Here is a 105,849-nt window from a genome sequence, read left to right as displayed (position 1 = left end):
TGACTTCGCGAAAGCATCGAAAATGGGATGTGTGTGAATGGAGAGAGAGAGAGCTTCCCGAAAGGCATGGGAATTGTCTGCTCGTGGCCCCATGGTGGGATTTAAATTGCTACTGTTGGGGCAGAGTGAACACGGCAATTCTGTGGCCACTCGAGGATCCTCTCGAGAGCATCCTTCAGCGCGGCACCGCCATTGTGCGCCCTTCCGTGAAGTACAACATTAGCGGGATTGTGTGAATGAGCAGGAAGTATTCAGCACCTTTTTTTTGCGGGTTCCGAAAATTGTGTGTGCACTGTGGGTAAAAATGTAATCTCTTCTCGAGTGTTGCCCGTGAGCGAGAGCGAGATCGCGCCGTGGCTGCGGATGCAGCGAGAGGAGGAGGAATAGAGGGGTGCATCAGGAGGAAGATATGGAGTAACAATTGTCCAATTGAAGGATAAATTGATTCGCAACGATAGATAAAAATTACATGATGAAAATCCTGGCGGGGATCCTTTGAAAGGCACCGTGTTTGTTGCATTTTCCACCCATTGTGCTATGGCTATTGATATCGGGCCCCTAACCATTTAAGGCGATTCGGATGATTTAACCCAAATAGGGGGTGAGAGAGTATCAATGAAGAGTCCCAGAGGACCTTTGATGTAGGATTTCGCGAGGCACTTGTAGAGGTTCCGGCACTGCATCTGCGTTCGTCGAAACCATATATATATATTGAAAGGTGGCTAACGTCGAAAAACGGTCTTGTCGAACTCGATTTGGTCTCCATTTGATGTCTTAACCCCTGTTTTTCTGTGTGACAATGAGGTATAGGTAAAATAAAACTGACCGGACGACCTTTACGCAGCAACATGTGCTTCTTCATCCCCCTTTATGTCTTTCTCGAGATGCGATCTAATAAATTTCTTTGGCTTTGGGGTTGATGAGTTTCTGGAACTTGAAACGGGTTCTTCATGGTCAATTTGGGTATTCCTCCGGGACGATATGTGTGTCTCATGATCCCAGGAGAGCGATGGGGTTGGTGTGAGAGACAAGAATGGATGGAAAATTAACCCTTATTGAAGAGACAATGACGAGATTTGACGATGAAGGTTAGACGCGTATCCTTAATGTCCGGGGAGGGTGCCCTCAAATCCGGTCCGGAGAAGTAGAGCAGAAATCTCACTGGCAAAAAGAGATAGTGCCACTCTTGCACTGTTTTTAGGGGATGATTGTGTGTGAAAAATTGAGAAAATATATAGAGGAGTCCCGAACATGAGGAATCATCGGCAGATGCGCACTACTTTTTTGTCCTCTCTCTCTCTCTCTCGCTCTGTCTGTGAGTGAAATACAGACACCATTCCAGGACAATGCTTCTCTAATCTTTACACAATGTGCTACAATACTTTTGTTCAATGAATCCTTCACATTCTATTTATATCAAACCGGGGTAAAAATGTAGGACAGTGAGAGATTCTCGTGGCTGATGATAGAGATGGCCTAATGTAATCCTATGGATGGTTACACAAGTCTTCAGCTTCCAGCTCGCCAGTGTGGAGTTGGTCTAGCTTCTTGCTGCCTCTAAACACTCTGCTTGAGAGATTGATTAAACTGACATTCTGTCTATCTTGTTTATTATTGACACTCTTATACATTGTCAGATGAATGTGAGGGCATTCTTCTTACCCTACATTTATTCTTATTCTCTAAATCTCAGTTAGTTGTAATGATTCTTAAATTGACTACAAAGCTGAAACTTCCTCTGAATCTGTGCAAACCTCTGCTAAGCGTAAGGGTAGGGCATCGAGACCTCTCGGACGGGCTCTCAAAATGTGCACGACAAACAGAACCGGCGCGCAAACATATGCCAGGTCGAATTAGGCGCAACATGAAGAGGGATTGTCTCGCTAAATTCGACACAGTGAATGTGATGACGATGAACCCACAGAGAGACGGTTTGATTTAAGTGATTTTGATTGAGCCTGTAATCTGCAATGAATATAAATGAGGATGAGCAACCCTCTTCATCTCCCTGCTTTTTTTGTTCAATTGTCTTTACAGGGTTGCGCGGACACATCCTGGGAATCGCTGGGCATCCACTTTGGGAGACTTTTCTTCCAGACAATGGCAGCCAAGATCGTGTGAGGCGCAAACTTCCTAGGGGTCAATATTAATTAACAGTCTCATTGTTTGGCACTTTTTTCTCTTGGGCCATTGAGCACTTCTTAACTGATTTGTGTGAATTCGATTGTCTATCGTGAGCTGTGTGTGTGTGTCTTTGAAAGAAGCCGTTGTGGGCAATGATTATGCGGAAAAATAATATTCAATTAATTCAACTGAATGTGCGAAGATCTGAGTGTATATATCAGAGATGGGAAATGGTAATAAATCATTGATTGACACAATGATGATCGCGCATCGGTGATCTCACTCATCTGCCATTCATTTTGGCCTATGCGAAGGGGAGAGGGAAAGGCCATCCGTTTAGTACAATAGCGCGCAAATGATTATTTTCTGTTTTTATTACTTTATATTGATCTTCTCTCACTCGCGCACCTCAGAGAGCTCACTTGTGAATGACTTGATGTGTCCCAAGCCCGTCAACAATCTCGCCCCAACTCTCACCTCATCCATGCGCGCGGGCACAAATAAATGCGTCTGTTGTAATCATTGTCTGGCGATCATTGTTCAGTCGCACTCTGGTACAAAAGAGGTGGTGTTTGATAAAGATCGTGATTATTAAAAAAATGCTTGGAAACGTCACACTTCAAAAGTCTGATCGCATTATGGGCTGAAGTGGATTATATGATTGTGTCGGAATGAAGGAGCGGACGCCAAAAGGAGATGCTCAAATTGCACCTCTCACGCGTGATTTCAGCTGGAGATTAATCGCAGGATGGGGGACAGTTTAATGAGAGGGACTCTTAAGTCTAAACGGTCCGGAGGAGAGGCTGAAAAACCATGCAACTCACCTTTTAATTTGGTAGCCGAGGAAGCCCCAAATGTTTCTCACCTCTTTTGCCCCCGCCAGCGGAATATCTTTCACCCATTCGGGTTGGCGGTTCATTAAAATGAATGAACCATCATTTATTCGTGTGTATGTGGCTGGTCGCTATTTGTGGTTGATTTTCAATGGAACCCGTGAATGTTGATTGTGAGTCAATTGGTTTCAGGTGCGACTTGTGCAATTGAGAGTGAGAGAGAGAGAGAGTGCGCTGAAGAATTCTTTACAAAGACTCCATCCACGAAATTGATTGATTGTTGCGCTGATTTGAAATTGAGGCTCATTTTCCACTTGATTCCATTTGAAAAACCCATTGATTTTGATATGCACAAGACTTTTTAGCTGAAATTTTCTCTTCCTTATTGTGTTAATAGAGCTGTAGACTGGCCTCAAAAACTCGCATTGGATGCTAAAGAGTGAAAAGTGAGATGACAAGTCAACAAAACTTGCTACTGTTGCAAGTCTTCCTCATGGCATTCCTCCTCAGAAGGAGTCATCGTTCATGAAGTTGATGATTCTTGGAGAGAAGCAAGAGAGCCCCGGGAGGATTGACAATAAGTGAGGATGACAGCGTATTTGAGAAGCGAATTAGCAAGTTGTGCTCTGTGAGCTGAATTTTCGGTGAATGCGGATGGACAGAGACAGTGAAGAATGCCACACGATGATTAGTTGAGCAAATACAATGGGCTTCATTGGACTTCCAGTAAACTGTGAAATTTTAAAGCCTTATTCTCAAGTTATGCTCAAAATACATCACTTTGGGGCACTTAAAACAATTGTTTGACTAAAAAGAACTTTATCATTTACACTGAAAATTACATTGCAAATCCACTATTTTTCTATGCATAAAAAAAAAGTCATAGAAAAATTATCCTCATAGTATTTTTCATCCAGAATTAATTGGGAATATGAGGTGAGAAAATTTGTTGTTAAATGATTAAAAGCGTTCTAGCACATGAAAACTCTTCATCGTGTGTGTGTCAAAGAAATGTGTGGCGCCAGAGCTTGAAAAGCATGTTTTGAAGTGGTAAAATTCTACAGAGCGTGTAAAACAGTGGAAAATATGTCACTAAACGTGTGTTTTTGCAAGGAGGTGACAAAACCTCTCCATATTCACATGTGGAGAGCTTAAAGCTTCACTTTTAGCGTGTTAATCCAAAGAGTTGTGCATAAAATTGCTCCGGGAATATGCCATATAATTTGCACGTGGGTGATTTGAGAATCCATTAATGAGCCCAACAAGCATTGTTGGACTGCTTTTGTTGTGCTGCCGAGTGTAAATTGAATCATACTCTCGCTCTGTAAGGGAGGATTTGCCGCCATGGAAACATGTGGATTATTTGCATTCTGGCAACAGTATATCATCTGATCACGATGAGATATTAATCCTTCAATATTTCATGCATGATTTTCCCGGAGAGGGAGAAATTCGCCTAATTAGGGCCTTGCATTGGAGGAACTTTGAAAAACATGCATTTTCAACATGGATAAACTTCTCATGTTTGATTGGGAGGATAAAGTTATGCATTGAAAAATGCATTTTAGGGGATTTTCTCAATTGTTCCCATGCGGTTTTCTGCACTTCAATCGTGTTTTTTTTTCCTGCATTTCTCCCTCAATAAATATAATAGAGACCAAAAATATTTTACGAATATACTCAAAAATGGAAAATTTCCATATGTTCAATATTATAGTGAGTGGTTTTTGGCTAGACGACAGGTACAGATTTTTCTCCTCTGTTGTGCTCAACAAGAGAAAAATGTAATATAATTCAATTTCGACAAAAGCCATTCTTGACATTTTCGCTGGTTGGGTGGAAAAAAAAATCAAGAGAAGTGCGGAGAAGAGATGAATGGAATTGCGCACACGGAGGGTAGAAGAAATCAGTTTAGTTACTCTTTTATAAATTGTTGTGAATCCATTCTCGAGATTTAATCGAACGGTGAAAAGGTAGGGAAAGAAACAGGGTGATTTCTTGCATATTTCTTCGTGGCCAGAGTGGAGAAAACTCTTTGGCAACTCCTCTGCATTCTTGAGCCACCTTCTGTGCTGGTTTTGGTACTTTTTCTGGGGTTTTCCTTCAATTTTACCATCGTCTCGTGCACGACGTTTTTCACAGTTTCAATTGTTGGTGCAGAAGTTGAAGTTGAGAATAAACACAATATCCAGGAGTTTCCCTGTGCCAAGGGGAATACATTTTTGCCAGAGCTCTTCTACACTCATTGCGTGGTTTATCGGCACTGGTGGGAAATTGTGCAATTTTGTGAGCGCATTTCAACTTTCAATATCCACACTTTACCACATTTTCCTGCCACACACTGCCTCTTATCCGACATTCACCCTCAAATTCGCTTCGAGAGAGAGAATGATTTTATTTACTTTGCATATCACACAATTTTTCCAGCAGCCCAACACTTTCTTTTCTTTCGCATGGCGTGCAGAAGAGGTGGTAAAAGCAATGTGAAAAGAGGGTGAAAATCCATTGTGTAATTTCAATACAAATTAAACTCATATTGATTGTTATGTGAGTTTCTTGTTAACACACGGTGTGATTTTTCGTTGGCCACCAACTTCTCTCTTGTGGATTTGGAGCTGATGTGGAGGAGACACATTAGTTTGTGGCGTTGTCTTCATTTGCTCTTCCTGTTAAGAGTCAATTTTCTAAATGGTAGCCCAACCGAAGATCCATGTTAAGTGACTGTGTCAACTTTTCATGTGTTTCACCATGGATTTAAGACAGAAATATTTCAAAATTACCCACTTCTGCGCTTTATATTTGTGGGGTTTTCTCCTGCCACGAATTGCACATATTTTCAAATTTCACACCAAATTACCCAGCTCCCACACCGCCCTATAAGAAAAGCTGCCAGAATGAGAGCTTTTGAAGAAACTCATACCGTTTGTGGGCGTTTAATTAGGAAATTGAATATTTACCCAAGCAATTTCCTGCATTCTTCTCCAATGGCTCGAGTGTGAGTCGCCAAGTTCCTCGCAGGCAGCCAAATACAGACGATGAAGACGTCTTGAGTCCGTCGCGTCTGGCGACAAGTTTCTAGGAATGAATGGCAATAGCTCGATGTGTACGGTAGAGAGAAAAAAAATAACACAAATTGTGTACTCCTTAAGTGGCGTCATTGTTCAGGTGGGTTACGCTCTTTCTTCCCCCTTTGCGTCGCCTTCGCGGGACGACAATAAGGCGCTCAGCGAGTCACAATATTGGGGCCTAATTAGACTTGTAATGTGATATATTGTTGTGAGTGTAGGTTCAAGTTTTTTTCACTCCTCTCTCTCGCTTCTTCCGCACGAGAAAGCCACTCTCTTCTGGCGTCACTTGAATTTACTGCGAAAGGTGTGCGCTTTTTTTTCCACTGGCGTCGCCCTCATCTTTGTCTTCGGGGGGAGGGAAGAAAGCCGTGTTTGCTGTCTGGAAGTGTCGAAGAAGTCTACTGTTGACAAATGTCATTTGCATGGCCACTGAATCACGAAGTCGCATAGTGCGCGCAAGAGGAGAAGAGAGAAAAAAAAAACCTCCTCATTATCTTGGTTCTCGCATCTTTTGTCTCTCATCAATTGAAATTGCTGATTGATCTTACCGAATTTTCACAGTTTGTGCTATGCAGATTGCGCTCCGTCTCTTTGACGGTGAGAATTTCTGGTGAATAAATAAATACAATTCTGACTTCACGTGCGATGAGTTTAAAGTCGACCGAAAGAAATGTAATCATATTGTGATCTGTCCACTGATGCGTGATTAATTTCCTTTCTGACAGTGATCAAATTCTGCAGCATCACGACAAGTGAATAAAGACAATAAAATGTGCAATGAATGCAATTGGAAATTTCTCCCCATATAGTACGGAAAATTTTGACCAAAATGCGTTGCAGTTTGGTTCATTTTGCACCTATTGGGAAGGCAATAGTATAAATTTTCGCATTTCATGATAGAATAATAACAATGCATGCATTGTCACCAGCTCGCCTGAGTTCTCTCCACTCTTCGTGCTGAATTGGGTTTCATTCCCATTTGATTCAGGAAATTAAATCTTCAATTTCTATACAATATCTCACTTGTTATTTTCTCTCATTCAACCCGCAAAAGACTCGTTTTCCAAAGTGTGTATTTTATATAATAAATTTTGATTTCTATCGGAAAACACACCTTCACATCCCAATGAAGATAACTATGTGTGATTCTGTGTGTGTGTTTGTTTGTGTGTGTGTGTGGCATCAGGAAAAGGGTTTGTCGCACATTTTACATCACGATAAATTTTCCATGTGTTATGCGCGATGATGAAGGGAATTTTGAAATTTCACTTTGTATCAAATCTGGGTGCTTTTTTTTTCAAGCCCAAAATTTAATTTCCCTCCTTTTTTTTTGTGGTGTCAAGCAGAAGGACGCGCATTGTCAGTGCGGCGCAATGAGGGTTCGCTGAAGCACTTTCTCTCTAAGAATGAATCATTGGCAGTGACAAAAGATGATAACCACAATTTCCACTCAGATGATGACCCCATCGTTTTTGGATGACGACAAAGAAGTCCCGTCCAATTGTTTTGTGAGATGGTGTGCGACTGCCAGAAAAAAGAGAGGAGTCTCTTGTCGTGATTGTTTGTTCAATTATAAATTTTATTCCATCACACCAAGGCGCGCCTCAATGCTAAAATATTCATATCATTGTTGAATTTATTCAATTTATCGCAAACAGGGCTTCGCCACCCTCTCGTGTTTATTGTTAAACGAGGATTATGTTATTATTTTGCCACCCTTGCACTGTCACAATATGCTTTGCATCATTCTCCAAATCTCAACCCCTCGAGCAAGAGTGATGCCTTGAAATCACAGCGAGAGGGGAAGGAGGAGATTTATCAGATAAATTTGATTATCACTCAAGGGTTGAGTGAGAGGGAGAATTCCTATCCAATTTCACTTCCTCAACCCTTCTTCAACCCCACGATCCACCACCAATTAGTGTTTTTCATGAATTAAACCACCCACAGTTCGTCAGATTTGTACGAAAAAAAACTCCTTCACACTCGAAGAGAAAAGTGGTTACTTTTTAATAACAGTGAAATTCCATTTGCCCAAGTCACTGCACAACCCCTCTGGTCATTGGCTTCGTCCAGAGGAAAGTGTTGGAAAAATGCCCCTGAGACGAGAGGGAGTTGAATTCACCACGAGCAATGCATGCATATAAAATGTTTCAGAGTGAATAAACACTCGAGGACAATTATTTAGAGACCGAATGAGTGTGTCGGACAAAAAATCCTCTCCATTTGAGAATGGCGTATGAATTCAATTAAAAGATTTATGTGCCGAGGTTATATCCAGGAATTGGGGTGGATTTTTGACGCATTTTCCGCAACTCTTTTTTTTCCACTTACACCCATTTTCACATTCCACTAATGACCAAATCTGCCACGCGGAATGAATTACAGTTTCCGCGCTGTGTGCAGTCGGATGAGAAAATATATTTGCAGATCGATTTATTGGCAGAAGAGGGAAAAATTGTTGTGATAGGGATGCATTTCTTGGAAATATACTCTAATTCAGCTTCTCTATGGTAACAAGTAATCAACATAAAACGCCTGATAGACTCTTCTTAGCCTTCCATGAAGGGTTAGAAGAAGTTAAAAAAAAAACACGTGAAGTGAGAACTTGCTAATGTCACGAACCTCTTGTTGATTTCTTTCGCAATTTGTCGAAAGGCGCGCAAATAGACATCATGTCATTTTGCAACTGTGATCAGTTTTTTTTTCTGCTTTGTGTCTCTCGTCACCAAAATTGATTAATTATTCGTTACGATCTTTTTTTACCTCTGGTATTTTTCTCTTTATGATTTGGCGGCAAAAAGTCTCTCTCTCTCTCTATCATTTTTAATTTATGCGCCAAAGCGAGACAATTGGCTTTCGGGCATAGATGTTCACCCTCCATTGAGAAAAGTGTGACAGAGAGGCATTTTCCACTTGAAATTGTGTGTGATTCGAAATGGCAACACACTCAAGTGAGACTATAAGTCATTAATCTTGCGAGGACTTTCATCCCTTCGGCAAATTGTCGTCTCTCTCTCCTCGGAATTATGTTGGTTTCATCATCAAATTATTTGCACATGCATATGAGAACATCCCTCGATTTGGATGGTGAGTTTTTGTCCCTCTCACCAGAGAACACTGGCAAATGAGAGGATGCAACAATGGGTGACTGATTATTGCACAGAGATTTGGTCTTTTTATCTCCTCTTACCCATTGTCACGGGGTAATATTTATTAATTTTATGATTAATGACCTCGTGGGATTTCCCCGTTTCGACATTTGGAGGGTGACAGTGGAGACGCCTGGTACCCGTGCGTCTCCACTGTGTCTTCTTCTGCGAAATCGCCAAATCCTATTGTCCTCCTCAAGGTTCCTCCTTGCCATTGTCCTCGGACGTCATTCTCTCTCCCTGTGTCCTCTCATTCATGCATCATAAAAATGTGTCAAAATTCCTCGCCACGAGAGAGAAAAGGATGTTTTAAATGCATCTCTTTGTTCCACCATTTTTCCCGTGAACGTCCCACAGTTTCTTCCGTCACTGTGCACACACACAGTAATTTCTCAAGGCACCGGACAATAGGAAGTTATATGAGTTCCTTAGAAAAATATTCAGGGGTGGTGTTTTACAGCACACTGCCGAAGAAGAAGAAAAAAAAACTGTAACTTTGGGACTTTTAGCAATATAACAATCCTTTTTTGTCCATTGTCTCTTCGCCAAAGGCAAACACAAAAGTCAGCTCATTCTCAATTTATTTTCAAATTTCTCTCTCCTCAACATTGGTTGTCTTTTTTTCTGTCCTTAAACTTATACATTTGTTGGCCAAATAGCACAAGAATTGGTGGAAGGAATGGAGAATCCAACAAATAAAGCTAACTGAATTGATGTGGAGCGCGCTTCTTAACATTGTACACATTACTTGCAAATAGAAAACAGTCAAGATTATGATGTCTAGATGTACGCTAAACAATCGGTGCGTCGCCTCAGGTCGTATTTACAGCGGGATCTGGTGATCCTGAGGGACTTCTTGGACAAATAACACAAGGGTATAATTAGAAATTACTAGCTAGGCGTGCTGCATAATTTAAATATACTCTACAGATGATCTAAGGATGATGAAGTGATCGATGGGCTCAATAGATGACGGACACGGGCCTCCTGAGTGAGTCTGCAATGTCCATGGGCGATGTGGCGGTGCCCGGACTCGAGCTGGGCGACGTGGAGCTCACCGAGGACGTGTAGGCATTGGTGGCGGCGTAGAGGGCGGGCGCGGCCGAGATTCCGCCGTAGATGCCGGAATAGAAGCTGCCCAGGGTGGTGGAGGGCATCTGTGGCGCCTTCTGCGCCTCCAAGACGGTGGGCTGATTGGCTTGGCTCTGATGGAGTTTGCTGAGCGCGAGCGGATCGAAGCCGCTGAAGTATGGCACGGGGTAAGTGGGGTGGTCCAGAGGGTGGCTGGGCGCGAAGTAGGACGGCAGCTGATGGAAGGGATTGTAGGCAGCGCTGAGGGGTGTCTTTCCGGGTGCCTGCATGGAGAGAGGCAGGCTGGCCTGGCTCGTGGCCAGCGGATTCTTGGGCTTGCGACGGGGTCGATACTTGTAGTCAGGGTGCTCCTTCATGTGCTGCGTCCGCAAGCGCTTCGCCTCGTCGATGTAGGGGCGCTTCTCAGCCTCATTCAGCAGCTTCCATTCTGCGCCCAAGCGCTTTGAGATTTCCGAATTGTGCATCTTGGGATTGTCCTTGGCGATCTGGCGCCGCTTGATGCGTGACCATACCATGAAGGCGTTCATGGGGCGCTTGATATGTCCCTCCTGGCCGGGGGATGTGGACATGCCGCTGGATGGGGTGTTCTGACCGCTCTGTGCCGCGGGCGACTGTCCGACGGTGAGACTGGCCGATGTGGGTGGAAAGCTGAGTCGCGGCTTCATGTCCGTCGGACTGTGATTCGATGAGGGCGCGTAGTCTCCCGGTGTGGGCATCTCTAGGCCCATGGATAGCGGAAATCCGTAGGGTGGGTGCGTGAGGGTGGTCATAACTGTATCACTTTGCGGTCTCTCAATTCACAAGTTCTTCTTTTTTTTTCACTGAAAATCAGCAATTCTGCAACATTCACTGATGCTTTTGTCACAATTGTCAGGCAGAGAAAAGAGTCAGTCTTGAAATCTAGGTGTGAGAAATAGGCTCTAGGCTCTGTATAGTGTGTTCTGAATTCTATGCACAATAGCGACACAATAGCGAAACAACTTGGATGAATGAGTCTTGCCTCTGCAACAGTTTCAGCCAAACTGAACGATCTCACGCACAACAGTTGATGGTATTGTTCTTCGTCAACTTTTCTCTCCTTCTCTTTCGTCGTTCCGGGAACTTTTTTGTGGGCCGGGCCTGCCATGAGTGACGCCCCTCGTTGTGACTCTGGCAAAGGGAGAGAAATCGACGTTTCTCTTGGCAACTGTCGACTCTCGCGAAGCTCTCGCCCTCAGTTGGCCATTTGGCTGCAGCCTCAATCGATTTTTTTCTCTGTCATATCAACCCCCCAAAGCTCAATTGAAATTGGAGCGTCACAAGCCCCCATTGCCACAGATCCATCTCACTTTGCACGCCTGCACAACTCTGCAGACGCAAGTATTTTCCGTATATTGATTATATTGAAGTTCACCCCTTGCAGATGACCTGCAATTGCACTGTAAAATCCCTCCAATATATCTTGTATATACCTTACATGGTTTGAAGGTGAAACTGAAATTGCTTAGAACGTAGTAAAAGTGTCCCTGAAGTTTTACCACCCAAGCCTCACAAACAGTGTCTCATTTTCTGGCAAAATAGCGCTCACATTGTCGCTTAATTAAAATACTAGGTGTTCTCGAATTGCTTTTTACACTCATTTGTTTCTCCCAATTCAACAGCAATTAACACATCTTGCAAAAATAAATGTATGGCTTCGGCAGCATTTCTTTCTGTCAATATTTAATGAGAAACTCTGAACATGGAATATTACATTTACTTTAATTGGATTCTTGCCGCATGGCATCGAGGGTGGTTTTTGGTGTTTTGCCGACAAGGATTTTTAGTCAATTTATGCACCTTTTCTCCAAGTAAAAGGCTCATTACATTCTTTGTTGCTTTATAACCTTGTAAATATAATTCTCTTCTATACCCCCTAATGACAGGCTTTTCTTCCATTTCTTTTGCATAATTCTTACCTAGACTATTTGACGTTGTGATTTTTGTAAACAGAAATTTCTGTTATAGCTATAACGAATGAAGAAACGTCGATAGCAGAAAGTCTAGTGGGTGGTTTTTAATGGGGGGAAAAGGGGTTTTATAGTAAAAAGACACTCTTATTCAATTACCATTTGTAATCATACTTCCAGTGCAGTCACAATGAGTTATTGTAGTCACATGAAAAGCTGAAACAAAGCCACGTTTCGTTGCGACATTCCAAAGCTTTTTCCATCCCCTAGATTTTCTAGGCTATTCACAGCGCTAAAAGAGAGTTCGTTCGAACAAAGGTTAAGAGTTGACGGAGGAAAAGAAGCCCAATGCTGAGAGACAAATGAGTTCTTTTGATTGTTTTCCAGTCACACAAGGTGTGAAAAGTGCCGCGAATGTACATTTTGATTAGCAAATTGGCTCATTTTTTTTTATTTGTTTCTAAAATTCTCTCTTTGCCTTAAAATGGACCAGAAGTAGATTGATTTTCACAGCCACAGCAGAAATTGGGAGAATTTGTGTACACTGCATGAATATAATTTTTCCCCTTTGACATTCTGGCAGAGCTTTTTGGGTGAAGAAAGGTCGAGAGTTTGGTTGAGCAATTATTTTGAGAAATTGTTACACATCTTCAGAGTTTTCTGTGAACGTCTTTTTGTGATGTAAAAGTTTTGAGCTTATATTTTCACCTTTTTGTCCAAATTTTCCACACTCAATGTATATTTGGGTATGAAGTGTGGGCGGGGAGGTTTTATGAAAATTTTCACCCTCTCTTTGGCATTGTCAAATAAACCCATTTAAAGCCATGTCCTGCCACTGCGGAGACATGAACAAAATGCTCTTTGTGCGACAATATTGTTCACGTGCAAAATATATTATATTTTGTAACCATTTTTCAATGAAGGAGAGGAGTTGAATGAATATTTTTTGGGGGGTGGCGGGCTCTTTTCGACGCGGAAGGGTTGCGGATTATCGGGTTGGAGTTTGGCAACACACCCACTCTCTTGATGCCATTGTGAATTTTGTGAGGGTGGCAAGCATTCATATATTCTCTCCACATTATTTAAAATCACAATAAAATCTTTTCAACCACTGTGTTGTTATTTTCTATTCCACGCAAAATGCATCACTTTTCCATTTACCAAAGTCGTCCCACACGTGGTTGGAATTCACATGTAAAGTTCCACTGGGGATTTTTCACCATCGATATTTCCGTGCAGTGGCAAGAGGAGAAACACATGGAAAATGTTCTGTTTAATTGTTTTGAGAATGGCATCCTCTAGGCAACCGAACTCACACCCAAAAGCAGTCTGTTGACACTACAATTGTCGCCAATGGTGACGAAACAAGACCACCCAGTCGATTTTCTGTGGGGATGGGGTGCTGAGGAGTCACGAGGGTGCGCTTAGATTTTAATTACCGAAATGGTGTGATGAAAGAATTTGAGTGCCATTCAGTGTTTTACGGTGAAAGAGCCCACAAAAGAGGTGCTTTTGAGGCGAATTAATCACTTTGCTCACCCCATGCGACAGTTGTGATTCTAAATTGCAAGAGAAGCATTAAAATTGGATGTAAATTTCTCTGCAATGTCTTATTTAGTAGCTCTGTTTCACTGTCCGAGATGCAAAAAGACGATGAAAGCTTTGTCTCTGTCTATTTACTGTTCTGAAGGAGTTAAACAATTTGACAATCAGGATAAAGTGCACGGCCGTGAAGTCAATGGGACTTGCCAAGGAACACTTTCAGTGATGAAAATGGTATTACATTTCACCAGCATTGAGCACAAAGAGACCGCCAGCAGTGAAAATAATTCCCGGAAATTGATCCAAATCGTGTCTGAGTGTGGGAGGTTTCGGGAAAATGGCAAATGTTATTTGATGGATTGGTGAACAAAAAAAAATCGGCTGGTCATCGAAGATAGAAGCTTCCTCTTCTGACCATTAATTTCACACGCACTGCTCAATGTGCCATTTAAATATCAACACATTTGCATCCTCATTTTTCTCTGCACCCGCACCAATTCTCATGGGGGTTTACGAAGCCCACCACCCCCCCCATCCATGAGAAGAGGTATGGAAAAAGGGAAATTTCTTTTACCTTTCCCATTGTGCTGAGAGAGGCACAGAAGAAAAAAAAATGTGGAGGGAAAAATCACGATTTCCTATTCAATCACCATCTCAATCCCAAATGCTTTTCTTCGGCGCACATCAGCACAATCGTAATCAGAAAAGTACACACAATCGAGTGGATATTTTATCATTCGACGCGGGCTTTCCGAACCCTCAGCAGGAGTGTGTCATTAAGTGAAGGAGTGAAAGGGATTTCCATGCGTGGCATGAGGAAGGAAAAATGCCGGAAGGAGGAAAATAAAGCATATAAATAATGGGGAATATAACGTCAGAATGGGCACCACCTCCTTGTCATCGAAGTCGTGCCGATAAATGGCCGAGAAATGACAAATTAGCCCAAAAAGGATACTAATTTACTCAATACTCGTGCACTTACTGTCATATTTTCATCTCGAGCGATATTTATGTCGAGTTTCCCCCAGTGAGAAATGCACTATGGTATGAATGACAATAAAATTGCCCCGTGGCACTTTATTGTGCCAAAAGTTGAATGGCAAACTTACTTTCCTCTGGTCAAACTTGTGTGGCAATTGAATGCGAAGATGTCATAATAGTAATTGTCATAACTGCTGACTCCTCTTCTTCTTCTTCTCCTCAATTTCTGGGACGCAAAACGGAGGGTCGCACAGGACATTCACCGCTGCCAAGAGAACGATGATTTTCCACCGCCGATTGACAAAACGATAATGTCTCTATCACAGAGAATTGTTGAGACCACAGAAGCTTCATTTATTGCGATATTTTGTCATTTTTATTCACCATCTTCGAGGCCCCTTCGCGTTTGCATTGTTGAGGATGAAAATGGCCAAGAAAACGAGAAGAAAAGTATCACAGTGCGATATGTGACAAAAGAGGCAAACAAAACAGTCGAATAGCAACAATGAGATGAATGGTAATAGGAAATGTCGTGCAATGGAGAAAATGCGCATAAAAGATGTTTTATAGTGAGAAAAAGACATAACAATAGCGAAATAGTTGGGTTTTCATGACAATTGCCTAAAATGAGTCTGTCCAGTGAGCTGAAGTGCGACGAGAAAGTGCGGAATGGATGGATAAAGTTACTCTTAGACCTCCACAAAAATGTGACAATTGTCCATGAAACGATAAATATAGGATCAAAGACGACTAAAATGCCCTTTAATTTTTCATACTATCTAAACTTTAAGGCTTTTTCTCCAGTAATTATTGTCGGAAAAAAAATCCACCCCAAGCAATTCTTTTGACAAGAATCACAAATGATGCTGTATTTTTATGTAAATAGAATTAATTCTCCCACCCAACTTCCTTCTCAACTGGACGAGGATTTTTTTTGTGTGTGACAAGAAAAAAATGCCCTCAATATTTTTTTTCTCTTCTTTTTTTGTCATGATAATTTAATGGTTCTTTCTTGTGAGTGTTGAGAAATCTCCGAAATGAGATGAAAAATTTCCAACTCGTCCATGGCTTAAGTGTGAAATTAATTTCATTGCGATGTCATGACTCAATTTTCTTTCTTACATACATATGTGAAAATGTGTCGATTCATCGTTGATTCTGTGTGGGCATCGCTAGGCAATTAGTGGGATTTTAATGGGGAAAAATAATGGGAATTTTATGGATTATTTGCTCACTTAATAAATCTCGGCGGGAATTTCATCCATCGAGGGGCAATCTCGTTAATTGCACTGCGACGCACAATTCAAACAAATAAAAATGTTAAGAAAATTAATTCACCAACACACAATTGGGGTGTGAGTGGCATTTAGGAGGGTGAAAATGTGATTGAGACCCACTCAAGTGGCGTGCCTTTGGGCGACTGTGAGGGATTGCGTTCCCATATCCAGCTGAAATCTAACTCTTTCTTGGGCGACAAGTGGCCCTCCTTGCAATTGCCGCAATTGGCGGGCCCTTGCGATTCCCCTGCTGCTTCTGTGGGCCCTACACAAACCGTGAGACCTTCTCGAGTCCGCATGGCGCACTTGAGGAAATCGGGCCTCTTTGACTGCCAATTTCTCAAGTGGTCGCGCATAATCTTTGGGCATTTCACGAAGTCAGCAGAAGAAGAGAGAGAGTCTTTGATATGGAATTGAGACTGAAACTCCTTGACTGAAACCCCTTGAAATCAGTGCAGTTTTTTTTTTTACAGTATGCTGAGAAACTTCCTCCGTGGATTTCTTTCACTCCTCTCGCGTCGTCCCGGGAAACAAGGCTCGGGCGAGCACTTGAGAAAACATTTTGTGAAATTCTCTGTCATCGCCAGAATACTCGGCGCCTCCATCCATTGGTTTCTTGTGGAGCCAACAAAAACGTCTTGTGCACAACAATCGGGCGGAGCTCTTTCATACCATCTCTCTCCCCATTCGCGCCATTGTTGGATATTGTATATATTTCTCTATGTATGGTGGCACAAAGGCTCCACTATACATTCCTCCCCGCACGTCACTCCACAGTTGCCATAAATACACCCTGAGTCGTGCACAAAGAACATTTTGCGATAGTTTCTCTCGCAACAACTTACAAATGATATTTCACTGGGTAAGAAAAAGCTCTTGCGAAAGTGGGTGGAGAGATGGGAAATTCCAGGCGGAAGAGAGGAGCTTTCATGCACTAATCTTAAGACGAGCGACAGTGCTTTTCATCAAGAGAAACATATGTGAATATGGCATTCAACTTTTTGAGAGGGCTTTTGAGATCACAACAGCGAGATTGCAATGGAAAGACGCTTAAGATCGGGATTTTTCCACCCGGAGATGAATCACATTAATTTCCGACGCAATCGACAACATGATTAATACCCCTAAACATTGTCAGCACTTTCATTGTAGGCGCGCAAACAAGCAAATCAACCCTTCGGTGATGACAATCGTCGAAAGCCTCAATGGTCTCTTCTCACACAGTGTAACCAGCCGCATCGACATTATATTTATTCATCATTTTATTCAACAAACAGAGTGACACAAATGACTTGCAATAATCATGCCTCTTTTTCCACTCGCAACATCTCATTTTTTCCTCTCACATCCTTTCTCAATGCGCAGACAAAAAAGCAACCCCTCACTTTGGCGCAGTGCCTTGAAGGAAAACTCCGTGGAAACATGCATTGAAATGGCAAGATAATGGGATTATGAGAAAATCCACAAGCTCTCATCCTCTGTCGCCAAACAGTGCGAGAGTTTTGTTGGAAAAAATCTCCACTCATCAGCCCAATTTAATTCATCTTCCTGCTCTGCAAAGCATCCCAGGATTCACACTGAATAACAAGGAATTGTTGAGGCGAATTCACACTATGCCGTGGAAGCATGAAAATTAATGAATAACAAATTTAATTAACACTCCTTCCGCGCTTACAAAATTTCACTCACACCTGAAATCATTTCACACGCGGGGAATTTATTCAAATGATAATTTAGCAAAACATATTATGTACAGTGAGAAAATTTCAGGGATGCTAACCACAGTCATGGAAGAGTTGATATTGAATCATGAGGGATTTCCCATAGGTTAAAGACTTCTTTGTGCTTCAGCAGTGAATTCTTGAGAAGCGAGAGGGGGAGAGTTAATCAGAATCAAGCTTGATGCAGCGAATATTTCAGTACTATTATATATGTTATTAAGGACTTCTTTGAGTATATATTCTATTCTTGTAATTCATGTCACTTTGTCATGCTCTGCAATGCGTCAAATCTACTAATTCTTCAACTGATCATCTCTGTTTGTTGGTGATCCTTCAGGCTGAGGTGTGAATCGCAGGTTGAAAACCAATTTGCTACCATCATGCGCATTTCCTCGAGCAGTACAAAATATTAAATAACACTCACACTGTGACAATAGATAGTGAAATGATGATCTGTGAGGAGGAATGAATTTCAATTACCATCACCTCGCCAGGATGAATAAGGAAGGAATCCCTGCGCTGTCATTGTGGCTCTGGTGTGTCAATATTGGAGGGAGCGCGATGACGCCTTGAATGAGAGTGTCAGGTAAATTGCGGTGATGAGACAGATTAGAAGAGTGTGTGTTAGGAAAAAAAAAGCGCCGTGAGAGGACAGCAATTTAATTTGATTTCCAATCCTTCGCGCTGATTATTGGGAAGATTTTTAGAGTGTTTGGCAATGACTTGGAGTGCAGATTATCCTCACACTTGGCGCGGGTGCGAGAAAAAAAATTCGGTGAGGATTTTTGCGCGCTGTCTCACCAACAAAGGTGGGATTAATTTGATTTCGAGGAGAGTTGCAGGGAGTTTTTACCACCCCCTCAATTCGATGGGGTTTTTTTTTCCCCCAAAGTCATTGAGAGTTGATTATTATTCTGGGGAGCTAAAAGAGGAGATCTTGAGAGATTACATCCCATTTGGCATTCAAATAAATCCTCTTTCTCTCGATCTGTGTCACTCCGCCTGACCTTTTGCATATTGCGAGGGTGGCTTGCGTAATAGCCCAAAGAGGGGTCAAACGGAGCTCATGACAATGGTAAGAATTTATTCCCCCTTTCTTTCCATACTCTCAGTGAGAAAGATTACATTGATATTCCCTTTCAATGACTGGTCTTTTTTTTTTGGGGGGCGAACGCTTCGAGATGGAGTTGTGAACAGTGTTGCTTTTGAATCAACACGAATTTTGCAAGCGAAGCCCAAGAAATTTCCAATTACAATCAATTGCAAGGCCTCAAGTGCATTCGAGGGTGAGACACATTTGTCCCAGTGAGGACAAATAAACATGATTCTCCTTTAATTTGCGTTGGTGAACCACAAGGGATGATAAACGAGTGCTCGAGTACAAATAAAAAGCATTCAACCTTATTGGATTTCCATTTTAAAACTAATGGGACTTTTTTCTCTCGATCCCATGGGGATGCTTCGCCATCCGAATGTTATTCTTGCGCCTCATTTCGCTACGCAAATACCCAGGCCACAAGGAGTCCCTCGAATACAGCGCTCAAATATATATCTATGTATTTCCTTCTTTGACACTCAATTCCACTATTGCGACAATTCAGGAGGACTCAAATAGACTTAATGGCGTCTCGATTGTCCTCGCTGGAGGAGTGGAAAGGAGAAAATGTGAGAAGAAATGAAGAGAAAGAGAAAAAAAAAACGGGTGAAGGACTCTCCTTTTCTCTCATTCAATTAAATTAAATTTCCACTCAAATAGACGACATTTGCAAACGAGGACTTTCCATACAAATTTCCTCTATTCAATGTTTGAAAATGAGTGGTGAAATAAATCCCAATTGAGATGTCGTTGATGCCATGAGATGACACGGAAAATTCCTTTTTTATCCCCGCCACATGGATAATGAAGCACTTAGTGAATCATCCTTGCGTGGATTATTTCTCCAGAGAAATCGTCATGTGGCAAATCAGTCATATTTTAGAGCCCTCCACAAGACATCTGTCGCCCGCCCTTCGCATCATTCATCTCGTTTTCAAGTGCAAATTTCGCCGATGAGACTCAAAATGCACACTGCATGAGATACTTTCACGTGAAATTGATGGGAATTGCAGATGAAGAGTCTTTGGGATTCCTTTATCGTGTTTAATAAAATACATGAATTCTGCAGCTTTTCTCTATAGTTCAATGCTAAATCGCAAAGACAGTGAACTTCTCAAAGGTTTTCTATACAAAATATTGCCCAACTTCTTCACCCTCTGACTGGTAAAGTTTGTGAATGAAGAAGAAAATGTAGCTGATAGGAAACAGACTAAAATCTCCCTTCTTCGATAAATCTTCCCATTGATTGCATATGAGGAGAGATAAAGGGAAAAAAAGAAGTGTATCAGTGGACATTGTGAGCCCACCTTGTCCATTGGTTGCATTTGGAAAAGGTGGATAAAAAGGCCCAAGAGACACACCACAAAAGACAACTAATAAAGCGCTGAGAAATCGATAAATAAAGATTAGTGAATACCTGAGGATGATTCTCCAGATTCTTTCTCATGGTGCGATGCATTTGGCTATAGCGACACCATTCACCAAACAGAGGTGCACTTTTGTCCATCAATGGTATTTTGGATATGTTTATTCTCTGGATGAATGGCCAGAGTCAGTGGTGGAGGAGAAAAGGTTGATTCTGATGCCATGAATGGATTGAGGGTTGTTGATTAAAAAGACACACTCTGGACTTCAGAGAGGGTGAGAGAAGAGGCTTTTCTTTCACATCGCCCGGCCAGAGCGCGCGTATTGAGGAATTTAATTGGAAATGCAGAGAAAACTGAACACATCAATTTGTCCCTCATTATTGGGGCATTTGAAAAGGCTCTTTGGCGCGAAGGTATGAGCACACTGTTATCCAATTATCAAGCATGTAGAAATTGCCTCTTTGGCCAAGATCCAATCGATTAGCTTTCATGGCATCTATTTAAGCTCGTTGGATATTTTCACTTGATTACTCTGCCTCAATGTTTGATTGCCGAAATTCGACGATTCGCCTGGAGAAGGGAGAGTTATTACATTTTAATGTGTGCGGCCCTCGTGAGGCTGCGTGTATCCAACAAAGGCCAGGATGATGAGCAACATCTGTTAATTAAGAAGTTTTGGAGGAAAGGCAGCCCATTTCTGACACTGCGTACGCTGGACGCTAAAGCAAATACTCTGGAAAAAAAATGAGAAGAAGAACTGATGGCAAGTTGAGAAGAGAGGGGGCAATAATGAAAATATTTTGTTATTCCTCGTCTTTTTTGCTGCCCTGCGCGCGATCCCCAATGGTAATTCACCGTCTCTGTGCTATCTTCAATATATATGACTTGCATTTCTCTCATTCACAGCATTGCGCCATTATTGGGTGAAACGGAAGTTTAATTTTCTCCATTTTATTCACCGACTCTTTCTTTCCACCCATTTTTCTCAACGCGCTCAGACCTTTTGTTGTTCCACCGAGTATTTTCCTTTCATTAAAACTAACTCACACAGCTTTTTTTCCATCATTTCTTCTCCTCTTTCATATTCGACTTTTTTTTCTCCCCCCAACCGCGTCTGCCGCAATGAAAAACCACCCCTCTGTCGACTTTGGGGGTGGCTTTTTTCTCCCAAACAATTCCCTCTGTCTTCCATTCGCTGACTCGAGTTGGTGATGACGATGTGTTTGAAACATTGTAGGGAAATTTACACCGCACACGCATTATCATTATGAGAACGTTCCAATTATGTGTTTCACTTTGCACTGGAGGTTATGAGGAAATTGGATCGCTTCCTAATACATTTCCGGTTGTAATTCATCGACGGGGGAGGTTAGAAGTGCGGCGAGGTGTTATCTTGATGATGTATAATCTTGGTTAACCCCAAGAAGTGTAAACATCTCAGTGCGTAGAGCGAAGAGGAAATACAGAGATTTGCTTGCGGCTTGTGACGTCACCGCTCTCCTCTCCACAGACTGTGAGGTTTACACTCCTTGGGTTAATCTTATTCCATCTCGTGCATCGTTAAGCAATATAATTAATTAATTTCTGGCCTGGCTTGGGATAAAACTTTTAATTCTAATTTCAATCAACGGATGAGCGCAAAATGAACCCATTCAGAATTGAAATGAGGGTTAACGGAGTAAACTCGGTTGAACTTATTCACTTCTGCATACTTTGTTCTCCATTCTTACATATTTCAGCAGCCACAGCAATTTGAACTTAAACCGTCTCATCTCCTCTTCACACGGGGAAAGTCTAGCAGGATGCTAAAATTGGTGACCCATCGACTCTTGTGGGATTCAACTGACACACAATCACGCCCAGAAGAATGGCCCACCCGTGAGTTTTGCGGCGTGAGAGGGTGGATTTTTGAGGATGAAATAAAGCGTCGATTGGAGGGTTGAAAGTTTCGCCTCAATAATAAGGTGAGTTCTTTTTAATATCTGTCAAATGCAGGAGAAATCCAGAGATTTCCCTAAACAAGTGCCACACAATAGGCGTCAGGACCATTATTTCATGGTAGGAATTTTCCTTGTTCGAAAACATTGATTTCCATGGTTTGTGCTTCTGTGTGTGAAATTCTCAGGGAGGAACTTTAAACGTGTGATGGCTTTAAATTTCGATTTTTAGTGAGAAGTTTAGGAAATGAGAAAAAGGTGGAAATCAAATTTTCTTTTGAGCTTTCTCGCGGCATATTCTTTCGATTGACAATTCCCGGTGGAGCAACAATGGGAGTTCTTCTGCAGAAAGCTTCATTCTTCCCATTTTTTACCCCCTCGAGCCTCTTCCATTTGCCTTTCATCATTCTTATTATTTAGCTTATTGTACACTTCTTTTCCACCCGCATTTTTCTTTTCATCGCACTTTTCCTTTGACGACTGCACGGAAGGAAAGTGACACTGAGGAAAATAATTTTCAAGCATCCTTGAGGTACTTTAGTTGAATTTTTCGTGTTTTCCGCAGTGCACGACTCTTCTTATTGGCAATTTTTCTCAAACTTTTTCTGGTGGAAGGCAGATTGAAATTCTGACGGGAAAAGTTGCCTCACCATTGATGCATTTTCTGCTGCCAGAGCAACTTCGGCACACAAAGAGATTGTGACAAGGAGGAAGATTTTTAATATTACCTATTTGAATGTGGGGGTATTTCACGTGAAACAAGAGAATGGCCTGAGTTGAAGAAAAGTTCACACCTCGTGCGGAGAAAAGGAGTCTCTATGGATATCCTGTCTTTTGTCCTCGCAACTCATGGTGCAAGAATGGCGAGAAGAAAGGCTCAATATAGTTGTGTATTGATGTTATTGATGAGGAGCAATTGTTTGCGAAAAAAGAGCCTGTGCGTATTTTCGGGACTCTCTTTCTCGCTTCGCCATTGTCTGGGGTGTGTATAATCGCAAACCTATAATCTATGACACGTTCAAAGGAATGCATGTGAAGGTCCTGGCAGGAAGTCCAAGACAACGAAGCACCTCTTCGAGTATCCACCAGAGTTAATGCTACCCTTTGAGGTGCTAAAAGTCGCACTCAATCCTGCGCTATGCGCGATAATTACAGTGTGTGACGCGCTGAATCATGGGGCGAAATGAAGGGGTTTCCATTCAATGGTCACTTATTTTAATTGTCGCCTTGTGTGAAATTGAAAATCAATTCGTTTTTCACACAAATCCGTCACATTTTTTTCGGGTGTTGTTGTGCTCCAGAAAACGGGGCGGATTTGCCAGCCCATTGGAGTGTCTAAAAGACTGTGACAACCTGTAATTTCGTATTATGTTTCATGCACGAATGTTCACACTCTCACGATTTTTTTTTTAATATAGGTATGTGCAGTTCAATTCGTCTAGACAAATTCAGTGTTTTCCCCAGAGATTTTGAGTACTGTTTTGAAAAGAAAACCCTTGAGAAAACCAATGGTTTCTTCAATGCACACACACAGAATGTTTTCAAGCGACTTTATTAGACACAACAATCAATACAATGATCTCTTAGACAATGTTAGATCTGCTGGGGATTCCCTCTCTAGCTGTGACTGAGTACTCATCATAGAAATCTTGACCCACGCGAGACTCCTTGTCGATGTGGAGATAAGGTCCTGAAACGTTAGTCATTGGTGGCCAGAAGGGAACGTCTGGGGCGGAGGGAACTCCATCAATGGCAAAGGATGTCCACAGATCTACCATCTTCTTGGCAAACTCCGTGTCTTCCTCATTCAGTTGCGCCACTTCCGGAGGCCAGGGAAATAAGTAGATGTTGTCATTGGAATGCGTGACGCCACCTTCGAAAGGATACGCGGAAGTGTCTTCTCCGTAGCCAAATCTTGTGTGTTCTCCTTCGTAGTCGAAACTGTAGAGCCAAGTCTCACCGGAATTGAAAAAAGAATTGCCTTGGGCAGCTCTCATGACTGGTCCTTTGATTATCGCCACGCCACAGTGATCCACAAGGCCATTCACAAAGTCCTGGAACACACCGCCGGAGATCTGTTCTTGGTTCCACAAGCTCTTGGACAGGAATCCTGTCAAAGTTCCCGTGTAGTCTGTAATGCCGAGGATTCTGTTCGTCAAGTCAATCAATTGGAAACTGTTGAAGCGATGATTTCCAGTGCCTATAGTCTGATTTATGATATCGTATACGCCGATAAGAGCGAATGTGCCCTCATTCTTTGTGGCGCCTGTCATCATCCTTAGATTCTGTCTTCCTCCGCCACTCATCATGATGTCAAATGGACTGGCGGGAAGGAAGTTCGAGGGGCCCCCAATTGTCATCTTATCTCCTCCGTACGCATTCAGGCCATTCGGAGCGTTGGCCATCTAGAGAATTCAGCAATTTAGACTTACTTAGAATCGCAGTTTTACGCTCTTCGGTATATACTTACCATGTGGTTCGCGTAAGCAGCCCACAAATTGAAGAGACTCATCCCTTTGAGGCACTCTTCGAACTCCTCGTCTGTCGAGTTGTAGTTGCAACCACCCTTCATGGCTATTATCCTGGCATTCTCCTGCGGTGTGTCATCCCAGGTCCATGTCGCTTGCACTCCTCCTGATTGAACTATCACTTGATGGTAGAGTCTCTCGTCAACGACAGGACTGTAGGCCAGGGCATTGATAAGTCCCGCTCCTGCCGACTGTCCCATCAGAGTGACTCTGTTGGGATCTCCTCCGAAGGAACTGATGTGCGCTTGCACCCACTCGAGGGCGAGGATCACGTCGAATATGGCTGCATTTCCTGGCAAATTCTCACTCTTCATGGAGAGGAATCCCAGCGGTCCCAAGCGATACTGTACCACGACCAGGACGATGTCCTTCTCGAGTAAATACCCCGGCGGATAGCTGTGGGCTGATCCCATGACAAACGCTCCTCCGTGAATGTAGACGATAACAGGCAGTCTGCCAGATAGCTGTAATCAAGAGAATTGGTGTACAGATTAGTGGAAGCCTTAGGAAGATATGCAATTTAACTCACGTTCTTCGTATAAACGTTGAGTGTTAGACAGTCTTCGGCATCTGGTTCGATACTCTCTGGTGGGCTGCTCAGGATGCCAATGCCTGGACAGGCTCTTCCCGGTCGAGTAGTGTCTCTTAACTCGGTCCATGTGGCTTTCGGTACAGGTAGCTAAAAGCGTGGGTTTGTTAAAATTGCACTTCTTGCCAGCAAATCGCCTCTTTACCTTATATCTCAACTCTCCGGATGGTGATTCGCCATATGGAATGCCCAGAAACTGGAATACAGTGGATTGTGTCCATGCTGTTTCCGAAACAGAGCCAACAATCGGTCCCATGCCTGGGACACGCACAGACAGAGTCTCAACTGTTGGTTTAGCCACGGCAAAGGCCGGGAGGAGATAAAGCAGAGTCACAAACTGTTTCCAATCCATCCCCTATTCGTGAGAGCACAAAAAGTCGCACTTTGTGTGATTTTGGAGGGAATTCTCTTGAGCTACTGAATGAAATTTCATCGACAGAGTGGATTTTATAGCGTATCTTATCACTTGATGGATTTATTAGAACAATATAATTGACCACACCTTATCAATATGCATTGAATTGATGATATTGTATTACACATTCGTGTAGGAATTCGCCTTATCACGCTTTTCCGGGCGAGATGAATTGTTCTCCGTTCGAGACATCGCGGTTAATTCATCGTGGAAATTCTGGCCGACAGAGGAAGTGCTATTAATGCGCAAGTATGGCCCAATAGGTGCTGCGAAAGAGAGTTTGATAAGACAAGACACAATAAATTTGTCACTGCTTGTGGTACTTACTGGTCATTGGCGGCCAGTTGAGGTCTTCAGTTGATGGAATGCCGTTAATTGCAAAGGAAGTCCATAAGTTTACCATTTTCTTGGCTATTTTTGTGTCTTCTTCATTTAAATTTGCCGCACTCTCAGGCCATGGATACAAATAGATGTTATCGTCAGAATGCGCAACTCCACCTTTGAAAGGGTACTTTGAAGTGTCTTTTCCATAGCCGAATCTTGTATATTCTCCTTCGTAGTCGAAGGAATAGAGCCAAGTTTGCTGAGGATTTGCACAAGCATTCATTTGTGCCACTTTCAATACTGGACCTTTCAGCATTATTGTATTAACAAGGTCATACAGTCCATTGAGCATTTCGTGAAAATCTCCTTTAATCAGAGTTTCTGAACGCCACAAATTTGATCCCAGAATCGCAGCTAAAATTCCAGGATTGTCTGAATATCCGAATCTACTCAAAATCATGTGCACGAGTTTGAATGAATTGAAATTACTATCTGAAAAGCCCTTAAGAGTCTTGAAACCATCATAGAAGGACATGAGGAGAAATCCTCCATCATGCTTGGTAACTCCAGTCATCATGGGCAGGTTCTTTCGACCAGCGCCAGTTAGGAATATCTCGTCAGGACTTTGGTCCAAGAAACCAGAAGGACCGCCAACAACAGGCTTGGTTCGAGTGTTTTTCGCAAATGTGTGCAAAGACTTTACATCCATTTTCATTAGACACTCTTCGATCGCCTCAATTGATGAGGATTCATTGCACTGCCCTGAGGCTATTGCTGTCTTCCTGGCATCTCCAATTGGGTCTTGATGAGTGGCCCAGATGGCAAAAGAGCTGCCTGACTGAAGAATAACTCTGTGAAAGAGATACTCTCCAACTAGAGGACTCATTGTGAGATGAGATACAATTCCAGCTCCTGCTGATTGTCCGAAAGCTGTCACATTCTTTGCATTCCCACCGAAGTACTGAATGTACTTCTGCACCCATTCGAAGGCGAGAATTACATCAAGAATTCCTGCATTTCCCGGAATGGTGTCAGTCTTTGTGGCAAGGAAACCTAGAGGTCCTAACCGATACTGCGGCACAACCAGAACAATATCCTTCTCCAGCAGATAATTTGGCGGATGACGAAATGAACCTCCTTCATTGAATGCTCCTCCGTGAATGTAAACCATGACCGGATGGCATGCCTTCAAGTCTGTAGAGTAGACACAAAGGCTGATGCAATCCTCCCAATGAGGGTAGTTTTTCTCTTCCTCAGGTATTGCCTCAAAATCCGTGGCACTGGGAAATGTTCTTCCATACTCTGTGGCATCTTTAACGCCTTTCCACGGTGCAATTGGTACGGGTTTCTTGAATCTGAGCTCACCAACCGGCGCCTCGGCATATTTTACGCCCAGAAATTGATAGATAATCCTGCTAGTCCACGCACTTGTGGTTTGAGAGCCCCTCAAGCTTCCCAGGCTCGGAATATTCACAACGACTTTCTCAAAATCAACATTTGATAAGGCCATCACTACTGTATTGTAGTCTGATAATCGCGTTCTCTTATCGCCTGACAAAGTGATCACACTCGCTGATTGTTATGTAATATTTGTATGGGGTTTTTACTCCCACGAAACCGTGTATTTTCACTCAATGCTTGACCTAGGAATGGACAACTTTTCTTCGCACTTTGCTCTTCGAGCAACCGATGAATACTGTGCTCACTATGAATTGCAATGAAACTGATATAGGATTATGTGACAAGAAAAAGAGGGAGATTGAGCGTCACAGCTCAAAGTTTAGCTGAAGACTAAGCACAAAGCCAAAGTGGAACAGAGCGTTATCAGTTTCACACTGATGTTTTACACACAATCTCACAAAATGTTAAGTGCGTTTAGTCGCACGACACTTTATTATCTCTCTCATTTGCATTACCTCTTGATTGAAGAGGAAAAAAAGACTCATTTAAACCTTACTTAGCCTTGCGGAGTGTCTCGTTTCTCTTAAGATTCCTCTTTTCTTTGGCCACCACTCGGAATTCATCATAGTAATTGTCACCAATTGTGCACTCTTTGTCAATATGAAGATAAGGTCCAGCCAAGTCTGAAATGGTTTAAAATTTAAGCCACAATTTCTCTCCCTTGATGACAAGTATTTCGTAATCTCTGTACTTACGTTCCATTTTTGGCCAACTGGAAACTTGAGGAGAAGTTGGAACTCCGGTCGTCGCGAATGAAGTCCACAAGTCCACCAATGTCTTCGCAATTTTAGTGTCTTCTTCATTGAGTTTTGCCACACTCTTAGGCCATGGGAAGAGGTAGATGTTGTCATCAGAATGTGCAACTCCACCATCGAATGGATACTTAGAAGTGTCTTCTCCATAGCCGAATCTTGTGTGTTCACCTTCGTAGTCAAACGCGTACAGATACGTTGGATTGTTCTTGCGAATCATGTGGTACTGCACTTCGCGCAGAAGAGGGCCTTTCACCACCATGACACCCCCAAGATCAAACAGACCATCAACCATAGCGTAGAAGTCGCCTTTCTTGAGATCCTCAATGTCCAAGACTGACATAATTGCGAACGCCGCCAGAGCTCCTGTTTGCTCATCCGAGCCGAGAGTCTTGCAGATGGTATCAACCATTTGGAACTGATTGAACTTGTGATTGTCATAGCCAACCGTGTGCAGGAAGATGTCGCAGAGTCCAGTCATCAGGAAGGTGGCGTCGTGTTTGGCCACTCCGGCCAGCAAGGGAAGGTTCCGTCGTCCCTTGCCTTTGCGCATGAGATTGAAGGTCGTCTCGGGCAGAAGATTCGACGGTCCTCCAATGGTGAATCTATGTCCACCGAGTGTGTTAATGCCATTTGGTGTCTTGGCTTGCATATGATTAATGTGTGATCCCACAAGTGTCTTCGCGTCGACTTTCATCATGAAATCATTCAGTTCCTCAACCGAACTCCCCTTCGGACAGCCACAACGCTTGGCAATGTCGTGAGCATTGGCAACAGGGTTCACATCGTAACACCATGTGGCGAAGGAAGCACTTGAGGAGAAGATCGCCTTAGAGAACAGCTCTTCTCTCACCAGATCACTGTATGTGAGGATGGAGAGCAGAGTGGATCCAGCTGACTGGGAGAAAGCTGTGACTTGCTTTGGATCTCCACCGAAGTGTTGGATGTACTTTTGCACCCATTCGAAGGCCAGGATCACATCCAAAGCTCCAGCATTTCCCGGAATGGTGTCTGTCATGGTAGAGAGGAAGCCTAGAGGTCCAAGTCGATACTGCGGCACCACCAGAACCACGTCCTTCTCAAGGATATAGTCAGGCGGGAATTGATCTGCGGATCCTGTGTAAAATCCACCGCCATGAACGTAAACCATGACAGGTTTTGATCCACTCAAATCATTAGTGTAGACACAGAGATTGATGCAGTCCTCGAAGTCAGGAGTGATCTTATCGTTGGGCACAGATAAAATGGTGTTGTACGAAGGAGCTGGGCGTCCGTACTTGGTAGCATCCTTCACACCTTCCCAGGGCGCTTTCGGAACAGGTGCCTAAAATCACACACACACACGCATACATTCTCAGAAAATTTCTCTCTCTCTCAATAGCTTTCATTATCACCTTAAAGCGCAGCTTTCCAATTGGAGCCTCCGCATATTGAACGCCCAAAAACTGATAAATCATTCTGCCTGTCCATGCGCTCTTCTTCGTGGATCCTCGCAATTGTCCCTGTCCAGGAAGGTCAACCACAGGATTCTCCAGCGTTGAACTCATCAATCGCAACTGATATTCCAGAGACTTGCGCCAAGGCGCTGACGAGACTCTCTTTGCCAAGTACATTTTCACCACAACCTTCCTCGAGTGCGACTGTCGAAGTTTTCGCGGTGCTGCTTTTATACCTCCAGTTGCCAAGAACATAATCCTCCAGCTGAAAAATTGATTGTCTTATCGGGAAGAGAGAAAAGTGGAAAAGGTATAGATTAGTTAATACCCCTGGCTTTACGGGGGGAACGGATAGGAATTTAGGCTGCTGGTAAACAGATTCCTGACAGTGACTTAAGGACCCCCAGCAGATGTTTTCATCGGCCTGATAAGAGATAAGACGCGTGACAACATTCCATACGCAGCTTTTATTCAAACACTTTTCCATGCGTGTGATGAACCTGTTCCTCAATGTCTTTTCTGAACTTCCTGCTGTGATAGCCTTCGCGCGATAAAACTGTGAACTCATCCCTGAAGTCCTCGCCGACAGAGTCTGTCTGGTTAATGTGCAAGTAAGGCCCGACAACTTCTGCAAGTGTAAAGAAGACACCCTTTAGTCTCTGGAACTCTGGGTAATCCGGGAGATAATCCGAGATAAATCTTATCTTACCTGTCATCTGTGGCCAGTTGGGGACTTGAGGTGCTGACGGAATTCCGTCAATGGCAAAGGAAGTCCACAGATCAACCATTTTCTTGGCCATTTTTGTGTCTTCCTCGTTTAGATTGGCAGCACTTTCTGGCCATGGGAAGAGATAGAGATTGTCATCGGAGTGACTAACGCCGCCGTCGAATGGATACTTGGTAATGTCAGCTCCGTAGCCGAATCTCGAGTGTTGTCCTCTGTAATCGAAGGTGTAGAGCCAAGTCTGCTTGGGATTGAACTTGGCATTCTCCTGGACAGCCCTGAAAGTGGGTCCTTTGATAAAGAGAGCATTACAAATGTCAAACAACCCATCTATGAGAGCATAGAAGTTGCCACTAGTTAGGGCTTCCTTGCTGAAAACACCCTTGGACTGATAAGCCACCATTGTTCCTGTGACTTCGTGCGTTCCTAGAATGCGATTGTAGAAATCCAGGAAGTCAAATGAGTTGAAATCTTTGTTCTGGAAGCCAATAGTTTGACTGAGCACATCATAAACTCCTGTCATGAGAAATCCTCCGTCATTCTTCAACACACCAGCCATCATTGGCAGATTCCTTCTGCCACCACCCTTGGAGAGGATCTCATATGGTGTATCAGGGAGGAAATTTGAAGGCCCACCGATGGTCATTCGATGTCCACCAATTGTGCGAATCCCATTCGGAGTGCCAGTCATCAAGTACTTCATGAAGAGCATTACCAGAGACTGCGTGTCCAGGCCCAGAAGGAATTGATTGAGCTCCTCCACACTCGCCTTAGCACTTAGTCCGCCCAATTGGGCGATTTCTCTGGCATTCTTCGTAGGATCATGATCCCAAGACCAGGAAGCTGAGGATCCTCCAGATTGCAGAATGACCTTGCTGAACAGCTCCTCTCCAGCCAGCGGACTGTAGGTAATTGCTGACAGTATTCCAGCTCCTGCTGAGTGCCCCACAACTGTAACCTTCTGCGGATCACCTCCGAAGTGTTTGATGTTTTCTTGCACCCACTTGAGGGCCTGAATAATATCAAGAGCTCCAGCATTTCCCGGGATTGCTTCGGTCTGTGTGGAAAGGAAGCCTAGAGGACCAAGTCTGTATTGCGGAACAACCAGCACGACATCCTTCTCCAGTAGATAGTTTGGTGGAAATTGCCCAGCGTCACCTGAAAGTGTGAGTTTTGATGGCCTTGTAGTTTGCTTCCGCATATTCGCAGGGCTTAAATCACTTTATATTGTGTGATATCTTATCAGCCTTATCAACCCTTCAAGCACTTGTGCGTACCTTCAATGAATCCTCCACCGTGAATGTAGACCATAACTGGCCGCGATCCACCCAAGTCGTTAGAATACACACAGAGATTGACACAGTCTTCGAGATGGCCGTTTTTCGGGGGTTCCTTGAGCTTCTTCAGGACACTGTACATTGGACAAGGACGCCCAAGCATGGAAGCATCCTTCTCGCCTTCCCATGATTGGACAGGACGTGGAGCCTATAAGTGGATTCAGTAAATCGAGAACGTCTTAAGTGAAATCTGTGCGGTTTTACCTTAAAGCGAAGCTCTCCAATTGGCGCTTCCGCATAATTCACACCCAGAAACTGATAAATCTTCCTTTTGCTCCACGCAGTCGTCGCTGTTGATCCTCGAAGTCGTCCCAGACCGGGAAGATCCACAACTGGACTATCAGTGGATGAACTCATCCGCCGGATGAGGCATTTCACAGGTCTGCAGCTCCTCAGAGTCAACATCTTTCCACGAAATTCCGGTGGCAACTGAAGAGCCACATGAATGGCAGGGAATCTTATCGGACACAATTAATGCCCTTATCGTCACTGGGTTACATGCGAAAGTAGGTGTTTTTAATTAATCAAAACTTATCGTTTGTGAGAGTTTCACCTTGGCCTCAAGAGGGATTTCTGGGTGAAAGACGAGAAATGATAAGGATGACGGTTAAACATGTGAGTTTATCTGTTGCATTCGCTGTTATACGCGATGTGCTAAAGTGATGTGTCTTGGATGAATGTACTAAAATTCCTATAAGGAAATCCTCGGGTTTCTGTTCATCGTTTGACCCGTGACGCAACAAGGCCGTGTGGCCTAATGGATAAGGCGTCGGACTTCGGATCCGAAGATTGCAAGTTCAAGTCTTGTCACGGTCGAATCTCTTTTTTTTTTGTGCGAAAATTCTTCACTTTTTTTCAGCTTAAATAGCATTTTTCAATATCTCATAATTTATCTGTAAATTTTTGCAGAATTTAATCCTATTTTCACACACTAGCAACACATTGTCAACCGTAGGAAGGCACATGAAAAGCCACAGTGAATATTTGAGAGATGAGTTTAAGGTGTTTCCTTGATGGTTTACCACTAAACGTGACACTTCTGACGGATGTGGTGAAGGAAGAGTTGAGGCGAAATGGTACCAAGTGAAGTTTAATGAAAAGCTTCATGATTTCCTCAGTGTGATTCGACGAGGGGAAAAAGCCTTTCGCCTCACAGAATATTGCTATTGAAAAGTGCATGACAAAGTCAATAAAGTATGAAGACATAACAAGGTTTCAACCCAGGAAACGCACTGAAGATTAATTGCCTTCTTAATTAGGTGACCTGATGAAAATTTTGAATTTTATCTTTGATCCATTTGAATTTTAATTCACTCACACGAGTAAGTGACATTTTTCAAATTAAACTTATCACACATTGTAATTGCAATACTTGTTTTGCCATACGAATGTTGTCAGGAAAGGTGAAGAAATTATAAATTGTCCCGATAAATTTCTAGTTTGCTATCTCAAATGACTTTCTTTGCACTTTTTGTCGTGTGATTTCCTTTTGCGAGATTCGCCTTTGTCCTCTCTTCTTCATCTCTTCCAGCACAATGTGTTATTGTTTCTATATGGATTTCTTTTATTGAAGCTTTTCCGCCCTTTTATTGTTCATTAACATTTCCACACAGTTTTCCTCTTCCTAGCTTCATCCCCGACCCAAATTGGCCATGAGATGAGGGCGAGTCCTCGGTAAATTAGATGTGGAGCGACGCCTTGTTCCACTTTCTTCACACTCTTTGGCTCTCCTTTAAGGAAATGTGCATGCGAAGATGGCAAATAGGAGGAATTCCTTTTATAGGCTTCGCCTCTGCACGAGACATGCTCAAACAAAGGCAATACACTCAATGTGACAATTGTTTTTCACTTCTTCATGTCGCCAGAGCGCCAAGAAATGTATATACGAAGAGATTTTTCTGCCACATCTCGAGAGCAGCCACAAGTTTTCTAACTCACGAGATTTAATTAGAAACTTGCAATTTCTTCTGTCATGTTAGACACCAGAGGAAGAAGAAAAAAAATCCGAGGAAGTAAGGGTGAAAAAGCTCAATTGACGAGATGAACATTCACCCTCCTGACAATATCCCTCAACTTCTTCATTTTCCACCCTCGAGCTTTTTCTCGTTCAACATGACCCACAATGGCAAAAGAATTAATGAATTTTCGTTCATTATCTTGTACTTGAGGATTTGTTGTTTATTCTCTCTTGCTCTCTTTCCGTTTATATTTTTGGGAAATCATGGAAAGATCCATCAATATAAAATCACGAAGTGTTGCCAATGCCAATGTAAAATGCCACTTCTTCTGAACACTAGAACTTCGTCTAACTAATAGAATTGATGGGTGATTTATCGACAAATTAATCAACATATTAATCCGCATACAATCTCGCTTAATGGTGGTTTTGATTCTGAAATAATTGTATCTTTAGGAAATAGGCTAGTATTAGGCGACATAGAATAATTCATTTCCAGCACGAATAAGAGAGCATTATTTTAATACTTCAATCGGAACACATATTGGCCTAATTCTCCATTGCTTTGAACTCAGAGGAAACGTACGTTTTTCACTTAAAAGTTTAAAATTGTGTGATAAAACCTTCTAGTATCTGCACGTGCTTTAGCAGATTACATAAATTTTTTTACCAAAATTTAATTCAAACCTTAATTTTCTGACACTATCGAACACACTTATTTTGATTGTAATGCAATATGCAAATTCTAAAAGAGCATTTGAGGTTGGCATTATTTTTTCTGGTGTATAAAAGGTCGTAAATTTGTTGAATTCATTCAGTTTGTGCAAAGCCAATAAACAGTTGAAGTCGTTCAAGTGCAAAGTATATTGTAAAGGAAGATGAAGTGCTACGGAGTCATTCTGCTCACCATTTTCCTGACTCTCTTCGGAAACATCAATGCATGGGTAAGTTTATCTCTGCGTAATATTAACGTATTTAATTCACGGTTTCTTACTTTTTCTAAAAACATCTCTAAGGAGTTTGAAGAAGACGCACCTAACAATGCTTCATCAGGACGTACTTTAGGCGGATATTTGTTGCCACGCGATAGTGAATATAAGAGCAATTCTGCTGTTCTCATTCTATACTATGCGAGTAAAACTGATCGTGATCCAAGTTTCACTTGCACGGGAAGCATTATTTCTAAGAAATGGATCATCTCAACTGCTTTCTGTTTTGACAGTACGGAAAGGTCGATTGACTGTTTCGAAGTTCTAATCACTGATGCCAATGGAAAGGTGCACAAAAGAACTCTCGAAGTGGCTTATGCAGCGCCAGGGTATAAGAAAGAGAAGTTGAAAAACAACGTCGGACTTGCCAAGGTGAATAAGCCGTACGATCTTAGCACGGGCGCATTGACCGCAATCAAGGCGCCAAAGGAATCCTGGGACAAAACCAAGTTTCTCGATGACTTCTTGTCTGTCGCAGGCTACAGGGATCCTTACACAAAGCACAGTTATTTCGATTACGAACCGACTGTTGTTGTCGTATCGCCACGAGATCCCGCCGTTTATGAGCCTTGCGCAGCTTTTCCCAAGCGCAAAAATGAAGTGTGCGGCGCTACTGCGGATAATGAGAAATACGTGGTTTGCCAAGGTGATCTCGGCGCTGCTCTGTATTTGATAAGTAAGAAAGGTGAATTCTACCTGTACGCATTGGCTTCGTACACGCTGACAGACAAATGCGTGGGTCCAACTGCCTATGTTGTGATAAGCTACTTCAATCATTGGATTAAATCTATCGTACATGCTAAAGGGGATAAATTTTGAGAATGTTGAAGTAGGGACGAGTATGTCAAAATTATGACTAATAAAGAATAATCAATTCAGCAGCAATTCATCCCATGTTTCTTTTGGTTGTTTCCTAATATAAGCGACAATCGTAATTACTCTCATTTCAAATTTTCAACAGTTGTGAGTATTTGATGAGAATATTGATAGGATATTGGCAAAAAGTAAAATTTGACCAGAAATTATGGTAAAGGAAAATGATTCGTGATTTATGAGTTATGCTTTATGGGAATAGATTTGGATATTTGCATAGTTAATCTTACAACATACTTCAATTTACTTTAATTTGAATTATGGAAATCACACAATTTTTCAATAGTTCAAAAATGTTTGATAAAAAATTCTACTTTCTGCACGTACGCCCAGAGAGATAAATTTTTCGCCGCAATTTATTTCAAGCCTAAAATTTTCAGACACTATCAGTGACATAATATATTTTTTCCTTTGATTGCGGTGTGCAAATTCAAAGAAAAATTCCAGGTGGCATTATTTTTTGGGTGTATAAAAAGGCGTTTCGTTGCTGAATTCATTCAGTTTGTGCAAAGACAATAAACAGTTCAAGTCGTTCAAGTGAAAAAGTATATAGTGAAGGAAGATGAAGTGCTACGGAGTCATTCTGCTCACCATTTTCCTGACTCTCTTCGGGAACATCAAGGCGAAGGTAAATTTTACCTCAATACAACATTTATTACAAATTTTTAACTCTTATTTCTCTTTCCAAAAATCCAGTCGTATGATGGTGGGATTGACGCTGATCCATCCGGACGCGTTTTCGGCGGATATTTGCTGGGGCGTGAAGACTTCTATAAGAATAACTTTACTGTTCTGGTTCTACATTATGCGGATCCGAGTGATTGTGAGCCGGACTCTTCGTGCACAGGAGTTATTATCACTGCAGATTGGATAGTTTCAACTGCCTACTGCCTTGCAGATAAAATAGTTGAAGGTTTCGTACTGTTTATAACTGGTGCCGATGGAACAATTTATAGGAGATCCGTTACGGAAGTTCAAACAGCTCCAGGGTACGATAGTACAACATTCGAGAACAACGTCGGACTTGCACGAGTGGACACGCCATATGACTTCACCACTGGTGCACTGTCATTTATTTATGAACCAGATAGTTCCTGGGACAAAACCACTTTCTTGAACCAGAAATTGTCCGTTGCGGGCTACAGAGATCCTTACACAACGCTCAGCAATTACGATTTCGAGCCAACTGCCTTTGGCGTCTCGCCACGAGATCCCGCCGTTTACGCACCCTGCGCCGATCTTCCTGATCGCCCAAATGAAGTGTGTGGCGCTACTGTGGACAATGAAAAATACGTGGTTTGCCAAAACGATATGGGTGCTGCCCTCTACCCGGTAGACAGTGATGGTGCATTCTACTTCTATGGATTGGCTTCGTACACGCTGACAGAGGACTGCGTCGGTCCAACAATCTATGTCGTAATGAGCGCCTATACTGATTGGATTGTATCTGTCTTGTCTGCTTAAGAATCTTTCAAAACGTGAATATGTTGAAATATGACTAAAACTATGACCAATAAAGCATAATCAATACAGCAGCAATTAAAGTGATGTCATGTTTTGTCCGTATTTACTGCTAAATAGTAACACAATAACGAGACAACGAATAATGAAAACTCCGTGATTGTCACAATTCTCAGTTCTTTGAGCTGGAATTTGAGCAGTTTCTTTCACTATGTGGTGGATGTGATATAAAAAAAAAGATCTTCCTTGATGATTTAACTTGATTATGTGCGACTTTTGTTATCAAGATTCATATAATTGTTCTACATCACATTTGTCGTCGATATTGAATGTATTGTGGAAAAAAGTAATCTTATATGATCGATATCTTAAGTCACTGGATGAACAGGCTTCAGTTAAAACTTTTTGGTGGTTTTCTCTTGTTATTTTGTTCTCCACTCCCATTCCACATTTGTTCCACTGCACGTTTCGTTCGCTGGGAAAACCATTAATTACATTCTTAACAATCTCTTAAATGTTGACTGAGTTGCAGGTCTCTCGCTGTGGGTGGAGAAGCTCACAAAGTCCAAGCGCCAGACGATGTTCATTGGCTGAGAATTGAAAATGCGAAAAAGGAAGACGATGAATGGCCAAAGGAGGAATTCAATGGGAAATGAAATTCTGACTTCTCAACTTCTCAGCATTCCTCTTCCGTTCCTCCTCAAACCGAAAATACCCCTGATTTATCGAACGCAATTTCGCCCCCCGATGGATTGTAATTTCGAAGTTCTCTGGCTGGGATTCTTTGCCACTGCCATTCATTGAATCTCGTGGTGATGAATTCAGCGTTTCAGGAATGGAATTAGTCACCAATTGAGATGTTGATGAGAGTTGTGTGGCAATTGAGAGAGCAAAAATGCATGAAAAGTGCTTTTAATGTTGAGAAAGTTAATTAAGTCGCTGAAGTGATAAGGAAAATGCTTCATACACAGGATCTGCTTTTTTCTTTCACTAAAGTAAACATTATTATTGTGACTTGTAGCGCTCAGCAAGTGATGTGTAAAGATTTAATTAATGCAAATTTGTCAAGGATGAATCAAATGAATTTGCTCGTGATGCTCCAATGTTGGTTGTTTGCATAATTTAGCGCGACATACGGCAACTTCCGTCTCCACAAATCCAAAGCTTAGGGATAAGGTTTATGTGTTGGGTGAGGTCTGAAGCATTTCGCAGGAAATTGCTCAGCTTTAAGAGAATTTTCATCTAAAATGTCTCACCTAAATTTACTGTTCTTTTTACAATTCATGGCTTTGTATATGAATTACGGCAATATGTTTGCTATTTTGCTACCACTTTGTGAGAAATAGTTCACAGCTTAGCTTTTGCAAATAACACTTACAAGCTCTCAAACTACATCTAAAACCATCATCCATCAGCTCTTGTGTGGAAATTACTTTAGCAAATATGCGAAAGTTTCTTGTACAACACATCATCGCAATGCACGGGAATTTCCATCAATTATCCACTGTCAAACATGGCAAAATGAATACTTAAACTTTTCCTCCACACTCTCGAGTGCTCTCTAATGGTGGAAAAGTCACTCACACTGTGATGTCTCTGACGATTCACCCTCTTCTCGCTATAAGCAAGCCAGAATTCTGCACTCATCTCAATATTGCATTATCCGAAGCGAACAGTCTGCCGTTTAAACACATCCACCCATCACCGCCATGCAACTCGCAAATTGCACGCGAAAAGCTGCTAGAGCTTTTTCTTCCTCGACAAGACAACCCGACTTCCTAATTCAATAGACTGCGGAATTATTATTTATTGGCAAAGTTATGGACTCAATTGATTTATTATGCCATTCTCCGCTTCGCGAAGCCATGGAATGAAGATTTAAAAGCTCAACACACCCCTTCTTGAGGACTCTTGGGCGAGGTAGAAAGACGGGAAATTTGATGAAGTATTGCAAGTACAGAACATTTATATTCAATAAATTCTTTGGCTTCTGCACAATTATGTGCCACAATCTTCCACGACAATAATTGTTAATGCGGCTCTTGAAATTTTGTAATGAATTTATCAACATCGATGGAAAATCACAGTGATGAGGTTGATAAGCACAAGATTTGATCTTTCTAGAGGGTTGGGCGAACAAATGAATTGCACAGCATAATTGATATAACGCAAATACATCTTTTCTATAGAGACTTAAAACATAAGCAGTGTATCTGTGTTTATCCGCTCAAGAAGTTGTGTAGAATTTTATTCTTCATCTTCTGCAAATCTCATGCTAAGAATGATTGAGAATATGAATTCTGCTTTTCTCTTGGAATAAATGCTTTTCATTGTGAGTTCAGGATTATTATGTAAAGCTTTTTCCTTGCATATTACAAAGATCGACACAACAGGGTGGATTGTCTCCAGGTGAGGACAAACTTAGGGATTCACTGTCCATTTGTGGACAATTAACAGTCAGTGTGGCTGGAAAAAGTATTTTACGACTCATTAATAATTAAGATGAAATCCTCCTTGACTGCTCACTTGAGATTACTTGGCGGACCGGAAAAAAATTGGGGCCATCTAAATTGTGAAAGTTGGGGAAGAAGTCAAGGGAAAAATGAATAAAAGAAATAACATCTTCTTATGAATAAATAATAGCGGTGAGGACAAAGGAGAATGTAAGGGAGGAAAATTGTCGTCATTAGAGGGTGGCGCATGGCAAAAAGTGGGCATAAGAAAAACACCGCACTCAGCACCCCATCGTAAACTATAAAGGAGAGGAAATGGCTGAAATAAATATTATTTGATAATGACTCTCAACGCTAATAGTTGACTTTTGGGGTAGAATTCGGCAATATGGCTCTTTTGTGACATTTTTGAGCACAGTATTGATTTCTTCGAAACAAAGTCATGTCTATTGTAAATAGATGAGATTTGCATGGAGACACAGCAAAGAGCTTTTTCCTGTCCAAGAATTTCAATGGCTGACCGATTTTTAAGTGAATTTGATTGAGTTTAGAGAGCTAATACAATTTCGACAACATCGAAAAGCTTCCACACTAATGAATGCGGCCGAAAGTGGTGAGTTAGAGGACACTGTACTCAATTGTTGTGCATGAATTGGAGATAAATTCGACAACAAACTTAATTATGAATGAGGAGTTTAGGAGGTATTTTAGCTTCTCAGACTTTTCAAACTCTTCTCCCTTTGAGGCAATTACCAATTGATAATTGAATTGCAAGTTTCACCACAGTTTTGTATGGTTAGCAAAATGCTGAATATATATATATGGAAAATATCAAGATGGAATCACGTCTCATCTAATGATAATCAAATGGACATGGAAGTTCCATTGCGAATTTGGCGCTATGTGTGTGTGTGTGGAAAAGAGGGTGGAAAAATGGGGTGAAACCAATAATCATTTACCTCACTCATATCCATGGGACAATTGTCCCCATAAAACGTCCACATTATTGTCCATTTGGCCTTCTAAGTCCGGAATGTTGAACCCTTCGGGTGTGCCTCAGTTGTTTAACATCACCAAAAAGTGAATTTTAATTCGGTCATGAGAGCTGAAGGGCCACTTTCGCATTGGAGTGACTCCCAAAAAGCCATCCTCTTGACTATTAATCACTTAATTGAGGTGCGAGTCCCTTTTCTTGTCAAAGTGGACAATTATTAATGGACACTCCTCTCTTGAGTCATTGAGCAAATATTTCTCGTCTTTCATGAGAAGTTTGTTCTAAGAATTTGTCTTGGAAATTGATTAAATTTGATATTATATTGGAGCTCTTGGGGTTAAAATGTTGAGCAATTTCTCAATATGACATAAGTTGGAGACGAATGCATGAGAGTTCTCGAATAATTAGTTCAGTTTACAAGCCTATTCGACATTCCAATTTTCCCTCTAGAATCTCTCTAGAGGGAAATGCTGCATGCGCTTGTGTTCAATTCAAAAGTCCACCTGGGGTTGTCTACTAGGATTGCACATGAAAACAATATACACAAGTTATGCATTTTGAATTGCCAAGTAAATTCATATGTATAGATAGATTGTTCGAGTGGCAATTGGAAATTATGTGCAATACAGCGGCATTATGATTTTCTCAAATTCCAAGCATTCCAAGAGAGCTCAAAGTGTTCTTTCAAACCACACGCACGCAGCATGGCTCTGAAGCATGCATAGTTGTATGTTCTATACAAGTATAGAATCCAACGATAGAGCGTGTGTGTACTTTTCCTGGTCATAAGGAGAGTGCTTGGCCCCATTTGAACCCCTGGCGGAAGATGCCTTCTGTGCGAATTATACGTGAAAACGACTCTCACAATTATCTCTATCTTGATTAAAACGACCACCACAGAGTTTCTGGTGGAGAGATGGTATGAATTTCATCATGCGGCGGCACCAATGCTCCTTCGGAACAATAACAATTTTCCCTTCAAGACATGAGCGCACAGGAATTGCCACTGTTGGAGAGAGCTTTTTCTTATGCGTGAATCGACACACACGCAAAATTTGGGTCGAGTGCCGAATCTTTTGCCCCAGCAATTTTCCACCCACGAAGATATGTTGGGGGGGGGGTGGAATGTGTTCCACCCCCTCAGATTTCCATGTATATTAATTAGCCATTAGGATGGGGGTTTGGACGGCAGAAGTGGTGTGAGGTGGTGTCCAAATCGCAAAGCTCCATGATATTTCCACGAATCCCAGGCTGGTGTTTATTTGAAAATTTCAATTATGTCCAGGGTGAAATAATTCTCATGAAAATGCAATTATTGTGCAGTCTCGGGCAGTACACTCTCTAATCCTCAGTGTTTCCGTGGAGAATAATACCGATTTAATTAAAATCATCCATCCTGTTTTGATCACCCAATTATATTGGCTCTTTGTTCATGTCTAAAGACTTCAATCTCCGATGAAATTCAATTAGCGCAGCCAGAGAATAATATAGTGGAGAACACTATAAGAACTAAGAATCTTTGGAAAATTACGAGGATATTAAAATTATGCAATATACTCATCAATGCACTTGGAGCAAACACTCCCACACCTTCGCCATGAGTTATCGTGATGGGAGGCTAAAAGGTTTCGCCGACTGTACGTCAATTAAGGCAGGTATTTAATAGAATTATTAATGACTGTTACGCACATTAGCACAGAGGAAGTGAATTCTGTCGCAATAATCGCAATAACTAATGAAGGAAGTGGGGAAATTGTATAAGACACGTGAGAGGATGGATTCTGTGCGAAGTAGACGTGTTAATTAGGTGTACACGGAGCTCGATATGGATCCCTACAATTTCCCTTTCACTGAAATGTTAATGGCAACACCTTCTCAATTCTCCTGGCAAATTGAAGGGAGAGCACCGACTCATACCATTTATCAAATTTACATACGAAATGCCAACATATGCTTTCAAGAGGAGCTGGCGAAAGGGTGCCTTTTTGCCAAATCGACATCACTCGAAGCCCCTGCTAATGGACTGCCACAGGTGAAGTTCCTTCAAATTGCAAGTGTGACTAATATTTATGTACACACCGAACTGTGGAGACCCTTTTTGACGGAGTTCATGCCCGCTGGGACTTTTTCTTTGCCATCGGAGAATGGCGTGTTTACCCATCATGTGCCAGTCTTATTAATTTTATCAATCTTGCGCGCCCCCGCAAAGCGGCGCACCTGTGCGACAGGAAGTAATTTCATCTCGTCTAGGTATTCCCACATCCTTGGCACCTCTGCACAAATCTCAATCATACACTCCGTATGCGCGTCTGTGAGTCGTGACTGCGGTATTTTTTAGTTCAATCACCTTTCACCCATATTTTTTGCCGCTGCTACATGCTAATTTCCACATTTGTCTCGCTGTGCAGAGTGTGGCTAGAGTTGGCTTCTTGGATTCTCGCGCCTTCTAGTGCGCTGCATTCAAGTGAGGTCAATACCATCGAAACACGACGAGCCACGGAGGGAGTTCATTTATCAGAATGTCAATCAACGTACACACAGCTCTGCAACACTTTCAAGACTTTCCCATTAAATCCAATTCTAATGAGCAAAGAGATTCACTGAATCAGAGTTGATCGGGCTCTAGATTGGAGATATCACAAGTCTTGAGAGCCAGTGGAATTATCTGCCCTTTTGCTCATCATCTCATTTGAAAAGATAAAAATTCTATCAGAAATTCAGTGCATTTTAAATCATTTATCTATATTGAGCATCTTGAAAGTTAATGCCTCAACTCTGAACCAGAACCAAGCACTTTGAGATAGTTTCTTGTATACTGAACAGGTTCTCTCTGCATGATTTTCACCTCATCATCTCTCCGCCTTTCACGCGAGCTACTTGGCGTATTTTCTTGGGCTATAAAAGAGGCAATTCTTGGTCGATTCTTGATCATCTGTTACTCAGACTCCAGTCAAGTTCAAGCCCCAGTGTTGTGAAATGTGCAGAAAAGTGCTCTTCCTGTTATTCTCCACGACAGTTTTGTCGTTGGTGATTGCGTATGACTTCTCCGATCCCATCTACAGTAAGTAGCGACAGCGGAGAGAGATGGCTTTTGCCAAAGTTAACAATGTAATTGCTCCATATAGATTCCGTGCTGTCGACTGAACTGCTCGAGGCGCTAGATGATGAGGAGATTGATGTGAATGTGCCGGTGAATTATCGTGCACGTCGCGACGCACCTCCTGAGGATGATAAGAAGTGCAAGCCACGGAGATCTGGCTGGATGTGCTGCCGGGATCAAATTGAGAAGACTGATACTCATGACAAATTGAAGGAGATGAAGAAGCAGTGCTACCAAGAGATTCGCGCCAATCACGATGACGCTGAGCCCTTTGATATGTTCTCATGTGAGCGTCTCAAGAGGATCAGGCAAGACACGGAGTGTGCCAAGGAGTGCATTGCCAAGAAGCTCGAATTCGTAAGATAATCCCTCAATTTACCATGAACTCCCAAGTCACTCAAGCGCGGGGATTTTTTTTTAGCTCGACGAGAAAGGTGACTTCAGGGCGGATTTCGTCAAGGACTTCTTCCGCAATGAGTACACTGAGGCTCAGTGGGCCAAGGAGGCGTCCGACAGCGTGGTGACCAAGTGTCTGGCCGAGGCTGAACAAGAGAAACTGCCCGCGGAGAGGAAGTGCAATCCCAGGCCCATTAAGTTCTACTACTGCATGTGGCGAGAGTTCTCCGTGATGTGTCCACAGGACAAGAAGAAGGACGGCAGGTTGTGCAATCGCCTGTACAAGGGCGAATTCTTCCTGCCCAAGAATCCCGAGGAGGCCGACGATATGAATTGATTCCGAAATTCTCAGCAAGAATTTATCATTTTCACAGCAATAAACGACTGACTTTCCACATTATTCTAATAAAGATCTTCAATCTTTGATCACTATTTCTTTTATCAAGTACTATTTTAAGTGTGCAATACAAAGCTTTTTCGTATTTTTTTTTTGTTCTCTCGGTTTATCTATAAAAGAGACTATAAAAGCTCGCATTTTGAAATTTGACAGAGCAAAATCAGCCAATTTGCCACGATGAAACTCATTTCAGAAGCGCGCCATGAGAGTGTCCTAATCTCACGAATTTCCCGTAGATTTACCATTAGAGCTCCACTGTGAAAAATTCCCAGGGCCAAATTGGAGTGAAATTGCACCATCATGTTCCCAGTAGAATGGTGAAAAATTAAATTCACCATCGCTCTACAGCTCACATCTTCCCCGGCAACATGAAATGAATGATTCTGCGGTGGAATGAGTGAAAGACGGAATTTTTGTGATAGTCCTGCGGGCAGTTTTTTTTCTCCTTTCTGCGGAGAATTTATGAATTTTTATGTTGTGCCCAACAGGGATATTTTGCTCATTGTTCTTTTGGTTGTACATCATATGAATTATTATTCCTTTTATCAACATGCAACGAGAAGTGACTCTGACATGTTGTTTTTTCTACTTTTGCCACTGACATTTCAGAGAATGCATGAAATATTTCACACTTTGGTCCACAGTCATCAGGAGACTTTAAAGTGCAGTGAACTAAGCTGTGTATGGCCTGAAATTATCTGCCAAAGGGCCCAAAAGTGGCGTCTTAAGGTGAGTGAAAATCATGCTGAGTGGGCAGAAAGTAATAGACATTGGATTTATTGCGGTTTAGCGAGTGTATATGGCTTTTCCACCCCTCCAGGATGAATTGCATGTGAGGAATATTTGCTATTTTCGCATGGATTTTCCAACATTTCGCATCTAGAGATTTCCCTGGAAGATTTTCCACTCAGCAATAAGCAATAAATAACCGTGAGCACGATGAGGAGGTGTGCTTACCATCGTGCAAATGAGGGCGCACACCCTCGGGCCAATTCACCATCACAACTTCCAATCCGCCAAGAAAATGTGTATACAATCACGAGGTGAGATCAAAGTGTAATTCCTCACGTTGCCATCAGCCACTTTCCTCATTTCTTTTACGCCCCGCAGCGGAAGTTGAGACGTGGCTCCTTCGCGAGTTGCCTTTTGCCATCTTAATCTAATCAATTGCCTGAGTGCGGGGTGTAAAAAGAAGGAACGTGGAGCACACGAGATTTCAGTCGGAGGGAGTATTGCAGAAGAGATAAATGGACTGAGGAGGAACGATTCTATGGAAATGGTGTACTGTTTATAAGCACCTTTTGTGTCTTCAAAATCCTTTATATTGTCTTTGGGGAGAAACACTTGGCAAGTGCAAGCTACTTAAGGTGCACCAGAAATTCTGAGAGATTAGTAGATCTCCTAGGACAACCGAAGCTTTGCGACCGAAATGCAAAGCCAATCGTTGCAATTGCTACGTCATGTTGTAACTTCCTAAGCCTTCAACGCAAAGATAGAACATGACTTGGTACATGATAACATTGAGATGGCACAAGTGATGTACGCAATTTCCAGTGAAACACCTTCCCTGGCAACCGTTCTTATGATAATCTCGAGATCTTGTGCAGAACACTGAAATTCTCTGTGTGATTGAAATTTACTCATCCCCTCGATTGTGCTGTGAGTGTGTGTTATTGTAAATGTGCACCTGCAACATTTGAAATAATTGAATTACACCCCTTCGCAATACATTGTGCATCGCATCCAAACATCTTAGGGAGGCTCTTTAGGGAATGATTGAAAATTGAAGATAAAGTGAGGATAATGTTCCGTAATCTCTCTGTGTATGTGATATTGCAATTTTGCAACTGAAGAGAAGAGTGGATTTCATGGAGGAAAGGACTCGTGTGCACGCTCCCACGGATGGGGAGTTGAGAATGCCAATAACTCGCTGTGAGAGTGCATTTGTATCTTGAATTCACAATAAGGGAAAGAAAAGTTTTGGGAGTGAGAATCGCCGAGAATTGACGAGCTTTCAAGGAGATGAAAGGATAGGAAAATTGATAGATAGAAGAAAGTTTCTCGTCTCTTGAGAGACAGACACTCTTTGCTCTTTCAATTTTCCTTCCCAGACACTGGAAATTATGTTTCCTTCTGCGTCAGATAGAAACTTATGATCTTATTCAGTATTAGCAAAGTCTTCTCTCTGGATATAAAATGACAGATAAAAAAAATTGTTCCCACTCACTTAATTATTTATATATATATAATTTTTCTCTTCCACCTTCATAGCGCTCAGATGTGTTTGGCACCATGAATAATAGTTATTGTGTATGCTGAGCGTAATTGAATTTCCGTGAGAGTTTAGCGGGATGAAAACTCAATGTAATTTAGGGTATTTCATTATGTTTTAACGTCCTCAATCTAAAACAGCAGTTATGAATGAAATTATATAGTAAATAACGTGATTAAATTTGCAATACATTCTCGCATAGAATGGTTTAATGCCATGACACAGAATCCCGAACAGAAATTATGTCATTAACCGTAAATTGGATACAATTGTAGTAATTGATTACCAAAATTCCAATGAATTAAATCAACAATGAGCAAAATATTTAGTAAAATATACCAAGTTCTGTAATAATTTTTGCGACAAGTCCATGATTTCTATTTCCATGAAAAGCTTCTTCACATTCCACGTGACTTGTGCTTAATGGAAATTTTGTAATACATACACATGGGAATTTCCTCAATATACAGTGTCATACTTCTTAGTAGCTATCTTAGAAAGCAGACTTATTAAAATGCTTATCCTCGATGGTCTCCCGAAAGGTGAAGCTTAGCATATTTCTAATTCTTGGCAACATCACAATAATGTGTCAAGAATCCCTTGAGAATGTCAAGCAACAACCCCTCATCGGCGACATTGTGCCAGAGGGATGAAGGTAAATGAGAGATTGTGCAACGAGCACAAAGGGGATGAAAACTTCATACAACAGAGAGATCCCATTAATTTTAATAATCACTCTCTGCAGCACAGTCTCTGGGAATTACAGTCGTCTCATGGTCGTTACGGGAAGAGCTGCATATTATCTATTAAACAAAGAACACGACACACACATTAACTTTCTTTCATGTCGGACGGAAACAAGGCGCACTCCGCCGGGCAGGAAGGGTGGCTCCAAATGACCAAGAGCCTTGCAATATTTCTGATAAAACGCTCCACCATTGTCACATGAAACTGTCTCTTCAGTTGAATTTCCGCGATTGTACAAATCAAAGGAACAATTGTCGACCTTCCGCCGCTGCAAGAAACTCCTTAATTGCAATATTCATGATGGCGCATGAAGTTGAAAGCGTCATTGCAGTCTAAAAGATTATCTAATGAATCTCCAACATTTGGCACAAAAATTGTTCAAAAGTCTCACTATTTTCTACACATTGAAAGTGTGAAGATGCTGAGGAGTACACTTGTTTGATCCTATTTCACGCAAAATCTTCTTAAAACTCGTCTCTTGTGCTCTCAGGATGTTTCAGTAGTGGTGCGAATATGAGCTCAAAAAGCTCTCGACACTTCACTCTGGCAATTATTAATTCTACACCGTCGAGTGTGAGTTTAAAATGTGCCACACGATGACGATATTTCATGTTGTTATCGTGAAAGTTTGAGCAAATTCCAAGCGTTTTCCCACCATAGAGCAAATGACATGAAATATGGCGTGCTGAAGTAAATTAATTGATCTTGATAATCAAGTCCCGCACATTTTGACTAAATGCCTTCTCTCTCGCCTTTGCATTGTACACACACACACACACAGTCTGATGAATGAAGATGGATTGTGGCAGCGGAAGGAAGCGCCGCCACGCGAATATCATCCACTTCAGCAATTTTGAAATCACTTTAAATTCACAAAATGCATTCCGCAATATTGCCAGACACGATTGCGTGTTTCACGAAAGAAGTGATATGAAGATAAAAGCATATAAAATGAAATCTCATTGGCTTCAAATCCTGCTTTTTATTATATTTGCAATGCATTACGTTGCACTCATCCCTGTAATTGGCTTTATTGAAGCTCTAAAGTCCAAATCTCATTTGGAGATCAATATTATACATGTCAATAGACTTTTTCACATTTTTTTTTATAATGTACATATTTTTTATACATATTTCACACGAATGAGTTGTTTTTTTTTAAATAAATTTCATGCTTACCGTCACTCGAAATGGAACTGATTTTAATTGACCAAATCCAAATTACTCCATTTCTCCAATAATCCAACAAATTCCCGTCAAGTAATGTCAATAAATTGATTTCGACTTTCAATCAATGACGATGAATAATTAAATTCTCTGCACACATTAACAAATTCCATGGGCAATAATAATCCAAAATTTTGCTCCTATGTACATAATTTTGGTCGTGTGTGCAGAGTGTGTATGGTAATTTTCATGGGGAAAATGCAAGTCAGTGGTGAGGAAAATTTTGAACAATCGCGCGTGAATTTTCCATTTCAGCGGAGTTGGGAGTTTTATTGATTAAAATCATTTGTCTAATTGACATGCTTTCGTGCGTAAGCAAGCATTTTAGGAGGATAAAATTTACTACTCTCTCTCTCTCGCTCTGGCTTGTGGAAAATCTTCTGAAACCTACTCCCAAAAAGCTCTTCTATGTTGTGTAGAAAGCAACGTGAGAAAGTTTTGAGCTTTCCGCTCAAATTCATCTCACGAAAGTTACTCTTTACAGTGTCACAGCAGCAAATTCCGCATCCTTTTGTCGAAAACTCTCAAACCATTTATTTTAGAAATTCTAATTTATCATTTAACACCATGTCAGACATTATTCAATTAAGCTTATTGGATGGAATTTCGCTCAGTGACATGATTCGGGGAGTATTTCCGTTGAAATTGTGAGGAATATGCAGATTTATAGAGTGCTTCTGGTTTGGAAAATCATAAATTCTGCGGCACTTAATTGTCATTTGACGTGCCTTTCGCAAATTAAGACATTCCTTACGCATTTGTTGGAGAGCGATTCTTATAGCCACCCATCTGTTCCGTGTGTTTTACACAGTGAGTGCGAATGTAATGCTAATCCCATGATCTCGTCTCTCATTGTGCGCACCTTTTCCTCGTCCACGAGGGATGATTTCGTGGGGCAGGCAATGTATAAATGGCAATCTAATTTGGCTTATCTGCTCGAGACGGCGCACGAGCCGCTGAGTGTCTTGGTGGAAATTGAAAGGAGGCTCAGATGGGCTGAGAAATGAGTGTATATTCTGCCCTGCCGTGTGTATATAAATAAATTTATGCAAAAAGGGCTGAATTCTTATTATTTTTTAATAAAGCACGAAGCACAAACACGCCATAGATTAAATGAAGAGTGGTGTGAGTGTCGACATCGTGGGCGATGGAATATTTATTTGTTACCATCATCGCCGAGATGGAAATGATGTTGTGGGTTGGGGGTGGGGGTGGCGTTTTCCCCATTTTCTAATTTTTCTGCGCGCTCTGCGGTGTGAGCTTTCGCCCCGAAGCTCAAAACATCAGGAGCAAAGTTCATCTGTGGGGTTGTTTGAAGAATGGGTGGGAAACATTGTAACCCACAGAGCGTCACAAAGGGATTCAGCCGCACAAACTCATCCCCAATTGAAGTGTGTGGCTGAAGAAGATAACGCCTTTGGCGGTGAAAAGTTTAATTATATTCTTTTGTGAGCTCTTGTTTGCACGTGGCCATTCAGTGGCCAATGAACGCTGGGATTTCCGCAATGTTGAAGGAATTTTGCAACACAAAGACCTCCGTCGCTCTCTTTACTCAATTTCACTCGGTTTCTTTGAAAAATCCAGATGAAGCATATCCAAATATATTACACAATCTCCTTGCTAAAGGCTTAAACAGAATGCAGCGCGCGTCTTTCCAAGTTCCTGACTTTGTGCTTCCGATTAGAGAATAGAAATTCAATTTTGAACAGCAAGAGTTCAAAGGACTATGTCTTTAGCATGATCCTAAAGCTAACGAATTTTTCCAATATTGCATTTGAATACTCGTGAATATCTTCAATACCGCGCAAAGCAAGGACATTCTGTAGTCATTTTACCATTTCAACCACAAAATGTGAACCGAGTGAAGGAGGCAAGCGAGAAAAATCCACATCAATCTACACATAGTGTGGAAGTGGAGAATTCTTAAAAGTAATCCCTTCATCCATCAATCAAGTCCACCCGGAATCGCTTCCACTGCCACTTTGGCGAAAACTCGTGCCATTTAGGAGAAATGACTGCCACCCGCGGGGAGCTTTCGTCCCCCAAACTGGCTCGGATGACTTCTCGAGACGCTTCCACGGATATTATGATATTTCTCATTTAACCCCAATGGCGAAGGGTAGGCTGAAAAAAGCTCACACAGGGGATTTTCGATGGTATATAGAAATATGGGTAATATTTGCGAGCTGTCCTTTTGTGTTGTCCGCCACAAAGGGGAGATTAGGAGAACATCATCAAATCAAAGGACTTCTTTTTTCGCAGCAAAATAACATATGCTTTTAATTAAATATCTAGCAATGGGAGCTTTTCGTTATTCAAAGCACACGCCATTTTCTGTGTCAACGCATGCTAGGAAACATGTCAAAGGCATAATCACCAAGTTTTCGTACGTGCATAAATTCATCCTTGTCTATTTGGAAAACAGTGTGGAACCGAGAGTGTCCCATCTTCACCATCGACTAATGATAACAACGTTGTTGGCATAATTATGTTAGTGTGACTCAATGAATATTCCATTCACTCTCGACAGCGACAGTCTGTGTATTTAGTTTTTAATTAGATTTAAAAATATCTCCCACACGCTCAAGTCGGAAAATTTGCATTTCAAATCTCCCACCATCCTCGGCACAAGGATAAATGGATTGGCGAAGCCATGCATAGTGTTTCCACTAGTTTTGTCGCATGTTTTGCAAACAAAACCCCTTGAAATTCCCACACTTCTCTGTGCCAACAATTATCAGTGACACACCGAAAACTCCGCAATTAAGGAATTTGAATTGGGAATTTGTCGCCATGGAGGTTTTTGAGGTGAAATATATGTATGGGTGGTAGAAAAAGGGTGATTGCAACATCGCTTAGTTGGAGAACTGTATGTAAATATTGGAGAAAACTTCTGGTGGCATTGCATAATAAGTTGGTTTGAATGCGCTGAACAGAGCGAGCTTTGAGCACTGCAAGAAAACAGAGAGTTCAGTGCTTCTAAAGGACTTTCCCATTGATACCTGACATCTTATACAAAGTACGTTGCACAGACCATATATTGATTTACAAGCGTATACAAAGTTTACTAGGCGTATAGATAAATTGGGAGTGCGAGTGTAGTTTTTCATAGACTCAAGCGATGATGAATTTATATTGCAAACTCCGTCCACTCTCATATCATAGTGGCAGATGTGGAGAAATTACATCTTATATTTTATCAATTTCAATTGCAATTTATCCTCATTACCCGCCTCGAGTTTATGCTACCGTGAGAATATTAATAACGAAATTGCAAATTCCTGATAGCAAATATCAAAGGATGCAATGAATATCAAACAGCGAAAGCTCTATATGTGCTAAATAGTTCAAAATTGCCCTACTTTCGCAGTGAAAACTCACAAATCACCATCTTTTGCCATCACTGCGCTACAAATCCACGATTGCTCATTAGCTTTGATGCTCTGTAAACGCATTAATATGCCAGCTTTAATTACGATTTTCATTAAAGCTCTTTGCACATTAGAGACAATGCAAACATTTAATCTGCTTGCGTATATTTTTTTTATTTTCTTTAATGACTCGCATGCAAAATGTATGAAATGCAATTTGTGGGCGAAAAGTTGCTGAGGGATGCGAAAAGTCCTCATGCTCAAATAGAAATCAATCCATTGAATATTGTAATTTGAAAGGCACTCAAAAATTCCCATTTTCCCATCCAATCTCCATCGTAGAGCTTTCAATGTTGCTCATGGATATTTCATATTCATGACTCTCTTTCTCTCTCTCTCGGTGGAAGCATTAAAAGTTCCCAGCCACAAGGAGATTGGACAGCTTCTTGCTCACTCGACTAGATAAGATATTAATATGGTGGAAAAGGTATATTGCTTCCAACCTTTGGAGTTCTCTTTTCGCCACCAAAGAATTCTCGCCCATTAAATCTTAAGCACACCCAATTGTGAGGGAATTTTCGGAGGAAATGGCACTCTCAATAGTTTGAGGACCTCCACCTCCGTCAATTCACCGTCTTTTGTGATGAAATATCCACACAGAAAGTCATTCGGTATGAAAGGAGGGCAAATGCTTCTCTACACTAGCAAGAAGAAGTGTAGAATCACAGAAGAATGCGATTTCTCTGTCATACATTTCTCTGCATCGCAACTCTTGGTCGCTTTGACATCTGTTTGTGGCGACATGCAAAGCATTTCCGCAACAATAGTGCCTCAATATCAGTGCCACAACACATGATCGTATTCTCGCCACTCAGACTGTCGCTCGAGATGCATTATAAGGCAGGGTGCAAAAAAGGCAGTGAAAGAATTGGAAATTTATGCACACAACTTTGTTGAACAATCAATTCACTAAAGTAAAACAATTCGGTAAATTTCGAGTGTCTCTCTGCTCGCATTCTTTCACTCTCCTTCACCCATTCTTTTGCGTTTCCGCCGAAGAGCAAAAGCACCCACTTGACGACTGCCACCCGCCGCAGATGTCGTCTCTCTGGGGGGTGTTCTTTTGAGGCGATGAGGTGGCAAAATCCACCCACTCGAGTGCAGTCAGGGGTTAACAGCAGCATATTGGCTGGCAGATATTGAAGAGTGAATTTTCACAGTGTGCTTCCTGCAAGACGGCGAATTGTGTTGTTCTGCTCACATGAAATGATGGCAATTCCCGGCGAACAACTGAAATGTCGTGTTAGGAGCTTTATTCACCCTCAAGCTCACAAGTACACGGGCATTGTCTCAGAATCACAGTGGAATTCTCTACAGTTTCACTTGTGATTTCTCGTCTAATGCGTAAATATATATTGGGTGATGCTTTAATTTCAAACTCAGGCATCGGAGTATTCAGTCACGCTCTCTTATTATAAGAGAGATATCATGTTGGCATTGAAAAACATATGGAGGAATATTTTGCAACATTGTTATCTCTCTACCACTTCTTGTTTGCTCATGGCGAGGGTGAGTCCAAAACAGTTTTATCGTGGATTCTCAACAATTTTCCACCCACAAATATCTGTGGGCGACAGTATCTCTCCTTGGGCTCATGCACTGCCACATTCTCATTGCCAACCACATTCCTCGGAATGCCTTTCAACTCCACCTCAACTGTTTTCCGTGGTCGGGACTTTTTGCCTAGACTGACCCCGCAAAGTTCTCGTGTGTGTGTGTGCCTTTTTTGCCCCATCGGAAGAGCAGGAGTGACCGCAACTATTTAAGCTTTGAAACTTTGCAATTTATGTTTCCTTTTATAGTAAGTTAAAGCTCTGACAAAAATAACTCCACCCAGAATTGAGAGTTTCTCAACTTAGAGCGGGTGATAAAGTTTTCGAGAATCTCCAAATAGAATTTTTGCTGTGCCATTTGTCCATTTCAATCCTCTGGCATACTTTCAAATGAAATCCTTACCGCTCTACTATGTCCTTTTTTACCGCCCAGACATTTTTCTTTCCTGTCAAATTAAATGGAGCTTTCTCTACATCTAGATTTTCACTGCACCCTGGCAAATCGACGATTTTCCCAACCATTGACCAAATGGAAGATCATAATTGCAAATTGGATTAAGACAGAACAGAAAAATGCTCCATGCGCCATGAAATAATGCAAAGTGGCAGAAGTTTGCCCATTTTATCCATGCTCTAGTGGTGGCGCAACATCAAAAGAGAAAAGCTGTACATTTGATGGTGTTTCAGACTGATAAAATCTCCGCGATGAGATTCAACCCTTTTTCTCCAAAAAGCACTTTCAACTCATTCTCGCTTCAAAGATCATTTTCCACGAAATAGCATTGAGTTGCATTCCCGCAAAAGTGCGCGGTTTTAGTGTAGGGAAATTGAATGCGAGGCAAAATCATGAAATCTCACATTGCGACTAGAGATTTAAGTTATAATGAGGATAGTTGGTGATGAAAAAGACTCATTTCGTGTTTAATTCATTAGAATGGAGAAATTTCACTAAAGGTAGAGAGAAAGTTTTTCTTGTTCACACTCAAATGGAATTCGCCATAAATCGCAGTGAATGTGTGAAAAAAAATGTCACAAAGAAGTGTACTAAGAGAATTTTCAATGAAAACTTTTAGCAGCACTACGTTTTAACATTCTCAAACACTGGGAGAGAATTTTAATTTCAGAATGCATTAAATTTTGTACCAAATTTGATTCTGAAGCTTGACTTTCAATAAATTAATAGAACGTCTCTCGATTAATTTTATCAAAGATTTCATCTTATTTTCGGAGTTATTTTAAAAATTTCTTCATGTTTAAGCTTTTTTCTTCACATAACAGCAATTCGCCTCGCATCTCTCAGGGTTATTTCTAAAGAGACTAAAAAAAAAACACACACACACAGTAGATTGAAAGGAAAACATGCAAACTTTCGCCAAAGAAGACTTATTCATTAGGAGTTGCTGTATCAACTGAGAGCATCTTTTCTTTGTATACTTTCGAAAATTATGCACACAATTTCCAGTGTGCGCGCGCTTAAATGGAAATATGGGCTCAATGGTGAGTTTGGAGCAACGAGGAGTGCAAACTTGAGACTTTGAGCAAACTAACAATACCGCACAACTTGAACTTTTATTATTGAGAAAATTGAAGTTTGTGGCCAGACTGTGTGTGAGTTTCCTGTTTAAAACCCTCTCAAACAACAATCAAACTTTGGAAATTTTCGCGCTTAAGAACCCCTTCGATGCTCTCCGCATTCACGATTTCCTTTATTTAATTTCACTATAGGGGAATTGCTCATGTTGAGCTGGCTAAAGCGAGCAATTTCCCAACGCTAAATTACACTTGCTGACGCTTTGTATCGTGCAAAAAGTCAGTTTTCACCATTGGCAAGGGCTGAAAGTTAAAGGCTCATTTGCAGCTGATTAAGAGGAGTTTTTAGTCCATTAAATTTCACTGAATCATTAGGGCTGATGATTATCTGATGATTATGTGATTATATTTTGTTCCAAATACTGCAGTTTTGCAGTCGCTTTTCGTTGAGATCATGTCTTTGTGGATGAATTTTGCCTTGATAAAGAGAAATATTTCTACACTTTCTTCAGCCTTTTTTTCACCTCACGCCAACAGAGTACAAAACTATTCTCAATGTTTCAAACGTTTCATCCCGTAGTTTAACTCACCATCAGCTTGGCAGATAACTTCAGCAGTGTCGACGTGGCGGAAGCGAAAGATGAAGGGGCAAAATTGAATTAACATCGCAACGAGTTACTTTTCGTATTGTTTCACTAAACTCCATTTAGGAGCGTGTACAAAAGTTCTTCCCCGACTGCAAACTTTCTTCGGCATCATTGGTCTCTGGGAGTATATGGATGGATTCTCCATCGCGCTTAAAGCCACACAAGGTTCATTCACACCACCCTATGATGGACAGTGAAAAGCTTTCGTCAAGTGTGTGTGATCAAGAGATGGATTTTTCTTGCTGAAAAGCATAAAAGGTCAAAGAGAGAGAGAGATATAATTGAATTATAAATTGAAGACCTCTCGAGTACCTGAAGTTATGAGAAGTGTAAAAAAGTCATAAGGTAAACACACCGTAAAACTTACTTAAAACTTTCTACAATGTTTTATCCGTTTCGACATTATACACGTTGTTGAATTTTCTCCTCGACACTTTACAGGAGAGAAAGAGAAAAGTTCCAACCAGCGTCTCATGCTCTCAACATTCCAGGGCAATTAAATAGCTCCTGGGAATTCACCCTGAGCAATATTTAATAGAGAATTTTCCACAAGGTGAAAATTAAACTTTTATGTGTTGTTAGTAAACAATGTGCAAAACTTTATCACGCGCCAAAGTGTTCAATTTACACTTCATTTTCTCTCATTTTTCACCGAATGGCGGAGATGGGCTAAAAACATGCTTCATTATAATGGAAAATAATGGGCGGAAAAAAATCTATGAATGGAAAGTCAGAGAGGTGGACAAAAAAGCCCATTTGGTCAACTGATGGAATGCAAATGATGTGTGAATTTCATGGTGGTGAAATTGCCGCAAATTGTTCAATGTTTAAATTTTTGCCACGCATCAGCAGAGAATACATGAAAGTACAGAGAAATTAATTTTTTGCATTATGTGAAATATATTAAATTTACCCAGAACAAAATGGGTCTTTTTCGCTTGGCCAGAATTTGTCAGTATTTTAATTTTTTTGAATACTGTATGGGAAAGCGGGGAACTTTGGGATCCAGAGTTGTCTGTTGTCTGTTTAAAATGGAAGTTGAAAGCTGGGGTAAAAAGTAAGTTGAGTCAACGTTTTGGGACTGAGTTGAACTCGCGACGGTGTGAGCGAATGGAAAAAGGGTTTTCGTGTTCACGAGGGAAATATCATGCCCAACTCGACATTGTGACAATATAATGTTGCTATTTGCACATAGAAAACCCCAAAATTTGAGCGGGGAAAACAAGTGAAGTGAAGGAACTTTGGGACTGAAGTCTCTGGTTAGATGTGACGTACGCAATATGACAATAATGGTGTTAGTTAAATGAGTTCCAGAGGTGCTTCTCCCACCCATCTGCTAAAACTAACTCAATAATTAAATGAGTACACACCCAGCGAACGGCGAGGGGAGGAAAATGGAGCTGTAAAGCCATCCACAGACCCAAATACTGCCTCGGGGAGTGATTTGGGGACTTGACAAATGGCCGAAGCAAACACCGCCACTCAAGGGAGATTTCATGAAAAATTCCGTGGTGAAAAGATGTGCAGAAACTCACACACACACTCTTACAATCCAGCTGCTCATCTGCAAAAATCTGAGGTTTTCATGGCAAATCAATTGTTGGACGTCCCGAAGGCATTTTGCAGAGTATTAAACCAATGCATAGATAAAATATATGTACAAAGTGAGATACAAAATATATTTTCCTCGTATAATCCATAAAGTTGTAAATAAATATTTCTTCACTGAGGGTGTAAACACGGGCTTTTTCGTTGGGATTCCATGTGTATATCTTTAGGAGAGAGAATACCTAAAAGATATTTTTGTGGAAATGCAGAGGGAGAGAGAACACGAAAATGCTGTATTTATAATAAATTTATCGCTATAAACACGAAAACAGCCAACGTTATAAACATCTCACAGGAGGGAATTATATTTAAAGCTCTAATACAATAGAAGATCCTTCTTAATATTCACCCAGGACGACACCCAATGTCATCCTCATTTCTTTTCACCACAAAGGAGCGCGGGTGTGAATAGCGACAAACACATACAGAAACTGTTTTGTGTTTCAAGAGCGGAGCCACTTAAAGACGTCATTTAAATCTTATACATATTTAGCGGAGAAAGACGAATTTCAGGATGCTTCTTTCATATTTCACATCACCACTTTAATTGTGACACAGATTTCTTAATCCTCAGTGAAAAGTACAATGAAACTGATTTTCCAGAAGATTCTAAAGACACTTTTTTTTAACTTATGTATGAAATAATTATACAGAGATCTTCACAGAGATGCAATGATAAAGAATGTCGTGATTTTCATCATCATTTGATTCTTCTTGAAAAATTTAAAATTAGGACAAATCAGAACGAATTTACGTCAAATGTCGTCTTAGCGTGAAGTTCGCGGAAAGCGAGGTCAACATGTACTTCTCTGCTTTGCATCTTGAAAAATCCAAGAAAGTTATAAATGATCTTATTTCACTGGCAACATTTCAAAAGTGGATGTATTTTCTTTTTTTGTTTTCCACGATGGAAGTAAAAAACAACATTGAGTGGTGGAAAAGAAGGTTTATAAACGCATTTTTAATGCGAAATTTAGCCACTTTCTCCCACGCATTGTTTGGCGTGTCAGCTTTAGAGTGTGAGAAGACTGTAAATCATTCATGTCACTGTTGAAGAATTTTTTCGTGAAGTTCCACACATGAAACAAGATATTCTTTACTTAGTGAATCCCTTGGATTCATCGTAAAAGCTTCCGTGAGTGAAGCTTTTGTATCAATCACACATTACATTTCTTATTCGCTGGCAGTAAATATCACATTGCAAGTGCAAGTGTATTCCTGGACGAAGAAATATTTGTCTCCTTTTCCCTGTTACTTAGATGTAGAATTTTTCTGCCATTTTTCCTTCCACATTTTTCAACTGTATCGTGTTTTTGGTACATATTCAGTTGCAGTGGAGAGAAAACACACAACTGAGACCATTTTCAGTATCATAAAATACAAAATATTGCCACCTCTGGGCAATAGTTTTCGCTTGGCATGCATAAATTCTTGTTGTATATATGTTTATGTGAGAAAACCCCAGAGCTTTTCACAGAGAATGATGACATGAGATTGTGAGAACGAGTGATGCACAGTCCACAAGATGAAAAGATTCTTGTGCAAGAAAAGTGTTAAACTCTCTTCCAGCAATTCTATGCATTTCTTCTTCATTGTATGGCGACGATGGAGTTTTTTTTTGTCTATTTTTATTCAGTAAAAATCTCAAAAGAATTCATTCTCTCATTCACACCCACTTAGAGTTTTGCCACCGTCAATGAGGAAGAGTGTGAAAAGAAGGGGATAAATGGGATTTTGAAGCTGAAAATTCCACAGCATCATGCAATTTTCACTGGGAGAATGCTAAGACAGTTGGAAATGGCAATATTCAACGGAGTTTCCATCTGCAATTTTTATGAATTTCGCACAATGAAAAGAATGCTTATGAAACAGATAAAACCCCATCAAAATCAAATTCATGACATGGATTTCCAGTGAGTCTGCTATTCGTATATTCATCCTGTGATGAAAGAAAATTTCAAATATAGAAGTTTCTTTTGATATTTCCTCCTCATCTTGTCATGGGAGAATGCAGATATTTCCTTCTACAGTTTTTGTGGCGCCTTTACCGCATATCGTCTCGTCAAAGACTATGCGCGATGTCGCATTTTCTCTTGCCGAACATTCTATGCAAAATCTCTTGTGACTTATCCCTTTGAATTTTCTCAGCACGGAAAACGCCACGTTACCATATTATCTTCACTGATAAATTCCCCACAGAGATGTGATAAGAAGTGAATTGAGGCATTATTCTAAATACATCTACTTCTACATGCTGCTATCTAGAAGATAACCATATGATGTCAGCGTCACATTTCAAAGCACTGACCAGCGGGAGCTTTCCAGGCAGAGGAGAGCTTTCGAGTGATATATGAACCAATAGGAAGATTTCATTGAGCAAAGTTGAGAGTGTGGGTGAAAATCCATTTAGCACAAGTCGTTGCCGCCCGTGTGACTAAAAAGCAATTTAATTTTCTGATTGTAATTTAGATACACTTGCCATTGCCTTCCGTGGAAAATCAACCACTCCCACTGATGGGGAAAAAATTAAACTGACACCGCTATCGGATAGCAATAAATTTTCCAACTGCAAGACAACAGAGAAAAGCAACTCCACCCGAACCCAGTGGCGTAGTTTAAAAAGTCCGCACAATTTATTATCCGAATTGCCCAATTGATTAGCCATTGCGTATTAATTACAAAGTCGTCATTATAGATAAGTGCAAAATCTTATCGCTTTTCTATGCCTCTCACGAGGGTCTTTTTGGGGACATACAAAAGAGATCATCAGCCGTTCAGTTGTCTCAATTGACTTCAAAATACATCAAAAGAGATTGCAGATATGGTATTTCAGCGTCAGTGAGTGAAAGGTGTTGGAAAGAAGATGATCATTCTTGCATCTATTGCTTTGATGATGGTTCCAATGTTGATGAGATCAGCTTCAGCAGAAAGAACACTCCAATAATTGTGCTGATAAGTTATTCGGTCATATTTTACCTGGTATACAGTTATTGTTAATATATGATGCTAATAAATAAATAATAAATACGACAATAATTAATTTATATTAAAAAGTATTTTATTCTTTAATATTCCGTCTCTGTGTCATGTATGATGATAATTAATAATACATAAATGCGATAATAACAACTGAAAGCCATTTCCAGGAAAACCACTTGAATTACCACTACAACTCTCTCTCTCTCTATATTCATTACTTTGAGATAAACAACATAAAATTTTATATAATGTTGGAAAAAAGGAAACCAATAAAACCGCATACATTTAATGATAGTATGATATCGCAATCAATTACAGCAAAAGCTTTCAGTCATCTATGATGATAATGTCACGAAATATGGATTATTATTTAGTTGGATGACATCTCAACTGGCTGGTCAGATTAAGTGAAATATAAATCAGAAATTAACCACATAAATCATTGCAGAAATCTCCGTGGCAGAGAAAGGCTGTGTGGGTGGCTCTCGGGGAGAATTGTTTTGAGTTTACCCTCATCTTTCACATCGCCATTCATCTTCCTCCCTGACTACTGAGGGGGTGGATGGTGTGGAATTGGGGGGTGTGTGGTGCACAAGAAAATGTGCCATCCTGCAGTCTCACTGCAATTTATCATCCCTGACACAATGCAACTTGTCGTCGCTGCAGTTTCTCAGTTCTTTGTCATTTATTGTTCGCCTGTGTTGCTCACTTCTTCGTCCTGTCCCATCCAGGCGACTCCTGGGATTGTGAACACAAGTGTAAACAATAAAATTACACCCTCAGCACTGCATTTCAGGAGATTCACCCTTAGCCTGGGAGCGAGGGATGATTTTCATGTCTCTTCCTGCCACCGACTGCACACGGCCAATCCTGACAGTGCTTCCGCCCGTGGGATGAGGTTTCTAAAGGTGAAAGTGGGTCTTCTTGGGCGTAGCTTAGCTCATGTTGATATGATTTAATTAGCAGTCATATTTTTGCAATTCGACACAGCAATCGAAATGTTTATATTAATTAATAGAAATATCAAAGGCAAATACATGTGTATTTGTATTCGTATAATGTTTGTAAAGCTCCATATGTTGATTCTCCTCGCTTATACTGTAGAATTCGTGTGCACCATGATGTATAAACATCAATTGAACTCTTTATGTTTAATTATGTAGGTGTTGAAATATGAAACGCTCAATTAGCGACGGAAATAATTACTCTTTGCATCTTTAATGGATGTTTAATACAAATTAAATCTAACTAACATCATAGTCAATCGATAATTGCGCTCTGAAAAATGCATGAGTTGCTGAGTGTCGTACTTTTGACCGAATGAAGCACAAGTATTAAAACTCTGGACTTCTGACAGAGCATAAAAAATCCATATTCTTCCGCGGGAGAGGGGAAGAAAAAATCATGCTCAAATAAGAGCTAATTGGAAAATCCCTTCTTGACGACGTCCTCCAAGAAACAGATGCAGAGAGAGAGAGAAAGATTGAAATCATGGCCGCGAGGAAGAAATAAAATTAGCTAGGAGGCAAACCAATTGCCTAGACAAAACGCCACGACGTGAGACACTAATTGCTCATCTGAAGAGTCGACAATCTGGCTGAACAGAAAAAAAAGGTCAAAGAGAGAATTTATGCGAAGGAAGAAGACCTAAATAAATTTGCGTCAATTATTTGTTCCACACTGTGTGTTTTCCCCTTCGGGAGCTGAGCTGCTGACAACAAATCCTCATCCTTCCGGTTCGCAAGAAACTTTCTGTAGCCTCGTTAATTGAAAAATCAATTGGACGCCCGACACACTGTGCAGGAGGTCATCTCTTGAATGTCTAATACGAGCACTCCACGCAATCTTCTGCTTCATTCTCATGCACAAGAAGTGTTCGTCCCCATTCATCACCCCACATTGCGCACTCCAGCGGATGCAGCGTGTTATTTTCTCTCCCGATTGGCGATTTAATCAAAGAGGGAAGACCTTCTGGAGCTGAAAACACCCATCAACAATTTTCCAACTTTTCTCCCTCGCGGCTCTATTATTTTCCCCGGAAATTATTTTGCAGAAAAGTGAACTTGAACAGGGCTTCTCCGTAATCCGGCTATTAATTTCATATTAAAGACAATTCAAACGAAATTCCTCTCCATTTCGCGCTATTGGAAGCACCAGAGTGTATGAAATTTCACCCTTGACTCGTCAAAGGACATAAAGTTACCACAAAAAGGGGTACCGAAACTGAGGCCAATCCAAATCTCCATATCCACTGTTTTGAGAATCTCATTTATTTCTTAGATTATCGCGAGGCGCCGTCGCGTGATCAGTAAAACGACTTGTGAGCTCCGGAACGATGAGCGGCTTTCCAGTGGCGCTCATTCTTGGCCTCCACAAATCGGGCAGCGTGCTCCTCCTCTCGCCATGCGTCGTTGAAGTCCGGGTGGCTCCTGGCCTCGGAGATCTTCTGCTCGTGCTGCGCTCTGGCCTTCTGCACCTCCGGCGTCTCCGTGGGCACTCCGTTCAGCAGCACCGGCACATGCACGGGGCCCGTCCAGCGTTGCGCGGCGTGCGCGGGCTCCTCGTGCACCTCGTAGTGCTGCCAGTCTCCCTGCTGCGCCTCCGAGTCTGAGTGCTGGCTCGCCTCGGCGTGCTTCTGCAGAAGTTGGTTCTTGGCGTGACGCACTTCGGGCGTCTCGGTCGGCACGCCGTTCTCAATCACGGGCACGTGCACAGGCCCAGTCCATCTGAGTCCTGCGCTCTGCGCCTTCTCGAAATGATACAGCTCCACGGGCTTCGCCAGAGCAGGCGGCTTCCAGCCGGAGTGCTGCTCCTCCTCCTTCTCTTGGTATCCCGGATGCTTCTTGACCTCGGCCAGCTTCTGCTCCAGGTGTGCCCTGGCCTTCTGCACTTCCGGCGTCTCGGTTGGCACTCCGTTCTTGATCACGGGCACGTGGATGGGCCCCGTCCAGCGCTTGGGCTCCTCGGCGTGCGAGTCGTCCCACAGGTAGTCCTCTCCCTGCTCCACATCCTTAGTGGCCTGGAAGTAGCGCGCATGGGCGCCGACGGCCGCGCACAGCAGAAGAGCGACCTGAAAGATGGGAAGGTTAGAGATGTGCTAGTGGCTTCTGCCCAGAAAATTCGCACTGTGTATTTCATGGTTTGATGATTATGATCTCTTTCGCTCAACCTCCCAGGTGTTGATTCCAGGGACTGTCAAGACACACTGCGACAATTCCACGCAATCTGAGCTCTTTTATACTGGTGAGATACTCTTCTATCATTTTATTGTCCACAGAATTAACTCTGCGTGAATAATGACTCAAAACTTGGATGTTATACAAGACAATCTTCTCCGAATTCACCGAAACTTCTATTTGCATCGATTCTCGATGGCTGTTCTGGATGTGCAAGTTCAGTGAGGTTTCCCACACTCAGGTGCGCTCTCACGAATGCATTTTGCCAAGTGCTTTATGTGACGTGCGAGATTTGCATTGCTTGATAAAGCCCCGAGTGCCGGAGGGAGTTTTGCCAAAATGAAAAGTGTGAGGTATTGTTATTTGGCGCGTGGCAAAGATAAATAAATTCCTTGCGACTTCCCCAGAGCAAGACAAGTAGAAATTGGTGAATTATCTCTCGTGTGCAGAATTTGCCATGCGAGATGTGTTTACCAATGCTGAAACTACAACTGATAAGCCGCGCTGCCACGCGGAGCAACAAATGCCGTGAGGCTGTAACATATTCATTCCATGTGCGACTCTGTCTCAAGTGCCACCGCGAACGTGAGCCTGATAGCAAGAGTCCCTGGGAAGCTTTGACGTGGAAAAAAAAATCGCGCCCATTCATCTCACGCGGGAAACAGTGAGGCGCGTCTCGAGAGTACGCCAAATGAATAAATTTATGACACCACTTGGCAATCTTGGGGAGGCAAAACACATAGCACAACCCCACTCACTATCGCTCAAGGGCCTCTCATGATGCATTTTGGGTACTTCACACATAATTGATGAACCCCAGTAGATTTCTCAATTGCACACCATTTTCCTCAGCGCCACTCTCTAGAGTTTCCATCAATCTCTCAGAGGGAATCGAGCAGAAATCAAATTGGGAGGAATTTATCAGGCTCGCACTTCATTTCGCTCGAGCGTGGTGCAATCTTAAGCTCTTGAGGAATCATTCGAATTTTCTCAAAATCTTCCTGTATATAAATAATTGAAACTCTGTTGATTTTTGCGTAACAACATGGACAGTTAAGTTTTGAGCCATAAAAATGGCGAAATAATCCGTGCGAAACCATAATTCTCACCAGTATAAAAGAGTTCAGATTGCGTGGAATTGTCGCAGTGTGTCTTGACAGTCCCTGGAATCAACACCTGGGAGGTTGAGCGAAAGAGATCATAATCATCAAACCATGAAATACACAGTGCGAATTTTCTGGGCAGAAGCCACTAGCACATCTCTAACCTTCCCATCTTTCAGGTCGCTCTTCTGCTGTGCGCGGCCGTCGGCGCCCATGCGCGCTACTTCCAGGCCACTAAGGATGTGGAGCAGGGAGAGGACTACCTGTGGGACGACTCGCACGCCGAGGAGCCCAAGCGCTGGACGGGGCCCATCCACGTGCCTGTGATCAAGAACGGAGTGCCGACCGAGACGCCGGAAGTGCAGAAGGCCAGGGCGCACCTGGAGCAGAAGCTGGCCGAGGTCAAGAAGCATCCGGGATACCAGGAGAAGGAGGAGGAGCAGCACTCCGGCTGGAAGCCGCCTGCTCTGGCGAAGCCCGTGAAGCTGTATCACTTCGAGAAGGCGCAGAGCGCAGGACTCAGATGGACTGGGCCTGTGCACGTGCCCGTGATTGAGAACGGCGTGCCGACCGAGACGCCCGAAGTGCGCCACGCCAAGAACCAACTTCTGCAGAAGCACGCCGAGGCGAGCCAGCACTCCGACTCGGAGGCACAGCAGGGAGACTGGCAGCACTACGAGGTTCACGAGGAGCCCGCGCACGCCGCGCAACGCTGGACGGGCCCCGTGCATGTGCCGGTGCTGCTGAACGGAGTGCCCACGGAGACGCCGGAGGTGCAGAAGGCCAGAGCGCAGCACGAGCAGAAGATCTCCGAGGCCAGGAGCCACCCGGACTTCAACGACGCATGGCGAGAGGAGGAGCACGCTGCCCGATTTGTGGAGGCCAAGAATGAGCGCCACTGGAAAGCCGCTCAACGTTCCGGAGCTCACAAGTCGTTTTACTGATCACGCGACGGCGCCTCGCGATAATCTAAGAAATAAATGAGATTCTCTGTAATTACTTGTTTCACTGAAATATTTCAACTTGTGCCTTCTATCTCAGAAATTAGGGAGAGTACGAAATAATTAATTTTCTTATTGTTTAATTATATTTTTATTCTTAATTGATCGCGATATCATTATTCGTCGTACAATCTTTGTCATTTGAGCGTTTCGCAATGCCCTTTTTCAGCATTATAATGTTTAATCGTCAGATGGTTTGTGACAGACAAAGTGAAACACTGAACAGCGTATAATATTTGTCCCATTTCCCTTCTTTTTTGCATGGTATGATGAACCCTAAACGTTATGAAAGGAAAGGGTTTCATCGAAACTGGTGCTTTATAATGCGATGAAGGTATTATCCACACTAATAATCTCATGTGCAGGCTGAGCAGGTCAAGCATCAGAACATTAAATAAGGACTTAACGTAATGCTATTCAATGAAATTGTAAGCAGAAGATTGAATTTACACAAGCACTCAAGCGGCATTGTCTCAGAAACACTATAATTTATGCCTCGTTAAAGTGTTATGAATAGCATCAGAAAATACAACGTGACAATTATTGATCTCATCCTTCAAACTCTGGCCATGCATTGCTCAACACTTGTGATGCCATTGATTTTCACATCCACTCTTCCGCATATTAATAATTCTGTTCAAATGCATATGAATTTTTAAAATTAAGCTTGTCAATTAAATCTCTCTTTCAATTTCCCGTATTTTTTATATGATTTGCCCCTTTTAATATTTAAGAGAATTTATTTTTTATGCGGGTGGTTCTATAAAAAAAAATCCGCAGGAAAATGCAACAGTCTGTTTGGATTGCACTAATGAAATATTTGCATGAAAATCATTTGCCACGTGGAAATTTTTTGCACACACAAGTTAAAATACTATTTTGTGTTACATTCTTTATTAATTGCCATGTGGATATGTTGACCGCAATCGATCCGGACAAAGTTTATGAGGTGAATCAGAAACGCTGTCTCGCGCTTTTAATTCTCAAAAATTCACCAATTGCCTAATTAGTTGTATTGAATGGTTATTTTTGAGTGTTTCTTTTGCTGTTAGTTGTTAAATTATTAATTGACTGTGTTCTGGCCCCACTCCAGTGTGAAGAATAAGTGAGTTTTGGACGGTATAAAAGAGCCCGCAAGAGTGGCAAGAGGCACAGTGTGTGAACAGTCCTAGATCAGTCTAGGAGGTTGAAGTGACATCGAGTTGAGGAAGATACCAGTGAAAGATTCAACAATGAAGTGCTTAGTGGTTGCTCTGATGGCCATTGCCGTGGTTCAGGCCAATGTCATCATCACATCTCAGTTCCATGCCCAGGATGGACATCACGGCTACTCTTACGGGTACAACAATGAGAACAACGAGAAGGAGGAGTCTGCTTCCCACGACAGGGTCAAGGGAGCATACAAAGTCTCCGACAAGCACGGCGCTTTCCACAGCGAGGTGAAATATGATGTTCCTCAGGAGCATCACGATCACCACGAGCATCAGCAGAATCATGGCTTTGGACATCATCATCATCATCATCAGGAGCACGCGAAGCCTTTCTCCTACTCAATTGTCGCTGAACATCCCAAGCAACATCGTCACGAGCATCATGAACACCACGAACATCACAATCTCCACCATCAGCAGAACCACTTCAACTTCCACCATCAGCACAAGCGCTCCCTGTGGCACCACAACAACGACCACCAGCAGCATCTGTCCCACAACGAGGTCTTCCATCACGAGCCCACTCACCACTACGGCCAGGAGGAGCACCAGCACCGCTGGACCGGACCCGTCCATGTGCCAGTGATCAAGAACGGCGTGCCCACTGAGAGCCCCGAAGTGCAGGCTGCCCGGAAGGAGCACGAGCACAAACTGGCCGAAGCCCACCAGCACGCCAGTCACGCTGGTCACCACTACTCTCACGACTACTCAGGTCACAACGATCATCAGTACAACTACGAGAGCAAATACTCCTCCAAAGTGCACCACCACGAGCAGCCCAAGTGGCACGGACCTCTCCACCATCCAGTCATCAAGCACGGTGTTCCCACTGAAACCCCCGAAGTGCGCCACGCCAAGGCTCACCTCCTGAGCAAGCATGCCGAGGCCGAGCACCACTCTGGACACTCAGATCACTCCGACTACCATCACGGCCACGACTACAGTCACGATGAGCATCAGCATCACGGCCATGACTACAGTCACGATGAGCATCAGCATCAGCATCAGCATCAGCGTTGGACCGGACCCGTTCATGTCCCAGTAATTGAGCACGGCGTCCCCACTGAAACACCCGAAGTGCGCCACGCCAAGGCTCACCACAACGCCAAGCATGCCCAGGCCCACCACAACGGCCACTATGCCGAGCAGTACAACCACCAGGCCCGCTGGACCGGACCTATCCACGAGCCCGTGATTGTTCACGGAGTGCCCACTGAGACGCCCGAAGTGCGCCACGCCAAGGCTCACTTGGCCTCCAAGCACGCCGCTCACGGCAGCTCTTGGGGTCAGGAAGAGTACGCCCATGATTACCACCACGCGGGCGAGCACCGCTGGACCGGACCCGTGCATGTGCCCGTGATCAAGCACGGAGTGCCCACTGAGACGCCCGAAGTGCGCCACGCCAAGGCTCAGCTGCTGCAGAAGCACGCCGAGGCCAAGAGCCATCCTGACTACGACAAGGACTGCGACAAGTCCCAGGAGAGCCACGAAGTGGGATGGTACCAGGCCCACAAGCACTACTAACTATGAATCTGCATCCTCAACCAACCTTGTCACTCACTGTCGCGTCATTTTCTCCCCTCGGCGAGAGTCGCAGTGCTGAAATCTTGCCGACCGGACAGGATGATGGCCAGGATTTTCCGGAAAATCTCCCCCAAAAATGATGACAACCAGCAAAGTACATGGACAATGAAGCCAAGACGCAGCATGTGTCCCTCGCACAGGCTACCAACTGATCGGAAGGACACTTTGTCTGCTCCCAAACATACCAAAACTCAAGAATAAATAGATTTCTATATAGATTTCAATTGAGTGTCTCCTTGACGGCGCTTTGCTCTCTCGCTTGTTCAATTTGATAAATGCACTCGCACGAGACGAGATTCTGGAGCCAGTGAATTATGGCTCGTGCTTTCTCGTGTGCTCACAGAAAAGTAGGACACGCGCCCTGAAATATTTTAATAACGTGCCGCGATGACTCTAGACACGGGAAATATATGGTCGGCATGAATAGATAAATGTCACTATAAATTTGTTGGTTGGGATTTTATTAAAAAGAACTCTTTTGTGCAGCATGATTAATTTTATGTGACATTCAAACTGTGCCAAACAGAGGCTCTGCAGAGAGTGCAAATACTACTGCATTTGAAAAGAGTTGTGCGTATTGCTTGAGATTGGCATTAAGAGAAGTTGCTCTACGCTTGCAAAAAAGAAGTCGAAATGCATCTTTTGATATTTGATCTTTGCAATTGTTAATTTTCTCAATAACTTTTTCTCATTTCTCAATTTTTAATAATGAGAGAATGAATTGTGTTCTCAGGAATACTTCAAAAACTTTTCCAAAGAAGTTTGACTTTCGCTGCGAGATGTATGAACACTCTTGAGATTCTCTTAATCAGTTTAAAGGTATTCGAGTATGACGCAAACCGTCTCGGAACCCCTTTAAAGTGCCTCGTCTGTCTGGAATAAGCTCCAAATTTGAATGGTGAGTGGCACGAAATGGGTTGAAAAAGTGTTCCCTCAAATTGACTGGATGGGATCAGGGTGTATTATGCGATCTCAAGTGAATAAGAGTGGCTCCCATCTGAAAACCGAATCCCTTTAAGTATAATTAAATATTCATTCCCTCTTCTCTGTGTGCTCCCCATCATCTTTTCAGGCAATTTTTCAATTCGCTCCCTCCAGTCGTACTTCCAGTCGACTACTCGCGTGTGGCTGCGTATTTGCTTAGGTATCTGCCGGCATTCACCCACTCGATGGTTCACCATCTCAGTGTATTGTGCCCTGACATATGTAGGCACATGAAGAGCGATGAGGGTGAAGCGTCTGGCTCACCCTCGACAGCACAGCATCTCTAAATCAACATGCAACATCTTGAAATTGTCTCTTAGAGATGCTGTACATGGGAGTGAAGTTGAGTGAGACAATGGCAAACATTGACGAAATAGGCAAATATTCATTTGGAAGTTAATTGAAGGGGGGGTGGCGAATGTCCAGGAAATTTCATTTCCCCAGACAGCAAATTTAGCATCCAACATCTCAATTTGCATTGCTAAATTCATCGAAATGAATGAACGAAGGAGGGCGTGAAGCGACATTTTAGACAATTTCCTATTGCGAAATATTTCCACCATGTCTCGCTGCAAAATTGCAAATTGAATGACTGCCTCCGCCCGCCCATATGGTGCCCTAATTGCAGGGTGAAGCGGTGCAGAGACCATACCACCTAAAAGACGCTAATGCCAATTGATTTTGGTGGTTTCGCTGCAGTCAGAGGCTTTAATTACCAACCTGGGTTGTGAATAAAATTAGCCCGCACGGCCAAGGGAATTGACCATTGCGATGAAATTGTCTGTTGAGCGGGAAGAAAGTTCCACCAACATCCAATTACACACTGCAAATTGCCAATAAATTCATCTAATTGGCAGCTGTATTAATTGAAATGTGTGTTGAACTTTTGAGCATTCGCCCGCCCTCAGTCCACCCACTTTTCCCGCCAACTTTCGACTTTGCTGTCAGAGCATTTCACTCGCAATTAATTCATTTGCTACCCCATCGTTGTCATTTGAAATGGGGAGCGAAATGGCTTCTGAAGCTTCACATTAAAAGTTCGATTTTAGCACAATTGCACACAAATGGAAAACAATTAGCGCACAGTGAGAAATGATTGTTGAGTCATGAAATACCTAATGGAGTCTGTCTGAATATAATTCAAGTTTCCAGACATGCAACTGGGCGGGGCTTTGGATTGGGCGGAGTTTTGCAATGAGTGTCAATCAATTTTCTGTAACCCTGTTTCTCTTTTCTGCAACAATAAGAATATTCTCAATACCATTAACCCAGCATTTCAGCAATTATGTTACTTTCGGCATACTGAAAAGTTTCCTGGGAGAAAAACCAGCACCATCAGTGCCAAATATTACAATGGGACGAGTTGATGGGTGGAAAATTCAGTTGAAATTGATTTGGCATTTGAATAAATAGAGTTTTTCGTGCCAAAAATTCCCATGGCAAGACAATGACTGAGAACAATTGGAGTAGAAACATTCTGTGCTGTATTTCCTCGGACCTGAAGGCGCTTTCATTATCATTCCGCACAACTGTGCGAGGCTCTATCGAAAAATAACAAACGCTTTGTAATTAGTTGATGAGGGTTTTTGTTATATTTTAGCAATGTTATATGCTTTTGTTCACTTTCCTGTTGTGATTTCCCGAAAAATTTAAGTCTAAAATATCAAATTTTACCATGAAATATTAAACATATGAAAATCCATCATAAATATACCATAAAATACATTCTCACCCTCTCTTAATGTAAGGAAAGAATTCTTTTGAGAATTCCACGTTTTTTTGAGATTATGCCATTGTTGAAATCTCATTTTGGTGGAGAAAGAAATAAAAGAATTTAATATAGAAACCTCAGCAATTCCACAACTTTACTCCTTGTTTCTCAGATTTCTCACCGCATGATTCTTTTCAAGTGTGGTAATTATATTGAAAATTCCTCGTGAGAAACTTTTCCGAAGAATCCTCAATAAAATCCAATGATTCCGCACAAGAGATGAGTTCTGAATGGTGGAAAAATCTGCGAAAGTGCTGATGGTTTGTTGAGGTTCTCTGAAGAAGGAGAGAAAGATTAATGAGGGATTTCACCGAGACGAGATATTTAATTAGACGTTCAGTATTTCGTTTGTTCATTTTTTGCTTTTAGCATTTCCTCAGCGAAACAGGGAGACAAATAAAAGTGTCAAAAGCTGAAGCCATCAAGAGAAAAGCGGTGAAGAAATTCATTTTCATGGAATTGTCGTGTGTTGAAATGAAGAATTCTATAAATTACTTCACCCGCCCTCGGACTCTCGCTTCTCGAATGGTGTGGATGGGGGATGGTAAAGAACAAAAAAACAACCCTCGTAATCTGGCCATAAATAAAATTACAGCAAATTAGGAAGTCATTGAAGCGTTATTCCATGCCATTTTCTGTAACTGCGCACTTCTTGTGTGGCATGAGGACACAGCCACCATAAAGTGTAATGGAAATTGCGACAATGTAGTTTGATATTATTAATAAGAGACTCGCATGGGGACGGAAGGCTCTGGAGCGCAGGCAAATGATGTTGGGATGAATTAGTCTGCTTTTCCCTTCGAGTCATTCAATTGATTCAATTTGTCAACGCGATGAGTAGCGAATAAAGCACTTAAAGGCTTTCTCTCGTCTTCACTTTCTCCTTTCCATGGATGGGAAACCCCTTTTCGTCGCCGCGCTCAACACACTCGAAGCGCACACGCCTGAGAAAAGCCAGCCAATATTGAGGCCACACAGTCACTGAGGACAAATAATAAATATATAGAATATTTCTGCAAGAGAGATCTCGGTTGGGAAATTGATTTTTTTTCCTCCTTATACACTACCTCTCAGTCTTTCAGGCCCCATTTGACCCTGTACCAATATTCACTCCACCTTTTCCGAATTCCCTGGGAAAAGTATAGAATATTCCGCCCGACAAACGTGAAAAAGAGGACAGAGCTGAGAAGTGTGTAGATAAGGCATTTTTTTTTAAGTTTAATTGCTGCGTTTTGAAAACAAAAATGTCATTTTGGGGTTTTGCAATACTTCCTGATGTTGACAAAAGCCGAAGATTTCCGCAGAGCAAAAACCATTTTACATCACTCTTTTCCTTACTCCTTTCTCATCAATCTCTCATGTGCAATAATGCCAGTTGTTTGCTGTTCAACTCAGTTGGAAAGTGTGTATGTGAAAGAATTGTGACAATATATATGAGTTCGGTTTGTTTATTGTCTCTTTACTCCTTTTCTCCCAATCTTCGACCGACCACCCACCCAATTGTGTCGCCTCCTTTTTCCCATGGCCACTGCAGAAGTGATGGGAAAATCGACAAACACTTTCTCGCTTCAGTGACTCCCAATGGTGTGACTTGGGCTGGAGGCCCGGATGAGTTTCCCGTGAAGAGTCTCCGCATGAGATATGGGACCCAGGAAGGATGTCAGAGAGGAGACGTCCGATCGCCACTATGGGGGTCATTTGGAGTCAGGGTGGCCCAACCCTTGGTGTAAATTTCATGTTTACTCTCGCCTCAGTGCCGGAACGGGCGTCATGGACAGGAAAAAAGGCCGGAGGACTTCATTTGGATGGCCAGTGCAGAGAAAAGGAAGTAATTATGGAAATCTTAATGGGGGGAATTTCACTGCGGGCATGTCAAAGGGTTGCAAAAAGTAATTCTTTTCCACCCACACAAAAAATTCCTCCGGAAGCCCTCCCCTTTTGCCCCCCCGGCCATGGTGTGAGAGAGCGAGAGAGAAGGGACGAGAGTGGAAGTCTATTGGGGACTCCGAGTAAAGTGGGTGCAACTCTTTTTCTCGTTCAGCATGGCGGAGGATTTCTCATCACAGACAGAATAGCATTAAGGTATTGCCATAGTACCGTGAAGAATACAAATGGTGAAATAAACCATGGCTCAACATCTGCAATTTCTTGTATTGTCTCATGTCAAATTTTTCGGGGAGAGTGCAGAAGAGATGCCACTTGAAACGATGATTAATGGTGGGACACTTTGGGATTCAGTCCTCCCATTTATAAGCCACAAGCCATCCGCAGTGGGTGGTCAAGTGATGGGGGTTTTCCCGCCAAAAAGCCACACACGGAAGGATTTCCGAGTGTGACATTGACTGGAGCCAAAGACTAGCGAGAATAAATGGATGAGATTCTATCATGAGATTCTATCATGAGCTTCTCGTGCTTGGCTTTTTCCCTTAAAATGTATTGCAAAAATAAAATTGTATTGCAAGTTGTGTGAAAACTAATCTACCTGTAAAAATTTCCCTGGGAAATCCATTACAAATTTCGTGGAAAATTGTGTGGCAAGCTTGCAGGCCATTCTCACCCAGGTGGATCACCACAGAGTGCAGAGTGCAATGAATCTGGAGGAAAATTGGAGTAAATTTTGCACCGGAGGGAAATTACATGTGAGTGTCGAGCTGAGCTGTGAATAAATGAGAGAGAGAGAGAGAAAGACTGTCACTCTGTGGTGATTACCATTTGTCATTTGCAGTAGTCATTTGAAAGTTTTCACCATGAAGTCATTGGAGAGACAATCCTCCTGCATCTTCCACGAAGAGACCATCAACAGCTCTCCGCATCAGCTGTAATGGTTTTGTCAACTGTCACAGACACACCCCGTGGCCACGAAATTTATACAAATTGCCACCCCGTGGAAGTTGGACTGTGTGTCTGCATGTGCTCCCAAGGGACCCCGAGATGAGAGAACCCCTTCGCCGCCCCGGGGTGATTTTTAAAAGATCATTAGTAGAAGCCCTCTGCGATTCCCAGTGGACCGCAGGCGAAAAGTTGTACCCAAGACAGAGTCGATAAGGATGGCAATAATAATTAATAATACAGTGTAAGTTGGCCCAAGTCATCATAACTTTGTCATCAGATTATGCCAAATTATACATTCAGTGTCTTGCTTTTGCTAAACCGAGTTAATTCTTCACCGTCCGACTCACTGTAGTCAGAACTTATTCCCCGGGGGCAAGACTCCTCCCGGATCTCATCAATTTTGCATTCAAGAGCATCACACTGCCCAAGTCTTGCCTCTGTGGTGTACGATAGAATGTAATGGGTGGACAAAGAAGCTCTCAGCGTCTCTGTAGCTTTCGAGAAAGACACAAACTTTCATGTAAATCTATTAGATTACTTAGAAGAAATTTGGTCGTTAAAGAAGTTTTATATTACTTGAAATTTGTAAGTTCTAAACAAGACATTAGTTCCCAACAGAACCCAAAAATGAGTGCAAGTCATGCGCTCAGAGTGTTGAAAAACCACTAATTTGGCATGGAATTGAATACGAGGAATTCATAAATGAGAATCTTGACTCTTTGGGGGAAACTCGAACTGACCACAGTGGTCAAATGAAGTCACGTCCGTCCGTCACAGAGACTGAATGGAATCTCAGTCAAAGGGGAGTGAATAGTGGCTTCCTTCGTCTTCCTCAAATGTCCCCAATTGGGAAGCTCACACACACATCGATATAATTATCAATGATTCTCGCCAAAATGGTGATTGGTGTCCATCGGAAAGGGTGGCCTTTTCATTGATATTAGAGAACGAAAGGATTTCAGGGAGAAACTTTTGCCATTCACCTCAATTACCTTTCCCCAGGATGAGTGCAATTTCATGCTCACCCTGGAGGACAATTTCAGCCTCCATCCCCATCACCCAGTTAGCACACAATAATCTCCAATTAGTTTTATTTCATTGCATGAATCCCAGGAAGCATTTTCACCTGCAATTTTCCCTCAATTGCCCAGGAATTATCTGTCTGAATAAACTGGAAATTGGGTTGAAATTCATCTCACACACATGTAGAAAAAAAAATTTCTCGATTTCTCTTACCAAAAAATTCACCGACAATCATAGTCAAATATTTAAGTGGAATTGTTCACGTTCTGGTGAATGTAAAAATGGCTAAAGTCGTAAAAATATGATTCAGTAAATCGTTCCCCGCAGATTCATGTACTCTCTTCGGTCTCTGTGAATGTGAGAAATGGTCAGAGATAGATCAAATGACTCCCATGTGGAGCATGTGGAGCGGATACTCTAAATGTTCAGAGAGTGAGTGGCTCATAAGAGAAATTCACACCATATTTATTATTTCGTACAACTCGCCCGAGGAAGCCCTCGAGTCGCCGTTGAATTTAAAAATGAAAAATACCAAGACGAAGCCCAAGTCTTTTCACGCACGCAGCCCATTAATCATTTTGGGTGTTGTGAAAGGATCGAGCGTCAGGGGAGAAATTTCAACTCTGTGTGAATGAACCTCATCCATTTTCCAATGCGCTCCGTATGGCTGGTGGATCCGCTCCAGCGCCCAGGGGTAAATCCACGAGGGCAACGACGCATGGCCATAACTTTGCGACAAGGCGAACCATCCAATTGTGCCCTGGACGATCGTATCGTTGTTGTAAAGAAATTATTAACATCACCTCGTGCCCTCAGCAGAAGCTGCGTCCCTGGCGTTAGTCAAACGCTGCGGCAATGCCACAACCCATCAAATGCTCGTATAAAATCAAGATTCCATCCACATTCTCGGTACACACACTCACACATCGCTCGGGGGACGCCCAGGGTGTGCGGGAAAAATTTATTTTTATGATGATAACAAGGGTGCGAGGACCAAATTGTCATTTCCTCAGTGGCGCACACACACGGGGTGTTTGTGTACAAGAGAATGTGTCTGCAACTCTGGGGCGTATAAAGATTGATGATTGATGGCCCAACAATTACATTATATCGTCACGGGGATTTTTTTTTCCAGGGGTGAAACCTCTTCTTCACAGCATCCATTTATTATAGCCACCCACAAATGTTCTGACACTGAGAATTTTCCATCTGGGATCACTTTCAAGAGGCACCGTCAGTGGGTGGTTTGTCACCGTGGGTGGCACAGGAGCGAAGCAGCTCAGAGATAAGTTTATAATTCAAATTACAAGATTGAGACCTCGCGAATCTTAGAGAGATCTCTTGAAGGAATTCATAAAAGGCGAAACCAGAAGCCAAGAAGTGTCATTTGAACAAGAACTGCGAAGAAAAAGCCTTTGTTTGAAAGTGTTTGACGAAGAATGTTTGTGAAATATAAGAAGATTAACGGATTAAACAACCTAAAACCTAAACACAAAATTACATTACAATAGTGTATTCAAATAGAAACACTTACAGTGAAAGAAAATTTATTGAATTGCTGACAATGTGAAATTTACTCAATTTTCAATACAATTATAATTTTTCTTCTTTAATCAAACTGGTCGATGTAGTTCAAAAGAACGCGTGAAATTGCACACAAATTATTTTCCGAGAATTCGATAGAAACAGAAACGATTGATTTGCATTGCTGAATATTAATTAATTTCAGATTAATATTTGGTCACAAAATGTTCTCTACACTTTATTTTATACGTCACTAATTGTTATTTCTGATATTTTTCAATATGTGTTGTTGAAAATATTTCAACGGAATTTGAATAATTGAGCGATTGCTTTATATAAAGTACATTCAAGTGATATGGACACACGTTCATAAACACAAACATCCCATTTGTGATGAATTAAATGAGAAATAGTCAAAGAGCTATAAATGAAAATACTTTTACAATATGAAACGTCAATATGAACTGTATTAATTTTCGGCAAAGACTGATTTAGGTATAAATAATACATCGGTTGCGACAATATTTATAATGAACATTCCATTTCATTCAGGTCTCTGCCTTTTCATTTCGCGATTATTCATGAGCAGAGGCGAGGAAAATGTTTCTGTCGTGCCTTCATTAGTGGGAATTTTACACCCTCGGGAGAAGTAGTGGTAAAAAGCATAGTGAAGTGTTTATTATGCATTTTTCCACCGTGAGCTTGTTTTCTTTCATTTCAACTCTTGGCATCCAGTGCAAATAGATGAGTGAAACGTGAGGTAATTCTATTCATTCGGACCTCCTTTCTTCAATTTCCAAGCGAAAGATGGGCGCTAAGCAGAACAATCTTGCGGTGTAATGAACAGATTTTTCACCAGTTGTGCCGTGAAAGCACTGCAAAAGTCCCACCCTCGTGCATGTCAATGGGCGCGCGCTGGGTGGGTTGAATTGTGCAAGCTGCAGGTGTCGTGGCCTGAAGTACACCCCCAGTCATGAGGGGCTGTGTGGGATTTATTTGCCAGACGATTCGCAGTCTCGACATCCCTAGAATTCCACCCTGTGTCACTGTAAACTTGAGGTTTTCAGCATGATAATATTTTCACATTGTACCACAATATTTGGTACCACCTTTGCTGACTTTGTGATACATTCTGGAAAGTGGGAGGGAAAGAGCAATAAAACTATGAACGGAATACCTGGAATTTTAAACATTTTAAAAGCTCTCCTGCACAGAAAGCTTGTTCACCTCACAGAGCTTTGATGAACTTGTGGAATTTTCAGTCCACAGCAGAGAAGTGTACTTTTTTTCTATAAACTCATTCTGAGAAGTGATGCTACAAAAGTCAATGGTTCTGATTCTAATCAAGGGCTTTAATGTTTGAATGAAGATTGAACGACATTCGACAGATTGCACAGCAACAGATTTAAAAAGCCTTGTAAAAAGCTTTTGAAACTATTCACTTTGTAAATAGATTCATTGGAAACGGATGAAAATCCATTTTTAAAATGCACAGGAAAAAAGAGATAATCATAGTACTTCATGCAAAAACTACGCGTTGAATTGAAATGAAGCAGTAAATGGCTATCAAACCATTCACTTTGTAAATGTTTTCTGTTTATACTGTCTTTTTTTTGTAATATGTTGTCTATTGCGGGAATGTGTGCTTCAATATGTGAATTCGTGATGGATGATTCAGGCAATAAGTTGAATACAAATTGGAGGGAGCCGCAAAAGAAATATTCCTTGAGTTGAAAGAGAGGAAATACAAGAGAGCAGAACACATAAAGCTCCCCACACTATGAACTTCATCTGCGGTCTGGAGGGCAATCGTTGGAAATTCACCCCGAAGGAATTGTTCGCTGTGCTAGAAGGCAGCATATTAAGTTGATTGCGCCAAACAATCCAGAAGTGGGGGATGCATAATGTTCTGCGAGGGGTGGTCTCGATTACCGATATATCTTCAATGCGAGGGTGGAAAATCACAATTGCTAAGAATATATTTTAGCGTATATTAAGTGCTGCACGCAATTCTTGAGCTGTGATTTTGTATTCGCCGCCTGTTTCTCGCCATATATAAATTCAATATCCAATTAGAATTTTTCACTGAAATCTCAACCATCTCGTGTTCATTGTTTTTTTTGCCGTTTGTTAATTACATAGGATTTTTCAGTGGGATGGCAAATGCACGCTGTAAATCCTCTCAGTGCGCTTTTCGGACAGTTTTGGCATGCGAAGAGGAGAATTAATAGTGTCGGGATACTTTATTGAATTACGAAGCGATACCCAATGCGTATAATAACACTCTAATGTGGCAATTTATCTACCCAATTGACTCGATAGTAAATGACCTGTGCCAACCCCGAGAGACTCATTTAACCCTCTCACCCATGATCGATCCACAATCGTGCTGCTGCCCCACAATACTATACGATAAAAATATGCCGGGCTCAAGTCATAAATAAGGCAGAACATTATAAAAATTATTTATTAGCGAATGATTGCATGTTGGCGTCGAAACCATTTTTCCGCCATATCCAATCCTGGCATTTACATTTTTTTTTCACCCTCCGCGTTGGGTGGTGAGAGCGGATGCTCAATCCCATGGGATAATGGGTGGAATTTTATGCGGAATGCAGTCAATTGAATTGTAATTTTTGCTGCTTTTTCCATTCTCCCTTTTTCGACTCCAATTCTGTTTCTGGGTGGATGGCAAAGAGCCCCCCCAACTTCCGCAGCGAACACTATTTGGAGAGTGGATTGAAAAATGAGAAGCTGGAAGTAAGAACCATCAGATCGCATTGTATTATGGGTAAAGTGGATCCCCGATGAGGAGGATGGAATTGCACAGAATTCCCCATTGGCTGTGATGCTGATGCCACTTTATAGTGCAATTTAATGCCATTAAAGGAACATTGTATGATCTCTCTCTCTCCCTCTTCCCCGCCTTGGCGCCCAAGAGCCAGCGATATTGTTTTGCAATTTAAAACTTTCATGAATAAATGCAATAACATGTGTCCTTTTCTGCCAGTGGGAATTGATTTTACAACTCTAGATGAGAGACAAAAACGCTTCAGATTTATTTAAAGTGTTTTAATTAGAATGTATGGGGTGAAATTGTCATAAACTCTTCTCACAACTGACCCAGAATGCAATTGAATGCTGAACAGACAACCTAAAGGAAATTCCTTTGCGCAAAGTATACGAAACGAATTTCTCTTTAGACAAATGGAATGTTTTGCAACACACAAAGCTCATGAGCAAAAATTAAACTTCTCTACCAAATTCTGAACAGTTAAACATATTAACATAATGCACAATTATGGAAAATAAGATAAATCATTAAGAAATACTTCTTTTGTCTTGTCTTTCTCTCTTCCTGGCTAACGATTTTTTTTTCAATTCGAGAGAGTGAGCAAATATCATTAAAATGCAAAACGGGAAAAAGTCTATGTGGATCTCATTTATTTCTCGCGCGTAAAAGTTTCGCGCTGTGGAAAGTTTTATCTGCATCAGCGAGGTGAGATATAGAGCATAAGCTTTGACGGAAATACAAACCCGTGTGGTGCCCAGAAAGTGATGAGCATGACGATGTGTGAATAAATACACCGGATGTTCTCCTGTGAGAAATCAATTTATATGTATGAAACGATATAAATGGAAATTTAGCAGGAAGCGAAAAATTATTTCTGTATTTCCTGCCGCACGTACACACCCTGTGAACTTAGGAAAACTTCTAGGCGACGGCAGAGTATGAAAAGCTCGTCACTGAGAGCTTTTCTCCAATGACTCCCGCACGCCCCAAGCTGAACCCCTTTTCAAACTTGCGTTCACACACGACGAGAGGGTGAGTGGGATGTGTTTGGATTACACGATATGAAATGGTCGGGGATGAAGGCAAGTTTTTGGCATCATTGAAAAGCGTCGACATTAAATGAGATTTCCCGTTTTTATCGTGGAAATTTGAGCCATTTTCGGAAATGAGAGCTGTAAATTCTTGTTTCTGTCGCTCTCTAAATGCCACTCCATTCCATCCGGGGGTGGTGATGCTCCGCCAAGTGTGGAGCTCCTCCAGAGACAGCAATTGCACACTCGCACATGCCTCTTCTGCAGAGCGCGTCCCTCAGCATGGGAATATGGGTTTCGCTCGACACGAGGCTCAACAGCACAAATTGATTTAGGTCCTCGAGGCCTGAGTGGCTCGAATTTGTCACAGTTTAACTGTTTTCTTGTTTCAACCCTCAATGTTGGCTCTTTTTCTAGTACAACAATCTGTGTGTGTGTGTGTTGCTGAGAATCAAGCGTGAAGCGGACTTGAGCCATGATATTTGATTAAAGGGATGTTTTATGCTGCCTTCTGCACTTGATTTCATGAGTTTTAAGCATCTGAACTTGATACTATTCGATATTATGCTGCAAAATATCACACCGACAATATTGCTCAATCTCTTTAAAATTCAACAGAATTACAGAGCATCTCCGCAGGGATTGTGCAATAAAAATGTGAAAAGAAAAAGGATGTGACAAGCAGAGGCTTGGCAGTGTTTGTGCAGTAACAATTGCGCTTTATTGACTGGCAAAACCATGTTCGGGACGTTGAAAAAAGCCCCATGCATTGCCAGACAAACAAGCTCAGAATCACGCTCGTCGGTGTTGATGATGCTGAATAGACAGAGTGACATGAAGTGGTTTCAACTTGTGGTTTTCCTTGGTTGTGCGGTATTTCGGTTTGACTGCCTTTCAGATGCATTTTCGCCGTCAACATCAAATGGGTGAGCAAAGTCTGAGGACAGCACACTTGGCGCAAATGTGCTTATGCACTATCAAAATCATGGAAAAATTTTTAATTAAGTTTCAAGCATTTCCGCCTTGTGAAATCGAATGCCTACAGGAAAGTGTCCCAGGGATTATGCTGAAGCAGACAGCATATTTTGGTGATAAATTCAGTGTGTCTGCTGTGACGGAGAATTAGTCAAGGAAGGATTAATTTCCCTAGAGTCCTCTATTCTCCTTTGTGGTCACTTTTAAGCTCGCAACCCTCATCCAGAGTGCCTGGAAGAGGGACTCCAAAATGCTGTGTAGCATTTAATTTCCCAAGCATAATTCTGTGCGAGGGATTTCATATAAACTGAATAATTAAATCGAGCAAATACCACAATAAGTTTCTGGACACTTTCAGGTAGATGAGGAGTGTATACTTCACGAGGGACGGGCAAATTGCTTCAAGGGGTATAAATTTCCTCAAGAGCGCACTGAGAATCCAGAAAGAGGGCCACTCACACCCCTCGCCGGCAGAGCTTTAAGACAATGGAGACAAATCACCAGACGGGTTCAATCTCGTCAAGTTATTTAACGCACAGTGATACTTGATGAAGGGTCTCCCAAATTGATGGTACACCGAGGAAATAAATACTCTTGGGAGGAGTGAATTATTAATTTGTGGCTGCTGAAGCGTCTTCCGGTCTCAGACTTTCTTGTATTCTCAAATGAGTTCTTAGTCAAGCATTCTGGTGCAGTTTTTTTTTTTCACTTTACGGAATTTTTATTATGGACATGATCAAAGATGCTAAATGCATAGCTTCATGAAGTTCTAAACAAATTATAGAAGTTTGCACAACATCAAAGGTAAATATAACTAATTAGAAATGGGGGATAAGAAGGCTAAAGCTGCCAACAAAACGATTGTTGTGCAGTAAATATAATGTGTGATGTTTAAGTAACTTTGTACTTTCTGGGAAATGTTCAGAAAGTGATTTCCAGGAAAATCAAGAAAATTAATAGAGAGTTACTCAAGAGAACGACTCTCTTTAATTTCGAGGAGCTTTAGTGCAAAGTCTCAGTGAATTTTGGATGGTGCACTTATGGCGTGAAATACCTTAATCTCCTGCAGCGTGTCTCTGTGGAAATTTAATGCATTTCTGCACATGATTCAATATGCTGAGGAATATTGTGACTGTGAGGGTTGAAAATTCGTCACCCTCGGAGGCATTTTGAGCACTGCGTCGCAGAGTGAAATTGCTTCAGCTATAAATCATACCCAAAATCTCTCTGAAAGAACCGAAGGGGCGATGAATTCCACGAGGATTCGGCAATATTGCAACCGCAGAGAGCAGATGATTCCATGGTTTCCAACCATAGACACTTCCCTGTGCAATTGCAAAGATGATGGAGGAATTTTTTTTTCCTGGGGGAAGCATCAGACACCCCGAAGATGGGTGTTAAATTGCGCCATGCGGCTGAGAGTGGGTGTGGAGCGAAAGATAAATGCGAATTAAATGTGCCGCCATAGCTATATGGAAATTTATGAAGCATGTTGCACGGTGAAATATGAGCGCCTCCTGTCTTGGGATTTATGATTTTAATTGCGCCTCCATAGGATGTCCGGTACACAAATTTGCACTCCATTTGCTTGATATTCTCGCTCCCTCTGGACAATTTCCTCTTCGCCATCTGCCCGCCGCATCTCCGTTTCGCATGTCGGACAACTTGTGGATCACTATTGCGAACGCCTTAATTAAAGTCCAACCCCAACTCTAAGTGGCCCCGATAACTGTGGGTCAAGACAAGGAGAAGAGCCGCCCTGGAGTGGTCAACAGAGCGGAAAGATGGAGATTGTGGCTATGCTTGAATGAATAAATAGCTCCCATTTTCAGATTTCTTCCTATAAATCTGCATTCTACCTTTCATCCATGTGCTCTGCTTGGATTCTCTGAAGGACCGTTACTCAATTCAAACATGCAAACGCCGCGAGGTATGCAAAAGGGAGAAATTTCACTGAAGGGTTGCTAAGTAGCGAAGAAAGAGCTTAATTATACAAATATTATCCATTCAGTACAAATTTAATCCTCAATTTTAATCAAAACATCGTGCTTGTGTGCAAATAAATCATGCACACCAAAGTGGTGAATTGTCGAAGGGGTGCTTGTGGCTTCTGCCACGGACATTTCCGCCCACAGTTGAATTGCTCACGTTTTGCAGGGTGCATAACGATGTCTGCAAAATTAATGGCATTCAGCTTTACGTCAGCAAGATGCAGTATTTAAATTTTCATTTAAAGCTCCTTCGCAGTGCAACATCTGCAGAATCCACTCTCCAATTCGCCTAATGGCACAATTGACTGTTTGGTGTGATAATGAAAGAATAGGGGATAAAAATTGAGCGCTTCCTATGCACCCTCTTGCGTGACAAAAACATATTCGGCTATAAATCACTCTGACAATTCGCTAAACGTTTCAATTTAATTAATGACAAAATTGGGAGTTAAAAGCATTAATGCGTCTGTGAGTGATGTTGGGTGTTTCCATTGTTGGAGAAAATAGTCAAATCATTGTCCAAAATATTATGCATCCAGGGTTGAATTCTGTAAAGTCATCCGTGAAAATGTTTTCTGCATTGTAAAAAAAAACACTGCGATATTCGTGGAAATCCTGGTAAATTTTGCATAGAATAACACCCCTGATTTTGTTGAATATTTTTATAAAATTCCACCCTCTGCAGCGGTGCAAAAATATCCAGGGGTGGCACTGTGATGTACGTGTGGCAAAGCATGATGAGGTGAAATGAATTTTCATGCTGTGAGTATAAACCTATGTTTTTCATGCTTTAATTAAAATGATTGATGGCTTAATTAATCAACCGGTGGTGGCTTTTCTTATCTCGCGCCACTTTCTCTGGGGTTGGCAACATTTTGCATTTTGCACAGCATGGAGAAAAAGGGGGCGCTCTCGCGCTAAAAGTCACACACACGAGTTGGAACTTTTCCCCCTTGCAAACTCTACACATTCTTCAAAGTTTTGCCAACCCAAAAGTTTTCACTAATTTATATTCAGTCACAATATTTTCATCAGACGCAAACTTGGGTGGATTTATTGCTTCATCAAATGACACAGCCTTTCTTCGTGCCGAACAGGATATGTAGTTCGCGCGAGATCTTCTTATCTATCAGATTGTTTGTCACAGTCTCGTGATTCACCCTCCGCGCCGCTTGCATCAGTTTTATGCCCGGCCGATGAACCAGGAAAGCATCGCTAAGGACATGAAATTCGTAGTCTTTCACGCACAGCTGATAGCCCTGCGTCATCTTGTCCCTCTTGCCCTCCCAATTGAGGCGCTCCTCATAGTAGGGCTCGCGATTGGTGCCAATAAAGATGGGCTCCCAGTGCTGGAAGCTCCCTTCGCGCTTCCCCACGACAAACACTTCCATCCTGGCGCCCTCGGCAGTCGCCTCCCAGCGACTCCTCTCCGGTACGGCGTGACAATTGGAGCAGATCTTTTCGTGGAACAGAATGGCGTCCTTCGTCTTCAGCATCTGCAGCAGTTCGGTTTTGTTGTCCGGAACACGAGCGGTGGCTTTCACTTCAAAGACCGGCAGCGGGAAAACTCTGTGAACAAGACAACTTGTATTGTTAATAATCCTCTTTTCTCTTTGGCACACTTTTCGTCTCACCTGGGCTTCTTGTTGCGCAATGGACCCTCATTCCGGGCGATCATTTCGAGGAACTTGGGCACCACCTCGAGGCTGGGATACAGCTCGATGTCGCTGGGGAAGACAAAATGAGTAATGGCGGCATCTCGGGCGACATTCCTGCCCACATTGATGGGATAGGTGAGCTGCTTGAGAGTCTTGAACATGTCCTCGTGCTTGAAACTCTCAAATGGCGCTACTTCTGGACACTTGAAGGGCGCCGCCAGCAGATCCTCCGCCCGCGGCACGGAGATGGGAATGTGATCGACGTGGAAGAAGATGTGGAAAGTCATGAACCTCTTCAGCAGCTCACCATCGTCACCAGTGCAGTCCCTGAGGTACCGTATGGAGTCAATTGTGGGCTGAAAATCAGTTCCAGGTGCGAAGAGAGACATGCCCACGGGCGCTCGCCACCTGCCAAAACATTTACATTGTCAGAATTTGCCCAGTAATTTTTTCGGAGTTTTTCAGCACAAACCTCTTGACGAGTGGAATTGCATTGTCCAGGAATGTGAAGTCACCGTGAGTGGTGTAAGTAATTGATTCGTAGCAATCGATGTTCCCATGCGTTGCTCTCACGTAATTCTCCAGCACCCAATAGTTTCCACGCTGGTAAGTTCTCGACAGATATTGCTTGTTATCACAGCCCAGCAATTCCCTGTATGTACGGATTATCATTAGAGCGCCAATCGAAGTGTATCTTATCGTGACTGCTCGATTGTGATATCATTTGTTTTTGCTTGTGGGTTGAAATGAAAACTGCACAGGTGTTATCGCAATTGTGCAAGAATCAATACTTTAGGGCTGTGCGAAGTCTCGAAAAAAATGAAACTTATACTACGGCAGATGGTTGTGAATTGTGGTGAAACTTTCGCATTATTCCTTTCATGATATGAAGCAACCTTATCACAATTCCTTTAACTCACTTCAAATCCGCCAAGACATTGTCACTCAAATGAGTGGAGTTCTGCGGAATGTCCTTTGATATCACTTCAACTGCACTTTGTGTTAGAACTTGAGGCACATTTGGCACATATTCCACAATATTTGCTTCCGCTTTCTGATTTGTCGCTAGAATATAGAGTCCCAGCAAGGCAATTATTGCAATTGGCAGCCAAATTCTCACGCTGATTGCTTTCATTTCGGCACTTCTGCATAATCTCTGAGCACTAAACTTCACCACATCATTATTTCTGAGAATTTTGTAGGAAATATGAGAATATTCACTCATAAATGGCACAGTATGAGGAACACTATAAGCAAGACTTGCGATGTGAACTTCAAAGTATAGATTAATCAGCGTGTCTGGGCGAGATATTGAACTGCTGCGTTATCATTATTTTGTTGACACAGAAAAATCAGCTGAATATATTTTAGGCAATATCTAAAGTGTACGAAGCAATGGCGAACTAGTACAAGTGGCTTTAGTCAAAAGAACTCTATGGATATATTAATACTGTGTAAGGCGTTTTTATGCTCTTGTTTGTATTTTGACGTTCTACAGCTTATTCTGCATTATTTGGCTGAACTGTGCCATTTCACAAATAGGAAGAGGAAGTGAAAAAAAGGTGTCACAGAACAGAGAATCGAATTACAAATAAATAATAATAAGAGATCGTCAGCAACGTTCAACCAGATATTTCACCACACAAGTGAACAGTTGGAGTAATTTGAGGTGACTCTCTCATGAGGTGTGTGATAAGAGACTGTCTTTTCGTCACGACACCTGATAAGATCCCCATAAGCAAGTCTTTTCGAGATTCACATTGGAGCGGAAGTGTTTGACGGCAAAGCCCTCAATATGAAGTGCTTCATGTCACTGTGAAATATCCAATAAACTTTTATTGTTTGTCAGCATTTGAGAAGAAAAAATTCATCTTATCGCACATTCTCAAGACTTGAGATATGAAAGTGAATTAGTTTTTCCACAAGCAGAGCTTAATTTCCATCGTGTGAATCATTGTCATATTTTTGGGATTTTTCCACAATATATTGTGACCAAAATATCGGGTGAAGTGTGAGTGATGCGAGATAAAAGAGCACCGTCAGGGTGTGAAAACAATTTCACCTCCTGCCGAAGAGGTGTTAATGCCACGATAACTATTCAGTTTTATGGTGTTGAATGGAGTTGATTTTCCTCAAGCATCTTTTTCACCCTTTATCTTCGGGGTTGTGAGGCCCATGAAACGAAATGTGCCATTTAACATTCGGCTCTGACTGATGCGCGGCCCAAAGAAGAGAAAGAATAGCCCTTTGAGGTGAAACATAAATTTCCACACCTGCCGATACAACACCGAATGCATCCGCACAGCATATAAAATCTCGTCCGAATCTCATTGAAATTCCATCTGTATCTCTTACCATTTCACCCGACGAGCAGGTGATATGTAAATCCCTTCCCGCCTTTTGTCTGCGCGCGCTCTTTTGTCTCTGGAAACCCTTGAGGAATGGCGTGGAAGACTCGCAGCCACAATAAAATCCGCACAAAAACACCCACTTCGGTCAGTCTTGCCGATGCTCCATGAGATGGACAGATTTATGGAGGTGAATCTCGAGATCGACCAAAATATGACTGCGATTCTTTTTTTTTTTACCGCAGAGCAACTCTTGGGACAGGTGTAAATTTTTCGTGAGCAGGTGAAGACGCATGAGACGATAATTTGTGATCGGACCTTCATAAACTCGTATATTAATGCACTCTCTCGACATTTCACATTTCATCTCGCATTTCGACACAGTGAAATCGACGTTCAAATTGGGAAGAAAGTCAAAAATCTTCTGTTGAGATTCCAAATTTTTGAGAAGAAATTACGTTATTTGAAATTGAAAGTTGAAACAATTTGATAAATCTTGCATAATTGAGCAAAAGTCAAATTTTCACTTTTTGCATAACTTTGAAATTACAAATTAAACTCCCAAAGTATAACTATAAGAAAAGGATTTCTTTCTCCTGAAGCACTATTAAAATTCCTGAGTAGATATAACTTAAAAGTCAATAAAATTCACTGAATTCCCTTCGAGTTGATTGGAAAAGAAGAATGTAATTGAATCGTCACACTCGCCTTTGATGTCGCACAGCGAATTCCTGTGGGATGTTGAGGTTTAGTCCTTTTCATGTTGTCCACAGTGCATTGCCTTCTATCAAAGATGCATCTTAGATATTCTCCTTGGTTGCTCACACGATGGATTTGGTTTGTCGACTTCAAAGCATCATCGCTCATCCATTTGACAAATGACCATCGCCAATCTCATTGGGATTAGAGTGAAATTAACGAAGCACATAATTTGAGAGATTATGCGAAAGTTTGTCTTCCTCCACGAGAACCGATTGATTACAGCCAGAGCGTCAGTCCTTTTGCTTCTCACAGACAATAACACAACTAATTGGATCTCCTTTCTTTCAGCCACTCGACATTATAGTGACCCAGTGTTGGTGAGATTGATAAAAATTACATCTGACAAGTTGTGCAAATTAATTTCCTTTGAATACAGCGCCGGAGTAAACTTTTCACCATTTCGAATCTCTCGAGTGTGGAAAACTCGCTTGCAGAAAATATACATTTGATAGAATTACGCTTAATTTGCTCTTGCGAGGGAAAATTTTTCTACGAAATTCAATTAATGATTAAATGCAATTGTTGAATCTGTTCTGGCTGAAACTTTCATGGTTCCCACTCTCTCGAGGCAGAAGTTTTGTCTTTTCCACCTTCCGTAATTTCAGCACCCCTAAAACTCAATATTGCGCCTCAGGGGGAAAGACCACATTGGCGGGGGGCTTTCATTTGCAGAATTTGGGGATGGAAAAGTTTAATTTTTTCTGCATGTATCCAATTAAAGTGGAAAACAGTGATTTCTCGCAACACAAACAAGGAAAGCTAACAAACATGCAAAATGCTTAAGTCACAGTGAGGCAATCATCAATTTTCTCAATATAAGCGTGCATTTGCCACCGAAAGACTAACATGAAAACTTTTAGTTGCAAACTGTAGCAACTTTAGCAATAAATCCAATTGTCCGGAGAAAGACTGCACAGCTCATGCTCCTGTCCATCGGCAGCTGTTCCACTTTCGCGACGGAGGATTTCGCCGGTGCGACTGACCATGACATTTGCATAGACAGGATAAATTTGCCCGGACGCATTATTAGAGGACGTGTTGAATTCGAACGGTGTAGAAACAGTGATAAGCCGATGGTGGATACAAGTCAGACCCTAAGTCCATTGAACAGCCCACAAAAGTGGACTGAGAAGCGTCGTTCTCTCTCGCATACAAATTCACCAGAACGCCGCTTCACCACCTAAAACGCAACAACATCGACGGCTTAAGCACTTGTCCAACAGAGTCTTGTTTGCACTCCTGCGACGATTTAATTTGTGCCATGTTCATTCAATTCAATATGTTCTGGCTATGCGTAGCCCATTAACAGATATATTCGAAAGGGTGCATTGTGATAGCTTTGCGAGCTTCATTTGCACTCTTCATTAATTTACGCAGAAATTATTATGAGAGAGAGAGAGTTGTACATTTAATTAAAACTTTTTGCAAAAAGCTCTTTGTCTCATTTTGCCAATAACAATCAATTCCGCCGTTTTGTGTGTATATGTTGCAAATATTGAAATTCAATCTTTCTGAATTCCCGTTTGCCACTCCAAAAATTCAGTGAGCTTTATGGTGAGCATTGAATTAAAAATGCACTTTTTTCATCATAAAGCTGAGTCATTGAGAGAGCTGCAATCAAGGCTGCAATCATTGCAGTGAATGCAGTGCGAGGTAAAAGGTCACTGAGGCATATTTCAATTAATGCCACATTTCTTCTGCACAATAAAATCCACCCCATTCAGTGTGAGGGAAGAAGAAAGAAATCTGAGAAAATTCATTACGGATTTTTCACATTATCGCAGTGTCTGAATCTCTCAACTAAATCTACTTTTTTCTCTCACCATCGTTTTTTTTTCTCCGCTCCACGTAATTCACCTTCACCATGAATATGCCAACTCTCTTCCCCCTCAGCAGCTCCAGAGACGCCCCTTTTGTCAAATGTTTTATGTATGGAATTGCAGTGAATCGCGACGAAATTAGATATTCTCCAAGGGAACACGAGACAAGACGTGGCACTTTAAAATTTCAGCAAAATTAATTTATTTACACAAAAGACACACTGAATGATGGATTTGATTGTTGTTTTTGGGAAAGGGAGAGAGAGGGTGGCTCGAGGGTGAGCAGTACCTTTCATTATTAATTCTTTTTCCTCCACTGCCGGGGCTTTTTTGTGCGCTGCTGAAATCCAGTGCGGATCGATGCGAAGGGGCGCCTTTTCTTGCAAACTCACCGGCGATGTTCAGTCGATGATGACGCTGATGATGGCGTACGGATGATAAAGTTTAGATTGCCAAACTTTTCCACTCCTTCAATATCCATTCGAGTTCTTTCTCCACCTTTGCAGCCCCTTTTGGCTTTCTCTATTCTCGCGATGAGACTAAAGAGACCAAGGATGGCAAGAGATCCCTTTGTATTCTATTGATTTCGTGAGTAACGCTTTCTAGCATTGTTCTTATTCCACTGAAAAACCTCTCCTTTTGATCCATTTACTGGACTGCTGAAAGTCTCAAGGATCCATCAAGCCACCACCTGCCCTCACTCTGAATCTGCAATATAATTTCAGCAAACCTCATATTACATGTCAAAAGAAAAGAGAGCTACAAATGGACACGGAGATTTGCAAATGTTTCCTTTTGGCATGACTCATGAGAAATATCTGCACTCAATCCTTTCATCTTCTCCATCTTCCCCAGCGGCACACAATGAAAACCATCGGCAGGTGTTGTGTGGATTTGCGATCCTTTCCCTTTATGCATCTCAATCACTGCATTTTGGCATTTTCTGACATGACAATTCCACAGAGTGACAATGAGGAGTCTTTTTGCAATACTCCTTTCAGCAATACACAATTTATTAACCCATTCACGGTGGCCTTTACATCTCTGCTTTCGCATGACAAAGAGGTGAAGTGGTTGCCAAGGGTTTTCAACTGGCGTCAGTTGCCAATAAACTGTCAATTTTATCGATTACACCGTGATTTGTTCCACCCAAAAAGCCCCCCTCTTGACCTTGCCTTCAAGCTCTCGTCACGGAGAAAACTTGCCGCCAACGTCATCGTCGTCAATTTTCCGATGGTTTGTGTGTCAAAGCCATCCGGCAATCCCAGAGCGCTCCCTTGGCAAAAGGCCTCCCAAGGGTTTTTAAGGTGTTTGGTTTGGGGGATGATATGAAATCCGGTCATCTGAGGTGACGGCAAAAAAGTTTTTGAAATGTGTGCGCTTGAGGGAAAATTCTATATATGCAAATGCTCGTTGGTGGTTTTCACCCAAAAACCGAAAGCCACACTTTTTGGCCAGTTTTGGATATATTTGAATTTGGGAACCGTGATGTTTTATCCACGTTCCAAATGCATGACCACACATTCAATTTTCAGCACAGTTTTACGCATTATCGCCTCTTTATGTATCATCACAAAAAAAGAGAGGAATTATGTATGTATGTGCTTGATATATTTCATCATATGAAAGGGCTTTGCCTGTGATGCAGAAATGATGGAAGTAATTGCATTTACCATTTTCACCGCCAGCCGCTTCAATCTCAGCCAGCGATATTGCATAATTTATCGAAGGGTGTCTGCAGGGGGTTGAAAACTCATTGGATTATAAAAATTAAACTCTATTCATGAATGAAATGGGATTCTGTGTCCGAGGATGAAGCAAAAAGCACGCGCTTTTCACTGCACTTCTCGCCTCTTCATCCTCAATTTTCCCCATTCATCCAAACTCTCGTCAATGGCTGACAATGAGATTGAGAAGACGTGTCTGCAGACGGGAAGGAAAAATCACATCAGTAATAAATTGCATGGTGGTGAATTGAGAACCGCAAAACTCCCAACTATATATGATTAAATTAATCTCGTGTTCTTTGAGTGCTTCAGGATGCGGGTGTTCGTTTTTATTGAAAAATGAACAAGAAATTTTCACAACGATTGTACAGAATCTCACGGATAAATGAATTATATAAAGCAATTGTGTTAACTCAACGCGTGTTATTACTAAATTTATTCTTCTAAGAATCAAAGAAACACCGAATAAGAATCACATGAAATACAACTACTTATTATTAAATTAATACTCTCATTAAATTTAAACATTATACAAAATAATTTCAACTTACATCATTGGTTGTAAATATATTAATAGCTAATCAATATATTTGATTTTTATTGTAATCAGAATAAATTATCAAAAAAGTTTAACATATTCATTACGCATAATAGCGACAGAGTGTAATTAGAAGGAATTATTTCTATTTGTCAGGTGGTTATTTCTCACATCAATTTCGAATTGGCCAACAAATATTCACCTCAAGAATATGTAAAAAAAATCAATTTATAGTGAAAAAATAGGGCGCGAAAGTTTATTTAGCTGTAATCGTCAATATTATTGCTGAATATGATATGGACAATTTTACGATCTGAAATGGAACAAAATATATGAAAATCAATACATTCAATAAATTAATACCTAAGCTCGTCTTACTTGAATTAGAGAGACCAAAGAGATATCGTACATTCCAGCTGCCTTCAATCCGATTGGCTTGCATGAGTTCATCATCATGATGAGAATGATTTTCTGGTCCTTCAGACTCAAATCATACCAATTTGTGAGGTACAAATTTTGGAAAATATTTTCACTTTCAGATCGAATAAGTTCTCCAAAGAGACAAAGCAGCGCCAATTGTAAAAAGATTGTCAACAATGCCAAATACAAAATAGGTTCCTGACTGTATACTTTTACAGTACCGAAAAGAGTAAGAAATGTTAGAGTGCTCATTATTAATTGAATAAATGACATCAGTGTCAAAGATCCGTTTAACAAATCCATAACTTCCAACATTTTTGTATGCTTTTTCAGTAATTGAATGAGAAAATCATGAAAATTTTCCCTACTGCTCACTTCATCGATTCTTTTAATCAACTTATTGATGATCTTCATGAAGAATAGGTTGTAAAGACCAGTGAAAACTGAAGCAGAATCTGCATAATTGTTCCAAGTTATAACAAGAAAAAGTGTGAATCCTTGCAATATTTTATAAATCAGATAATGCGACTCAGCATCGAAATTCGGTATGATTATAATGACATCTTTTTTAATTAAGAGAGTTACAAAGCTGCCGAAGGCAAACAGGAAATACAATCTGGAGTATATTCTGTAAATTAAAAATTTAATATCATCTATTCTGATTTATTATTTTGCTAAATCTTACCTGAAGAACATATTCGAGTAATTCATTGCTTTTGCAACTTCCTCATTGACAATTTTCCGAATAATCTTATTATCTTCTTGAAGAACATGCAAGTCCTTTATCCAATTGACCAAAGCGAAGAATTTATCATAACACATAGCACCGCCAAAATTCTTGAAAATCACTTGCGCAAATCCTTGAATGTAGAGGGCTGAGAAGACTTTCAAGACATTGTCAACACTTTCATCATTGATAGTATAAATCAGGAAAAGGATGAGAAATGAACAGAAGATCAGTGAGTAAATTGTGAGAACAACAAAGAAAATGCTCAATTTGAACTCATCTCGCAAAGGTTTGTAAATTCGTGAAATGACACAAACTTTAAGGAGGCTGAAAAACTGTTCAAACTCCTTATTATCTTGAGACGGTTGGGACATTTTTACGTGTCTTTCCGCGATCACATAAGCACTGAATAAGTCGTCAATCAATGTGTCTTTAAATAGGTGTGAACACAAAAACAATTCCGATTCTTGTGACGAGTTTCCATTGGACAGGAAAATTTAACTTTTAATGCATATGAGAAATGTAAGCGTGAATTATTTCAGCTCAACATGTCGCAGTGATACAATTCTGTCAGTAACACATTGCAATTTCCCAAAGAAGTCAATTGGCACTGATTGAAATATTAATACTTTACGTTGTTACTCGTCAGGTAAAAGATATTCTACTTTTCTTGGAAATCCACAAATAACAATGTATTTATAGTGCCAAATTATTACAACTACATAAACTGCAATGTTTGTGGTGAACTCAATATAGTATAATGATAAGATACATCAAGAGATTCGCGATGCATTACAATATCTTAATTATCAGTAAGCGTCAATATTATTGCTGAATATGATATGGATAATTTAAGAATCTGAAAAAAGAAGACAGTGTAAATATATATATATCGCTTATTAGTGAATAGCCTTACCTGAATGAAAGCAATTAAAGAGATATCGTACATTCCAGCTGCCTTCAATCCGAGTGGCTTGCATGAGTTCATCATCATGATGAGAATGATTTTCTGGTCCTTCAGACTCAAATCATACCAATTTGTGAGGTATAAATTTTGGAAAATGTTTTCACTTTCAGATCGAATCATTTCGCCAAAGAGACAAAGCATCGCTAATTGAATTAACATGGCCAAGAATCCGATATACATAAAATATTCATTTCTATACATTCGGATCGCATACAATGCAGTCAAAAAAATTATAGTGCTCATGAAAAGCTGTATGAATGACATAAATTTCACAGCTTCATTAAATGTATCCAGAATATTTATCATTTGAACATTTCTTTTTAGTATCTTGATGAGAAGATCAGGACAATTTTCCCTACTTTCCACATCATCAATTCTCTTAATTAGTCTGTTAATAATTTTCATGAAGAATAATATGTAAAAACCAATGGCAACAATGGCAGAATCTGAGGAAAATGTCCAGAAAGCGGAGACAGTAGCGGCAAATCCTTGCAGTGATTGATAAACGATGAAATGTGACTCAGCTTCATAATGCGGCACAAGTATGAATATGTAGTTTTTAAAAATGATTGTCGGAATCCAAACTACTGCAGTCAATCCGAGCATAGATAAGTAAAGTCTGTGAAGATAGAATTTGCTACATTCAATTTTTATCAAATTATTCTCATTGTGTATCACAAAACTGAGTATTCAAATATATTTTATTTGTGTGTAAAAACTAACTTGAGAAATAGCTTAATATATGTCATCGCTTTTCCAATTTCTTCGTCAACAATTCCTTGAATCATAGCACTGTCTTGTTTTAGAACGTGTAAATTCTTTATCCAATCGATTAAGGTAGCAAATCTGTTATGATAATATATTCCTCCGCAATTCTTGAGAACAATATTACATAATCCTTGGATGAAGATAAAAGAAAAGACTTTCTCCATTACAGCCACATTTTCATCAGTAATTCTTATAATCACAAAACAAAAAGTGAATGAACAAAAAACTATTACAAAGATGGTAAGAAAGACGAAAAATGAACTCAATTTTTTATACTCATTTTGCAAAGGCCTGACAATTCGTGAAACGACACAGATTTTTAGAAGTTCAAAGAAATTGTCGAATTCTCTATCAACTTGCGACATATTTTCACTCGTTTACTGACAACAATGCACTGGCACATTTCCTGTCTTCAAGTCGATTAAGTAGGCAAGGAAATAAAAATGTTCTTAGATCATGTGTTGTGTTCTCACCGTTCTTGAAGGACGTAACAGTTTAGCTCTCGGTCTAATAGTTAAGCACCTACTTTTCTGCAATTATAGAGGAGCTCGCCTTGTTAGGAGCAACTGAGGAAAGTGATAGTTAAATTATTACATACATAATTACTACACAAGCTAGTATTTTATTATTATTTTTACAAATTATTAAGAACCATTATAACACTCAAATATTACAGTGTTTTCTTAACATAAAAATAAATCCGATTCTTGAAACGAATTTTCCATTGGACAGGACAATTTAACTTTAAATAGGAGAAATGTAAGCGTGAATTATTCAGCTCAACATAGTTGCAGTGATACAATTCTGTCAGCAACACATTGGAGTTTCCCAAAGAAGTCAATTGGCAGTGATTGGAATACATATCAATTTACCTCAACTACTGAGAATCCGTAAAAATATATTTCACGCAACTTAAAAGAAATGGTAATATTTCATTTGCATATAATAAGACTTCAATCGCAATCGATGACCCAATTTCATAATTGAAGTCTTTACTGGCGATCAGTCTCGAGGTGTTCCGCCCACTCTTCTTTCGCAATTTCCCATGAGAACTGCGACATATTTGTTGGTGGGACAGCAAATGACGTGAAGCGAGAGGGATGTGAATTGGTGTAATAATTAAAATTTGCAATTTATATGAAAATGGGTGCGTTGGGAAGGGCTTATTAACAAAACATGAGTTATGAGGCGTGTGCAGAGGCAAAGTGATACGATAAAAGCTCATTTCCGCCGAGTGGACCCCAAAAGTCATCTAGTCGCATAAATAATGGGGCGCAGGAACTAGAAATAGCATATAAAGTTGTAATATTTTGCCAACAATAGTTTGTCAAAAGGGGAATGGCACAGATAGAGAGCTTCTTCCCTCCCATGAGAGCTTGGAGGGAGTGATGTGTGTTAATAAAAGGGTGGCGAACTGGCGGTGCGGGAGAGCCATGAATGAGACAATGTGTGTGTGTGTGAACATGGAGGGGTTTACACTCCACTGTAAATCACCCAAGTGCCATAATCACACAATAAAATTATTAAATTGTACCATTGACTTTCGTCACGTCGCAAGGGCTATTAAATACAACTTTTCGGGATGATGTCAAGGGTGTGCTGAAAAAAACACTGTGAGCTTTTTGCGCACCATTGCAATTCGCGCAGTGCTGGAAGAGGTTTAGCAACACGCTGGCACATGATTGCCAATGGTGCACACAAAAGGCAGGACACTCAGCCTGGCTTGTGTGGAATTTAATCGCCCCTTTTGTCTGCCCAGCAGGAGGGTGAGTCGCATGGACAATAGTGGGTACTTGAAGCACCCTCTCGTTTTGCCGGAAAATTGGTGTGCGACGCTGGTATCCCCGAATAATACAGTGGACTCATAAATCGTTGGAAAAACGAAGCTTCGCCAATTCAGCAGGAACAATGCAGTTCACACATAGGGATGCCTTTCGCCACCCATGCTAATCCTCTTCATGGGCGCATTGTCCTCACATTTTCACGAGGAAAGGGATTATCAATTGGTGTGAATGAAATTTTATTGTTACACTCGGTGGAGTTCAGCCTGTCTTACAGAGGCAACGAGCGAATTTTTTTTTTTCAACCACCTCCCCATGAAACATGCCAGGGTCAAAACATTCCTTGTCCGGGGAAAATGGGGAGCAATTGCAGGAATTTCCTGATTTTAATAGAATCCAATATCTGACTGAGGGTAATTTTCAAACTGCGAAACGCTTCGCCCATCCTCGTGGCAATTCACCCGGAATCTCAGCGTGATGTCGTGTTAAGGGAAATCCAATAAATTTCCATTATTCACCGAGCAATATGACACTGAAATCAATCATTCACACTTGTCTGATTTCTCAAATCACGCCTCCATGGATTTTCACATGGATGGGTGGAAAAAGTCCAGAGAAATGGAGAAAGGTGTGTGAATTGACAGTGCGAGAAGCTTCCAAGAACCGCATAGCACACACCTTTTCTGCAGTCTGAATTCCCACGTTTTCCATTCTGAGAATTTTACTGTGTGCGAATAGCACTCGTAAACGACTTAATTAACTTCTTATTTTATTGTTTTTAATAAGCTCACAGAATTGGGGTTAAATGAGCACTTTTGGCGCGGCTGTGTGGCAAAAATATTCCACCCTCGCGCACCATAATTGAGTGCGGGGAAAGTGTCGAGGGAAAAAGTATTCAAAGTGAATTTAATATGTATATTTTGTATAATTTCTTCATGAAAATTTAAATGCATTATCACATTAGGAGATACTCTCTTCCTTGGCAAGAATTTTCATCCACTCTTCAGGCTCTCAATTAACCGTCTACCATTTCGCCTTTCTCGCGGTCCAGAGCGCGCCAGCACACACAGCGGAGGGCAAAATTAGCTGTGGAATTGAAATGTTGCATGAATTTATTAAAATTTACACCCAAGACAGTTTCGGCGGTGAAGATCCAGTGCGGCATAAGCCGCGCCTGAAATTAACTGTGAGAAAATAGAGTCATTTGTAAATTTATTCCTCCACACCGCTTTGCAAAGTGTGTGTTGGTCAAATTCTCACTGAAGAACAGTTGTGGCTGAGGAAGGCTAAAAGGGGTGAAATATTTATAGAATTTTCCACGATGATGTGTTGCGAAAATGTAAATTTTGTCCACATTTTCACAGCGTTCAGCAGAGTGACAATGGAAAAAATTGTAATTACGTAAAAGTCATAATTCCTTCTTGTTTTTATGAGGTTCCACAGTCAAAAAGTCATTCACTAAATCATTATTTATCGCTTTTGCACTCTGCGCAACCCTCATATTTCAACCCCCGAGCCCACTTCTAATTACTCTTGCATAGCTGTTGGAGGTAACAAAAAAAATGTGCTCCAACAGCGATGGTGGAGAAAAATGTGTACATTAATGATACATTTACGGTGGGGCTTTTATTAAAATGTTCCTGGAACACACAAAAAAGAACCCACCACTCACCGCAAAAGTGAAATATTTTTGTAGGTGGTCATCAACGGAATTTATTTGAGGTCTCATTTTGGGAATTTAAAATTTAAAATTGGCAAAAGTTAGAAGTTGAAAGCAGAATATGCAAAATTATTGTAGTGAAGTGTTTCAAATGAGCTGATTAGCAATCATTATAACTCGATTTTCTCTAAGCATTTCATTGGTAAGTGCACAATAATTGCTATCATATCTTGTTGTCTGCTTGAATTACCCATTATGACAACGAGAAAACATCAAAGATTCAATCCACAAATAATGCAGAATAAATTGCGATTGTCTATGAGTGGTAATTAAGTGTATGAGAGAAACTCCTTCGGGCTGGGGAAAATGAAATGGTATTCTGGCATTTAATAATTCATCCGTGACGAGAAAACATTCACTTTGTCTGGGAAAACACAATTTTCAGCCCTTCTCGTATCGATACGGCATCAATTAATGTTTGAAAAGGGGGTTTGGGTGGGTGTGTGTGTGTATTGAGAAATGTTTATCCGGGCAAAAATGAATATTTAAATTACACGTTTTCACTGGTAGCAGATCCCACAAGATGGTATTATATCAGCTCCCGAGGGTTAATAATAATCAGTCTGGAAGAGCGGGGGTGAAAGGGTGGATGATGCGCCCTCCGTTGGCATTCAGGGGTTGCGTCTTATCGTGTCCCGGGGAACATCCATTTTATACAATATTAAATGCAATATACGAGATGGGCGAATTGAATACTCCTCGAGGGATGGGATTTGGGAGAGAAATATATGACTTGAGGGGTGTCACAGTCCCTCGGGACTCAAGAACATGCTCCCCGCGTGTTGAGGATGTAGGAGAGAAAAAAATGAGCTCAAAGCCTCGTGCAATTGAACTGTTTGGGAATTGAATTGCATGCGTTGGGCAATATATTGAATATCAAAGTGACAGTGTCACCCTCGGAGGGCGCAAGCACTCAAATATTATCGCACTAAAACTGCCAATGATGACACCCTCTCGATACTGTTGGTCAACAGTTGATGTGTGACAGCAGAATCGGCTTATGGGCTTATGAGAAATTCAATTTAAACAGAACCACTCAGTGCTCATATCAATGCAAAAATTCCATGGAACATCAATGAGTAGCACGCAACTGGCAAAGGGTGTATATTGCATACCCTTTGTGGTTGCTATTCGCATTTCTAGAGCATCCCCCACAGAGAATGTGCAATTACATCCACGTTTGATGCTAAATTTTATCATATTCCCATCATAGCAAAATCAACTACTTAGCGGTTCGGAAATTGGCCAGGAATTTACACCAACTCCTGTGCTACTGAATCCCCGGGGTGAAGAGCAACGGTCGAAAGAAATGGGTTGTAAATCTCCCACCCCGTGATATCGTGACAGGAGGTGCAATAAAAGTCACCGCCAAATCTCGAAATAGTGTATCATTAATGCCATCTCTTGTGGCATCATGAATCTGACTTTCGCCGTGGTTGAAAGTCAAACAAAGACCATTGTTGTGCGCTACAACCACCCTTGACAATAAAATATTTACACTCTCTAGCATTTTACACTACTCTCTGGTGTGCTGAGAGTGGAATAAAATTCCGGCGTTATTTATTTAGAAGCAATTGATTTGTCCTCCACTTTTCCACATCCCCGAAGGAAGGTGACATCGATGAATACACCCTTCTATTTTAATTACATTGTCTGGCACTGTCATTGCGATCAATTGGAGTTTGCCGAAGAATAATTTTGCAATTTCCGCGACTATTAATTCACATATAGGGTGAGAAAATTGTTGATAATTGGAAGCTTGATGGAATCAAATTGACATTTCAGTCGAGAAAATCCCGTTTCATATCCGAAAAGCTCATTATGCTCTTGTGTTTAGATGTACAGAAGTTGCAATGTGCGATATTGCTGAGTTTATTTATATAGAGATTAAAAAAAAACTATGGACATTCAACTCTTCTCACAGCGCCTCGTCACCCACCAAGTATTCATATTTAATTGATTCTCTGTCACATCTGTCGCAGGGCTCAATATTGGTTGGGCTGTTTGGAAATATGTACATACATTTTGGCAAATGGATTTCACAATTCAGCTGAGAGTTGGCAAGAGTGCGGCTTCTGGGCTGAAAAGATGGAGATGAATTTCCAGTGACGTGTCGGGTGGGTACAATTTGCACATGAGAGGACACAAACATTCGACACGGTCCAATTTTCCCTACTGGAAATCATTTTCAAAATCTCTCTCTCTCTCTCTTCCCCTTTTCTGGCAAAACCATTTCCCCGGTGCCAGAATCTCCCTGCGTTCGTCCGGAATGGGTTGGGAAATTCACTTAAATTTTTGGTGGGGAGCTTTATGCCCGAAGGGGACAATTTATATACAGGGCGATATGTTGGGCTGAGGCAAATGGAAGTGCAACGAACCGAACATTCGCACTTTGACATACAAACTCTATTTGGTGAAAATACCCTCTAGCTGACTTGTGTATCTCTCGGCCATCAGAATCTCTAATATTTTAGCAAATATGCAAATGCAATTGCGATTATTTGGGATTTTGCCTTTGCACTCAGGTTATCCTAAAAAAAGGTTTAAGATAGCGTGAAATTTTGAAATGGACGTGAGTTGCCTGAAATTTGTTCAAAAAATCAATCATTTGAGATGAATTTGAATTGAAATGTTCATATATATATATATTCACGGAAGAATCAAGCAAATTCTCCTGGCAAACAAAGGAATTGCAGTGGACAAAAAAGACGTCACGGACCGGCTTATCGTCATTTTGCATCGTCACGTACAAAGATTCACAGCGACATGTGTTTGCACGAGGGCGAAAAAGACCTGCAAATCCGCATTTAATCAAATTATTGTCGACAAATTCTAATCCCAGTCGAGAGCTTGATTGCGTCCATTGGACAAGTGCGCTGCTCGTGAATGTGTCAAATTGACACAGTGCTTTGATCCCATGCTCGGGCCGATATCACACCAATTACATTTGCACACGAGCTGACTGTTTGGCCGATTGGCCGGGACATCTTGTGCTCCGAAGAGGGGAGACACACAATTTAATCAACTGTCACTAATTCGATGACCGATGATTTCTACGCTCACGACTTATGTACATGGCGACCTTTTACTTCCGCCTGATTGCCCCAACAGTCCACCCAAGTGGATATCGACTGCCCAGCCGTAGAAAGTTGGCGGGCAAACGGGAAAAATCACGGAACAAGGAAGAAAAATCCCAACCCTTCAGTCGATTCATCAGTGATTCTGTTGACGTTGTGATATTTTAAATATTGAAGATGCGCAGCAATTGCCCACCCTTTTGGGCATCGAGGTAAAACACTATCGCAACCTTCCGGTTGTGATGACATGGACAAATATTTTTCAATATTGAGAGAGGAGACAAACATGCTGCGGAGTAAAGAAAAAAAAAATGTTTCCACGCTGTGCACGCGAAAATCACAAAGGCTGGTCAACCCTTATTGGAAATACACACCCTTTCGCAATGGATCCAACCAAACAGACAACTTTTTTGCGCCATTGACATCCAACCGGTGGGCACAAAATAAATATTTGATTGCTTGGACAAGCAGAAATTCACACAACATCGCGTTTCTCTCGGCCCAAAATGGAAATCACAAAGTTTTTCTGGGAAAGGTGAGCTCGAATATCAATGAACGCAATGTATGGAATTTTTTTTTTACTCAGAGATACACATTCAACATTTGCTACACTAAATTATTTCAATTAATTCCGAGTAAATTACTCTTAATAGATTTTATGTTTGATACTTTGCAAATTTATAAAAAGTCATTATACACCATCAACATAGTATGCTAAAACATCGAATAATTAAAAAAAAAAAACCATTTCGTCCAAACTGCACACATACATTGCTACATATATTAATGTGTGGTTTTTCACTCGAAATCTCGTTAATATTTGAAAGCATTCCGCGGGATATTTATTTTTATAGCAAAAATTGTGCACCAGTTCACGTGGGCTAAAATGAAAAGTTGATCATCGATGGTTAATTGTGAATAAACTCTGTGCACTTTGAAGTGTGTCAATTGGGCTGTGCGTGGGCGAATGAAGTTGGGAAGGGACAAAAGAGAGCCTTAGCAGAATTTCTGATTGCGTGTATTGCGAAAGCTGACGCAATTGCCAAATACATTAGACCCCAATGTATCCATCGGAATCACTAATGGAATATTTAATAAGCTCTTTATGGTAATAGCGCAATGGCACAGCGGATATTTATTCAATTAGTGACGGAGGGAGCCCGTGTATTTGCATACACATGTATCCACTCAGGGGGGTTGGCGCACGCAGGGTGGCTGCCTGCAAATTGAGCCCACGGAATCTCCTGCTCAAACATGCCTCTTGATTCCACTGATATTTCCATACATTGCCTGAGGGTGTTCCATTTTCCACCTACACATCGGCATTGAATAATTCCCAATCATCGACACTCGAACATGTGGCTGGATTCCAAACTGAATTTCCACTTTAATTACACATCTTCGGTATTTGGAATTTGAGAACACACAGATAATTGTGGGTTTGTTGCCTAGAGAAACAACCTTTGAATGCATCTAAATATTTAATGCAATAATTCTCCACTCAGATACAGTGAAGCACGTCAAACGGTTAGAAATCTGCCATAAAACGTGAAACTGCGTAAAACCTAGTTTAATAACCTATTTAGTGTATTGAAAAAAAAAATCCGTGAAGTCACCAAACAATTCCAAGATTTGAATTTTGTATTCCAAATGTTTCTTAAAAGATTCGTAATTTAATTAAAGTAAACTATAAGTGCGATTTTGAATCGCACACACGCTTATCTCTATAATTTGATGCAAAAAGATGACTGGATATGAGTGTTTTAATTTTAATTACATAACCATTGGTGAGTTCTTAGAGAAATTCACACGAGGATGCTCTAACAAGACCTATATAGACAAACTTCACAAGATACAATCAAAGAGCTTCTAAACACAAATCCTCGGATGCATTAATGGTTTAAATTGCTCGAGAGAATTCCCCAAGATGCTTTGAGACAAAAGAGCTAACCTCAGAGACAATAACAAAGATATTTGAATTACTTGGTCTGCCAATTGAGGTAAGACGCATGGAATACCACTAAGAATTTGCGGACGAACACAGAGATTTGAGTGATTTCATGCTCAATTGAACTTGTGTTATAGCCAGTTGAAAGAAAATGAGCCGGATGTTTTTTCTACCTATGATATTTTATTGGGACTTTTCACCAATTCCTTTTGTCATGCCTCGGCGTTCCTTGTTCGCCCCGGAGAGCGTCAAAGGACCGGAAGACGCGTTGTGAAAAGGTGCATATTGTGTTCGGTCTCGCATTCCCTCATTTACAGGCAAGGATTTTGGTTTCTGCGCCCCTCCTTTGTGCCACTTTCAACTGGGTGTGATTGCGAGAGACCCATGCAATCTGGGGCTGTTTTGAAGTGTTCAGCAAAGCGGACAGGAGACAAATTGCCGAATGAACAATGAGACAATTTCCGCTCCTGCAGAATCGTCCATTTAACGAAATAATAATATTTCACACGGGGAGGCCCGATTGATCAATAATGCAGCGAGCGAGGGACAAACATTATTATCAGAGTCATGTTTGTTTATTCACACTGAGGCCCCGACATTCGGGGGTGATTTATGGTATTACATGGAATTTATACACCCAAATTGGAAAATACGTCCGTAGAATTACTCTTGTGTATGTGAGATATTCCTATGAATAGAGCAGATGCTCCATCATTGCACTTCCGTAATCGTTTCATCATCCATTTCGCAATCGATATACAATTGATGTAATTTTTCCTCAATCCCTTTTTTCTTCTATGCCCATCAGACATCTCCAATGGGCTCACATTTGTGTGATTATCTATGATGAATATTATGTGTTTGGGTGTGTAATGAAATTTCTTCCACGGAAGGCGATCAATTGTCCAAATTGCCCTCATTAATCCTCCAACTACTTGTATTCCGTACAAACCTAAGCGAGAGAAAAATGCCTGTTCGCAATTCTCGTTTCCTTATCTCTTCGCATGAGCTTTATTTTTCGCTTAGACGGCATCGCCCTTTGGCATCTCTTGGGCCATCCAACAACACTTTTGGGGAATGAGTGCAGTAAGAAACTTCATCCCCCCAAAAAGTATACACACTCAAGAAAGTGCAGTTCTGGTAATGATGCATGTTCTTTGTTAAACTTTGTGTTCTTAAATTCTATTTCATTAAAAATTCTCTTCATTTTCAGAGCATTTTTACATGATGCAACTTGTGTTGCTGTAGGCCAAAAGCTGCATCTAACGAAAAAAAAACTCTCGCTATTTTAACATGTAAATTTAGCAAAAATGCGACAAATCCCCATGTATTTTTTTTTTAGTTTATGCTCCTCTGCTGTTCGTGCATAAGTGGAAAGTTTCGTATTCTAATGATGAGGTCTCCTTGAAGCGCATAAAACTTCCATTCGCCACTTTCACGCGTATTTTGAGGACATGCTATGCAAAAGAAGTGCCGCCGAGAGTAAAATGAATAGGATGACGAGAAAGTTATCTCATGGGAAACTTTGTCGTTTGAATCCTCAAGTTGTCATGGAGGAGTTAGAGAAAAATATTGCTCTTGCTTCCAGTGGTGGAAGTTTCGTTGGAATTGCGTGTACAAGAATAAATATCAATTTGTCTCGAACGTTTGTTGCAAAAATTCACACCGTGATTTCCAGGCTCTTCCCAAAATGTGTATGTGTGCTGAGGATCAAAAGGGTGGGATGATGATGGAAATTTCACCATATATGCCCGCATACTGTAACTCATCAAGTCGGAAAATTGCCTCCCTTGCAAATTGATTAACGATTATTCACAGCAGCCTCACCGCACATTTTCAATTAAATTCTGCGGCTCATTCTGGGCCTTGGTCGGCACACCTCTCCTTATGGCCTCTGTATGTGAAAATGAAAAATTGGTGCGTTAATTGGCACGAAATGCCGGGGCACATGCCGACAAGAGTGGCCCATAAGTGACATCAGAGGGGACTTTTTCCGTCCAAGGGTGACAACTAATGCCCGAACTCGGTCACACCATCCATCTGATGCCATTAATAATTACCCTGTGGGCGTGGAGGGCGCAAATGGTCATCATTTGCACCACGAAAAGTCATCTTGAGTGCTGAGTTGACAAACAACCCCACAAAACATGCGGCCAAGAGGGTGAAGGAGTGGATTTTTTGGCAGCGATTGAATCTCAAAGACACAAGAGGACACTTTAGGATCGATACAGTCAAAGTTTTGTCTCTCACTGCAGTGATACTGATGCGTGTCAAGTGCATTCCAGAGAAA

General features: G+C 41.4%; 11 protein-coding genes and 1 non-coding gene across 17 annotated transcripts; 6 read left to right on the top strand and 6 right to left on the bottom strand.

Moving 5' to 3' along the window:
• Window positions 1-9,750: 9,750 nt before the first annotated feature.
• On the bottom strand, window positions 9,751-11,278 carry LOC132265517 (SOX domain-containing protein dichaete). The gene has a single exon (XM_059766214.1). It carries the CDS (start codon window positions 11,037-11,039, stop codon window positions 10,140-10,142), a length of 900 nt encoding a protein of 299 aa, XP_059622197.1. The 5' UTR covers window positions 11,040-11,278; the 3' UTR covers window positions 9,751-10,139.
• Window positions 11,279-23,701: 12,423 nt separating this feature from the next.
• Window positions 23,702-24,391, bottom strand: LOC132256079 (glutactin-like). Its single transcript, XM_059752263.1, has one exon. It carries the CDS (start codon window positions 24,389-24,391, stop codon window positions 23,702-23,704), a length of 690 nt encoding a protein of 229 aa, XP_059608246.1.
• A 295-nt stretch (window positions 24,392-24,686) lies between these two features.
• LOC132256078 (carboxylesterase 3A-like) lies at window positions 24,687-25,232 on the bottom strand (the record flags this gene model as incomplete). The annotated part of the gene is made up of 3 exons (XM_059752262.1): window positions 24,687-24,692; window positions 24,748-25,110; window positions 25,176-25,232. Coding segments are annotated over 3 exons (426 nt in total), but the record flags the coding sequence as incomplete, so codon positions are not given.
• Window positions 25,233-25,770: 538 nt separating this feature from the next.
• On the bottom strand, window positions 25,771-29,878 carry LOC132256077 (uncharacterized). The gene is made up of 5 exons (XM_059752259.1): window positions 29,582-29,878; window positions 28,131-29,511; window positions 27,932-28,058; window positions 25,978-27,551; window positions 25,771-25,916 (listed from the first exon to the last, which is right to left on the bottom strand). Exons 1-5 carry the CDS (start codon window positions 29,876-29,878, stop codon window positions 25,771-25,773), a joined length of 3,525 nt encoding a protein of 1,174 aa, XP_059608242.1.
• Window positions 29,879-30,077: 199 nt separating this feature from the next.
• On the bottom strand, window positions 30,078-32,089 carry LOC132256076 (glutactin-like). Its single transcript, XM_059752258.1, has 4 exons — window positions 31,889-32,089; window positions 31,625-31,832; window positions 30,333-31,505; window positions 30,078-30,251 (listed from the first exon to the last, which is right to left on the bottom strand). The coding sequence occupies exons 1-4, from the start codon at window positions 32,087-32,089 to the stop codon at window positions 30,091-30,093; spliced, it is 1,743 nt and encodes a 580-aa protein (XP_059608241.1). The 3' UTR covers window positions 30,078-30,090.
• A 338-nt stretch (window positions 32,090-32,427) lies between these two features.
• On the top strand, window positions 32,428-32,500 carry Trnar-ucg (transfer RNA arginine (anticodon UCG)). Its single transcript has one exon. It is a non-coding gene; the product is annotated as a tRNA-Arg (tRNA).
• Window positions 32,501-34,519: 2,019 nt separating this feature from the next.
• Window positions 34,520-35,449, top strand: LOC132256075 (serine protease 55-like). The gene is made up of 2 exons (XM_059752257.1): window positions 34,520-34,585; window positions 34,658-35,449. Exons 1-2 carry the CDS (start codon window positions 34,520-34,522, stop codon window positions 35,447-35,449), a joined length of 858 nt encoding a protein of 285 aa, XP_059608240.1.
• A 616-nt stretch (window positions 35,450-36,065) lies between these two features.
• Window positions 36,066-36,967, top strand: LOC132256073 (uncharacterized). The gene is made up of 2 exons (XM_059752256.1): window positions 36,066-36,131; window positions 36,200-36,967. Exons 1-2 carry the CDS (start codon window positions 36,066-36,068, stop codon window positions 36,965-36,967), a joined length of 834 nt encoding a protein of 277 aa, XP_059608239.1.
• Window positions 36,968-43,384: 6,417 nt separating this feature from the next.
• Window positions 43,385-44,310, top strand: LOC132266163 (uncharacterized). Its single transcript, XM_059767015.1, has 3 exons — window positions 43,385-43,472; window positions 43,537-43,868; window positions 43,933-44,310. The coding sequence occupies exons 1-3, from the start codon at window positions 43,388-43,390 to the stop codon at window positions 44,242-44,244; spliced, it is 729 nt and encodes a 242-aa protein (XP_059622998.1). The 5' UTR covers window positions 43,385-43,387; the 3' UTR covers window positions 44,245-44,310.
• A 20,378-nt stretch (window positions 44,311-64,688) lies between these two features.
• LOC132256072 (uncharacterized) lies at window positions 64,689-65,667 on the top strand. The gene is made up of 2 exons (XM_059752255.1): window positions 64,689-64,700; window positions 64,757-65,667. Exons 1-2 carry the CDS (start codon window positions 64,689-64,691, stop codon window positions 65,519-65,521), a joined length of 777 nt encoding a protein of 258 aa, XP_059608238.1. The 3' UTR covers window positions 65,522-65,667.
• A 1,143-nt stretch (window positions 65,668-66,810) lies between these two features.
• LOC132256071 (histidine-rich glycoprotein-like) lies at window positions 66,811-68,313 on the top strand. Its single transcript, XM_059752254.1, has one exon. It carries the CDS (start codon window positions 66,811-66,813, stop codon window positions 68,311-68,313), a length of 1,503 nt encoding a protein of 500 aa, XP_059608237.1.
• Window positions 68,314-84,257: 15,944 nt separating this feature from the next.
• LOC132265896 (beta-1,4-glucuronyltransferase 1-like) lies at window positions 84,258-86,642 on the bottom strand. Of its 6 annotated transcripts, none has more exons than XM_059766686.1 (5): window positions 86,546-86,642; window positions 85,877-86,203; window positions 85,429-85,608; window positions 84,933-85,364; window positions 84,258-84,867 (listed from the first exon to the last, which is right to left on the bottom strand). In XM_059766686.1, the coding sequence occupies exons 2-5, from the start codon at window positions 86,179-86,181 to the stop codon at window positions 84,363-84,365; spliced, it is 1,422 nt and encodes a 473-aa protein (XP_059622669.1). In that variant the 5' UTR covers window positions 86,182-86,203; window positions 86,546-86,642; the 3' UTR covers window positions 84,258-84,362. The 6 variants fall into 6 exon arrangements, with proteins under 6 accessions (XP_059622669.1, XP_059622671.1, XP_059622668.1 ...); XM_059766688.1 differs by having other exon boundaries at window positions 85,877-86,143; window positions 86,584-86,617; XM_059766685.1 differs by having other exon boundaries at window positions 85,877-86,312; window positions 86,546-86,597.
• Between the last annotated feature and the right edge of the window lie 19,207 nt (window positions 86,643-105,849).

Source organism: Phlebotomus argentipes, unplaced genomic scaffold, assembly GCF_947086385.1.
Source record: "Phlebotomus argentipes unplaced genomic scaffold, Phlebotomus argentipes genome assembly contig_5, whole genome shotgun sequence".
Classification (NCBI taxonomy): domain Eukaryota; kingdom Metazoa; phylum Arthropoda; class Insecta; order Diptera; family Psychodidae; genus Phlebotomus; species Phlebotomus argentipes.
Note: the sequence above shows the minus strand (reverse complement) of the source record. Positions and strands in the feature narration are given on the sequence as shown.

Bases quoted from the DNA above. Each gene is read 5' to 3' on its own strand.
- LOC132256073 (XM_059752256.1), top strand. From the start codon at position 36,066: ATGAAGTGCTACGGAGTCATTCTGCTCACCATTTTCCTGACTCTCTTC. The intron at 36,132-36,199 runs GTAAATTTTACC...CCAAAAATCCAG, and splicing joins TCGGGAACATCAAGGCGAAG to TCGTATGATGGTGGGATTGA.
- LOC132256071 (XM_059752254.1), top strand. From the start codon at position 66,811: ATGAAGTGCTTAGTGGTTGCTCTGATGGCCATTGCCGTGGTTCAGGCC.
- LOC132266163 (XM_059767015.1), top strand. From the start codon at position 43,388: ATGTGCAGAAAAGTGCTCTTCCTGTTATTCTCCACGACAGTTTTGTCG. The intron at 43,473-43,536 runs GTAAGTAGCGAC...TGCTCCATATAG, and splicing joins CTTCTCCGATCCCATCTACA to ATTCCGTGCTGTCGACTGAA. The intron at 43,869-43,932 runs GTAAGATAATCC...ATTTTTTTTTAG, and splicing joins TTGCCAAGAAGCTCGAATTC to CTCGACGAGAAAGGTGACTT.
- LOC132256075 (XM_059752257.1), top strand. From the start codon at position 34,520: ATGAAGTGCTACGGAGTCATTCTGCTCACCATTTTCCTGACTCTCTTC. The intron at 34,586-34,657 runs GTAAGTTTATCT...AACATCTCTAAG, and splicing joins TCGGAAACATCAATGCATGG to GAGTTTGAAGAAGACGCACC.
- LOC132256076 (XM_059752258.1), bottom strand. From the start codon at position 32,089: ATGTTGACTCTGAGGAGCTGCAGACCTGTGAAATGCCTCATCCGGCGG. The intron at 31,506-31,624 runs GTACGCACAAGT...TCACACTTTCAG, and splicing joins CGGTGGAGGATTCATTGAAG to GTGACGCTGGGCAATTTCCA. The intron at 30,252-30,332 runs GTAAGATAAGAT...TTACACTTGCAG, and splicing joins CAACTGGCCACAGATGACAG to AAGTTGTCGGGCCTTACTTG.
- LOC132256079 (XM_059752263.1), bottom strand. From the start codon at position 24,391: ATGACAGGCGCCACAAAGAATGAGGGCACATTCGCTCTTATCGGCGTA.
- LOC132265517 (XM_059766214.1), bottom strand. From the start codon at position 11,039: ATGACCACCCTCACGCACCCACCCTACGGATTTCCGCTATCCATGGGC.
- LOC132256077 (XM_059752259.1), bottom strand. From the start codon at position 29,878: ATGTTCTTGGCAACTGGAGGTATAAAAGCAGCACCGCGAAAACTTCGA. The intron at 27,552-27,931 runs GTAAGGTTTAAA...TATTACATAACA, and splicing joins GAGACACTCCGCAAGGCTAA to ATCAGCGAGTGTGATCACTT. The intron at 25,917-25,977 runs GTAAGTACCACA...TCTCTTTCGCAG, and splicing joins CAACTGGCCGCCAATGACCA to CACCTATTGGGCCATACTTG.
- LOC132265896 (XM_059766686.1), bottom strand. From the start codon at position 86,181: ATGAGTGAATATTCTCATATTTCCTACAAAATTCTCAGAAATAATGAT. The intron at 85,609-85,876 runs GTGAGTTAAAGG...CCGTACATACAG, and splicing joins AATGTCTTGGCGGATTTGAA to GGAATTGCTGGGCTGTGATA. The intron at 84,868-84,932 runs GTGAGACGAAAA...TCTTGTTCACAG, and splicing joins TTGCGCAACAAGAAGCCCAG to AGTTTTCCCGCTGCCGGTCT.